This window comes from Miniopterus natalensis, chromosome 5 (assembly GCF_054644295.1).
Source record: "Miniopterus natalensis isolate mMinNat1 chromosome 5, mMinNat1.hap1, whole genome shotgun sequence".
Taxonomy (NCBI): Eukaryota; Metazoa; Chordata; class Mammalia; order Chiroptera; family Miniopteridae; genus Miniopterus; species Miniopterus natalensis.
In genome coordinates, this window is record NC_142085.1 from 5,843,430 (window position 1) to 5,987,608 (window position 144,179).

General features: G+C 37.0%; 1 protein-coding gene and 2 pseudogenes across 1 annotated transcript; all 3 read right to left on the minus strand.

Moving 5' to 3' along the window:
• Positions 1–16,783: 16,783 nt before the first annotated feature.
• LOC107538939 (chloride intracellular channel protein 1-like) lies at positions 16,784–85,560 on the minus strand (annotated as a pseudogene).
• A 1,390-nt stretch (positions 85,561–86,950) lies between these two features.
• On the minus strand, positions 86,951–92,466 carry TSBP1 (testis expressed basic protein 1). Its single transcript, XM_087817226.1, has 2 exons — positions 92,463–92,466; positions 86,951–87,954 (listed from the first exon to the last, which is right to left on the minus strand). The coding sequence occupies exons 1-2, from the start codon at positions 92,464–92,466 to the stop codon at positions 86,951–86,953; spliced, it is 1,008 nt and encodes a 335-aa protein (XP_087673352.1).
• A 1,763-nt stretch (positions 92,467–94,229) lies between these two features.
• LOC107538973 (large ribosomal subunit protein eL31 pseudogene) lies at positions 94,230–94,574 on the minus strand (annotated as a pseudogene).
• Positions 94,575–144,179: the final 49,605 nt, after the last annotated feature.

Here is a 144,179-nt window from a genome sequence, read left to right on the forward strand (position 1 = left end):
GACATGTAAGATATGCAGTCTCAGGACTGGAGAGAATCTTAGTCATGGGGATGTAATGTACGAAATGGGGACTATAGTTAATAAATGGATGTTAACTAGACTTATTGTGGTGATCATTTGGCAGTATACACAAATATTGAGTCATTATGTTAAACACCTGAAACTAATACAATGTTATATATCAATCATATCTAAATAAAAAACTATGGGCATAACTTTTATACTATTTATTTATGTATTTATTAATTTTTATAGAATTTATTGGGTGACACTGGTTAATAAAACTATATAGGTTTCAAGTGTACAATTCTATATACATCATCTGTATATTGTATTACGTGTTCACCACCCAAAGTCACATCTTCTTCCATCAGCATTTATCCCCCCTTTACCCTCTTCTACCTCTCCCTACCCCTTCTCCCTCTGGTAATCACTTGTGTCTATGAGAGGTGTTTTTTTTTTTTTTCTGAATACTTTCACCTTTTTCACCCAACCCCCACCCCTGACAGCTGTCAGATTATTATTTAAACTGAAAGATATAATTGTTGAGAAAAAGAAAAGGACACCTTACCAACTGGTTTAGCAAATCCAATTTTCTGTTCTAATTATGATGCCATATATTATCATATTAACATCATATTAACAACCAGTTCTTCTATGGTTAGGTATCTGAATTCTTTTCTAGATTTTAGCTATGGTATTTACTTGGCTGTAAATATATTTCTAGGAATTGTTTTCTTTGCCTTTTATTTATATTCTTAGTAACCCCCAAATTGGAAGTATGGGCTAAAGCACATAAATAATTAATTATTTTGGAGAGTTGTTACCTACCTTTGAATCTAGAGGTAACTAAATCTAGAAATACACATGAACAACTTTTTTTTTTGTACTAAAGCATCACTGATTTTGTTTATGCTCATGTAATACATATTAAGAAATACACCATAGTAGTTAAACTTGGAATTCATTTAGTGAGTATTGAGACTTAGTACTTCATCAAATGTTTATTGTTTGAGTTTTATGTACACGTTCTTCAACTATTTGTCAATAGGAAAGTTTTGACCTATAAAAATGACACAAATATTTCTGGTAGGCCAAATCTGCACTGGCATCTGTCCTATCATTTCTACTCTGTTGCTTTGAAGGAATCAGTATTACACAGTTGGTGTGGTTGATGTCCCTGTTGTGTTCTAAGAGAAGATCTGAATGGTTGGTGTTAGAGCTCGCTTACTCTGGTAGAAGAGCAAAACACATCGTCTTCCTGCAAGCTATTAGGCTATTACTTTTTGTCCACTGCAATAGATTTTATTTATTTATTTATTTATTTATTTATTTATTTATTTATTTAATTTTTGGGATACCCGTGTAATTTTACAGATGTAGAAGTTGAAATGTAGAGAAACCGAGTCTCTCTGATCATAGAGTTTGGCCAGTTCTCCTGATTTTGAGGCCAGGAAATTTTCAACTCTAACACAGCTATGCCATTATATGCATTAAGATACTTCCAAATTCATATTTAGTTCTCTATTTTAAATAAGCTAGGACATATTGAAACTCTCTTTTAAAATTTTTTTTTGCTAAATAAATCTACCTTATTTTATTTGCCTAAACATTTTTATGTTTCTACCATTTTTGAACCTGTCAAGAAGTCATACTCCTTAACCTCTCTTTTTCGTTTTACAGTTTTATTAACTTTCCCCATCTCTTTGCTTTTGCTTGTGAATATCACATTGGATTTAGTATCAAAGACTGGTTTGATAATAGTATTTCTCATAATGGGTATAATCTATTAACTGTTGCTTCTTAATCTTTCACAGTGTCATAAATTACGTCACACAGAGAATATAGAGAAATACTAGCATTGAGGTTTTAGACCATTTGATGCTGAAATAGCAATAAGGAGTGAAATTCACTTACATTCTATGGATTTTAGGATTTGAGAAGGAACTTACTGATGGCTGATTCAGGTTCTTTAAAACAGAAAGAAAACTAAGGACATGAGTAATGAGCAGTATACGGAAATATATCCAATAAAGAAATTTCTCTAGGTTTTTGACTTAGAACAAAATTATCAGTCGAAATTTGGAGCTTTCAGAGATTGCCTCCAAAAAGAAAAGTCAAGGGAATTTCATAACAGTTTATTTGTGTTTAATTAAAATTTATTTTGCTATTTGCTTAATCCCAGAAATTCAGTGTTCTATTTGAAAGATTTCTGTTGAGATAGGCTAGTTTTTGTATACTTTACATTTCTTATTGAGGGCAGAGAAATACACCTTTTGGGAAGGGAGCATGATGTCGCAGTAAAGTTTTACTTATCACTCTTTACTCTTCTTTCAAAACTGGACTCTTGTCTTCTACATATATTCCTCCTACATTTTGTTTTAAAAGGGATTTTATTTGTTTTGTGGTATTTAGTCTTATAATAAGTGCTTCCAAGCTTCTCTGCAAATTGTCAGTAATCTCTAAAAAAGACTCACTAATGTGAGGGGAACATATAAAGTCAAATAATAAAATTGAGATTTGCAAAATTGATTACGGCATGGCTGGGCTTATCTATCAAAAGACCTTCATGCATATATTTCTCCAGATGCTGCTCATAGAACAACACTCATTGGAAAGTGTCTCAAGAGTTTCTGACAAATAAAAATAAATAAGGGAGAGTGCCCTGACCTACTATCTTAGGCCAAATACTTCTTTCCATTGTCTTATTATCTAGCTTCCAAACCAGCAACAAGTACCTTTTATTTTGGAAGTCCTGGCAGAATCATTGGTATACGAACCATTCTTGCATTCACTTCTTCCTCAATTTTCTATCTATTAGTGACACTGAATATACTCTATATAAAGTTTAGATATGTCTTTAATTAGTTCCTTCTTCCTTTCCCCTCCTTTAATTCAACGACTAATTTCCTTCCCTGCTTTCATCACATCTCATTTAAAATGTTGATATTTATCCCAGTATGGACATTTAAAATTTTTAAAATAGACAAATCAGTTTCCTTGATATAACAATGTATTTCTAAGTTTAATCTTCCTACAAACCAGTGGTTTTAATTATAAGGTAATCACCAATAACTTTAAATTAACTTTTGATCTTTTGAAAATGAAGAGTTATTAATAAAATCTTATGCATTCTGTCTAGTATATACTAGTGTTATAAATAAGATAAACTTACTGGTAGGTGGTAAAGTTCTACCTGAAATACAGAACAAATAAACATTAGCTTATTTTATTAGCATATTATTGGACTTAAACTGTTAATTTTCCTCTGGGGAATTCTTTGAAATTATATGCAAGGAACACCAAAACTACAGTTATTTTGTTATTGTAAACCTAGACAAGGAAGCCCTTTACTAAAGGTATAAAATGTGCAGTCCTTGGATGGAAAATAATTTTAGAGGGACCAAAGCATAACCTTCTAAAATATATTTTACTACTCCTACACACACACACACACACACACACACGTGAGCATGTGAGCGTGCATGCACAAGCACACGCACACACATACACACACACACAGTGAGTTGGTTTTCCCCCCAGCCTTTGAGACCATTCAGAGAATGGAAAATCATTGTTCATTTAACCTGGGTTGTTTGTTATTTTTCCTGTTTTTATTTTCTCTTTTCCTTTTTCTCTCACTTTGTTTTTTTTTTTTTTTCCCTTTGTTCCAGCTGGTATCTCTAAGAAAATAGAACCAATACCAAAATTATTTTAGCCTGTGTTTCATCTCTCCTTTTAAAAATTAATAGACTGGCCCTAGCCAGTTTGGCCCAGTAGTTAGAGCATTGGTCTGTGGGCTGAAGGGTCTTGGGTTCTATTCTGGCCAAGGGCATGTACCTTGGTTGCAGGCTCCATCCTTGGCCTTGGTTGGGGTACATTTGAGAGGCAACCAACCTATGTGTCTCTCTCACATTGATGTTTCTCTGTCTCTCTGTCTGTCTCTATTTCTTTCTTTTTCTCTCCCTTCCACTCTCTCTGAAAAACAATGGGGAAAAAATCCTCAGGTGAGGATTAAAAAAAAAATTAATAGACTTGACTGGATGAAAGAAGGTGAAGAGATTAGCCAAAGAACATATATGCATAGCCTATATAGCCTATGGACAACAGTGTGGTGATGGGCAACGGAGGGGGGGGGGGCTGGATGGAGAGGGAAAGGGGAGACATATGTAATAGCATTAACATAAATAAAAAAATAGGCTTTTTCCCATCAGGAAAAATTCAGTAAGAGATATTTGGAAGTTGGGATGAAAGTCAATGAAAATTAGATCAGGTTCTGCGTAATAGAATAGCAAAACACAGCACCATAGAAATCCATTCTAGACTTCTTTATTTTTTATTCTTTTAAAATATATCTTTATTGATTTCAGAGAGAGGAAGGGAGAGGGAAAGAGAGATAGAAACATTAATGATGAGAGAGTAATTGATCAGCTGCCTTCTGCATGCCCCTGACTAGGGATAGAGCCCGCAACCCGGGCATGTGCCCTGACCAGAAATTGAACCCAGATCTTCTGTATCCTAGTAGATGCTCAAACACTGGGTCATGCCTGCCCAGGCTAGACTCCTTTACATTTTATTTTTTTATTATTATTTTGTGTTTTGATTTAAGTTTATTGTTGAAAGTATTACAAATGACCCCTTTCTCCCCCATTGATCCCCTCCACCTGGCACATAGGAGGCCCTCCATAAATATTTCCTTTATGAAGCAATGAATAAAATATTTTCTGCTATTTTATGAATAGACATTTGGGCTAGTTAGAAGCTAACTAACTCTTTTTAAAAATTTATCTTTATTCTTGAAAGTATTACAGGTGTCCGCTTTTCCCCCCCATTGACTCCCCTCCTCCCCCTGCACCCCCACCCCAGACCTTCACCACACTATTGTCTGTGTCCATGGGTTATGCATATATGCATATAAATTCTTTGGCTAATCTCTCCCCACCCACCTCCCACCCCTGCCTTCCCTCTGAGGTTCGTCAGTCTGTTCCATGCTTCTGTGTCACTGAATCTATTGTGTTCATCAGCTTATTATGTTCTTTAGATTCCACATATTAGTGAGATCATGTGATCTTTGTCTTTCTCTGACTGGCTTATTTTGCTTAGCAAAACATTCTCCAGGTCCATCCATGCTGTCCCAAAAGGTACGAATCCGTCTTCCTTACAGCTGCATAGGATTCCATGATGTAAATGTCTGAGAAGATTCTTGATATGATTTCAGTCTTCTTGAACTTGTAGAGACTTGTTTTGTGTCCTAACATGTGATCTATCTTTGAGAATATCCCATGTGCACTTGAGAAGAATGTATATTCTGCAGTTTTCCAGTGGGATGTTCTGTAAATGTCAATTAAATCCATCTGATCTAGTGTGTCATCTAGGGTCACTGTTTCTTTATTTTTTGTGTCTAGAAGATCTATCCAGGAAAGTCAGTGAGGTGTTAAAGTCCCCTACTGTATTGCTGTTGATCTCTCCCTTAAAGTCCTCCAGAAGTTTTTTTCTCTCCAGCCTGTGTGAGTCTTGTTCTGAGGTGGGTCTCTTGTAGACAGCATATATTTGCATCTTGTTTTCTTATCCATTCAGCTACCCTATGTCTTTTGATTGGAGCATTTAATCCAATCATACTTAAGGTTATTATTGATAGGTACTTACCTATTGCCATTTTAATTCTTTATGCCTATGTTTCTTGAAAATTTTATTTCAACTTATTACAGCAGTCCCTTTAACATTTCTGCAATGCTGGTTTGGTGGTGATAAACTCCTTTAGCCTTTTGTTTTTGTCTGAGCAGCTCTGTATTTCATCATCTATTTTGACTGATACCCTTGCTGGATAGAGTAGTCTTGGTTTCAGATCCTTGATTTTCATGATCTTGAATATATCATGCCATACCATTTTGGCCTGTGGAGTTTCTGATCAGAAATCAGACAACAGCCTTATGGGGAGTTCCTTTGCAGGTAACAGATTGCTTTCTCTTGCTGCCTTTAAGACTCTCTCTTTGTTTTTACTTTTTGGCATTTTAATTATGATGTGTCTGGGTGTGGGCCTCTTTGCATTCTTCCTGTTTAGGACTCTCTGTGCCTCCTGTACTTGTGTAACATTTCCCTTCACCAGGTTAGGGAAGTTTCTTTTTTAAAATATATCTTTATTGATTTCAGAGAGAGGAAAGGAGAGGGAGAGAGAGAGATGGAAACATCAATAATGAGAGAGTCATTGATTGAGCCCACAACTTGGGCATGTGCCCTGACCAGGAATCGAAGCCCGATCACCTGGATCCTAGGTCGATGCTCAACCGCTGAGCCACGCCTGGCCAGGCTGCCATTATTTCTTTAGACAGATTCTCTATCCCTTTGCTTAGTTTCTTCCCTTTCTGGGACTCCTATGATGTGAATATTGTTACATTTCATGTTGTCCCAAAGCTCCCTTAAACTGTCCTCCTGTTTTTAAATTATTTTTCTTTTTCGATTTCTGATGGAGTGATTTTTCCCATCTTGTCTTCTAATTCTCTGATCTGATCTGCATCTTCCCCTAATCTGCTGTTTAATCCTTTCAATGTATTTTTAGTTTCTATTCTGTCATTCTTAATTCCCTTCAAGGTTTCCATCTTTTCTGATGCTGTTGAGCATCCTTATGATCAATATTCTGAAGTCTATATCTGATAGATTGCTTATCTCCATTTCATTTATCTCTCCTTCTGGAGAATTCTTTTGTTCTTTCATTTGTGTTTTTTTTTTTTTTTTTTTTTTTTTGTCTCCCCATTTTGGCTGCCTGTTTGGATTTGTTTCTATGTATTAGGTAGATCTGATAGGGCTCCCAGTCTTTTGGATAGTCTCTGGTGTAATCCAATTTCAGACACTGTTTGTGACTGGCATTGAGTACCCTGTTTGAAGTTTACTGCATTCCACAGCTTGTGGCTCCCTTTGCTGGGGCTGGGTGAGTTCAGAAAGGACCAACATGTGCACCAGAGTCTGCCTTTCCAAGCCCTGGGCCCAGAAGCAAATCAAGGAAAGACTCAAAGTACCCAGAGGCTGATTGTTATTCAGTCTCCTAATGAGCTTCAAGCTGTAGAAACTCCACAGGTTAGAGTGATAGGTTTTCCAATGGGTGGTGAAATTGCTTCCCCTCCAGGCAAAAGCTGCCTGGCTGGGAAAGGTCTGCCTATGAAAGATGTCCTCTGCAGTATGGGGGAATGACTCAGCACAGGGATCCAGATGTCTGCCCTCTGAGCTCTGTCCCCCAAGCCAGCATCTATGGATTCTCCTCACACAGCCCTAGTCCACTCTGCCCCCCTCTCCACCAGAGCCCAAGGTGAGTGCTGCACACGGAAGTTTGCACATTAGCTCTTTAAGAGGGGCCTGCATTTCCAGCCATCTCTCCCTGGGAGACAGAAACCCCACTGCTTTTCACAGCCAGATGTTATGTGGGCACCTCTCTCAGTTCTGGTGCTCTGGGCTGGGGAACTCAGCTTGGGCTTTAGACTCTATAGTTCTCAGTGGGAACCCCCGGCAGCTGAGATCTCCCTCTGGACCTTCAGCTGCTGCCTGTGGGAGCCCAGCCAGCCCTCTCTCACCTCTGCACTTCCTACCAGTCTCTATGTGGTCTCCATTTTACATCCTTGGTTATAAGGATGCTCTCCAGCTACTCTTCAGTTGATTATTCAGGATGTTTTTTCCATATTTCAGTTGTAATTCCAGTTTGGTCCTGGTAGAGTGTCTGTGCATCTTCCACTCAATCCGCCCGCCATCTTGGAATCAATAAAGGCCATGTTTAAAAAAACCATGTGGAATTCTTTTCTGAGAAAAACAGATACAGTTTTGTTCTAATCTGGTTGAAAACCCACAGATGCATTTTTCTTTATGACAAATTGGCTGTTTCATCACTTTGCATTTGGGCATCTACTTCTCTGTGGTCATTTTGTCAGCCCCGGTGCTGGGAGAGGTCAGGGCAAGGGCCATTGGGCCTGGATTCCCAGGCTCTGATCCAGGCAGAAGACCCTACTCCGAAGGGATCGGGCCTCAGCGGTTGTGCCTACCCAGACTCGTTTTTAGATTAAAGGATTCAATAATTAAAAAAAAAAAAAAAGCCAAACAAGTGACTCACTCACTGAGTCAGCAAATCTTAATTTACAGAAAAACAATTGTTATCCATTATTAAAATATAATACTTTATCTTATTCATAGACTAGCTTTAATGAGCTATTTGGGATTTTCTCAAAATTATGGTTAAAACATTTAACACAGTTGCACATAGCTTGCTAAAATTTCTTTTGTTTTGTGTTATTTTCTTTGGCCATGTCCAATGTGTAGCTTACTGGAAAAATGTATTTGTCTCTTTACTACCCTTGTAACATTTTTAGTATAACTCATTTAATAGGCACTAAATTATAAATTATTGAGGTTATAATTTCCATTTACTGAAGGATTAATGTCTATTCTTGAATTTTTTTCTTGTGTGATTTCAGTGTTCATGTTCATTAAGTAAATCTGTTTGTTGATCTATAAGGACAACACAGATATATGAGATTTCCAATGAACTAAATCCCACTTATCTTAGTAATCATACATTTTTCTTCTGAATTTGATGATTTCATGCTCTTTTGTGGAAAAAAGGGGTAAATTTTCTCTCCGGGGACTATTTAATTTATATGCTTCATCTTTTGCAATGGGTAAAAACCACTGAGGAGCCCAGAAAACTCCTCATCCTTTCACTTCCATCTTCATTTCACTTTTGTTCACTTGACTTTGAATTCAGGATTAAGTGGTTTGGTATTTACATGAAATTTGATGATTAAGAGAATTTCTCTGATATCATTTAGTAATCAATGCGCTTAATTCAGAAAACGAACAGACTTATGGGTGGGTGTTCAGGACCTTTTCAGATACAAAGACGAGACAAGGAAAAAAACAAGATTTGTCTAGGACATGGATGGCATCAGACATACTGTAGTAGTTCTACTGAATTAACATAAAAGTTATTATTTTTGCACTTCCTGCAGGATGCCTCAGAAGACAGAAGGTGAAACTAGAGTGAAAGCTCATTTTAATACTTGAGCCATGTTGTAGATTTTAGTGGTCTTTGTTTTGGGCATCTGCTGAAACCTCTGTACGAGTTGATAAAATCTTTTGGGTGCCATTATGTTTCCATCTAGTGCAGGCAGAGGTGGAAAAGCTTTTAAGAAAGTGTGAAATTATTGAAGCGTTTCAACTGGAGAAAGAATACCTCTTTTCTTGGCTCTCAAATTGTACTCTCCTTCATACAGATTTCAACCTGGAGTGAGGCAAGTTTTCATTTTTCAGGTATGTGTGTTTCTTTTGATTAACCAGTGTTGAAACTCTATTAAAAACTGTCACAATCTAAAATGTTTTGATAATGGATAGGGAATCTAGAATGGGATATAAGATATTATGCTTTGCAAGGTGATATTATAATGATCATCATGCACTTGTGTCTCCTAAAATGTTCAGATTAAAATACAAGAAAATAACTTACTAGTAGGTTTCTTGAAGATTCCTAAAATACAGAAACAAATAGATGAGTGTGGCTGATTAGTAGGAGACCAGTGGTCTCTCCACTTGTTTTTTTCAAGCTGAGCTTTAATATCTAATTCCTTAGTGCTCCACAGCTTCCATTCCTGCTGCTGTGTCCAAGTAGGTAAAGAAATATTGCTTTAACATTTGGCTGTGTTTATTAGTTTTATGTTAGTCATTGTTAAAATTTCTTACTAATTAAAAAAAATCTTAGCATGAGGGAAAAGGCAGAAAGAGAAATAAAACATCGATATTTATAAACTGGGCATCATAGAAGCCGGTATTAGCAAATACAATCCATATAACAAAGAGTTAATTCCACCTTTTTTCAGCTCTTTCTAAATTTAGCAGAAATGCATGCTTTGGAGGAGACAAAATTTTGGCCTTTAACAAATACAGGGTGCTTATTCATAATAGTTAATATTATTGATTACTTACTACTTGCTAGGTATTATTCTAAGTCAGTGGCCAATTTGATGTTCATGACAATCCTCTTATTCTTCTCAATTCATAGATAGAAACTGTATCCAGGCAGGGTAAGTAAGCTGCCCGAAGTCACACAGCTGTTAATTTGGGCTGAAGCAGCCATGCCTTTGAGAGCGCGCCTTCTAGCATGCTGGGCTGCCTCCCAGAGCGCCATGGTAGCTGCATGGTTTCTTTAGTATAGCTGCTCTTTCTCTTTTAAAGTAGTTGATTTTCTAGATGTTTAAAAGTCACACTTTCCCCTTATTTTTATTTTTGAAATACTTTTTTTGCCCTTCTGTGGGGCCAGAAAATTCTTAACTTAGACCCAGTCCTTATTAATTAGGAACCAGTCAAAGGCCTAATTAATGCCAGATCCAGGACTGGAATCCAGGTTTGTTTGATTCTAAGTCCTGCCTCCTGGGTTCTGTCTCTTTTCAAACTAATTAGAAGTAGGAAAACAGAATGCCCAGCCTCTTCCATTGAACAAATATTATAGTAAGTGCCAGCCAAGTTCCAGGTACCATCTTTGATACTGAAGAGAGAGTAGAGGACACTGAGCTTGCCCTTAAGGGACTTGACAGTGCCATACAGTTGAAATTGGTAGTTGTGTTAACAAATAATTATAGCAGTGTGATAAGTACTCTGTTAAAGGGTGAGAAAGGTACTGGAGGAGCACTGAAGAGGACCCCATTTAGGATGTGTTAAGGCCACTCAAGAAAGAGGCTGGTTCAGTGGAAAAATGCCTTCTGAGGCATGTTGTAGTGGGAAGAAGATGAATATATGGGTTAAAGGCAAGACATGAAAGGTGAAACTGAAGCAAAGGGAACAAAGTGCGGAACCTCTTTACGGTCTTGAAGCTTTCTTAAAACTTTCAAAGCAGAAACAGTGTTATGAAAAAAAGTAATTTATTTGATCTCAGGATTTTTGTTCAAGAAAATACACCCTGAGGAAAGTTCAGGGACACATGATTGAATAGGAAAAGGTATTTTCAATGTGTTAAAATCACACAAAACTAATAACTGGAATCCATAAAGAATGCCTGAAAACCAATAAGAGAGGGGCCAGAAATGTAATAAGAAAACAGTCAGAGGATGTGATGGGGTTCCTCATGAAAGGGAAGGCCTGAATGGCTACCAGGCATGTTCAGAGTAGTACTCAACCTCAGCAAACTCAGGGAAATGAAAATTAAAACAGGCAGGCAGGAGGAAGTACCATCCAATGGCAGAAGTTAGCGAGGTTTGTTTCTGCACCTGCTCTTTCCCCTTCTGACCACCAGAGTCCTATACTTCAACCTGTTATACACCTGAAGCATTCCCAAAGATCACTGATGATTTTTAAGGAAGTGAAAAACCCAAGCAAAACATCAGCAGTCACCTGAGAGTGTGATAGCGGCTGTCTACGCAACAGAGCAAGCCGATGTGTGAAGGCTGTGGGGTGAAGGGCACTTTCCTTTATAGCTGGAGAATGCGTAAGGTGGTGCATTCTGCACAGCAAGTGGAATGAAAGTAGGAGTGGCTGTGGGTGTGAATTGTGGAGACATCTCTCTGGGCTTGTGAAATGACGTGGGCTGGGTGGTTGACTTCGGTGTTGTCTGGGACTTCAGGGATTTGGTGCAAAGATAAAGACAGGAATTTTGGTAGGTGACATCCTCTCTGTCTTTTTACTTTTACACACACACACACACACACACACACACACACACACACACACACACACACAGAGGTTCGAGAGTGTTCATGATAAATTTCAACATTAAATATTTGTATTCATTTCTTCTTTCTTCTTTTCCTACTAATTCATTTAACCTTTTAAGTTTTTGCACACCTTTTAAGTGTTGCTCTTTATTTGATGTGGACCTTGTATATGTGACTGACCTAATGGTTCCCTCTGATCCCAATATAGTTTATATTTTCCTCAAAATCAACAATGGATTCTGTGACATAAAGAAAGAAAGGGACTGAATAATATGAACTTGGCTGGAAACTAAAATGCCAGAGAGAGACTAACATTCCAGTCTCTGCAAAAGGTAAAGGAAACAAAAAATTGGAGGCTGAGAATAGCTGACTTTGGTATGTTGGATTTTCTTGTATAAAAGAAAGACAAAGAAACAAATCCCAGCCCCTCACGCCCACCCCTGCTGTTTGGAGAATGTTACCACTAATAGCTCTCCAGGGCAGGGGCTAGTCTCCCTCAGATGAGAGCGCCACCCTCTCTCCTTTTCTCCCAGATGCTCATGGCAGAAGTACTTCAGGACCTGGTCAGAGCTCACTTGGTGTCAGCCTTGCTTTGCCTCTTATGTTTTCCTCTCCCTGCTTTCTTACTCCTCTTTGATGGTAACAGTAATTTGGAAATCCTGGGGGAAATAATGTGATTGCTCAATTTAAAAATTTACTTCCCCATCTATGGTCTAGTTTTCCAATAATATATTAGGGCGCTACATTTAGAGTTTAGAGGTCGTGTTCACAGTCTACTTTTCATGATTCCTTTCTTGCTTTCTGCCTCTTTATTTCTCTGGCTGTCTTCTTTTCCTTGCTTCCAATTTATTTCACTAAAACTTTCTTGCTATGTACCTTTTCCCAGGGGAATCTTTCTTATATTGGAAAGTCAGCTGACTTAACAAAGTCCTCCTCAGCTTATTCTGTAAGATTGAATTTTAAGACCATTATCAGCGATTGGGTAAAATGTTAGCTTTTGTGCCATTGAAAAGGAAAACTGTCAGTTGAATAAAAGTCCTCCAGCCTGTATTAGTACAGTATTTATAGAAATTAAAAAATGATAATGAACTTACTTAAAAGTGGAGCTGCTTTTGCTGAAATACAAATACAAGCAAATAATTTGTGTCAGTCTTTTGTGTGTACATTTCCCCATTCTTAATCTTTACCCAAGGGCCTTTTAAAATAATACCCAACACACATTGAAGTGCTGCATCAAGTGCTTTGATGTTTTAACACCAGAAAAGGGACTCTTTTATGAGGAAGATATTGTGTCTGGACTGGGAGACAGCTTAGGGGTTCGTGGTGCAGCCACTAACTGCTGTGTGACCCCTCTGGAGACTGTCCACCGAGTGAGAAGCCCATGCTTGTGACTCTCTGTCAAAGGGAAGGTCATCCCATTCCAGGTCACCACTTCTTGGGCTCAGTCTGATTGTCACTAAGTTCATAGGTACACATTGAAGTTTCTTCCTATCTCAGTAGGACTTGGAAACCTTTCACCACTTGGCAGAGTAAGAATCATTTAAAGTTGACACCTTTGGTGCTTCAGTCTTTTCCGTGCCCTTGTTTCCTGCTCTCCTGCTTTGCTCCTCTAGCCACGTTCACTCCTTAGCCCTCCAATGATTAAAACACTGAAGTGTGAGCAATGTCAATGTTCATCTTTCCTGAGCTTTCTTTTTATTTTCTTTAAAAAATACCAGTTTTAAAGAAACTCTTTTGGCAATCTTAAAGTTTATTGGTTGATTTTTGTTATTTGGAATGAAAGGCAATAGAAAAGAAAGTCAGTTTTTGCACTGTAGTAGGGAGACCTAACTGTACAAACATTTAGGAGTTCAACATGCCAAGTAATACTACACATATAATATACAAAATATGTGTTGACTGTTTATGTTATTGATAAGGCTTCCAGGTCAACAGTAGTTAAGTTTTTGGGGAGTCTAAACTTATACGTGGATTTTTGGTCAACTATATATATACATATATATGTGTGTGTGTATATATATATATATATATATATATATATATATATATATATATAAATATATCTTTATTGATTTCAGAGAGAGGAAAGGAGAGGGAGAGAGAGAGAGAGAGAAACATCAATGATGAGAGAGTCATTGATTGGCTGCCTCCTGCATGCCCCCGACTGAGGATCAAGCCCGCAACCCGGGCATGTGCCCTGACTGGGAATCTAACCCCGATCGCCTGGATCCTAGTCAATGCTCAACCACTGAGCCATGCCTGGCTGGGCGCAACTATATTTTTTATGCTCAACAGAGTGGTAACACTTGGAGAATACCAAGTTCTGAGGGTTTGGGCAAAGGGTACTTTCCCTGTAGGTTGTAGGGATGTAAATTGGATTGATTTAAAAGTTATCCTGTAGTGAAACTAAGTAGGTGCCAGTTCTGTAAGCCAGTGATCCCTTTACTTTCATTATGTCTTAGAGAACTCTCTCAAAGATGCATAAGTAGACATTCCCAAGTGGTTATGCACTGTGTGCTGCAAAGCTGTTTTTAGAGTTACTGGGATATTCTATCTATTTTCCAGTCCATTAGCGTTGGTTATACTTTCTGAAAGATCTTCAGTAACCCATCAGGAGAGAAGAATTTGAACACCAAACTTTTGCTAACTGACAATGATAGCTTTTCATACACTGCAAGACCAAAGCATTTTACAGTAAGTCAGTAGAAAAAATTATTCAGAGTACCCACAGATATTAAAAAAGACATATATTCTTTAATCTGTTTTCCTTTCCTGATACATGGTGAAAATATTTAGTGTTGATGGTCTTTTCTAAAGACCATGACTGGTGTGGATCACAGGGCCACCGAATCCTCCCTGACATGCACTGTGGTATTTCACCCAGTTCAGGAAGACCTTTAAGTGGCTGGAAGGAGGTCACCACTCCTCCCCTACAACTCCCTTTCTCTTAATTTCTTAATGGGAGTTTGAAAACCTTCATGGATCATTAAAAGTTACTTCACTTTAAAATGAGTGCCCTAAATCTTACTCCTTTTCTTTCATGTCATCAGTTTCACCTCCTTCCTCCTGCTTATTTTGGGATGTTTAACATTTTGATTGATAAACTATTAAATCAAACTCCAGCAGGCATTTTTCTTTTGTTTTGCTTTTTTGAGGAGTGATTAAACATTTTGCTTTTCAAAAATTTTTCGTTAAAATCAGGGGATTTTGTGTAATATGGAAAAAAAAAGAGAAAGACATCTGTCTCAGGACTTACTGAGCCTGAATTGAACATAGGTTCTTTGTGGAAGGTTCCCAAGACTGTTTAGCACACTGAAATTCACCAAAACGGAGAAAAATTAAGAACTTACTGATGGGTCTTAACAGGCATTTTTGAACATCAAAAACTAAAATGACATAGGAAAGTCTTGTGCACTCTCTGCAGGGCGTTCAGTCAAGGACTCAGGCCCACAACTACGTCCCACCATGCTCACACACAAATCTGCATTCCTAGCTGGTGATTCGGATGCCTCCTTAGAGTGGAGAGTGGGGTTCATGGGCTGATACAGTTTCCAGGTGCCTCCTCTGAGACCTTCTTATCTGGGGCCATTAGTAATTTTTTCTTTCCTCTTTAATCTTTAAGTCTCTTGATGCCTTCTTTAGTGTTTGTACATTATTCTTGTAAATTTTGAGTTTCATTGTTATTACTGATCAAGATAATGTTCTTCTCTATCTACACTATGGGCTAGACTGCTCTCAAGATCATTAATCACAAGTGCTGAGGTAAGGAAGGAGGGGCTTTACTAATATTAACGTAGCTGGGAATGGGAACTGCCAGTCTGAGGGACAACCTCCCAGCCACTGTGGAAACCTAAAGGAAAGCAGAATTTGGAACTTGAAAGTAACTTTTGTTACTAAATGTAACATTCAGCTGTTCCTAAATGTAATAAAAAAGAAACAAATTACGTTCCCCCTTGAGATTGGAAGCTGCATTCCTTTCAATGGAAGACATTGAACCCCTTCATTGGGAAGGCAATAAATAAATTGTAAATCAAGCCCTCCATTATTTGGGAAGGAAATGAGCCCCCTTTCCATCCCTTTTCTGAGTAGCAGGAGCTAGAGTTCTCTTAGTTCCAACATTTCAACTAATGTGTGCACTTCTTTTGTTATTCTCTCTGCATTCTTATACCTTCTTTCTCATCCGTATAACCAATTAGGCTGAAAACTTATATTTTTTCTTTTTCCTCCCAGCTTTATAAAATTTATTATTTAATTAATCTATTATCTATTATTATTATTTTTAAAAATTATCTTTATTGTTGAAAGTATTACAGGTGTTCCATTTTTCCTCCCAATTGACCCCCTCCACTTTGCTCCCACCCCCTCCCCAGGCCTTACTCCGTTATTGACTGTATCCGTGGGTTATGCATATATGCATATAACTTCTTTGCTTAATCTCTTCCCACCCCCACCCCACTTCCCTCTTCCCTTTGAGATGCGACCGTCTGTTGCATGCTTCAGTGTCTCTGGGTCTATTTTGTTTGTCAGATTCTTTTGTTCATTAGCTTCTTCTTAAAGAAGACCCTTCAACATTTCCTGTAGTGCTGGTCTGGTGGTGATGAACTCCTTTAGATTTTCCTTGTCTGAGAAGCTCTTTATCTGACCTTCAATTCTAAATGATAGCTTTTCTGGGTAGAGTCATCTTGGTTGTAGGTTCTTGCTTTTCATCGCTTTGAATATTTCTTGTCAGACCCAACACGTTTCTGTTGAGAAATTGGCTGACAGTCATATGGGTGCTCCCTTGTAGGTAACTAATTGCTTTTCTCTTGCTGCTTTTCAGAGTCTCTCTTTGTCTTTAACCTTTGGCTTTTTTTTTTTTTTTTTTTTAAATTCTGTGTTTTATTACTGAAATATATTGTCTTACCAATCCTGTCCCACCCCACAATAAAAACTCACCCAGATCCCCCGTTCCTTCCCTTCATCCTCAAGGCAGTCCTGCACAAGTGCTCCAGAATTCACTTCCCACTGGACATTTTGGAATGTGTCTACTGGGTATCCAAGTGGAAACTACCTGTGGACCTTTGTGGGGAAAAATGGAGGAGGGATGAGGAAGCCCCGGGAGGGGCTTATTTGAGGGCTTTGGCCACTTGCTCATAGGCCAGCTTGAGCTCCTCATTATCTGGACAGATAGAGGTGAACTCTTCACACGATAGGCATTGCACAAGTACCGATGCACCCGCTGAAACATCTCAGGGATGGAGGATCCATGGTACTTCTTACACACTACCTATACTATATGAAGCTTTGGTAACAGGTTGCAGTCAACCAGAGTGAGCTCATTTCCATTCAGAAACTTCTTCTGCGAGATGCTCTCATCCTCAGCACTGGTCTCATGCACTTCTTCTGGGAGGGGAGATGTCAAGTAATTGTCTAAAACTTTCAGGGCTTTCAGGAGACCCTTCTCCAGGTTGTCTTTGAGTGCTGGGTTTGAGTTCTTGATGTAGGCAGAAAATTTCGCAAATATGTTCAGGCCAGTTGTGTTTGATTCTGGGTTCAAAGCTGCCAGCTTGGGGTACCTGGGAGGGCACAACACTGCCTCCAGAAATTCTTCAATCTTGTTGGTGTCTGTATGCACTTTGGTGCCACACAGCAGAAAAGGGAGCTGCCCTCCTGGGCACAGCTTCTGTAACATCTCAGTTTGCTTTCACAAACAATTCGACCTGCGGTTGCTCTTCAGCCATGGTTGTGACAGGGACCTAACCTTTGGCATTTTAATTATGATGTGTCTTGCTGTGAGCTTCTTCGGATTCCTCTTGTTTGGGACTCTCTGTGCTTCCTGGACTTGTAAGTCTATCTCCCTCACCAGGTAGGAGAAGTTTTCTGTCATTTTTTCAAATAGGTTTTCAATTTCTTGCTGTCTTTCTTCTCCCTCTGGGACCCCAATAATGCAAGTGTTGGACTGCTTGAAGTTGTCCCAGAAATCCCTTACACTATCTTCATATTTCTAGATTCTTTTTTCTTTTTGCTCTTCTTGTTGGGTGTTTTTTATTTCCTCATGTCCCAAATTGCTGATTTAATTCTCAGCATCCTCACTCTACTGTTGATTCCCTGTAAGTTATTCTTCCTTTCAGTTAGTGTAGCCTTCATTTCTGATTGGTACTTTATTATGTCATTGATGATCTCACTTGTTTCCTTAACAGTCTTACTAAGATCCTTGAGCAGCTTTATAACCATTATTCTGAACTCTGTGTCTGTTAGCTTGCTTGACTCCATTTCATTTAGTTCCTTTTCTGGAGGTTTCTCCTGTTCTTTCCTTTGTGACATGTTTCTTTACCTCCGCATTCTGGCTGCTTCCTGGTGTTTGTTTCTTGTATTAGGAAGACTTGTTATGTCTCCTGGAATTTGTAGAGTGGCTTTGTGTAGTAGGTGTCCTGTAGGCCCTGGTGGGCCTACAGTAACCTGAGATGGGGCTTCTAGGTGCTCCCCTGTATGGCCTGTGTGCATTGTCCTGTTGTAGTTGATTCTTTGTTGCTACTTGTGTCTCTAGGAGGAATTGACCTCCAGGCCAGTCAGCTGTGAGGACCAGCTGCAGCTACAGCCAAAGAGCTGCTGTGCTGGAGACACCCCTATGGAGCACGACTTACTTCAGTAGAACTTTGGTGTTCACTGAATCCGCCCTTTGAGTGTGTCACTCATGGATGTGGTAGGGTTGTAATCCAGTGTGGTCAAAGCTGACCACTAGGTGCACTGTCTCTGGGGCCTTCTGGGAGGTGCAAAATCAGCCTCTGCCTGTCCCTTGCCCAGGGCTACCCAGCAAGAGTTACACAATAAACCGTAGATGACTGCCTCTTGTGCTGGCCTTGGAGGTGTCCAGGAGAGGCCAAGCTATAAACCAATGCAGGCTGACACTAGTGCCAGGCCTGGGGCCACTTATTAAGAGGTATGGGGTATGCTAAGGCCAGCTGCTGCTTGTTTGAGAGATTTTAGGAAAGTCCTAAGCATGAGACTAAAGAGGCCACTTGCATAGAAAAACCACTGGAAATGGCTTGGATGAGCTTGCAAGCAGGAAAGGGTGGGCTCTCCAGGAATCACCGGGGTGGGGCCAAAGGTGTGAGTCAGGTGCTGGAGATTCAAATATAGTGTCTGCCTGCTGACAGAGGGCTCTCCAAAGGAGCAATGGCCTCTATCAGCTCTTCTGTCTATGAGAAAGCTGTCCCTCCAGCTCTTGCCCTTATTCCAGGCAAGTTAGTTCCTTCCTGAATGGCCCAGTTTCCTTTTAAGGTGCTTCCCAGTGCTGGAGCTCAGAGGGAGTGAGTCTGAGTAAGCCTGTGCCCTGGCCCTTTAAGAGGATCTGCCTGGTACTCTTTCAGCCTTTGAGTCACTCATTCACAATCCTTGCTGATTTTTACAGTCCAAAGTTATGGGAACATCTCTTCCCACACTGGAGCCCTGGGCTGGGGTCCTGACGTGGGGCTGAGACCCCTTGTTCCTCTGGGAAACCTCCACAGACTGAGATACCCCTTCATTCCTCCTGGTTTTAAACTGCAGCATTAGGTGTGTGACTGCAACTGTGTCTCCGGGATTCAGTCTTGGTCTGCCCCACATCTCCACCCCTTTTACCAGTCTTTATGAGGCTTCTTCAGTTCCCTTGTTGTAGGACTTCTGTTCAACTAGATTTCAGGAGGTTCTAAATGATGGTGGTTCTGTATTTTAGTTGTAATTTTGATGTGGTTGTGGGAGGCGGTGGGTACCGCTGTTACCTACACCACCATCTTGTTGTCTCTCCTTTTCTTAAGTTGTTATAACTAATCCCAGAAAATTTTAATCCTGAACTTTTTCTGTGTTATAACCAATTACATTTAGATCTTTTCATATTTATCAGCAGTCAAGGCAATAATATGGAATTAAAGGAGCTCGAGAATTCAAGAAACATAGGTTATTAAAATCCTGCCTGTTCAGCAGTAAAAATACCTATTTTAGGATTTTAAAGGAATTTCTGTATTCTTCAGTAAATCAAATGACACTCAAATTGACAAATGAACAAGGGTATTTCTATGTAGTACTGGTGGTACTGCCAGAAAGAAAGCATTTTATGGATCAAGATCACCTTATTCAACCTCATAATGAGTGTAGCCATTATCTCTTTTGGACTGGAGTCTTGCCAAGATGATCTGCAGTGTACTTTCCTACCTTACTATTTATGGGCCTTTGTCATTTTCTGGGAGAACAACAGTTGGTAGCTTTGGCTGTGTGCTCCCTGGGAAGATTGAAGCCCACGGGTTTTAGATGCTGTGGGCCTTTTACAAAGCACACTCACAAATCAACAATTGAAACTAGGGACTTCACTTTTCTGTTTGAAGTAACTTTCTGGAGGCCGGTAAATTGATTTATACACTTTTGCTTTCTCATACAGGGCACAGAGAAGACTAAAAGCATTTAGGAAAATGCAAGCTAATACAGTGTTTTATTTTATTTTTTGATCCATGTCTTTTATCTTCCTCCTTTTTCTGAATTTAGATTTTTTCTCTAGATTTACCCCAATCTTTTAAAAAAATATTTTAGTTACATGATAGTCATCCTCTTACTTAACCAGTCCCTCCAACTTTCCAGTTAGTAGCTTTCAAAACTCAGATGAACAGAGTAACTATGAATGAGAAATAAGAATAATAAGACTTTCTAAACAGAATATCTTTATGCACTGAGGTATCCATGAATCACTCAAACTGAGAAACAGAAATTGAACTTACTGGGTTTTTTTGTGCCAGCCCCTAAAATAAAGAAATAAACAGTGTGATTTGAATGGTAAGAGATTAAGACTAAAATTATTGTTCTATGAGTTGTTTCAATATGTAATTTTCTAAGATCCTCAAAGTGTTCATGCCTAACTAGTACTGTAGATAAGTAGAGAAAAGATACAGGGTTTCAATGTTTGGCTGTATTTATTTATTTTTTTATTTGGCAGCGATTTTTAAAATTCCCCACTAATTAATAGGATTGTAGATATGGGAGAGAAGGTGTATCTGTGAAGAGGGGTCCCAGGGCTCTGGCATCACTCCTTTCTCACCTACTGTGGCTCTTGGAAGTCCATCACACCCTCTCTCCCATCATTCCCTCCCTTGGCTCTGAGGTACCACTCTCCTCCCCTACTGGTTTCTTCTGGTTTGCTTTGATGTTTGTTCTTTGAGTTCTCTTTCTAAATGTTGGAAAGCCACAGGGCCCCATCCTCTTTTCTATTTATACTAAGCTCCTAGATGTTCTCATCTTGGTCTCAGGGGTTTAAATATCATTTGTCTGTTGACAAATTCCAAATTTATATCTTCAGCTAAGATCTCTTCCTTGAATTAAAGAATAGAAAAATGAACTTACCTGTATATTTCACAAATTTTCCTAAAATAAAATACAAGGAAATGAGTGTGGAAGGGTTTACCTCTGGGGAGACTAAAGGTCTTGACATTGTCTTTGCCTGGGTTCTAATGCACTTAGAACACCCAAACATCCAATACTCATTCCAGCATTTGGTAATCATAAGCGATTATATGTCAAACATTATTCCAACTATTTCTGGTCATTCAACTGATTTAATCCTCTGGGCCTGGAACTTTTGTTACCCCAATTTTATAGAGTAAGGAACTGGCCTCTTAGAGATAGAGTGGCTTAATCCTGAGCACAGTCTCTCTGATTCTCTCCCAGTTTTGCACAGGAGATAAATGGTGCTGTTGTGATGTGAGCCAGGCAGACATGCACTGGAGGTCATTTTAACCTCCGGTGTCACAGAACAAATGTTGGCTATTTGACACTGGTGTCCCAGGTATTAATGTAAGTTTCCTTCTTTAAACTTAACGTCATTGACTGCTTTTCATATACTATTTTACTCTCATTTCCTTTATTTTTTTTCATATTGTCAACTCTTCTCTGAGACAGAGGAAAGCTTTAATTTGGTCACAATCCCAGAGTTTATAAATGGCATATCTGGGACTGGAATCAAAGTTTGTTTGACATTATGGTTTTTGTATCAGTCTACTTTTCTATAGACATATAAAAAAGGTGAGGTTGATACAACAGTGTTTATTAATGAATGAAATGCTGGGGTTGGAAGGATAGTAAGAAGAACACTGTGCCAGACTTTGAAAGATTTAACTGTTTAGGAAAGGAATTGGTCATATGAATTGTAATAGCATGGATGCAAAACTAATAGAGGTAAGTTCAAGGTACAGATGAGCACTTACTAAAAATTGTCCCTATGTCTTTTTATACGAGACAGTACAGCATACTGGAAAGAGCTTGCTCTTTGTGAATAAAGTATTAATTGTGAAAAGTAAAATTATGGCCCAGCTGGCATGGCTCAGTGGTTGAGTGTCAACCTATGATCCAGGAGATGGAGGTTCAATTCCTGGTCAGGGCACATGACTGGGTTTCGGGCTCAATCCCCAGCAGGGAGTGTACAGGAAGCAGCTGATTGATGTTTCTCTCTCACATCAATGTCTTCTAATTCACTGATCTAATCCTTAGCTCGCCCTAATCTGCTGTTTATTTCTTCTAATTTATTTTTAATTTTTTTAAATTTTATTTTTGTTTAAAATATTACAGATGTCCCTTTTTCTCCCTAATGACCAATTCCACCCCATCCCAGCCCTCTCCACAGTCCCTCTCCCCACCATTGTCCATGTCCTTGGGTTGTACATATATGCATATAAATTCTTTAGTTACTTTCTCCCTCTTCACCCACCTGCCCTCCTCCATCCCTGTGACATTCGTCAATCTGATCTATGCTTCCATGTCATTGAATCTATTGTGTTTATCAGTTTATTAAGTTCTTTAGATTCCACGTATAAGCAAGATCATGTGATGTTTGTCTTTTGCTGCCTGGCTTATTTCACTTAGCATAATGTTCTCTAGGTCCATCCATACTGTCCCAAGGGTACGAGATTCTTCTTCTTTACAGCTGCGTAGTATTCCATGGCGTAAATGTCCCATAGCTTTATTTTTTTTAAATTTTATTTTTGTTTAAAATATTACAGATGTCCCTTTTTCTCCCCAATGACCCATTCCACCCCATCCCTTCCCCCTCCCCAGTCCCTCTCCCCACCATTGTCCGTGTCCTTGGGTTGTGCATATATGCATATAAATTCTTTGGTTACTCTGTCCCCCTCCACCCACCCGCCCTCCTCCATCCCTCTGACATTCATCAGTCTCATCTATGCTTCCATGTCATTGAATCTATTCTGTTCCTCAGTTTATTAAGTTCTTTAGATTCCACGTATAAGCGAGATCATGTGATATTTGTCTTTCTCTGCCTAGCATAATTTTCTCCAGGTCCATCCATACTGTCCCAAAGGGTGCGAGATTCTTCTTCTTTACAGCTGCGTAGTATTCCATGGTGTAAATGTCCCACAGCATTTTTATCCACTCATCTACTGATGGGCACTTGGACTGTTTCCAGATCTTAGCTATTATAAACTGTGCTGCTATGAACATCAGGGTGCATATGTTCTTTCTAATTAATGTTTCAGGATTCCTGGGATACATTCCTAGGAGTGGAATCACTGGATCAAAAGACAGCTCCATTTTTAATTTTTTGAGGAAACTCCGTACTATTTTCCATAGTGGTTGCACCACTCTGCATTCCCACCAGCAGTGTACCAGGGTTCCCCTTAATCCACACCCTCGCCAGCACATGTTGTTTGTTGATTTGTTGATGGAGCCATTCTAACAGGTGTGAAGTGGTACCTCATTGCGGTTTTAATTTGCATCTCTCTGATGATTTGAGACCTTGAGCATTTTCTCATGTGTCTCTTGGCCATCTGTATGTCCTTTTTGGAGAAGTGTCTATTCAAGTCTTTGCCCATTTCTTAATTGGGTTGTTTGTCTTCCTCTTCCTGAGTAATATGAGTTCTTTGTACACTTTGGAAATCAGCACCTTATCAGATACAGCCTTGGCAAATATGTTTTCCCAGACCGTGGGGTTCCTTTGTATTTTGAGGCTGTTTTCTTTTGCTGTGCAGAAGCTTTTTAGTTTGATGTAGTCCCATATGTTTATTTTTTCTTTTGTTTCTCTTGCCCTAGGAGATGTATTGGTGAAAAGTCCACTACGTGGGATGTCTGTGACTTTCCTGCCTATGTTTACTTCCTGGATTTGTGACTTACATTTAAGTCTTTTATCCATTTTGAGTTTATTTTTGTGTATGGTGAAAGTTGGTCGAGTTTCATTCTTTTGCATGTACCTGTCCAATTTACCCAGCACCGCTTATTGAAGAGACTGTCCTTACTCCAGTGGGTATTCTTGCCTCCTTTGTCAAATGTTAACTGACCATAATGGCGTGGGTCTATTTCTGGGGTCTCTGTTCTGTTCCATTGATCTATATGCCTATTGTTGTACCAATACCAGGCCATTTTGATTACAGTGGCTTTGTAGTACAGTTTGAAATCCGGTAATGTGATCCCTCCCACTCCGTTCTTTTTTCTCAAGATGGCTGCAGCTATTTGGGGGTCTTTTTTTGGTTCCATATAAATTTTCGAAATGTTTGTTCTAGGTCTGTGAAATATGCTGTTGGTATTTAAGGGATTGCATTGAATTTATAAATTGCTTTGGGTAGTATGGACATTTTAATGATATTAATTCTTCCAATCCATGAGCATGGTATATTCTTCCACTTGTTTAAATCTTCCTCTATTTCTTTTTTCAGTGTCATGTAGTCTTCCGAGTACAGGTCTTTTACATCCTTGGTTAAATCCTTTATTCCTAGGTATCTTATTTTTTTAGTTGCAATGGTAAATGGTACTGTTTTTTTAGTTTCTCTCTCTGTAAGTTCATTGTTGGTGTATAAGAATGCCATTGGCTTCTGGATGTTGATTTTTGTATCCAGCTACCTTCCCAAATTTGTTTATCAAATCTAGTAGTACTTTGATGGAGTCTTTAGGGTTTTCTATGTACAATATCATGTCATCTGCAAATAATAACAGTTTTACTTCCTCCTTTCCAGTTTGGATACCTTTTATGTTTTCTTCCTGTCTGATGGCTGGCTAGGACTTCCAGTACTATGTTGAATAAGAGTGGTGAAAGTGGACACCCCTGTCTTGTTCCTGTTTTTAATGGAAATGGTTTTAGTTTTTTCCCATTGAATATGATGTTGGCTGTAGGTCTGCCATATATGGCCTTTATTATGTTGAGGTATGATCCCTCTATTCCCACTTTGCCGAGAGTTTTTATCAGAAATGGGTGCTGGATTTTGTCGAATGCTTTTTCTGCATCTATTGATATGGTCATATGATTTTTAACCTTCGTTTTGTTTATGTGATGTATCACATTTATTGATTTGTGGATGTTGTACCAGCCTTGCATCCTCAGAATAAATCCCACTTGGTCATGATGTATGATCTTTTTAATGTATTACTGGATCTGGTTTGCTAGTATTTTAGTGAGGATTTTAGCATCTATATTCATCAGGGATATTGGCTTGTAATTTTCTTTCTTTGCAGTATCTTTATCTGGTTTTGGGATTAGGATGATGCTGGCCTCATAAAAAGAGTTTGGGAGTTTTCCCTCCTCTTGAATGTTCTGGAATAGTTTGAATAGAATAGGTGTTAATTCTTCTTTGAATATTTGGTAAAACTCGCCTGTAAATCCATCTGGTCCAGGACTTTTGTTTGCTGGGAGTTTTTTGATTACTGCTTCAATTTCATTAGTTGTTATGGGCCTATTTAGGTTTTCTGCCTCTTCTTGATTCAGCTTTGGAAGGTTGTATGCTTCTAGGAATTTCTCCATTTCCCCCACATTGTCCAATTTGTTGGTATATAGTTGCTCATAGTATTTTCTTGCAATTCTTTGTATTTCTGTTGGGTCATTTGTTATATTGCCTCTTTCATTTCTGATTTTATTTATTTGGGTCCTCTGTCTTTGTTTCTTAATGAGTCTGGCTAAAGGTGCATCAATCTTATGAGATATTTTAAATATGTCTAACATTTACATGCTAAATTCCAACCTTGAATAAATTTTTCAGGATGGAAAGTCTCATTTGCCATTGATATAAAAGTTTTCAGTAACTTTCACCAGGACAGTGTTACTCTATACTATTAATTATGTTAAAAATTAACATTGGTGCACGATAATTCTACATAATGATGGGGAAAAGAAAAAAATGAATATGAAGATTTTCAAATGCTGGAAATGATAGTCTTTAAATATTAAGAAGATTGGGGAATATATTAGAGATGAAATAGTCAAGGAACCAATGAATTATAATGTCATTTCTTCTAAAATAGAAACACACAGTCTTCCCATTAATTAATTAGTTCATTCATTCATACTTTTTCAGGACCTCCTGGACACTGCTTGGCAATAGATGGGTACAGCACTAAACAAGACCAACACTGCCTGTGTTCATTGAGCTTACAGATAGGGGGCAATAGTATCAGAAATAGAATCATTTTAGAAGTATACTCGTGTTTCCTTCATTCAGTGCAGATTTTTAAGACTTATAAAAGGACACAATCTCCCATATTCCCCCTCTTTCCCTCCAGCTGCTATAGTGAGTGGTTTTCATTTCTTTGACTGCCATTCAAAGGAAAGCATGTTCCCTTTAACATTTTATATTGGAAAGTAAAATATACATTCTGAAGAGTGTATAAAATATGAATGTATGGGTTAGCAAGTATAAAAGATTCATGTGAGTATCACCAAGGTTAAGAAATATAATTTTACCAGCATCCTCCCTTCTTACCACCATGTATTGCAGCTTCATTCCTCTACCCCAAGGTAACTGTTTTCCTGTTTTGATTTTAAATTATATTTTTGTTTTATAATGTATCACCTAAGTAAAATATATAAGTAATATATTTTAATTTAGTTTATCTGTGAACTTATGTAAATTAATTATACTAAATGTTTCTTGTGTTTTATGCTTCCTATGTGCAAAATCATGCATTTTGTGATGCTTTATATTTTTATAGGTTGCTGTAGAGTGTTTATTGTATGATTATGCCACAATATTTATCCATTTCATTATTACTTTTTTAATTTTTTAATTTTTTAAATATATCTTTATTGATTTCAGAGAGAGGAAAGGAGAGGGAGGGAGAGAGATAGAAACATCAATGATAAGAGAGTCATTGATTGAGCCTGCAACCCGGGCATGTGCCCTGACCGGGGATGGAACCCCGATCGCCTGGATCCTAGGTCAACGTTCAACCGCTGAGCCATGCCCGGCCGGGTTATCCATTTCATTATTAATGGATGTTTAGATTGCTTTCAGTTTTTTGCTATTAGAACTAATGCTGGTGTGCACATTTTAATATGTTTTCCTGCACATGTGAATAAATTTCTCCAGAGCATTTATCTAAGAGTGGAATTGCTAGGTTATAAAATATGTGCATCTTCTACTAGATAATGACAAACTCTTCTCAAAATGGTTATACCAAGTACATTTACCATTAGCAGTGAGTGTCCCATGGCTCCACTTCCTCTCTAACAGTTTTGTCATACTTAAAAAAATTTGCCAATCTGGTGAGTATATACTGGTATTTTTTATAATTTTTATTTTTAAAATTTATTTTTAATCCTTACTAGAGGATATGTTTATTGATAATAGTGAGAGGAAGGGAAAGAGAGAGAGTGGGGTGAGAAAGAGAGAGAGAGAGAGACATCAAAACATCTATGTGAGAGAAACATGGATCCATTATCTCCTGTATGTGCCCCTACCAGGGATCAAAACCTCAACCTAGGTATGTGCCCTGACTGAGAATCGAACCTGCAACCTTTTGGTGCAATGGGAGGATGCTCCAACCGACTGAGCCACCCTGTCAGTGCTATTATAATTTTTGATTGCATTTCATTAATTATTAATAAGTTTAAAGAGATTTTAATATATTTGTTAGCCCTTCTGTACAATAATAGTACATATTTTATTATTTTTGTAAGGTGTGTGCTATACATTATTTATATCAATATAATTTGTTAAACACACACACATATACATTTTTAAACATAGTCAGCTGTGACCCAGTTACCACAATGCAACTGGTTTAGACCAATTAAGACTCCTACCAGAAATGCATAAATATTTCAATTTTCCATATCCCCAGAAAAAGCTGACATTATCAAATGCTTTGTTTTTTCCCCTCACTGCATGATTTTTTTTCTAAAATTTATTATGTTGATATAATTTTTGATTTATATAAGAGTTGCAAATAGTACACCCTGCTTCCCCTAATGTTCACATCTTATATAAACTGGTCTTCTTTCTGAAGTGTCTGCTCAATAATTTTTCTCTCTTTGGTTGGCTAGAGATGTGTAATTGATTTGTAGGAGCTCTTTATAAATCTCGATGCCAGTTTTTGTTCCCTTTATAATTTATTTTTCAATTTTTCAACAACTGTGCATACAAAATATTTGTTCCTATTAGTTTCCTTTTTAAAAAATTATTTCCCTTTACCTGTGCCTGGATCCTGACTCCACCCTGTTTCCTTAAGTATTTTTGTGTGTTTCTTCTTAGTAAAAATATTCTTATTGACAAACGAGTTGACATAATTCTCAATGTATTCTTTATGTAATCAGTGAGGTTAAACATCAAAGACATTTTCAGTAACTCATTAAAATGCTTAGTTTCTGTGCAGTTATAAATGAAAATAGGCAAAGTGAATAAAATAAGAGATCTTATACTTGAAAAGTTGAACTTACTTAAGATAGAGTTTGCAAAAGTTAATGAATGCAAAGCTTACCTCTGGTTTCTGAATATCTTTCTAAAATAAAACATAAGCAAAAGATAAATAAATTAAAATAAAACATAAGCAGGTGAGTGTGGTTTGCTAAAATGCTTATAGCAACTTTCTTTAGGCTTGATTATCATGGAGCACTGACTAATATCAGGTCATTTATACTGATAAATTAGCATGTATAAGGATTTGTCTAAAAGTTTTATTTGATTCATATTATTTAATCTTTACAACCTTATCATAAAGTCCTGAGCACAGAGATTACCCAAGGTCACACAGCTAATAAATTGCAGAGCCAGGATTTGCCCCAAGCACTCAAGATCTAGTGTTGCTTTAAAAACTTATACTTTCAATAATAAAGATATATCAAAAAAACCACAAAAAACTTTTTGGTCAGTTTGGCTCCATTATCTCAGTATTGGTCTGAGGCTGTTAGGCATTTTTTTTGTAATGACATACTTCATTTTCTTTATGGTAGACCTGAAACTGGAATCCAGGTTTGTTGTACACTAGAGTCTTCGTTTAAATCAACTTTTCCAATGATTTTTAGAAAAGAGAGAGATGATCTACTTTCCACAGATGTGTACTGAGCATCTGCATGTTCCAGACACTATACTAGGTGTTGGCCATGGAATTCAAGATGGAACACTGAGCTGACTTTAAAGAATTCAGTAGTCTACAAAAGGAATCAGCCATGTTAACAAGTGACTGCATCAATGTGGTAATCACCCTAAAAGAAATGTGGACAGGGTGTTTCAGGAACACAGAGGAGGAATTACCGCTCTTATCCCCTTTTTTCTCAGCCTCCCTAAGAGTTAATATATTTTGGGAATGTCGAGCTCTTCCTTTATGGAGGAGAGCCTGGCTGTAATGGAAAGCTATTTCTTTAACAGAGGACAAGTAGGGGATAGAGCATGGTACAGTGGGAAGGGGGAGGGAGTATTGATAGATACAGTAAAGAGGAAAGTGAAAAGTAAAGGTAATATAAAAGGAATAGAAGATGTTGTGGAAGAATATTTTTCTGAGGTGGAGGTTGAGTGAGAACTCAAACCTCCATAAGCCAAACCACAATGTGAAAAACTGATATATTTGATGAAGTCGTTTTAGGCTTTCTGTTCAATGAAGCACGCAATACACAGATTTTAGAGGTAAATGACAAATTGGGAGAGATATTCACAATATCTAAAGCCTGGAAAACAATTGAGGTGTGTGAGTGGTATCAGAAAATCAATAAGAAAAAGACAAAAAAAAAATCCATTAGAAAAGTGGTAACTGATAGGTTGAAGCTCACAGAAAGATCTGAGTGGTTAACAAGCATGTGATGAAGTGCTCAAACCTACTGGGACCAGAGAAGTGCAAATTAAAGCAACGTTGATGTACCCTTCTTCCATCTGAATGGCAGAAATTGTAAGGGGCATGATCCAAGATGGTAGAAATGTAGGTTGACAGCTGTGTATTGCAGGTGGGAATGTAAACTGTACAGCAGTTGTGGAAATTATCTGGAATATGCTGTAGGAGCTAGAAATACATTTGCTGAACATATATCTCAAGGAATTTTTTTTTTTTTTTGGAAAGTTTTTTTTCTTTTTCAAGGAATTTGTACTTGAGTTGGTAAGGTCACATATCAGAATGTTCAATTACAATGTGTCTGTGACATTAGGGCATTGGAGGTCACTAATGTGTTTACTACCATGAGAATAGAAATGTGAGAAATGCATTCTCTGCTCTACTTTACAGAGCTGGAAGCAACATATGGGATGTACATATTGCAACATGGATAGATTTTTAGAGATATTAAATGAGAAAAAGAAAAGAATGAGATATAGTTGACAAAATTAAACACACACACAAATGCTACAGGTTATTTAGGGATAAAGAATACTTAAGGACAAACATTAATCACAGAGTAGTTGCATATACTTGTGAAAGGAATGGGATTGAGGGCTTTGGATGAAGGTGAAAAATAAAAAAAATGTAGAAGAGAATGAATTTTATTTATTTATTTATTTATTCACTTATTTATTGATTGAAGAGAGTAAATTTTATTTTTAAATTTATCTTTATTGTTCAAAGTATTACAAATGTCCCCCATTCTCCCCCATTGATCCCTTACCCCCTGCACCCATCCCCTCAGGCCTTCACCACACTATTGTCTGTGTCCATGGGTTATAAGTGTATGCATATAAATTCTTAGGTTAATCTCTCTCTTCTACCCACCCACCCCTGCCTACCCTCTGAGATCCCTCAGTCTGTTCCATGCTCCTATGTCTCTGGATCTATTTTGTTCATCAGTTAATTTTGTTCATTAGATTCCACATATGAGTAAGATCATGTGATAGTTGTCTTTCAAAGAGAGTAAATTTTACATTCACTTTGATCTGATTTTTATCCTGGCTTTGCTTAATGGCTGTATGGATATGAATATGTTGTTTAACCTCAATGTGCATGTTTTCTTAACTCTAAAATGGGGCAAATGATAGAATTATACCAAGTTTAGGGAGATAATATATGCAAAGTTATCTTTTTTTATTAGGTGGTCAATTCATATTCTTTCCTTTTCTCCTGTCTCTCTATCCCTCTCTTTCTAGGGACACCACCTCTGTGTACTTGCTTTTATTCAAACATCACTACATTAACTTTTATTTAACCTTTCTTTATCTTCTGTTTTTTTCTCATCTTGTTCTGCTCTCTTCTGTTTTTCTCTTGACGCCCATTGCCCCTCACACACACATATACATTCATTGTTTTGGATATAAACCACTATAATCATTCTAATGAGATTGCTGATGAAATCTTTTCCTCTGTCTCTGGAATTAAATGCTTCATTTTGAAACATACCATGCATATAGAAGAGTTTAGATTTTATAAGTATTATGAAGAGTAATAATGATCTACCCCACATCCAGGTGCCTCTAGCTGTGTGCCTCCCCTCACTGCATCTTGTTCTCCCATTACATCTCTCAAGTTCTTTCCTTTAAAATATTGTGGTTAAATTTATTGGGGTAACATTGGTTAATAAGATTATATGTTTCAAGTGTAGAATATTATAACATATCATCTGTATATTGCATTCTGTGCTCATCACCCAAAGTTTAGTCTCGTCCCATCGCCATATATTAGACCCCTTTACTCTCTTCCACCTCCACCCACCACCCTCTGGCAACCACAATACTGTTGTCTGTGTCAGTCCTTTTTTTTTTGTCTGTTTGTTTGTTTTTTTTGTTACTTTCTGTTTTATATCCCACATACGAGTGAAGTCATGTGATTCTTTTCCTTTTCTGTCTGGTTTATTTTGCTCAGCATGATACTCTTAAGATCCACCTAAGCTGTAACAGATGGCAGTATTTCCTCCTTTCTTATGGCTGAGTAGTATTCCATCATGTACATGTCCCACATTTTTATCCAGGCCTCTATTGAAGGACACTTTGCTTGTTTCCATATATTGGCCACCGTGAATAATGGAATGAACACAGGGGTGCATATGGCTTTACAAATACATATTTTCAAATTTTTCGGGTAGATACCCAGAAGAGGGATTGCTGGGTCATATGGCAGCTCTATTTTTAATTCTTTGAGGAGCCTCCACACTGTTTTCCATAGTAGCTGTACCAGTTTACATTCCCACCAGCAGTGAATGAGGGCTCCCTTTTCTCCACAACCTCTCCAACACTTGTTATTACCAGTCTTGTTGATTATAGCCATTCTAAAAGGTGTGAGGTGGTATCTCATTGTAGTTTTGATTTGCATTTTCCTAATATCTAGTGAAACTTAGCATCTTTTCATATGTCTGTTGAATAAGAGTGATGAGAGTGGGCATCCTTGTCTTGTTTCTGATCTTAGAGGAAAAGCTTTCAGTTTTTCACCATTGTGTATAATATTAACTGATGGCTCGTCATATCTGGTCTTTATTATGTTGAGGTACTTTCCTTCTATACCCATTTTATTGAGTGTTTTAATCATAAATGGATGTTGTACCTTGTCAAATGCTTTTTCTGCATCTATTGATATAATCATAATTTTTAAGCCTTATTTTGTTATTGTGGTGCATCACATTGACCAATTTGTATATGTTGAACCATCTTTGTATCCCTGGAATGAACTACCCTTGATCATGATGTATTATCTTTTTGATATACTGTTATATTTAATCTGCTAGTATTTTGTTTGAGATTTTTGCATCTGTATTCATCACAGAAATTGGTCTGATATTTTCTTTTTTGTGTTTTTCTTTTCCTTTCTCAGTTTTCATATCAGGGTAATGTTGGCCTCATAAAATGAGTTAGGAAGTACTGCCTCTTCAATTTTTTGGAAGAGTTTGAGAAAAATCTATTAAATCTTTGAATGTTTGGTAGAATTCACTAGTGAAGCAGTCTTGTCCTGTACTTTTACTTTTGGGGAGGATTTTGATGACTTTTAATTTTGCCACTGCTGATTGGTCTATTTAGATTTTCCAATTCTTCATAATTCAGTTTAGGGAGGTGATACATTTCTAAGAACTTGTCCATTCTAGGTCATTGAATTTGGTGGCATATAGCCTTCATAGTATTCTAGTGTGATCTTTTGTATATCTGTGAGGTCTGTGGTAACTTAACTTCTCTTCCATTTCTAATTTTGTTTATATGAGTCTTTTCTCTTTTTTCTTAGTGAGTCTAACCAGGGGTTTGCCAATTTTATTAATATTTTCAAAGAGCTGTTTGTTATATTAATTTTCTGCATTGTATTTTTTTGTTTCTATTTCATTCAATTTCCTCTAATTTTTATTATTTCCTCCCTTCTACTGACTTTGGGTTTTGTTTTTCTTTTTCTAGTTCTTTAAGGTGGACATATTATTTGAGATTTTTTTCTTATTTCTTGAGCTAGGCCTGTAATAATATAAACTTTATTCTTATTACTGCTTTAGTTGTATCCTCCAAATTTTGATATGTTGTATTATCATTCTCATTTGTCTCTATGTATCTTCTTATCTCTCCTTTTATTTTTTCTTTGACCCAGTCATTGTCCAGTAGCATGTTGGTTAATCTACATGTATTTGTGGTTTTCTCAGGTTTCTTTTTGCAGTTGATTCCAAATATCAAAGCATTGTGGTTAGAGAATATGCATGGTATTATTTCAATGTTCTTAAATTTGTCAAGGCTAATTTTGTGTCCTGACATATGATCTGTCCTTGAGAATGCTCCACGTGCCCTGGGGAAGAGTGTATAACCTGATGTTCTGGGATGAAAGGCTCTGTAAATGTCAGTATATCCATTTGGTCTAATGTGTCATTTAAGGACAACATTTCCATATTGATTTTCTGTTTGGATGATCTACCATTTATACCGAGTTTATTTCCAAGTGATAGTAGATACTGTCTTTTTTTCTTAAATATATATATTTTTTACCTCCTTTAACATAAGTTATATTTCAGTGTCTGATACCCTATTCTGAGTAGGGGTTGCAACTTCCAGCGTCTGTCTGTCTGTTAGTCATCTGGCTCATAGTTTTGTACCTTTTTGTCTTTTTGTTTCATGTAGAAGAACACTATCTTTTCTTGTAATGCAGCTGTTGGGGTGGTAAAAATTACCTCAACTTCTCTATACCTGGGAAGTTCTTTATTTCTCTTTCAATTTATAGGCTAACCTTGCTGGATATATTATTCTTGGTCTGTGATTTTTCTTTCAATAATTTGACTATTTGATTCCACTCTCTCCTAGCTTATAGGGTTTCTGCTGGTAAATCAGATGATAATCTAATGGATTTTCCTTTATAGGTTCCTGTCTTTTTTTCCCTGGCTGCTTGAGAACTTTTTCTTTGTCATTAATTTTTGACAGTTTTAATATAATGTGCCTTCAAGAAGGCTTTTTTGGATTGAGATAATTAGGTGTTTTGTTAACCTCTGGTATCTGAGGATCCAGTTCTTTCTGCAGGTTTGGGAAGTTTTCATCAATTATTTCTTTGAATAGCCTCTCTGTTCTTTTCTCCCACTCTGCCTTCAGTTATACTCATTTTTCTTATATTGCTCTTTCTAATGGAAACAGATAGCCCTCATAGAGTTCTTTCATTAAAAAAAAATGTCTTTATTGATTTCCGAGAGAGGAAGGCGAGAGGAAAAGAGAGCTGGAAACATCAGGCTGCCTCCTGTACTTCCCCTACTGGGGACCAAGCCTGCAAGCCCTGACTGGGAATCGAACCGCGATCTCCTGGTTCATGCTCCACCACTGAGCCGCACCAGCCGGGCTCATTTTTTTACCCTTGGTTCTGTCTCTTCTTCCACCCGAGTCATTTCTAGATTTCTGTCTTCTATATCACTAATTCTTTTCTCTACCTGTTCTCTATTTGCTAACCTCGTGTGTTCATTCTTCATCTCTTTTACTGAGTCTTTCACCTCCAGAGTTTCTGTTTGTTTCCTTTTTATAGTTTCAATCTCTTTGGTGAAGTACTCATTTTGTTCATTGATTTTACTTCTGAGTTTGTTGAATTGCCTTTCTGAATTTTCTTGAGTCTTACTGAGGTTTTTCAGATCTGTAATCTTGAATTTTCTGTCATTTAAATCACATGTTTCCATGTCTTTAAGTTTGTTTTCTGGAGATTTTTCATTTTCTTTCTGATTTCCTTGTTATCTTGGTTATTCATTGTGCTTGATGGATTATTTCTTGGCTTGGTCATTTGTGGAAATGAAAGGTACTTTTTAAAAATGCACTTTAGGTTATAAGCACAGGCTTTTCCTTGTTTTCTGGTAGGTTGCAATGAAGCCTAAGTTTTTATTTCCTGTTACCTGCATTGTTGGGGCTTCTCAAATCTCTCTGGGCAGTGTCAACTTGGCTGTGGAAAATGCTTCCTATTGCCCAGGAGGTGGACATTCCCTTTATGACTCGGTTTGTCTTGGTCTTAGAGACCACTCTTGTGGAATGGAAGGGATAGGCTATATGTCCCCTATGTGTTCCTGGCACCGCCTTCCTGTAGCCAGAAGTCACTGCAGGGCTGGTGTGAATCCACCCAGCTGCCTTTACAAGGTCTGCCAGATGGGTGGGAGGTGGGCGGGTGGGGGAGCAGAAAGCCTGTTAGTGTGGGTCCATGGTTCCGCACCTCTTTGTGGGTTTAGCTGCAATGAGTTACAGACCACTTAGGTTGAAAAGGTTTTTCTTTGAGCCCTTTTGCAATCTGCCAGGATAGGATTTTGCTGTCTGGTGGGCCACAAGGCAATGAAGTGGGTAGATTCCTGGTTCTTCAGAATTCTTTGTTCACAAGAGGGCTTTGGAGTGCTGCAATTTTTTGCACCATTTCTCTGCCCCAGATCTTAGGCCCAAATTCAATGTGCCAACAACCTAGGCTCAGTTGGCTGTCTTTGACCCTCTGTTCTGTTCTGCCCAATGGGGGATGCACCCAGTCCTTTACTACCATTGCATCCGAAGGGGCTGTGCTGAGGGCAGGGCTAACTCAGCTTCTGTCATTCCCCCTCCTTGATTCATCTCTGCTGTTCATTCAGATATACCCACCTTCAGGTGTCTCTGGGGATGCCTCAGATGTGTTTGTGTGTTGGACAGGAAATCCTTTGTTGAATTATAGCTGGCCAACTTGTTGTAACTTCAAGGGGAGAGACTTACTTGTTGTAACTTCAAGGGGAGAGACTTGGAGGTTCTATCATGCTGACATACTTCTGATGTAGTTCCCAGGTTCTTGTTAGAATCAACCATGGTCTTGAATTTTTGTTTTAATTCTTTCTGATTTATTCTTGATTCCTTTTTATTAATACATTCTTTAATTGCTAAACATTCCTAAGTAATCTAATGAGATACTCTTTATGTAAAATTAAAAGAGGTGAACAGACTGACAGTTGTCAGAGGGGAGGGTTTGGAAGGCTGGGTGAAAAAGGTAAAGGGATTAAACAGCACAAATTTGTAGTTAGAGAATGACCACAGAAATGTGGATTACAACATTGGGAATACAGTCAATAATATCATGCTGCATATTTATGGGGCCAGATGGGTACTTGAAGCAGAGGGGGACCCCTCTGTAAAGTACATGATTTTCTAACCATGTATACCTGAAACTAATACAGAATATTGAATGCAAACGGTAATTGGAAAAAATAAATAAATTAAAAAAAGGTGAAAACAACTGAGTCTAAATTTGAATCTATCCAGAAATGAAAACAGAAAATACAAAATGTTCTTCAGAAGGCTCTGGGAAATCTATATTTAAGAATAAAAAGACACTGGAGAAGGGTGGGAGATGGGGAAGGGGGTAAAGGGGAGAAAATGGGAGGATATCTGTAATATTTTCAACAATAAAACAAATTAAAAAAGAAGAATAAAAAGACTTACCAAGAGATGTTGAAGATATGCCTAAAAGCAAGTCAAATAAATAAATAAGGTTAGGATTTCTGGGTCCTTTACCTAAGTCTTTTATTTATTTATTTATTTATTTATTTATTTATTTATTTATTTATTTATTTATTTATAATATATCTTTATTGATTTCAGAGAGAGGAAAAGAGAGGGAGAGAGAGATAGAAACATCAATGATGAGAGAGTCATTGATTGGATGCCTCCTGCACGCCCCTGACTGGGGATTGAGCCCTCAACCCCGGCATGTGACTGGGAATTGAACCCCGATCACCTGGATCCTAGGTTGACGCTCAACCGCTGAGCCATGTCCAGCTGAGCTATTTTTAATGTTTTAAATCCTCGCCTGAGGATATTTTTTCCATTGCTTTTTCAGAGAGAGTGGAAGGGAGAGAGAAAGAGAGATAAACATCAATGTGAAAGGGACACATCAATTGGTTGCCTCCCACACAAGCCCCTACTAGGGCCGGGGATTGAGCCTGCAACTGAAGTACATGCCCTTGGCCGGAATCAAACCTGGGACTCTTCAGTCCACGAGCTGATGCTGCCCAAGTCCTAAGTAACCTGAGACTCTGAAAGTTGTACTCTTTTAGGGACTACTTCATTTTCAGTGTTGCTCAGTTGTAATAACAAGTACAGAATGCAGCCTTCTCAGAGTTTAATGTATGAATAGCTCTTGTCCTTTGTTTTCTATGGAGATTCAGTTTGGCAGACCTTGAGAGTGCTGGCATGGCAAGTTTCTAGTTTTTCACTTCATCTATTAGTTCAAAGTTAAAGAACCTTACAGTAAACTAAACTAAAAACATTTAACATATCCCTGGTACTCACTATCTTTTCGATTATAATTTCTTCCTTTTTATTTTCTATCTCTTCATTCTTATTTGTGTCACAAAATACAGAAATTGTGTGAGGTGCTGACTTATGTTTTTTAGGAACTATTTTTAGCATCTGGGCATTTTCCTCCCCATGTCCATCAGAGCTGTTTTTACTTTCTAAATGTGTCAATAACTTGGCAGGAGAGAGAGGAGATTTGTGGTCTAAATCTTTTCAGTGTGACAATATTGGCCTTTTATACAATGTTCAGAGCATTCTACAGTAAGTCAAGAGAAAACAAGAACAAAAAAGCTAAAAATAAGTAGAAGGAATGAAATAATAATTAGAGCAGAATCAAATGAAACAGAGAACAGAAAAATAATACAAAAAATATAACAAAGAGCCTTGTTTTTGAAAAGAAATAAAGTGGACAAACTTCTGGTTAGACTCACTAAGGAAAAAAGAGAAGACTTAAACAACATCACAAATGAAATAAGAGAAAGTACAACGGATACCATAAAATTACAAAGGACTATATAAGAATACTTGTGCACCACCAAATTTGATAACCTAGAAGAAATGGACAAGTACTTGGACTTACATAACCTTCCCAGACTGAATTATGAAGAAATGGGAAATATAAATAGACCCATTAAGAGTAACAATATTGAAACAGTCATCAAAAACTTCCCCAAAAGTAAAAGCCCAAGACCAGATGGCTTCATTAGGAATTCTACCAAACATTCAAAGATTTAATACCTATCTTTCTCAAATTATTTCAAAAAAATTGGACTAGCGGAAATACTTCTTAACTCATTGTATGGGGCCAATATCACCCTGATACCCAAACCGGGAAAAAACAACTCAAAATTACAGAGCAATATGGATAATATACATAGTCTTCCTAATATGGGCAACTAAGCTTAGCCTCTTTTTCTATCCTTCCCCAATTCACTTTCGTACCTATCTTTTAGACAAATCTACATAGAAATTTTTTTGTAAATCAATATAAATCAATGAAATCAAGTCAATATATTGGTAAACCAATAACAATATTATTTTAGCAATATAATGACTATGTAAATAATGTTCATAGTTGATTTAGAATATTCCAGCTTTCACATGCAAAATTTTCTTTTCTGTTGAGGTAATTCTTTCTTTCTTTCTTTCTTTCTTTCTTTCTTTCTTTCTTTCTTTCTTTCTTTCTTTCTTTCTTTCTTTCTCTCTTTCTTTCTTCTTTCTTTCTTTCTTTCTTTCTTTCTTTCTTTCTTTCTTTCTTTCTTTCTTTCTTTCTTTCTTTCTTTCTTTCTTTCTTTCTTTCTTTCTTTCTTTCTTTCTTTCTTTCTTTCTTTCTTTCTTTCTTTCTTTCTTTCTTTCTTTCTTTCTTTCTTTCTTTCTTTCTTTCTTTCTTTCTTTCTTTCTTTCTCTCTCTCTCTCTCTCTCTCTCTCTCTTTCTCTTCTTTCTTTCTTTCTTCTTTCTTTCTTCCTCTTCTTTCTTCTTCTTCTTTTTTTTTTTTTTTTCTTTCTTAGATTTTTTTTTTGGTAGATTTTTGTCTTTTGTTGTTCTTTGTCAGTCATTTTAGTGAGTTTTTGGAGGGAAGAGAAGGCTGTGCTCTTAATTACCTTAATATGAATTCAGATACCATCTTCATTGATGATTATACAATTAGAAGAGATTCAGAAATCTCAAATTCCTCCCAATTTGCATAATCTCAAGATTAGAAACAGAAAATGTGGATACTTATGAAAAATATAAATAAAGACATAAGTGTGAAGAATATTTCTCTCTCAAATCTAGGTTAGAGTGATTAAAAAACTTTGAAGTTATAACTTCAAGACTCAAAAGTCTTACTTCCAACAAGCAGAAGAGCAGATGTGAAGTATTAAAAATGAACTTACTGATGGATTCTGGAGCCTGAACTAAAACACTTATAAAAAGGAAACCAGTTTTCTCTTATTGTCATTTTGGTTTAGTCACAATGTAAAATGGAAATATGTAGGCATGTTATTAAAGTTCACTTGTTTTATTAAAGTAATATATTTTCTAATTTTAAAAAGTCAACTCATGGTGTAGGTCTATAGCAAAGTTATTAGTTTCCTACCAAATATATTCACAATCAAATTTTCTCTTCCAAAAGACAATCACTGAAATTTATGTGTAGTCTCTTTCTTTCTGAAATTTATCAAAGTATTTCAAATAGCATTCTCAAAATGCAATTTCTTGTCTTTCAGTTTTATATAGAATATACTGACTTCTTACTCTCAAGATTAGGTTTTCTTGTTCCTCCACTCAACATCTCACCTCTCTTGTCTTACTGTGATAGCCACATTTTAAGATAACCCTAATGAGTCACCCTAATGTATAATGCACTTCTCTTGATTGAGGACAGACGATGTGGCTTATTTTTAGTCCATAGCATTTGGCTAATGTGATGATAGTCACTTTCATGATAATTTTACATTGCCTATGCCTGTGTCGTAGGGGATTGGAGTGAGAGATTCTGCTGACTGAAGATATAAGCCTCCATGTTGTGAGAGTGCCTGTGAGAGGGCAACGTGGCAAGGAGCCTTAGGAGTCTAGTATCTTAGAGTGGCCATACCTGGCAACCAGCAAAATGTGGATACCTCAGAAAAGATAATAGGAGACAGAAGATAGAGAAAAATAGTCTAATAAACATGAAATTGTAGTTATAGAAATAGGAGGTAGACAGAATTGGGCAGTTATTAAAGGAAATGTTAAAGAGAATAAAAGAAAATCTTAATTGAAGCATAAAAAATTTAGGCAAAGGACATATATTCATAACCCAAAGACACAGACAAAAGTGTGGTGCTGGCCAGAGGGAAGGTGGGGGGAGGGAGCGAAGGCAGGATAGGAGGTGGACGAAGGAGGAAAAATGGGGACATCTGTAATGGTGTAAAATTAAAGTAAAAAAAGTACTTCTGTGTGCATCTATGAAATATTATTTTCATAATCAGTTATCACACCTAAGAATTTTAACAATGATTCTGTAATATCATATATTGCCCAACTCATATTCAAATTTCTTTCACCATCTCAACAATATTTGTTTTACAGTTGGTTTATTCAAATCAGGAAAATAGGTATGTTAGAATGTTATAGTATTACCTTCTTGATAGGAAATAAAGGGAAATATTACAAAAAATTTATGAAGGAATTAAGATAATACAAAATAAACATAAGCAAATATTATTTGCTTAAAAACAATAATAAAGCATTGATTTATAAAAATAAAGTCAGACTTAAAATACATCATAACAAAATGAAGGATAAAAATTATATGATCATCTCAGTAGATGCAGAAAAAACATTTGACAAAATTTAACATTCATTTATGACAAAAGCACTCAACAGAGTGGTTATAGAGGGAACACATTTCAATATAATTAAAATTTTATATGGGAAGACCACAACTATCATTATACTAAATGATCTCAACTCTAAGATCAGGATTAAGAAAAGGATGCCTGATCTTGCCACTTTTACTCAACATAGTATTAGAAGACCCAGCCAGATGAATTAGGCAAAAAAAGAAAAAAAAGTAATAAAAGGCATTCAAAATGGAAGGGAAGAAGTTAAACTGTCACTATTGTCAGATGATATGAATATATATATATATATATCCTTAAAGACTCCACCAAAAAACAAACTAATAAATGAATTCATCAAAGGTGCAGTTTACAAAGTTAATATACAAATATCTGTTGTGTTTCTATGCACTAATAATAAACTATAAGAAAATAATCCCACTTACAATTGCATGAAAATAATCAAATACCTAGGAATAAAATTTAACCAAAGAGATGAAAGACCTGTGCACTGAAAACTATGACATTGATGAAAGAAATTGAAGAAGACACAAATAAATGGAAAGATATTCCATGTTCATGGACTGGAAAAATTAATATTGTTTAAATGTCAAAGCAACCTACAGATGCAATGCAATTGCTATCAATGTTCAAATGGCATTTTTCACCATTATAAGACAAGAAATCCTAAAATTTTTATGGAATCACAAAAGATTCTGAATACCAAAGCAATTTTGAGAAAGAAAAAAGCTGGAGGCATCATGCTCCCTGATTTCAAACTTTATTACTGTTATCAAATGGATGCATAGATCAATGAAACAGAATAGAGAGCCCAGAAACAAACCCACAGTTAATTTATGACAAAGTAGTCAAGAATGTGCAACGAGAAAATGACAGTCTTTTCAATAAATGATGCTGGGAAAACTGGATAACCATCCACAAAAGAATGAAACTGGACCACTATCTTACACCATACGCAAAAATTAATAAATGGATTAAATTCTTAAATGGAAGACTGGAAACTATAAAATTCCTAGAAGAAAACACAGGAGGTAAACTCCTTGATATTGGTCTTGGCAATGAGATTTGACTCCAATAGCAAAAGCAACTAAAACAAAAGTAAACAAACAGGTCTACATCAAATGGAAAAGCTTTTGCACAACAAAGGAAATTACTGACAAATGAAAACGCAACCTACTGGATGGGAGAAAATATTTGCAAATCATATTTTGATAAGGGGTTAATATTAAAAAAATATAAAGAAATTATACAACTCAATATCAAAAATTCAAACAATGGCTTAAAAATGGGTGGAGGATATGAATAGACATTTTTCCAAGGAAGACATACAGATGGCCAACAGGTACATGAAAAGATGGTCAACATCACTAATCATCAGGAAAATGCAAATCAAAACCAAAGTCAAATATTACCTCACACCACTTAGAATAGCTATCATCAAAAAGACAAGCTATGAAAAGTGTTGGTGAGGATGTGGAGAAGGAAATGCTTATGCACTGTTGGTGGGAATGTAAAGTGATGTAGCAAATATGGAAAACAGTGCGGCAGTTCCTAAAAAATTAAAAATTGAACTACCATATAATCCAGCAATACCACTTCTTGGTAATTTATCTAAATAAAACAAAAACACTAATTCAGAAGGATATATGCACCCTCATCTTCACTCCAGCATTATTTACAATAACCAAGATATGGAAACAACCTAAGTGTTTATTAATGGATGAATGTATAAAAATTGTAACATGTGCGTGCATATGCGCACACGTGCGCACGCGCACACACACACAAAAGAATATTATTAAGCCATAAAAAGAATGAAACCTTGTCATTTGCAACAACATGGATGGACCTGAGGGCATCATGCTGAGTGTAATTAGTTATACAGAGAAAAATAAATACCATATGATTTTACTTATATGTGTAATTTAAAACAACAATAACAATTCTCATGCTCATAGATGCAGAAACAGATTGGTGGCTGCTAGAGGTCAGGGGTGGGAAAAATGTGTAAAGGGGATCAAAAGCTATAAACTTCCAAGTATAACATAATTAAGTCCTGAGGGTGTAATGTACAGCATGGGAACAATTGGTAATAATTTGAAAGTTGCTAAGAGAATATGTGGTACTATTTTTATCACAAGAATTTTTTTTTGTTGTAAAAATATATGGTGATAAATATTTTGTAGACTTATTGTGGTAATTATTTTGTGAAATATGCAAAAATCAAATCATTATGTTGTATACCTGAAATGTATACAACATAGATATTATATGTTAATTATAACTCAATAAAAAAGAAAAATGCATGGTAATAGTAACTTAAAAGACAGAGATAGAAGTGCTGTTCTAAAACTGTTAAATTATCGGATGGTGGCATAGGTAACAGTGGTACCCACCGCCTCCCACAACCACATCAAAATTACAATTAAAATATGGAACAACCATCATTCATAACCTCCTGAAATCTAGGGAATCCTAACACCAGGGAACTGAAGAAGCACTGAGACCGGTAGGAGGGGCAGAGATGTAGGGCAGAATCTGGGCTGAATTGCAGAGACAGGCCACAGGCCCACACCTAGGTGCCATGATTTAAAACCTGGAGGGATATTTTGGCAGTGGTTTCCCAGAGGAGTGAGAGCCCCCACCCCCAGCCCAGGGTTCCAGTGCCAGGAAGAGAAGTCTGCACAACTTCAGGCTGTAAAAACCAGCAGGGATTGTGGCTGAGGGAAATGGGGGAGGCTGAAGGAATCCCAGGCATTCCTCTTAAAGGGCTGATGCACAGACTTACTCAGATGCACCCCCTCTGAGCTCCAGCACTGGATAGCAGCTTGAAAGGATCTTGAGACATTTGGGGAGGAACTAACTTGCCTGAAATCAGGGAAAAAGCTGGAAGGGCAGCTTTCTCACAGACAGAAGAGCTGGCAGAGGCCATTGCTCCTTTGATGAGCCCTCCCCCAATAGAGCTGGCAGGCAGGTGCCATAATTGAGTCTCCAGTAGGGAAGAACATAGAAATCTCCAGAAAAAGAACTAAATAAAATGGAGCCAAGCAAGCTACTAGATATAGAATTCAAAATAATGGTTATAAGGCTGCTCAAGGATCCTAGTAAGACCATTAAGGAAACTAGTGAAATCATCAATGACATAGTAAAATACCAATCAGAAATGAAGGCTACATGAAATGAAATGAATAATTTACAGGGAATAAACAGTAGAGTAGAGGACACTGAGAATCAAATCAGGAATTTGGAATATGAGGAAACAAAAACCACTCAACCAGAAGAACAAAAAGAAAAAAGAATCCAGAAATATGAAGATAGTGTAAGGAGTCTCTGGGACAACTTCAAGTGGCCCAACAATCACATTATGGGGGTGACAGAAGGAGAAGAAATATAAGAAGCAATTGAAAACCTATTTGAAAACATAATGACAAAAAACTTCCCTACCTGGTGAAAAAATAGACTTACAAGTCCAGGAAGAACAGAGAGTCCCAAACAAGAGGAACCCCAAGAGGCCCACACCAAGACACATCATAATTAAAATGCCAAAGGTTAAAGACAAAGAGAGAATCTTAAAAGCAGCAAGAGAAAAACAGCTAGTTACCCACAAGGGAGCACTCATATGACTGTCAGCTGATTTCTCAACAGAAACTTTGCAGTCCAGAAGGGAGTGGCGAGAAATATTCAAAGTGATGAAAAGCAAGAACCTACAACCAAGATGACTCTACCCAGAAAAGCTATCATTTAGAATTGAAGGTCAGATAAAGATCTTCACAGATAAGAAAAAGCTAAAGGAGTTCATCACCACCAGACCAATACTACATGATATGTTGAAGGGTCTTCTTTAAGAAGAAGCTAATGAACAAAAGAATCTGACAAACAAAATAGACCCAGAGACATTGAAGCATGCAACAGTTGGTTGTATCTCAAAGGAAAGAAGGAAGGGAGGTGGGGGGTGGGAAGAGATTAACCAAAGAAGTTATATGCATATATGCATAACCCATGGGCACAGACAATAATGGGGTGAAGGCCTGGGGAGGGGGTGGGAGCAAGGTGGAGGGGGTCAATTGGGGAAAAAATGATATACCTGTAATACTTTCAAAAATAAAGATAAATTTTAAAAAACTTAAATTTTCTAGGAAATTTTAAAATAGTAATTTTTATAAGATTTTAAATAACAAGCATGATTGCTGTAATCTCCAGAGTAACCATTAGAAGATAGTAAGTTATATCTAACATGATAAGAGGAGAAGCAAATGGAGTTATAAAAATTTACCCCCAAAAAGCAAAAAAATAAAAGGGATATAGATGGCTCAATTAAGTAACATCTAGTTAGGTAGCGTTTTTAACCAAAATACATAAATACAATTATATAAATGGATTAAATGCTCCAATTAAAAGATAAATCTAATCATCAAAGATAGCAACAATAAAATAAAAATATATATTGCTTGGAGATACATTTTAAATATAAATACATCAAAAGGTTGAATGTTAGAATGATAAATATGTATCATACTGGACTGTTCAGGGGAGTAGAATTTAAGAGCTAAAGTGGGACATTTAATTAGTATGCAAGGATGAGGCAACAAGAAAGATATAAAATACTGAATTTGCATATGCCTCTCTTCTGTTTTTACTCTCCTTTTCCCCACCTTCTCTCTCTCTCTCTCTCTCTCTCTCTCTCTCTCTCTCTCTCTCTCTCTCTCTCCCCCCCACATTGGAAGGATGGGAGTGTGTGGAGGAGGTCAATGGGTGAAAAAAAGGGACATCTATAGTACTTTCAACAATAAGGATAAATTTAAAAAATATAGTGGGAGAATTTAATATGATTAAAAACTATCAACTTATAGATGAAGTAGTCAAAGGTCAATGAGATAGAAAATATTGAACAAGAGAATGAACACACTTGTCCAAATTAGCTATTCAATAATAATATACCCTAAGTTATGTATATATTTTAATTCTATAATGTTATTTACTCAAATTGACCATATGCTAAGCCAGAAAGTTAGTTTTAACTAATTTCAAATGATTAAGGAGGGTGATGTTGGCAAGATGACAGACAAGGAAGTGCTTGCACACATATCCTTACAAAAACAATCTAACAATTACCCAGGGATGAAAATAGTACTGGGAGAACATGAGAGTACAATTAAGAAGCTGCAGAAATCCAGCGGAGCACAAAAACCAAGGATGGTTACAAAGAAAAGTGTAGAGGGTGTCCCATCATCCCATCCCCCAGAAAGGCATGCTTCACCACCAAGAAAATCCTTTCAGCTCTAACTTGCCCTTGTAGCAGAAAAGGAGAGCAAGAGAACCCCAAAGTTTTCACTGCAGAGGACCTTCACAATCTTCACCAACACATACCCCACCTGCTTGAGTGGCCCAGAGTGCACACTATCATCCTTTTCTGGAGTGGGAGATGCTGTTAAACCTCCTCTGGAGTAGAAGCTAGCAATTCTCCCATTTAGCCTTGGTGCTCTCATGTGATCATTTGTGTCCCTGCCTTGGTGCACCTTGGACCTGGTGTCACTGCACACCTTTAGAACAAGCACCCCCTTGTTTGCCTGCAACCAGCTTCCCTGCACATACTTGCACATCTCTGGACCTGGTGGCAGACACAGTACCACTTTGTACTCTATTCAATTAGCAGATGAATGTCTTTCTCCGTTGATGTCAGTCTATAAAGTCTAAATGAGAATACTGCACTTTTAAATGTGCAGACAATAATGTAAGGCTACAAGAAACATGGAAAATGAAGAAAACATGACACCACCAAAGGAACACCATATATTTCCAGTAATTGATCCAAAGAAAAATGAAGTTCTGTGAATTGCTTGACAACAATTTCAACATAATTGTGTCAAAGAATCTCAGCAAGCCACAAGGGAGCATATGTAGATAGCTTAAAACAAATAGGAAAATATTAGCAAAAAAAAAAAAAAAAGAGAAGCCCAACAAAGGAATACAAACCATAAAACATAACTAAACAAAAACTCTGGAATTGAAGAATACAATATCTGAATTGAAAAATTCAACAGAGAGCTTCAACAGCCAACTCCAGCAAGCAGAAGAATCAGTGAACTCTAACAAAAGAGATCATTTAAAATTATCTAGTCAGTGGATCAGAAAGAAGAAAAGTCAAGAAAGCCTATGGGAATTATGGGGCTACTATTAGGTAGAGCAATACATGCATTATGGGTGTCCCAGAAGGAGCAGAGGAAGGGGAAGAGAGCTTATTTAAAGAAATCTTGTCAGAAAACTTCATGTATCTAAGGAGGAAAATGAACATCCAGATCTGTGAAGCCTAAAGAACCGGAAATAGGTTAGTCATAAAGAGATCTTCACAGAGACATAATCAAACTTTCAAAAGTCAAAGAATTTTGACAGCAATCAAGAGAAAAGAAACTTGCTCCATATATGGGAACTCCCATAAGGTCATCAATGGATTTTTCATCAGAAACCTTTAAAGTCAGGATAAAGTGAGATGATAAATGGAAAGAACTTAAAATAAAACGGCCATCAACAATACTATTTACAGCAAAACTTAAAAATGAAAGAGAGATAAAGTCTTTTTTCTACAAACAAAAGCTGAGGGAAATCATTACCCTTAGGCCTTTCTTACCAGAAATGGTTAAGGGAATTCTTCAAAAGGAAACAAACACATGCTAATGAGAAAAAATAAAATATATGAATGCATAAATCTCCCTAGTAAAGATAAATATATAGATAAATACAGAATAATGTTTTATTGTAATGGCAATTTGTAAATTATTTTTAACTCTCATACAAAAATTAAAAGACAAAAATTGAGAAATATAGCTGAGGGACATATTTTGAGTAAGGAGCACTAAAGAAACATTGTAAAGACTGGTAAGAGAGGAGGAGGCATAGAAAGGGGGTGTCCCCCCTAAAGCCAGTGCTTGGCTGTGAGGCCTGATGGTTAGAGGCTGTAAAACTCCCTACCCTTGGGAGTATGGACTGGCATCCAAAAGTAGAGATCTAAAACCCTGGGTGGTGGTGAAGGGAATTGGAGAGGCCATGCATGGCTGACAGAGGGAGCCAGGGGAACACTGTGCCTGCAAGGAGGGGTCCACATTGTACCAGGGAAACCATACACCTAATGGCAGAAGCCCAGGCAGGAGAGATTCACTCTGGGTGCTGACTGCAGGAAAGGCTGTCCCATGGTGTGTGGCTTCTTAATAGAAAGGGGCCTGTGGGCTGCACCCAGCAGCAACTTAAAGGGACCCTATGCTTTCCTGTAAGGCATTGTACAGAACCCCAGGAAACATTTGAACTGTGTGGCTTGGAGAAGGGGAAGAGAGCTCTCCTGCCACCAGAGAGGGACCAGAGTTGCTGGTGGGATGGATTGGGGATTTTTGACCTGCTCTGAAAAAAGCTGGGAGAGTGCAGGGAGCTACCCCAGCTTTATTAAGATCAGCTATGCTGGTGACCTGTGTGGACGCTGACTTTGTAACCGCTCCTGCTTGGATCTGAGGCACAAGGGCACCAGATCCTCACAAAGCAGGTTTTCTGCATGTTTGTTATTTTATATGATTTTGATTAATGATCAGCACCTCACGGCATCCACCTTCCTGGCTTACATTGGGGAGTCAGACCAGTGAAAGCTGAGTTTTGTGCCTGCATTGTGGAAAGTTTGAACTGAGTGCCCTGTGAGATAAACCAACCAGAACTGGAAAAGGAGGGGTGCAGCATGCCTACCTCTCCAGTAGGCTAGGAGCACTATCCCCAATAGGAAAGAGGCTGGTTCAGCTCACTGAAGCCCTGTATATCCCCCACAGGGTACAGTCCTGAGGGGGAAAGGAGAACAGCTCACAGGACTACAATACAAGAATAAGACTCTCAGGGACTATTGTTTGGGAACCAGAGGAAATGCTTAAAACCCCTTCTGGGGGCTGGGCAGCCAATGTGTGCACTGGAGTCTCTTTTGAACAATCCCATTGAGCCTAGGTTTCTGAAACGGCCCATACAGAAAAAGTAACAGACTGAATCCAATCTGAACCTGCAGCAGGTGATTGTATGGGGAACTAGAATTGGAGGATAGGGTAGAAACTGAGGAGCTGGCTTTGAAGCAGAGATTAAGTTCCCCACAGCGAGTGCCTAAGAGCGCAACCTCTAAGTAAAGGGAGCAATATCCTGAGCTATACTAGCTGGCCTGCACCCTAAAAAATCTCTTTGGAAGATGCTGGAGTAAGATCAGATAAGCACAAGAAGGAGGCAAAATAGCTGACAGGTGGAGGTGGTCCACAGAGACCCTGAGGCCAACCAGCTACATAAGGGCACTGGTAAGCAAACTTACATAGCCCCTGACATTGGCTCACACAAAAGTAACTCCCAGGAGACCCAAAATCAGCATACAAAACAGTGAGCATCAGACAACACAAGCTGCCCAGACAAACTTCACTGGGAGTTTTGTTGTTGTTGTTTTTTAAAGAAACAGAGGGAAAAAAATATTTAAAAAATTTTTTAATTTTTAAATTAATTTTTGTTTTGGATTTCTATTGTCTTGCTTTGCTTGTTACTTTTTTGTTGTTCTATTAGCAACATTTTCTTGATATTCTCTGCTTTATTACTGGGATAATATTATTATAATTGTTGTTTATTGCTTTTCTCTATTGTTTCTTTCATATCTCTTATTGGCCTCCCTCCCTACTCTTGGTTTACCTTTCTCTTTCTTACTGTTCCACTGGTATAACTTTTTCTCCCCTTTCATCCTCTGTCTTCCTGTCTTTTTTTGTTTTTGTTTTTCTTTAACTACTTTCTTATTCCTACTCTTTACCCTTATTTTTTTGCTCACCTGTCTTTTCTTTAAGAATATTTTCTCTGACCCTTTTATCTCCCAGTAGCTTCTCTATTTTTTACTATTTATTTTTACTATTAGGAATAATATTCTTTTCTATTTTTCTCTTTGGCCTTAGAATTTGTGTTCTTGCTTAGCTCTCCTAATTCTACTTTCTCTTGGGTTGTTTTCATTTTGATTGTCAGTATATTTTGTAAGTTCCTGTTGGTTTCCTATCAGTTTGGTTGTGTTTTGTTTTGCCGTGTCAGCACCTCTACAACAGCTCAACATGAAGTGGTTGAGGCTGAGCCTTGAGGTTAGCCAGCCTGAAAGGAGAGTCCTCCCAAGAATATGTCAACAACAATTGAGACCCCATCACAATAAGGGAGCCCAAACCCCCCCAAAAGGGATACTCCTAGAGCATACAGCTCAGAAGTATAAGGAAAACACACCTCTGAGCCCCACTGGACATTCACTACAAAAGCCCATCCCACAAGACTGGGAGAAAGCAAATATATCTGATATACAGATACAAACACAAAGAGACACTAAAATGGAAGACAAAGAAAAAAATCCCAAATTAAAGAAAATGAAAAATCACCAGAAAAAGACCTTCATGAGAAGGAGCTAAGTAAGTTATCAGAAATAGTGTTCAGAGTAATGGTTATAAAGATGCTCAAGGAAATTAGTGAGAACAACAAGACACTTAATGGGAACATTCAGGAACTTAATGGGAAATACAAAGAACTTAGTGAAGGTTATATCAGCTTAAAAAAAGACATAGATACTATGAATAAGAACAGGGCAGAAATAAAGAATACTATATCTGACTTCAAGAATACGCTGGAAGGAATTAAATGCAGGCTCAATGAAGCAGTGGATCTAGTAAGTGAATTCAAAGATAGAGTAGAAACATCTACTCTATCAGCAGCAAAAAGAAAGAATACTTAAAAAGCATGAGGACAGTTTAAAGGAACTTTGGGACAACATGAAACGAAAAACATTTGCATCATATGGGTGTCAGATGGGGAGGAAAGTGAACAAAAAAATAAAGAACCTGTTGGAAGAAATAATGACAGCTTCCCTTAGCTGGTGAAGGAGAAAGCCACACAAGTTCAGGAAGCACAGAAGGTACCAAACAAGAGGAACCCAAAGAAACCCAGTTTAAGACACATCACAAAATGGCAAGTGTCCAGGACAAAAAAAGAATCTTCAGGGTCACGAGAGAGAAACAATCAGTGACCTATAAGAAAACCCACATAAGGCTGTTAGCAGATTCTCTACAGACGCACTTTGGGACAGAAGGAATTGGAATGAAGTTCTCATAGTAATGAAAAGCTAGAACCTGCAACTAGGACTTCTCTATTCAGCAAAGTTATCATTCAAAATAGACGGTGAAATAAAGAGCTTCCCTGACAAAGAAGGCTAAAGGAGTTCAGTACAACCAAACCAGCATTGAAGAAATGCTAAAAGGACTGCTTAAAGAAGGAGAATATTGAGAGAAAGGAACATAGGCATAAAGGGAAAAATGGTGTTAAATAAGTGTATATCAATAATAACTTTAAATGTAAATGGAATAAATGATTCAATCAAAAGATATAGGATAGCTGAATGGATAAGAAAACATGATACATATATATGTTGTTTAAAAGAGACCCACCTCAAAGAAAAAGATTCACACAGGCTGCAAATGAAGGGATGAAAAAAAATATTCCAAGCAAGTGGAAACAAAACAAACAAACAAACAAACAAACAAAAAAGCTGGGGTAGCAATACTTATTTCTGACAAGGTAGATTTCAAAATAAAGACCATAACAAGAGACAAAGAAGATCACCACATAATACTAAAGGGATTGATTCAACAGGAAGACATAACTCTAATAAACAAGTATACAACCAATATAGAGCACCTAAATATATTAAACATTTCTTGGTGGAATATAAGGGGGATATTGACAGCAATACAATCATAGTGGGGGACATTAACACCCCACTGTCATCAGTGGATAGATCATCCAGACAAAAAATCAGCAAGGAAACAGAGACATTAAATGACACAATAGTTGTAATGGATTTAATTGACATTTATAGAACATTTCATCCCAAAGCAGCAGAATACACAATCTTCTCAAGTGCACATGGAACATTCTCAAAAATAGACATGTTAAGGCACAAAACAAGTCTCTACAAGTTCAAGAAGACAGAAATTATATCAAGCCTCTTGTCAGACCATAGTGGCATTAAACTAGTAATCAATCACTATGAAAAAACCTGAAAATATTCAAACACATGAAGGCCAAATAGCTTGTTATTAAACAGTGGATGGGTTACCAATGAATCAAGAAAGAAATAAAAAACTTTTTGGAAACAAACAAAAATGAACAAAAAACAACCCCAAATCTTTGGGACACAGCAAAAGCAGCCCTGAGAGGAAAGCCATAGCATTACAGGCATACCTCAAGAAACAAGAAAAAGCTCTAAAAAACTATCTGACACTAAAATGAAAAGAATTAGAAAGAGAACAGCAAGAAAGCCCAGAAGAAGGAGTAGGAAGGAAATAATAAAGATCAGAGTAGAAATAAATGATGTAGAAAATAAAAAAAACAATACAAAACATGAATGAAAGAAAGCTTGTTCTTTGAAAGGATAAATAAGGTTGATGAACCTTTACCCAGACTCACCTAGAAACAAAGAGAGAGGACCCAAATAAATAAAATTGGAAACGAAAGTGGTGTTATAACAACTGACACCACAGAAATACAAAGAATTGTAAGAAAATATAACAGACAATTATATGCCAACAAATTGGATGACTGGGTGAAATGAACAAATTCCTAGAAACGTACAATCTTCACAAACTCAATCAGGAAGAATCAGAAAACCTGAATAGACCAGTAACAGCTGATGAAATTGAAACAGTAATAAAAAAACTCCCAGCAAACAAGAGTCTTGGACCAGATGGATTAGCAGGCAAGTTTTACTGAACATTCAAGGAAGAATTAACATCAATTCTCCTCAAAGTACTCCAGAAAATTCATGAGGAGAGAAGATGCCCAAGCTGTTTTTATGAGGCCAGTATTATCCTAATCCAAAAACCAAATAAAGACACTACAAAGAAAAAAATTACGATCCAATATCCCTGATGGACATAGATGCTAAAATCCTCAGAAAAAATATTAGCAAATAGAATCCAGCAATACATTACAAAGATCATATACATGACCAAGTGGGATTTATCCCATGGATGCAAGGCTGGTATAATATTTGCAAATCAATACATGTGATATATCACATAAACAAAATAAAGGACAAAAATCATATGATCATATCAATAGATGCAGAAAAAGCATTCGACAAAATCCAACACCCATTTTTGATAAAAACTCTCAGCAAAGTGTGAATAGAGGGATCATACCTCAACATAAAAGAGGCTGTATATGACAAACCTACAGCCAACATCATACTCAGTGGGCAAAAACTAAAACCATTTCCCTTAAGAAAAGGAACAAGACAGGATTGTCTGCCTTCACTCCTCTTATTCAACATAGTACTGGAAGTCCTTGCCAAGTCATCAGACAGGATGAAAAAAATTAAAGGCATCCTAACTGGAAAGATGGAAGTAAACTGTCATTATTTTCAGATGACATGATATTGTACATAGAAAACCCTAAAGGCTCCATGAAAACACTAATAGATTTGATAAATGAATTGGGCAAGGTAGCTAGATAAAAATTAACATCCAGAAATTGATGGCATATTTATACACCTATAATGGACTCAGAGAGAGAAACTTAAAAAACAATATCATTTATCATTGCAACTAAAAAAATAAGATACCTAGGAATAAACTTAACCAAGGGTGTAAAAGACCTGTACTCAGAAAACTACAGGACACTGAAAAAAGAAATAGAGGAAGATATAAACAAGTGTAAGAATATACCATGTTCATGGAATAGAAGAATTAACATCATTAAAATGTCCCTTCTACCAAAGCAACCTATACATTCAATGCAATTCCTATTAAAACACCAACAGCATATTTCACAGAGCAAGAACAAATATTCCAAAAATTTATATGGAACCAAAAAAGATCCCGAATAGCTGCAGCCATCTTGAGATAGAAGAACAGAGTGGGAGAGATCACTTTACTGAATATCAAACTGTACTATAAAGCCATTGTATTCAAAACAGCCTGGTATTGGTACAACAACAGACTTATAGATGAATGGAACAGAACAGAAACCCCATAAATAGACCCACGCCATTATGGTCAGTTAATATTTGACAAAGGAGGCAAGAGCATCCAATGGAGTAAAGACAGTCTCTTCAATAAGTGGTGCTGGGAAAATTGGACAGATACTTGCAAAAAAATGAAACTAGACCACCAACTTTCACCATACACAAAAATAAACTCAAAATGGATAAAAGACTTAAATGTAAGTCACGAAACCATACAAATCCTGGAAGTGAACATAGGTGGTAAAGTCATGGACACCTCACGTAGTGGAATTTTCACTGATACACCTTCTAGGGAAAGAGAAACAAAATAAAAAATAAAGAAATAAAACTACATCAAATTAAAATACTTCTGTACAATAAAAGAAACCATCCTCAACATATAAAAAACTCCACAGTATGGGAGAACACATTTGCCAAGGGTACATCTGATAATGGGCTAATTTTCAAAATAGACAAAGAACTCATATAACTCAACAAGAGGAAGACAAATCTTTTAATTAAAAAATGGACTAAGAACCTGAATAGACACTTCTCCAAAGAGGACATACACATGGCCAACAGACATATGAAAAAATGCTCAACCTTGCTAATCATCAGAGAGATGCAAATTAAAACCACAATGAGGTGTCACCTGACAACTGTATGAATGGTTACCAACAAGAAATCAACACATGACAAGTGCTGTTGAGGATGTGGAGAAAGGGGAACACTGTTGCACTGCTGGTGGGAGTGCAGCCTGGTGCAACCACTATGGACAGTAGTATGGAGGTTCCTCCCAAAATTAGATATGTAACTGCCATTTGATGCAGTGAGTCCATTTCTAGGAATATATCCTAAGAAACCTGAAACAATTAGAAAGAACTTATGCACCCCTATGTTCATAACAGCTCAATTTACAATAGCTAAGATCTGGAAACAGCTCAAGTGCCCATCAGTAGATGAGTGGATGGACTTGGAGAATTAGGGACAGTATGGATGGACTTGGAGAATTAGGCTAAGCAAAATATGCCAGGCAGAGAAAGACAAACATCACATGATCTCACTTATATGTGGAATCTAAAGAACTTAATAAACTGATGAACAGAATAGATTTAATGACATGGAAGCATGGATCAGACTGACGAATTTCAGAGGGATGGAGGAGGTTGGGTGGGCAGAGAGGGAGAGATTAACCAAAGAATCTATATGCATATATGCACAACCCAAGTACACGGACAATGGTGTGGAGAGGGACTGGGGAGGGGGGTGAGACAGAGTGGAATGGGTTATTGGGGAGAAAAAGGGACATCTGTAATATTTTAAACAAAAATAAATGAAATAAAATAAAAAAACTACGATAAAAAACAAACAAAATTAGGAAAACATTATATGAATAAAATGAGAATTCCAACAAAGAGAGAACATGAAAAACAGTACAGAATCCTGTACTATGGCTAAAATTATGGCTAAAGCAAAGAATTATAGAGCTTTACAGCAGCCTTGATGGGATACCATCAGGAAAAAACATATGGGTATTATGGGTATTTCAGAAGGAGATGACAAACAGAAAGTGATGGACAGTTTAACCAAATAATGGCTGAAATTGCCTAAAATGGGGAGAGAAATGAACATGCAAGTTTATGAGAGCTAAAAGGCATACTGAGTTTGAACCCTAAAAGGCATGCTGAGTCATTATATTTACATTGGGAAAAGCCAAATACAATGACATTTTGAAAGCAGCAAGAAAAAACAAATCATCATATATAAGGTCCCCCCCCCTTTAATAATATAAGCAAATTTTGCAACACAAAATTTGCTGGCCAGGATGTAAGAAAAATGGTGACATGAGAGATACCTTGGTTTCTCCCCCTGAAACTTCAACATACTTGATCAACTATAACTCAAAGGATTCCCTGCTCAATATGGAGGCATACCTAAGAGTTCCACACAGTGAACCATCTAAAGGTGGGCAAGTGGGAACAAATAGGGAGGTGAGAAGGGAGGAGAGCTCAGATGGCCATGGACACAGCCCTGCAGTGTAAACAGTGGCTGAGCCAGAGAAGACTCCTGGTCAAGGACACAGTGTGAGGGTTCTGCTGTGGTTGTCCACTGTCAGGCAGTTGGTGTTTCAGCCAAAGAAACAGAGCCAAAGAGCTCTGCCACCCCTTGGACTCCCAAAACTCGCCTCCTGTCACCCTTAGTTTTGGGTTAAGGAACACATATTTGCAAACCAAGAGCTTTTGCAGCAGAATTGCTGTTTTCCTCTGTGACTGATTCCCGTTTGGGGTAAATGGGGAGACCTCATGAAGGTCTCGGGTCACAATTACCAAGAGGGCAAAACAAACCCCACTCCCAAGCAGCATGGCTGTACCGTCTGATGGCAGCTTCAGAGGTAAGCTTTGGGATTTCACAGAGGTAAAAATCCTGTGATGCAGCACCACCAACTGGAAAATAATGGAAATATGTCTTCAGAGAAACCTGCTAGAGAAGGGCCAATAAAACATAGATGCCTAGACAAAGGAGGCCAGCAAATACCATGAAGAACCACGGTAGAGAGGCAGCTCATAAAAAAAATAAAAAGTCTCCATACAGCAAACTGGAACACATGGAAATATGTGTGATATAAATGACAAAGAATTCAAGAATGCTGTTCTGAAAATTCTCAACAAGATGTGAGAAAATACAGACAAGCAATTTAATGCATTGAGAAAACAAATTAATGAACAACATGAATACTTTACCAAAGATATTAAAACTTTAAAGAAGAATCAAACAGAGCCCGGCTGGGCGTGGCTCAGCGGTTGAGTGTCGACCTAAGATCCAGGCTATCGGGGTTCGATTCCTGGTCAGGGCACATGCCCGCGTTGTGGGCTCGATCAATGACTTTTCATCATTGATGTTTCTGTCTCTCTCTCTCCTTCTCCTTTCCTCTCTCTGAAATCAATAAAGATATATTTAAAAAAAAGAAAAGAAAAAAAAGAATCAAACAGAAATCCTGGGAATGAGGCATGCAGTTAAGGAGATTAGGAGTGAACTACTGAACATAGGAAACAAAGTTGACCAGATGGAGGAAAGAACTAGTAATATATAAGATAGGAATCTAAAAATGACACAGATCATAGAAGAGAGAGACCTGAGCATAAAAAACCACCACCAACAATATTAAAGAGCTCTACAAGAACTATCTGACTCCATCAGAAAAAGCAATATAAGAATAGGAGGCATTCCAGGAGACAAAGAGCGGGAGAATGGAATGGAGAGTCTATTCAAGCAAATAGTGCATGAGAACTTTCCAAACCTATGGAAAGAACTAGATCCTCAAATCCAAGAAGCAAACAGAACACCTCGTTACCTCCATCCAAAGAGGCATTCTTCAAGGGACAGTGTATTAAAACTTTCAAAAATTAATGACAAAAAAATTCTCAAAGTAGCCAGAGAAAGAAGTGACCTACAAAGGAAAACCCATCAGATTATCATAGGACTTCTCAGCAGAAACTCTACAAGCCAGAAGACAGTGAGACAAAATATTCAAACGACTGAAAGAGAGAAATAACCAGCTAAGAATAATATATCCAGCAGTTATTCTTTAAATATGAAGGAGAAATAAAGACTTTCCTTGGCATACAGAAAACCTCCATTTCAGGAAAGGGGGTTATTCTACCTGAAACAAAGAGCGTAAGGTCACAACACTATGACTAAGATCACCAAAAACTTACAGCATAAACAGGGATAATTTGTGACAACAAAACCATAAGTGTGTGTGTTGTGGGGGGGGGGGGGGGTGTAAAGGACTGAATTGGCAAAGAAGGATGGAGATCAGATGCACTCAAAAGAAAAAAAGGTATCGTGCAACTTTATTTCTCATAAGCCTAATGGTAACCAACCCCAAATTGAGACACATAGCTTAAAAAAAAGGAAAGAAGTATGAAACACTACCAAACATTAATGACAGAAACACAATGGAAAAGAACCAATGGAGTCACAGAGCTACCAGAAAACAAAAGATAAAATGGCTACAGGAAATCCTCATACATCAATAGATGTCCTACATGTAAATAGACTGAATTCACCAATAAAGAGGCACAGCATAGGAAATTCGATCAAAAACCAAAACCCAATCATATGCTGGCTTCAAAAGATACATCTTGCCTGGCCGGGCTTGGCTCAGCCGTTGAGCGTCAATCTAGGATCCAGGCGTTCGGGGTTCGATTCCCGGTCAGGGCACATGCCTGGGTTATGGGCTCGATCCCCAGTCAGCGGTGTGCAGGAGGCAGCCGATCAATGACTCTCCCATCACTGATGTTTCTATCTCTCTTTCTCTCCTTTTCTCTCTATGAAATCAATAAAGATATATTAAAAAAAAAAGATATGTCTAAGCTGCAAAGACAAAGGTAGACTCAAAGTGAAAGGGTGAAAAATGACTCTCCAAGCAAATAGCCTGGGGTGTGCAGGAGGCAGCCAATTGATGTTTCTCTCTCATTGATGTTTCTGTCTCTCTCCCTCTCCTTCTCTCTCTAAAATCAATAAAACATATTAAAAAAACAATAAAAAAAAAGGTCATTCTGTGGAATGGAAGAAAATATGTGTAAACCAAATGTCGGATAAGAGGTTAATGCTATATATATATGGAACTCATATTACTCAAGAGGAAAAACCAAATAATCCAATTAAAAATGGACTCAGGACTTGAATAGACATTTTCCTGTAGATATACAAATGACCAACAGGTACATGAAAAAATACTCAACATCACTAATCATAAGGAAATGCAAATCAAAGCCACAATGTGATATGTCTGTTAGGGCGACTATTATCAAAATGACAAGAGATAGTAAGTATTGGCAAATCTGTGGGGAAAGGGAACTCTGTACACTGCTGCTAGGATGTAAATTGGTGCAGCCACTATGGAAGTTACTCAAAAACCCAGGAGCAGATCTACCTTCTGGTCCATCATTACCACTTCTGGCTGTATAGTCGAAGGAAATAAAATCACTATCTTGAAGAGGTACCTGCAGACTCATGATCACTGAATCATTATTCACAGTTGCAAAGATATGGAAAGAACCTAAATGTGGGCAGATGAGTGGGTAAAGAAAATGTGGGTATCACAAGGTGTCATTGCACATTTAAAAGCATTCCTTTTTAGTTTTCCCATCCTTAGCCACTCTTTTCCCCAGACCCTCCTCCTTAGTCTCTCATCCCTTCTGTGGGCCAATAAACTTGATTTCCCCCCCACTTTTACAATCCATTTTATATGCTCCATATCATAAATACATATCATAAATACATGTGTGTGTATTTTTGCAACTCAATCAACTCCTTCTCTTTGAGAGTGATTTTTAATCAAATAAAAATTTCAATATAAAAATATGTACAATGGAATGTTATCCTCATAAAAGAAGGACATGCTATTTAGGACATAGATGAATCTGGAGAACATTATGCTAAGAGAGAGAAACCAGTCACAGAAGGACAAATACTACATGATCCCACTTACATGTGGAATCTGAGTAAAACTCATGGAAACAAAGTAGGATAATGGTTGTCAGAGGATGAGGAAGGGGAAAGGGCAGAAATGTCAGTTAAGTTGTTCAGAGTTCCAGTTAGTGAGATGAACACTCTCTGGAGATCTATGTATAGTAAAGTGATGCAATTAACAGTCCACTCTATATTTAAAATTTGCTAATATGGTAATTCTTAAAGAGTTCTAATCAGAAAAAAGGTATTATGTGAAGTAATGGATAGGTTAATTAGCCTGACTGCTGATTATTTCAGAATGTATACGTATATTAAAACATCAAGTCGTATGCCTTAAATATATACAAATTTTGTCAGTTATGCTTCAATAAAGCTGAAAAAATTTCAAATGACTGAAATCTTTAGAATGTATATTTTAACACATAAAATGAATCTGGAATTAATAACGAAAAAGTAGAAACATCCCTAAAATTTTGAAATTAAGCAATAAATGTCTAAATAACATGTCAAAGAAGAAATCAATAGACATATTAATATATATATATTGAAGTGTATGATAGTATAAATTCAGGCTTAAAACTTTGGGATGGAGCTAGATAATTGCTGAGGGGTAATTTTATGGCTGTAAATGCATGCTTTAGAAAACAAAGTCTGGAAAATCAATCATCAGTGTAGTCATCAGAAAATGTTATAAAAACAGAAAATTACGCCTCTAACAGGCAGAAGAAATGTAATAAGATTAGAAATGTTTGAAATAAAAATAACATTACAGAGAGTTTTAAAAAGTCGGTTTTTTGAAAAAAGACTAATGAAATTGCTAGCCCTTTAACAATAGTGATAAATGGGGAAGACAAGCCTGGCCAGTTTTCTCAGTGGTTAGAGCATCAGCCCGCGGACTGAAGTGTCCCAGGTTCGAGTCCGCCCAAAGGCATGAACCTTGGTTGCAGGCTCCGTCCCCAGCCTGGCCCGGGCACCTGTGGGAGGCAACCAATTGATGTGTTTCTCTCACATTGATGTTTCTCTCCCCCTCTCTCCCTTCCTCTCTTTCTCTGAAAAGCAATGGAAAAATATCCTTGGATGAGAATTTTAAAAAAAGGAAGGACAAAGTTACCAATGTCAGGAGTGAAAAACAGACCACCACAAGGCCCACCTGGGGTGCAGCTCTTCTTTGAACCCATTGCACCACGCACCTCACTTTTTTCATGTTTGATATCACAAATTTTACTAAAAATGTGGTGTTTACATAATTGTGACAAGTGCAATCAAAGTGTAGCTATGGTTTATTTCTTTTACATCTTTTTACTTTACTTAGAACTTATGAATGTCTTTAATCTTCATTTTATTAATTTTCTTTGCCATAATCACTACTGCACCTCCTCGATTAATACCTCAAGTGCATAATCTTTTGGTTTGTTGAAACATATCTAGCATCTAAATCATTTTTTGCCTTTTCAGACTTCTTCTATGGAGCCCTCAGTATCTGGCTGGGCTAGCTGATCTCCTGCAGAGCAGTAGCCTCCTGGGGATTTTTAGCGCTAACAGAATGGAAAGACACAGTTTGATCTTTGTACTGAGACTTCCTGTTTGTGGGATTTCCTGAGTTCTCCTTCCTCAGTTTACACCTTCTCCAGTTACTTCTGGAAAAAGAGTGCATAAAAAATGAAAATCTTGACACCTTGCTTTAGGAAAAAACTGTCATCAGACCTTAACTTTGCTAGATAGAATTTTAGGTGGTACAGAATTCTCCATTGGAAATATTTTAATCAGAATTTTGGAGTAGTCCCCCCCCCCCCCCCCCCCCGGTTCCTCTGTTGCTTTTGAGAAATCCGATGCTATTAGGATTTCTTATCTCCTGTTTGCCAACATTCTTTAGTTGTATTGTTCTGAAAACATGTGATGCTATGCCTTGATATGTGGCTTTTTCCCTTTTATTGTGCTGAGTACTTGGTAGGTTCTTTCAATTTTAATACTCATTATACTGACATCTGGGGGCCTGTCTCATCTTTCTCTCTGTGTCTCTCTTTTCCCCTTCCCAACACTTTAAAAAAAATCTTATGTTCTGTTCAGTCAAAGTGGAGCAGATCTTTTGGAGCTGTTCCTTTGTTTTATCACCTACCATTTTCTGTGTCTTGTTTCATTTTATTTTTTTGACTCTAAACGTTTTCTTCTTTTTACATCATCTTCCAACCATTTCACAGATTATTAATATTTCACTTCTACATATTTTTCATATTCTACCTCTCTTTTTCCCTTGAATGTACTTCCTAAATGCCAACATACTCTTGATTTATAAGTGCAATACCTTATCTCTGATACAACTTAAGTACATTTTTAAAGTTTATATTTTCTCAAAATTTTCGTTGTTTCCCCAATTTTTAATTTATTGCATGATGATTTAGTGTTTAGTTTTTGGGCTTAGAGTCTGTCCTACAATGTCTTTTCATCCTTGGAAATCCATTATATTGAAAAAGGAAACTTTAAATAGCTGAGCATGTGTGCAATGGTACAAATTGCCTCCTGGGCCAGTCAGATTTCTCTGGATGACCCTTGATGTAAGAATCAGTAGTCTTTTCCTCTGGGGTTGTTTATTTCTCCAAACATAGGTCTTATAGTTTATAAATTTTCTGAGTACATGGGAAAATGTAGGATTTAGACTCTTATTTTGTTCCTTTATTGTCATATGTTACCCTGACTTCACCTGTACGTGGAGCCTCTGATCCAGAGGTTCCTTTGATCCAACCTCTCCTGAGCATAAACCATTTCTCTTCTATTCTATCACGGTGTGGGACCAAAGCAGAAACTTGACTGAGAGGAGTGGAAGAGATGATCCATACAGGCTTATTTTAACAAACAGATAATCATTCTGTTTCAGTTCCATGTGTACATGCTAGACTAATAGTTACCCGGCCCCCAGAAATCCCGAGACCTCTGTCTCTACTCTTTAGGATTAGCCCAAATCAATTTGCTTAGGATTTGTGTTTTGTCGATCGGCTAAGTTGTTACTCATTCATATACTTTCAGCTTTAATAATTTTGTTTCAAAATTTTATTTGCTTATTTTTATTATTCCTTAGCCATCATAATTTTTCCCTAAGAATATTTTCTCTCAATTAAACTAAGTTTAAGTGTTCATTTTCAACCTAAGTACCCCAGTAAAACTCTTACAATGATGGAATTTAAACTATTATTACAATCACTATAGGAGCAAAATCTTTTTCAGTTCCTCAGATACCAATGTCTACTAGCAATAATAGATATAAAAGGAACTTACTGGTCTTTCCTGACATAATCCCTACAGAAAGAAACATAAACATGTAAGTAACTTAAAAATGTTATTTTCATTTTCTCTAATTCTCTCAACTGATTTACAAAGTTAGAAATGATGTCATAAATGATTACCTGATGACAAAAACAGTATGCAAGAGTTCCTTCTAGGTTGTTATGAAAGCATGGAATATTTGAGATTCAAAGGGGGAACTTACTGACAGGTTTTGAAGTTTCATCTGAAATAGAGAAAAAAAAAGAGCATTGATTGTCTATCAGAAGAATATTAGTTTTCCTTACTATCTCTCTAAAATAAATTTATGTAATACAAAGTTTACATTAATTATTTATCTTTTAAAATAACAAAGTACATATACTTATTTTAAAAATTATTTAATGTAAATAAAACCACCAGTTTTCCGACCCGTCCCTTGATACCCCCTATTTTCTTTTTATTTGCACTCTTTTTGAGGGAGGCTTTAGAACTAATATTTAGTTATAGAATGTCTGTATGATATTTCATGATTGCCCAAATTTGGATAATTTACATTGGCCTTCTATTGTGGGCCACAAGGATTTACCTTTTATACCTTTTCTTAATTCACTTTCTGCCTTCTTATTTTCCAAAACCCAACTCACATTTTTATGATAAAGCAGTGTACTGTGTTAGCAGTGTCATGACCATATAAATAATGTTCATTATGGAATCATGCATTGTGCCAGCCTTCCTGTTAAAATTATTTTCTTTCTTGTTGATTCTTGAAGTTTTGGAGGTTTTCTTTGAACATTTTTTCCAGGTTGTCTTTTATTATTCTTTCTTAGTCATTTTAGTGCATTTCTGTAGGGAAGAGAAGTGCCCATTTCCAGTTTGCCTAATATAGCCTCTGACAATCTCTCACGGGTGGTTTTATAAGCAGACATGGTAACACCTGGAAATATGCCTTACCATTAGCAGACTGACTCATCTGCACACTTGTAACTTCTTCATTAGTGAAGCCTCAGCTCTGCGCTTAAGGCCTTTCAGATAACTGAATTAAGTCTACTCAGATTATCTAGGATAATCTCCCTTACTTAAAATAAAACCATTAACTTTAATCACATCTACGAAAAACCTGCACAGCAACCCTTAGTGTTTGAGTACCTGGGGACTGTATTTTAACACTGATACACATTTCCTTAAGCCATACCTAACCTCCAAATAAAGGCAGGAGCAAATTTATACTTCCAGTTTATGGTATACAACTATCACGCGTGCAAATAAAAACGTGCCCAAGCTTTTCCAGAAGAGTATGCAATGGTCCTCTTCTTTACCTAGTAGGGTGATCCAAACTTTTATTTTTGAGAGGTCTGGGCCCTTAGCAGTCTTGCTTGAATTGGGTTGTTTTAGTTTTCCATTGACTTTAATCACAAGATGTGGTAATAATACTAAGAGAAACCAGAGGGATCTTCTTACTTCTATTGCATTGTAGCAACCCAATTTCCCCTTGGTAACTGGGGTCAATCACCCCAGCCAGTACAGTGACTCTTTTATTTGGCTTTGGTTCAAAGGTGTGAGGTGCTCCAAGTGCCCAGTTGTCATTCCCAACTTCCAATTCAATGGAATTGTTGTATCCCTGTGGAAGCATTCCTCTTCTTGGATCTAAGACCTCTAGACTAGCAAAGTCTAAGTTCATGGGGATAGAAGGCAAACCTTTTTGCTTGTGAATCACTAGGGGTAATAGTGAAGGAAGCCAATTCCATTTGATTCCTGGCTATACACTGAACACTGATTCTGACATATAACATCCTGCAGGACATTGCCACAGCCAGACAAGGTATTGCGTGATCTAGTTAGCACTGTAACCTAAGTCTTCAAATATCTTCTACTAAGCTATCAAGAAAGCTGTATTAGGATAATGTGGAACATGAAAGGCCAGAGAATTCCACCAGTATGGGCCCGATGCTAGACATTAATTGCTGTGAAGTGAATTCCTTGGTCAGAAACAATACTGTATGGAATATCATGGTGATGGATGAGACATTCTATAAATCCATTGATGGCAGTATCGTATGCAAGGAAGATGAACCATACCCAGAATAGGTATGATCTATTCCAGTAAGAACAAAGTGCCACTCCTTTCATAATATAAGCAATCCACTGTATTCAGCAGGCCACCAGGTATCTGGCTAATCATCCTGGTGAGTGGTGCCATAGTGCAGACTTAGTGTTCTCTGCTACTGGCAAATTGAACAGTTAGCAGTTGCTGTAACTAGATTGGCCTTGGTGAGTAAAAGTCAATATTGCTGAGCTCATGCATAGCTATTATCCCTGTGACCATGGTCACTTTGTTCATGTGTCCGTGAGTTCATGTACTCTTATCTGCCCATTTCCCCTTTCAGGCAAAATAAACCACCAGGTGAACTGCTTGAAGTTCTGCCCACAGGGAGGAACTTCTTCACCACATTCCTTCAAGGATGTCTCAGAAAAAGGTTATAGTGCTGTTGTGCATGCCTAACTTTATGGCTTGGTGGTTCAGACAACATCCAGTTCATGATGGCAGCCCAGGCCTCATAGTAACTTGGTTAAATATTCAGTCTCTACTAAGACTCAGTAGCAAAAGTATTTTTCTTAAAAGGAGAAATGCATAACTCTTGGACACAGACAATAGTGTGGGGAAAGCCTGGGGGTGGGGCAGATGCAGGGTAGAGGGGATCAATGGGGGGAAAAAGGGGACATCTGTAATATTTTCAACAATAAAGATAAATTAAAAAAAAAGAACAGTTATTTGCAGAGGATGGCAGTTTTACTTTAAAATCTCAAAGACCTGCAAAAGCCTCCAAGCAGCATCTCTGTCTGCCACTGACACCTCAAGCACCATCATATTTGTTGGATCACATGGCTCCAGTGGCTGAGCAGCTTGTATGGCAGCCTGGACCTGCTGCATAGCCTTTCCTTGTTCCGGGTCCCACTAAAACTAGCAGCTTTTCAGGTCCTTCAGTAAGTGAGCTGAAGCAGCACACCAAAATGAGGATTATGTTGCCTTAAGAATACAAAAAAGGTCCCTAGGCATTATGCCTTTTTTATAATTGGTAAGAGAGGTCAAATACAACAACTTATTCTTCACCATGGAAGGTATATTGTGACATGCCCCTCACCACCTGACCTCTTGAAATTTTCCTGTGGTGGAAGTCCCTTGCATTACTGTTGGATTTATTTTTCACCTCTTACATACAGAAGGTTTACTGATATGTTTAGAGTAGTTGCTTCTCCCAGTTTGTCAAGTCCAGTCAGCATAATATTACCAACATAATGGAAAAATGTGATGTCTTGTAGAAGGGAAAGGTGAACAAAGTCCCTGAGGATTAAATTATGACAGAAGGCTGAGATAGGGCCGTGTAATCGTATTGACGGCTTTGTCGGCTGAAAGCAAACGGCTTCTGGTGGTCTTTACTAAGGAATATAGAGAACACAACATCTGTCAGTAGCTGCATGGCAACTGTTAACCTGCTCAAGCAATGAAACCGCAGTGGGAACAGCCATGCAATTTGAGTCATCGCTTGGTGAAACTGACCGTAATCTACAGTCATTCTCTAAGATCCATCTATTATCGGCATAGGACAAATAGGTGAATTAAATGGGGATGTGGTGGGAATCAAGTCCTTAGTGATGGCACTACTGTCTGCAATCTCTCTGGGAATGTAGTGTTACTTTTGGTTTACCATTTTCCTACGTAAAGGCAGTTCTAGAGGCTTCCATTTGGTCTTTACTAGCATAATAGCCCTTACTCTACAGACCAGGGAACAAATGTAATTCTGCCAGTTTTGAATATATCTATTCTAATTATGCATTCTGAAACTGGGCAAATAACCATAGGATTGATTTGAGGACCCACTGGTCCTACTGTGAGATAGACTTGAACTAAAATCCACTGATCCTTTGACCTTCATAAACTTCCACTCTGATGGACCAGAGTGATGCTTTGGGTCTTCAGGAATTAGTGTCAATTCAGAGCCAGTGTCCCTGAAAAGTGCAATTATTTCCCTTTCCCAAATACATAGTATCCCTGGTAACTGGTCCTAGGTCCCTTTGTGGAAGGCTTGAAAAAAGATTAATAGTGTGCATTTTTGGCAGTATAGCAGGCCTTTAATTAAGGGGATCTGGCTTCCACTTCATTCAAAGAGTTCTGGATCTCTAAACTGGCTCTAGTCTGGGAATTGACTGAGGGACTGTGACTCTCCGGTGATTCAAGTTATGCTTCTATTCAGTAGACCTAGAACTCTTCCACATATTCAGATGAAGTAAGAATTCAGAAGAGCATCCATTTATTTCTTTTCTAGGGAGACACCATTAGCAACTAGGCAGTGTCATGGTGCCTGTGAGTCAGACTATTTTCATGACTGCTTCAGCCCTTTTTTTCAGCTCTGCTCACAGAGCACATTCAACGGATTGAATCAAGACCACCCAGTTAATCAAAAATAATCTCCTTTACTCAAAGCCAACTTGTTATGGCCTTTAATCTCATCTGCAAAATATCTTCACTGCATCTTCTAAGAATGTCGAGAGTCTTTGATGCTTCCAACTAAGCTACTGAAGGGTGTACAACACAACTCCTAGGTTAGTGTTTGACTGTGCCTAGCCTATTTGACATATCAAAAGACCACCACAATTGGGAAATCTCATATTGATCATACTTTTGGATTGAATTGCCTGTTTCTGGGATTTCTTGATTTCCTCTTCATGGGTTTACATCTTTGTTTTGATGGAGTGCGTACTCCAGTTTCTCCCACAGAAGGAATGGCTGAAAGACCTTGAGTCATTTGATTTTCATATTTGCTATTAAGCAAATGTAAATATATACATATTTTTACAGGTACGGAATAATCCATTTAAAATCTTTCAGAATTGAAAAACATTGTTCCTTGTTTTCTAGATTCTACTGTTGCTTTTGAGAAAAATTGTCCCATTCGGATCCCTGATTTTTACATAGTAGCTTTTTTTATTCATAGTGTATTTTTAAAATGTGTGATGCTGTGTTTTGATGGGTGCTTTTCTTCCCTGTTCATTGTGCAGGACCTTCGGTGGACCCTCTCAATTCTGATTTTCATGGTATTAAAGTCAGAGGGATTTTCTCGTCCTTCCTTCTCTCTTCTTTTCCCTTCCACCATTACATTTTATTTTTGTCTGGTACTCTTGTTATTGTGCAGTAAATCCCCTTGAACTGTTAAACTTTGATTTTATTTTTCTTATTCTCTATTTTTTTTAAAAAAATTTGTTTCATTTTATATTCTGAGAGGCTTTTTCTTTGGAATCACATTCTAATAATTTTACAGAATATTAAGTCAACTCATATTTTTAATATCTTGTAGCTTATTTTTCTTTGAACGTCACTTTTATATCACCTTGTCCTTGATTCATGAGATCAGTATCTTATCCTCTTAGGTATCTTAAACACATTAAAAATATTTTTCCTGCTCTTCTAACTTGTCTTGTTTCCTCCATTTACCTATTTTTCTACATAATCATTTGGTTCTTCATCTTTATATCTGATGATCTTTGGAAATGCATTTATACTGAGAATTTCACTCTAAATAGCAGATCATGTGTGCATGGACAGTGATTGTCACCTGAGTCAGTTGATTTTCCCTGGATAACCCTCAATATTAGGATCTGTAAGTCTTTCATTTTCTCTTCTGAAGGGTCTTGCACTCTCCTTACTTATGGGCTATAAAACTGGCTTTCAGAATCCTTTGAGTACATTGGGAAAGAATATAGGGTATAGATTCTTATTTTTCCCTCTGTTATCAGGATGTTCCCTTTGCTTTTACCTGCACATGGAGTCTTCGTATCCAGGGTTCCTTTGATTCAACCTCCCCTAAGCATAAACCATTTTCTTCTATTCTGTTACAGTGTGGGTACCAGAGTGGAATCCCGATGGAGGGCAATGGAGGGGGTGATTTATATAAACTTGTTTAAATGGGTTTTTAGAATCATCTTTTCCTCTGCCCCACCTTCACATCTCTGATTTAAGTGTTACCTGGTGCCTGATAATCCTGTGTCAATCTGGGTTCTGCTATTTAGGAGTTGCTGTTTTGAATTAGGTCGCGAATTTACCAAGGACTGGTGTTTTAGTGCTTTTAGCTGTGCTTTTTAGCTTTAACGGTTCTGTTTTAAATTTTCATCTGCTTAAGGTTCCTCTTATTTTCTTACACTTTTAGGCTTTGCCTTTTAAAAATATATTTTCTCTCAATGTAGTATGATTTTAAAGTTCATGAAGGAAAATGTTTTTCAAATTTTCAGGATTATCTTCAATCCCATAATACTGTTCTTTTAATGAAGGGCTTTATAAGGCTGTTACTCTCAATTCCTGGAGAAAACGCCCCATCTTTTACTAAGAAACAAAGCATACTAAAGAAAAGGGACAGAAAAATAACTTAGTTTGTTCTGAGCTATTCCTTAAAATACAAACAAAGAAATTTGTAAGTTAAATTAGAAATGAGAGAGTTATTTTCCTTACTCCTCTAACATGAGAATTTACAAAGCTATAAATGATGACAGCTAGAGAATGGAAAAATCCCACATTAGTTGGTAATGAATATATACATTGTTTGAAATTCAAGTTGTTGACACGTTTGGAAGCCACAACTGAAATAGGAAGGCAGATAAAGTAAAGGTGTTTTTTTCTCATTAGAAGCAGATTAGTCTTGTTTTATATTTTTTCTAAAATTATGCACCGAAATACAAAATTTACATGAATTATATTTAAGTTTGATTTTTAATGTATCAAAGTGCATGCAGTTATTTTAAAAGTCAATTTGTTTTATGTAGATTAAAATACCAGGGCCTCTTACCCATCAAATCTTAGCTCCAGTTTCATTCTCACTTTCACTGTGTTAAGGGGAGGCAATACTGACTAATTCAGTTCTAGAATACCTACGTGATAGTTTATGACTTCTCTAACTTGGACAGTGTGTACTGGCTTCCCTTCGTGGAAACTAAGGTTTTACCTCTTTTTCTACTCTTTCCCCATGTACCTCTCGACTTATCTCTCCAACAAAAGCTGTGTCACATTTTAAAACTATATCGATACATTATGGTAGCAATATCATTGCCATGTAATAACCTTTATACCTGAGTTTTATACCAGACTTCCTGTGCAAACTTTTCTTCGCTCTGCAGTTAATTTTTGCAATCTTTCTGGTTTTCTCAGAATGGTTTACAGGTGTGTGTGCCTCTTACAATTTTCTTAGCCATTTTAACAAGTTTCAGGAGGGAGAAGATGGTGCCCATTTTTGATTTGCATAATATTGTCTCTGGTACTCTTTTCATGGACAGTTTTACAATTTAAAACTGTAATATATGAAGAGCACAAGTCCTTAGTTAGCAGACCAAATCACCTTCTGACTGGAAACAGGTAGAGAGGATAACGATAGGTTCTAGGATCTTTCACATAAGTATGATTTGTCTAAGAGAAGGATATGGATATTTTCATTCAACAATTAGTCTAGAAAGTTTAAAAAACTGTAAGTTATAACAGCATAAAATAGTGAAAGACTTCTTTTTTATCTAGGAGACTAATGTGCATGTAAAAGATTGAAATTAATTTACCAAAGTAATCTGGAGTCTCAGCTGAAACACTATATATTCTTCCATATAGTGGGTTCCCTTTGCATTTTGAGGGTGGTTTCTTTTGCTGTGCAGCAGCTTTTTATTTTGATCCAGTCCCATTTGTTTATTTTTTCCTTTGTTTCTCTTGCTCTAGGAGATCTATCAGTGAAAATCTGCTACGTGAGAGGTCTGATATTTTGCTGCCTACATTTTCTTCTAGGATTTTTATGGTTTCACAACTTACATTTAAGTGTTTCACCCATTTTGAATTTATTCTTGTGTATGGTGTAAGTTGGTGATCTAGTTTCATTTTTTTGCATGTATCTGTCCAATTTTCCCAACACCATTTTTTGAAGAGACTGTCTTTATTGTATGCACTTGGTGTCTTTGTCAAATATTTATTGACCATAAAGGCATGGGTTTATTTCTAGGCTCTCTGTTCTGTTTCATTGATTTATATGCCTGTTCTTATGCCAGTACCAGACTCTTTTGATTACAATGGCTTTGTAGTATAGTTTGATATCAGATATTGTGATACTTCCAACTTTGTTCTTTTTTTCCTCAAGATTGCTGAGGCTATTTGGGGTTGATTTTGGTTCCATATAAATTTTTGGAATATTTGTTTCAGATCTGTGAAATATGCCATTGGTGTTTTAATAGGATATGCATTGAATCTGTACATTGCTTTGGGTAATGTGAACATTTTAATGATGTTAATTATTTCAATCCATAAACATGGTATATGCTTCCACTTATTTATATCTTTCTCAATTTCTTTTGTCAATGTCCTATAGTTTCCCAAGTACAAGTCTTTTACCTCCTTGGCTAACCTTCTTCCTAGGTACCTACTTTTGTTGTTGTTTCAATAATAAGTGGGATTGTTTTCTTTGCTTTTCTTTCTGATAGTTCATTATTAGTATATAAAAGTGGAACTGAATATTAATTTTGTATCCTATTACTTTGCTGAATTCATTTATTAGATCTAGTAGTTTCTTGGTGGAGTCTTTAGGATTTTCTATGTACAATATCATGTTATCTGCAAATAATGACAGTTTTACTTCTTTCTTTCCAATGTGAATGCTTTTTATGTTTTCTTCTTGTCTTATTGCTGTGGCTAAGACTTCCAGTACTATGTTGAATAAGAGTGGTGACAGAAGACATCCCTGTGTTCCTGATCTTAAGAGGAACACTTATAGTTTTTGCCCGTTGACTATGATGTAGGCTTTTTATATATGGGCTTTATTATGTTGAGGTGTGATATTTCTATTTCCACTTTGCTGAGAGGTTTTATCAAAAATTGGTTCTGGATTTTATCCAATGTTTTTTTTTTGCATCTATTGATATGATCATGTGGTTTTTATCTTTCATTTTGTTTTTGTGATTATCACGTTTACTGATTTGCGAATATTGTACCATCTTGCATCCCCAGAATAAATCCCAGCTGATCACAGTGTATGATCTTTTAAATTATACTGCTGGACCTGGTTTTCTAATATTTTTTGAGAATTTCAGCATCTATGTTCATGAGGAATATTGGTCTATAATTTTCTTTCTTTGTAGTGTCTTTATCTGGTTTTGGAATTAAAATAATGATGGTCTCTTAAAAAGATCTGGGATGTCTTTCCTCCTCTTGAATATTTTGGAATAGTGTGAGAAGGACAGGCATTAGTTCTTTGAATGTTTGGTAAAACTTGCCTATGAATCTATCCAGTCGAGGACTTTTGTTTGCTGGGAGTTTTTTTGATGACTGCTTCAAATTTTATTAGTTGTAATAGGATTACAACTAATTAGTTGTACTCAGGATTTCTTATTCTTTCTGATTACATTTTGGAAGACTGTATGTTCTTAGGAATTTATCCACTTTGCCCTGGTTGTCCATTTTGTTAGCATGTAGCTGTTTATAGTATTTTCTTACAATCCTTTGTATTTCTGTGATGTCAGTTGTTACTTGTCCTCTTTCATTTCCAATTTTATTTATTTGGGTCCTTTCTCCTTTTTTCTTGATGAGCCTGGTTAAAAGCTTGTCAATCTTGTTTATCTTTTCAAAGAACCAGCTCTTGGTTTCTTTGATCTTTTGTATATATATATATATATATATTTTTAGATTCTATTTTGTTTATTTCTGCTCTGATCTTTATCATTTGCCTCCTTCTACTTACTCTGGGCTTTGTTGTCTTTTGTCTAGTTCTTTTAGTTGTAGGGTTAGATTGTTTGAGATTTTTCTTGCTTCTTGAGGTAGGCTTGTAATGCAATGAACTTCCCTGTCAGGGCTGCTTTTCGTGTGTCCCATAGATTTTGGATTGCTGCGTGTTCATTTCCATTTGTTTCCAGGTAATTTTTGATTTCTGTTTTGATCTCATTGTTAACCCATTCATTGTTTAATAACATGCGATTTAGTCCCCATGTGTTTGAATGTCGTTGAGGGTTTTTATTGCAGTTGATTTCTAGTTTCATGCCATTGTGATCTGACAAGATGCTTGATATGATTTCAAATTTCTTGAATTTGTTAAGACTCATTTTGAATCCTAACATGTGTTCTATCTTTGGGAATGTTCCACATGCACTAAAGAATGTATATTGTGATTCTTTGGGATAACATGTTTTGTAGATGTCAATTAAATCTATTTGATTTAGTGTGCCACTTAAGGTCACTGCTTCTTTGTTGATTTTTTGTTTGGAAGATCTATCCATTGATGATAGTGGGGTGTTAAAATTTTCTCCTGTGACTAGTATTGCTGTTGATCTCTTCCTTAAAGCCCACCAATGTTTCCTATATTGGGTGAACATATGTTTACAAGGGTCATATTCTCTTGTTGGATCTATCCTTTTAGTATTATGTGGTGACCCTCTTTGTTTCTTGCTGTGGCCTTTGTTTTGAAGTTCATTTTGTCAGTATAAGTATTGCTACCAAAACTTTTTTTCATTTCCATTTGCAAGGAATATTTTTTTTCTATCCTTTCACCTTCAGCCTGTGTGAGTCTTTTGTTCTGAGGTATGTTTCTTGCAGGCAAATATATATGGGTCATGTTTTCTTATCCATTCAGCTATCCTATGTCTTTTGATCAGAGCATTTAATCCATTTACATTTAAGGTTATTATTGATATGTACTTATTCACTGCCATTTTTTCTTTATATCTATGTTCCTCTCTCTATTTCTTCTTCTTCTTAAAGCAGCCCCTTTAACATTTCTTGCAATACTGGTAATAATTGACTACTTAACACAAAACAGTAGTAATGTATTATGGGGTTTAAAGTGTATGTAGAAGTGAAATACACAATAAAAATATAACAAAGGACAGGAGTAGGAAATGGAAATATATTTTAAGGTTCTTACATTATATATGAAGTGGTATGTTATTACTTGAAGATAGACCTTAGTAAGTTAAACACACACACACACACACACACACACACACACACACACACACACATTAAGTGCTATAGCAAACACCAAGAAAAAGGGAGATAACTAGTAAACCAATAGTTGAGACACAATGAAAATATAAAAGTACCCAATTAATTTTAAAGGAAGCAGAAAAAAAGAAGAGTCCAAACCAGATGGGGTAAATAGAAAGCAAGTAGTAAAATGGTAGACCATATCAATAATCACATTATATACAGATGGCATAAACACTCTACTTGAAACAGGTTTAAGACTGGGTTAGAAAAAAGCAAGACAAACTATATACTCCCTAAAAGGTTTAATTTTCAAGATACAGATTAAAAGGGTTAGATAAGATTAGATTAAAAGGTACACCATTCAAATATTAATCATAAAAAAGCTGGAGTGACTATATTTATATCAGAAAAAGTGACACCAAAACAAGGAATATTACCTGAGATAAGTAGGAACCCTTTATAGTGGTAAAACATCGGAGACATAATCTCAGATGTTTATGTATCTAGTAACAAAGTTATAAAACATATATCATAAACTAGCAAAACTGAAAGGAGAAATAAACAAATTAAAATTTTAGATGGGGGATCTCAATACTCCTTTATAATTAATTGATAGAATAAGTAAGGAGAAAATCACTAAGTATACAGAATCTCAATACTCCTTTATAATTAATTGATAGAATAAGTAGGGAGAAAATCACTAAGTATACAGAAGATAAGAAAAACACTATTAATCAACTGAGCCATAATTGACATTTATGGAAAAGCCACCTAACAACAGGGAAATACACATTCCTTTCAAGTACATTTGGAAAATTAGCTAAGATTGGCTATATCCTTGGCTATAAAACAAGTCTCAGTAAATTAAAAAGATTGAAATTATACATGTTCTGTAACAACAGAATTAAATTAGTAATTAATAACAGAAACATGTCTGAGAGAAAAAAATCTCAACATATTTGGAACCCATAAATCTTTAATTTCTTAAAGAAATTACAGATATATTAGAAATTATTTAAAACAAATTAGAAATGAAAATACATCATATCAAAATTTGTGGCATGCAGCTAAACAGTGTCAAGAAGGACATTTTATATTTTCAAAGAATAAAGTCAAAACCAATGATTTAATTTTTCAACATAGGAACCTAGCAAATAAGCCCAAAGCAAGCAGAAGGAAGTCCTTACAAAAGAGCAGAAATTAATGAACAAAAAGCAATGCAATCAGATGCTATACTAAAACATTGATTAAGTTGATAAACCTTTAGAGTTAGATTATTACAAAAAGAGATGACATAAGTTACCAATATCAGGAATGAAAAAGGGGAAATCACTACAGATACTGCAGAGAGACAGATATTATGAACACATATTCATAAATTTGCTTTTGGCCAATAAACCTGACAAATAAAGTGAAATGGACATATTCCTTGAAAAACACAAATTATTAAAGCTGTATCAAGCAAAAAAAAATATATATACACATATATATATACAGTATGTGTGTGTGTATGTTTGTGTGTGTGTGTGTGTATATAGTGAGTAGCTCTATAGTCCTGATTCAAATTATATTTGCAACTGGAAACATTCCTACAAAAAAAACTCCAGCTCTATATGGGTTCACTGTGAATTCTGTTAAACATTTGAAGAAGAAATAATACCAATTCTACAGAAACTGAATCAGAAAACAGAGGAAGAGTGAACACTTCCTTACTTATTTTACCAGGTTAGCATTACCAAAACCATACACAAGACTTATTACAAGAGAAAAAAACCTATAGACCAATATCCCTCATAAATGTAGATGTAAGAATCCTTAATAAAATATTAGCATTTATGAATACAGCAATATATGAAAAGTTTAATACTCCATGACCCACAAATGCAAAGTTGGTGTGACAGTTAAGAATCAATCAATGTAATTCTCAATATCAACAGAAGAAAAATTATATGGAACTCTCAATAGATATAGAAACACCATTTGACAAAATTGTTGACAGTGAGCTAGAATTAGAAGGGATGATTAGTACTTTAGGACTTTGAAATTACAGGGCAAGGATTGCAAATTCTAGTTCATGGGTCAAATGAGGCAAAACCCAGGCATTCCCAATGGTTTGTATGTTGCCTATGACTATGTTTGCACTATAATGATAAAGTTGAATCGTTGCAACAGAGACTGTATGACCTGCAAAATTGAAAATATCTATTTTCTGGCACTTTACAAAAAAAGTTTGCTTATCCCTACTATAAAGCAATTATAAAGAGACCCTAAAGTGATTAAAAAAAGAACAAACACTAGTAAAACCCCAAAGAAACACTATTAAAAAACATCAGGAGGGTCAAATATTTCTGGAAGTACGAAATATTAGTAATTGACTAAAGACTCAATAGGCTAATCAGAACATTCGACACTGAAGAGAAAATTAGTAAACTGAAGGCAGACCTGAGGAAATTACCTATAATACATTGCAGAGATATTTTTAAAATGTGAAAGCAAGGTTAGCAGAATAGAGACTAGAATGAGAAAGTCAAAAATCAATTTAATATGAATTCCAGAAGGAAAACATAGAAAGCACAGAGGAAAAGCAAAGTTCAAACAGATGTCTATGAATTTTTCAAAATTGATGAAAAACATGACTCTGAAGGTTTAAGGTGCACAATTCCAAGTAGCAATAATAAAAATGCACTGAACACATAGTAGAGAAACTGTGTAATACCAAAATATTATTCTAAATGCTAGCATTTAGGAGAAATACAAAATAACCTCTAAATTAAGTTGGTATTTATCAGAGTTCTATAGAGCAAAAACAAAGACCAAAAGGCAATGGATAATATCTTCAATTAGCAGAGAGAAAATAAATTGACAACCTAAAATTCTTTACACAGTAGAAATGTTATTTGATAATGAAGGTGAAATTAAAAAACTTTCTAGAAAAAGTCCAAGAAATTTATTATTCACAGATTTTTGCTGAAAAATAAATAAAGGGTGGGTGTTCAAGAGAAGGAAATTGAATCACAAAACAAGGATGAAGATACAAGAAGAAATAGTTAGCAAAGATATTTGTAAACATATGAGTAAATCTAAATAAATATAATTAGATATTTTTAAGTATAATTAAATATAATCACCATGACCAATTTTGAGGTGCTTGAAAACATAGTAGAATGAAAATACAAGACAATAATAGCAAGGACAGTGGAATAGTGGAGTTAGAATTATGCTATATGGAAAGCACTATGTTATAACTGAAATCAAATACATCAGTAATCATAACTATAGATTACTGAAACTTTAAAAGACATATACTCTAAGATTGGGACAATAATCCAGCTATTTTCTACTCACATGAAATATTGGAATCTGAAAAGTAAAATAATAAAAATAGACATGGGGAAAATAGTAACCAAAATAAAACTATCAAGTAAAGCAGAATTTAAATCAGAAAGCATTATTAGGAATAATATTTCATTCAATGTTAATAAAAGAAATGATTCTTCTAGGAGAATCTGTAGCTTATATACACCTAACAATGCACGCTCAAAATGTGTGAGTGTAAAATGTGTAAAGCAGAATTTTCTGTCTTTACAGAAGTATATAAGATAGCCCGCAAATGCTTAAAAAATGATTGGTATTAATATGAAAGTCTGGTAAGGTATATGAATCAAGATAAATATAAAACATTAGTATCTTTTCTCTATATTGGTTAAAACTAATTGGAAAGGAGATTTAAGAAATCACATTCACAATGACAACAAAACAGTAAGTACTAGGAATACATGTAACAAGAACTAATAAGAAGATGACTGTCAAGTGTTGTGAAAGCACCAAAATCAGGACCTAAACCAATGAAGGTTCATGTTTCTGGGTGGTGACTTAAATAATAATAAAAATAAAAATAATACCAAATGTCTCCAATAGTTATATAAATTTAACTCATTTTCAGTCAGAATGCCTCTTCATTTGGAAGGAGTCAGGTAAATTATTTTAAAGTTCACATGGCAGGATATGTGGCCAAAAGAGGCAAGAAAACAATGAAAAAAGGACTAGAATAGGACATTTCTACTAGATATTCAAGCTTTCTACAAAACCTGTTTAATCAAAGCAGCACAATATTGGAACCCTTTTTTTTTTATATTCTCACCCCTCCAAGGAGGCTTTTAAAGATATTTTTATCCTTATTGTTCCTTTAATAAAAATTTAATACCACAAATATACTATCTATCATCTATCTATATCTATCTATCATCTATCTATCTATCTATCTATCTATCTATCTATCTATCTATCTATCTATCTATCTATCTATCTATATCTATCTATCATCTATATCTATCTATCTATCTATCATCTATCTGTCATCTATCTATATCTATCATCTATCTATATCTATATCTATCATCTATCTATCATCTATCATCTATCTATCTATATCTATCTATCTATCATCTATCTATCTATCAATCATCTATCTATCATCTATCTATCTATCAATCATCTATCTATCTATCATCTATCTATCTATCTATCTATCTATCTATCTATCTATCTATCTATCATCTATCTATCATCTATCATCATCTATCTATCATCTATCATCATCTATCTATCATCTATCATCTATCTATATCTATCATCTATCTATCTGTCTATCTATCTATCTATCTATCTATCTATCTATCTATCTATCTATCTATCATCTATCTATCTATCATCTATCTATCTATCTATCTATCTATCTATCTATCTATCTATCATCTATCTATCTATCTATCATCTATCTATCTATATCTATCTATCTATCTATCTATCTATCTATCTATCTATCATCTATCTATCTATCATCTATCATCTATCTATCTATCATCTATCATCTATCTATCTATCTATATCTATATCTATCTATCTATCATCTATCTATCTATCTATCTATCTATCTATCTATCTATCTATCATCTATCTATCTATCTATATCTATCTATATCTATCATCTATCTATCTATCTCTCTATCATCATCATCTATTTATCTATCATCTATCTATCTATCTATCTATCATCTATCTATCTATCTATCTATCTATCTATCTATCTATCTATCATCTATCTATCTATCTATCTATCTATCTATCTATCTATCTATCATCATCTATCTATCTATCATCTATCATCTATCTATCTATCTATCTATCTATCTATCTATCTATCTATCTATCTATCTATCATCTATCTATCTATCTATCATCATCTATCTATCTATCTATCATCTATCTATCTATCTATCTATCTATCTATCTATCTATCTATCTATCTATCTATCTATCTATCATCTATCTATCTATCTATCTATCTATCTATCATCTATCTATCATCTATCTATCTCTATCTATCTATCTATCATCTATCTATCTATCTATCTATCTATCTATCATCTATCTATCATCTATCATCTATCTATCTATCATCTATCTATCTATCATCATCATCTATCATCTATCTATCTATCATCTATCTATCTCTATCTATCTATCTATCATCATCATCTATCTATCTATCTATCTATCTATCTATCTATCTATCTATCATCTATCTATCTATCTCTATCTATCTATCATCTATCTATCTATCTATCTATCTATCTATCTATCTATCTATCTATCTATCTATCTATCTATCTATCTATCTATCTATCTATCATCTATCTATCTATCTCTATCTATCTATCTATCTATCTATCTATCTATCTATCTATCTATCTATCTATCTATCTATCTATCTATCTATCTATCATCTATCATCTATCTATCTATCTATCTATCTATCTATCTATCTATCTATCTATCATCATCTATCTATCTATCATCTATCATCTATCTATCTATCATCTATCTATCTATCTATCATCTATCATCTATCTATCTATCTATCTATCTATCTATCTATCTATCTATCTATCTATCATCTATCATCTATCTATCATCTATCTATCTATCATCTATCTATCTATCTATCATCTATCTATCATCTATCTATCTATCTATCTATATCTATCTATCTATCTATCTATCTATCTATCTATCTATCTATCTATCTATCATCTATCTATCTATCTATCTATCATCTATCTATCTATCATCTATCTATCATCTATCTATCTATCTATCTATCTATCTATCTATCTATCTATCTATCATCTATCTATCTATCTATCTATCTATCTATCTATCTATCTATCTATATCTATCATCTATCATCTATCTATCTATCATCTATCTATCATCTATCTATCATCTATCATCTATCTATCATCTATCTATCTATATCTATCTATCATCTATCTATCTATCATCTATCTATCTATCTATCTATCTATCTATCTATCTATCTATCTATCTATCATCTATCTATCTATCTATCTATCTATCTATCTATCTATATCTATCTATCTATCATCTACCTATCTATCTATATCTATCTATCTATCTATCATCTATCTATCATCTATCTATCTATCTATCTATCTATCTATCTATCTATCTATCTATCTATCTATCTATCTATCTATCTATCATCATCTATCTATCTATCTATCTATCATCTATCTATCTATCTATCTATCATCTATCTATCTATCTATCTATCTATCTATCTATCTATCTATCTATCATCTATCTATCATCTATCTATCTATCATCTATCTATCTATCTATCTATCTATCTATCTATCTATCTATCTATCTATCTCTATCTATCTATCTATCTATCTATCTATCTATCTATCTATCTATCTATCTATCTATCATCTATCTATCTAATCTATCATCATCTATCTATGTACTATATGAATATTTGTGATTTATACATAAATAGAATACCATTTTTTCATCCTAAAAACCAGTTGTTGCCTCTTGGGTTGCAGCACTGCTTCCATAGAGAAGGCGAGGTACAACGGGAAAGGGATGGCTTATTTTATAAGCGCAGACAAATTTGATCTCTGTCTGCAAGAGAAGAATCCCCTAGTTCACACCAAAGGCATTAAATGAGGGTGAAAGAGAAAAACGTTACAGAAGAAAAATATATGTACCACAGTAATAGTGGAGACACTTTTGAAAGCCCAGAAGTTATCAAGGATAAGGCAGGCACATTTGACTAAATGCAACAAATTTTTGTATAGTGAAAGTTACCTTTATTTTATCTCACAGATTTTTGTTGAGCATCTCCTGTGTTTTGTTGAGCACTGGAGACTCAGCAGTGAACCAAGTCTCTGTCTGCTTAGACCTTACATTCTAGTGGGTCAGAAAGTCAATAAACAATCCAATGGATATGAAATGTGGAGTGGTGATAAGTGTTGGAAAGAAAAAGAAGTGAGGACAGAGGCATAGAGAATGGGGGGTGCTGCTTTAGTTAAGGCAGTCATATTTTAGCCAACATCTTAAAGAATTGTGGAAATGAGTTGTGTGAACATTTGAGGGGGAGTACTCCTGGCCCATTTCTGAAGTAGGACTGTGGTTGGCAGCTGTGAGGAACAGTGAGGCCACCATTGCCTGTGGGAGGGAGGGGGGGGGAGAAAAAGAAGGGGAGGCAGGAGATGAGGCTGGAGGGGAAACCAGAGCTGGGTACTGTGAGGCCTCCAAGTCCATAGAAGTTTGGATTGTTTACATTGAGGGGGTCGGAAACTCTCTGGAAGTTCTTGAATAGAGAATCAATGACCTAATTTACATGTTAAAAATATGATTCTGACTGCAGTGAAGAGTGGCATCCAGAAGTGCAGTTTGGAGGCTGTCACAGGAGTCCAGGTGGGGTATGGTGAAGGCTTGGATGACCTGGTGGAGGAGGTGAGTCAGATTCAAGATACAGTTGTACGGGAAATGAATGAATTGATGCAGAGGAAGAACAAGTAGATTGGGGAAACTTTTTTCCACATAAATGACAGATAAAGCATTAATATACAAAAAGCACTTACAAGCTGAATAAGAAAAGAACAAACTACCAGTTAAATATAATAGTAATTCACAGAAGAGGAAGTCCAAAAGCCTAATAAGGCCTATGAAAAAGTGCTCAGTCTCATCAGTAGTCAGGAAAATGCAATTAAAGCAAGAGTTAGATACCACTTTTCTCATCAGACAGATACAAATTTAAAGTAGCTGCTGTTTACAGTGTCAGTGAGATAGTGAGAAAAGCTGAACTCACACTTCCTGGGCAGAATGTGAATTTTCGTAAATTTTTGGGAAAGTGGGTAATACCTATTAACATTAAAAATACACATTTCCTTTGGCTGTTAACTCCGCTTTTGGAAATCCACCCTTGAGAAATAAAACTCTTATCGTGTACAAAGGTGTTTATTACAGCACCATCTCGCAATTGCACCATATGCCAATGGTAGAAACCTGGAGGCAAATCAAATGTCCGCCTTCATTTCCTTCATAAGGAAATGAATAGCTGCAATTCATTCGCACCACTGGGTGCTACACCACAACAGTGACGCTTCAGAGCGACGTCTGCTGGCCTCACACGATTTACATGAAGAATTAAAGTTGCCAAATAATGTATGTAGTTTGATCCATTTGCATATGTGTTTATATAGCATGGGTTTAAGATAGGAGAGATTCATAGGAAGTTAACACATAAATAACTTGGTGGGTGGGTGGGTGGCTGGGGGGAGATTAACCAAAGAATTTATATGCATAAATGCATAACCTATGGACACAGACAATAGTGTGGTGAAGGCCTGGGGCGGGGGGTGGGTGCAGGCTAGAAGGGGTCAGTGGGGAGAAAAGGGGACACCTGTAATTCTTTCAACAATAAAGATATATATATATATATTTAAAATATATCTTTGATTTCAGAGAGAGGAGAGGAGAGGGAGAGAGAGATAGAAACATCAATGATGAGAGAGTCATTGATCGGCTGCAGCCCGCAACCTGGGCATGTGCCCTGACCGGGAATTGAACCCCGATTGCCTGGATCCTAGGTCGACGCTCAACCACTGAGCTACGCCCGGCCGGGCAACAATAAAGATATTTTAAAAAATCCTTGTGAATTTTTAATTTTTGAAAAGAAATTTAATAAAGATTCAAACAAAATATTTTGAGACCTGGATTAAAAAATGTATAATCTGTAGTGTGGCATCCTTAGGTGTGACTGCCCAGGCTTGGCAGGTGCTCAGGTTTCTGGATGATGATGGTCAAAAGTATTTCTCCTTAAACACTAGAGAAATGGGCTTGTATTTCTTTAAAACCTGATTGGAACCTTCCAGCTACAGGACAGGGACATTGGTGGTTCTTTCTACTCTTCACTGTTTTAAAGAGGGAGAGTAATGAAATTTCATTAAATATAAAACTCAATAGTCTAATCAACTTTTCAGTTTATCCTTTTATCTCTTTGGATCCTGTTTTTAAATTCTATACTTTCCCCCTTTTCCCAGCTCCCTGCATTCATTCCTTAGACCCATCAGTTATAACCTACTGGAAGAGATATTTGTAGGCAACAGGGAGGCACATTTTTAATTCATTTATAAAGTAGGAAATCTATTTTCCATTAAAAAATTTTTTTATTAATAGCAGTCGCACTGATTTTATATATGTTTTTGATTTCCTAATATCTTTGCATTTCTTGCTCAGCTTTGTTATCTTTTAACTCACTTTCCTGCCTTTATTTCCTTATGCTCTTCTCTTAAACATAAAACAACTAACCCTAAGGCTCATTCTTTTTTTCTTTCCATCTTTGCTAAGATATAATTGACAAAACTGTATATATTTAAGGTGTAAGACTTGATTTCCCCCCAGTTTTATTAATGTAATTGACATATAACAGTGTAAAGTTTAAGGTACAAAATATAATGGGTGTTCCCCCAAAATGTATACAGGGTGTTCCCTCAAAATGTATACACACTTTAACAACTGAGAGCTCAATTTTGAAAATGAAATGTATTTTAATAAACACTGCCTGTCTAGTTATTCTAACTGTGTGTATACATTTTTGGGGGACACTCTATATGTGCTTGTTGTGAAATGATTATCACCAGTTTAGTTAACATCCATCACCTCCCATAGTTACAAATTTTTTTTTCCCCTTGCAATGAACTCTTTTAATGGCTACTTTCGTAGCCACTGACTTGAAGTTTTTTGATGTATGTTTGTGTTGTTCTTGTGAACAAGGCCTTTGATATTTGTATTAGCTTATCTAAAATAATTGGACTGCCGTTGGTTTTCTGTTCAGTTCTACATTTCTACCTTTATATCTAAACTATGTTGAAAGTGCATGTACTTATTCATTTTCCTAATATTTGTATCATTTTGCTAAACATGGTGTCATTTTGGTAGTTCACCTTATTCTTTCCCCTTCCTGGGGACCCTTCATATTTCCATTCCTGAATCTCTGAGGGTTAACGATGCCTGTTTTTGGCGGCCTTTAGAGAATGGTTCACAGTTCTCATAGTTCGAGTTCCTATTATATGACTTAACTCACCTTCAGTGGGAATGGAAATGCTTTCACTGCAAGTTAGACGTTATAGAGGTGACACAGGGAGCTTTCTATGGGCTCATCTCTTTTGAATCCTTGATTCAGTGGGATATACATTCAGATATGAAACCACCTGAGCTGGATTGCTAGTCTTCTACTGTTTTTTGCTAGTTGCTTTTGACAGGGTCCATGCTGCTTAGCAGAAATCTGAGAGAAGCTGCATTTCTCACAGCCGTCTAAAACCTACTAGCTAGCTGCCAGATGAACCAGAGAGAGCTATAGAAAAATGACATAAGGGTCATGAAAACATGAAGGTTTTTAAATATATTAAAAACCTTCTGGTCACATTTTGCCCTGATAATAGCATAATATATACAAAAGATAAGTCAACTAAGGTTGGTAAAATCTTTCAATGTGTATGTTCCAGAGGCATAGAAGTAATTTACAATATAAAAATGTCATGTTTGATATATTTTTCTCCCTCCCCTTTTCTGCAATTCAGTCTTGCTAGGTCTATGTGGTTCATTGAAAGCCTCAGGGTTTTGCGACCTCTAAAATTAATTTAGGCTTCTGCACTGTGGCTGGGTTGTGAGCACATGGTAGGGATCCACACAGTGGTTTGAACTGTGCTAGGACCTGAGGAGCTGCTCTCTTCAGCTTGTCATTGCTGAGAATGAACCAGTTATGAAACATCTTATACTTTGGGCAGGGACTAAAGTATGGGCTCTCTCTCTCTCTTTTGCCAAACCTCTCTAAAGAATTCTAGCACGTTAGATTAGTTTGAAAAGGTTCTTTGGAAGACATCTGGTTAGCCCAAAAGAATTTTAAACTCTGAATTATAGGCTCATAAAATAATCTATCCCAACCACTCAGCTGATTCCTAAGAATCTCTTCTGCAACACAGTCACCCAAGATCATGCAGTCTTAAACTCTTCCAGGCATCCCACTTCCCTTATGTCAAGACAAAAAGCTGTTACCTTGAAGCTTTCATTCACTGGTGCTACTTCCTCGGGGCCATACAAAATATTCTAGTCCGTGATGAACCTTCATATATTTGAAAATAATTCTTATTGCCTTCTTGTATGTTTTTCTCCCCCCGGGAGAAACTGTGGAACTTCCTACTCTCTTGAAATGATTTTGGCTCCTTATCGTCGCACTCTACCTCTCTTGAAGGTGCTCTCGTTTATTCACATCCCATGACAAAGATGAATATAATATTCAGAGTATGGGCTAACCAGCACAGAATGAGTAGTATAAAAATAAAATTCCTGAAAACCTTGCTTTTAAAGCAGGCTAAACTGAGCTTTATTGGAAGGCATGTTCTGCAACCACTTGCCCGTGTTTCTCTTCTCTGCCTGCTTAAATTCCTCTCCCCACTACCTGTCTTTGTAAAGTGCTCTTTACCAGTTCATCAGCTGTCTACAAACAGCCACTGTAGCCGCCTCCTCCAGCCTGTAATCTCCTTGACGTCTCGACTGTCCTCCAATCATCATTTCTTTTTGAAACCCCATCGTTTGCATAGGTTTTCCTTATGCCTTCCTATCCTCGCCGGTTTTCTTCATCAGCCTATTACATATGACAGGCTTAGTTCTTGCGCCTGTACCAGCTCAGCTTCTGCTAGCTCTGTGCTTGCTCCTTTGGGGAGCTCCTTTACTCTTATGCTTTCAATTGTCACCTCATTGGACTGACTCCAGGTTTCTCTTGAGTGATGCTATTGCTTATCCCTTCTAACTCAACAATTTGTTGTTCCCTCAGTGTCCCACAAACTAGCTCCTAGTTTGTTATTGATTTTCTGCCACCCAGTTTCAAAAGTTATGGAGCCATCAATTTTTTTCTTTCCCTTACTTACATGTAGTCAGTCATCATGAAGTAGTGATTCTTCACTGAAAAAATGTTATCTAAATCTCCTGTTTATTCTCTTTTCATCACTTATTATTCCAAGCACCTCTTAACTAGATCTACCAACTAGGATGTTTTTCCTTTTCAACCTATTTTGCACAACCACAAAATTAATATTTTAGTAATGCAAACTTATTCACTTGACTCTCCCTTCACAAATACCCCATGAAGCTTCCACTTGCCTGATGAATGTAATACAAATTCCAGGTCTGTGTTTCAAATCCTGTCATAATCTTCTTTTAACCCTCCTTTTCAAAATTATAGCCCAGAATACTTCTCACGAACCTGCTGTAACAATTCAGTTGCCTTCTTTCCCTAAAGCATGACACAGCAGTCTTTAATTTTAATCCCTTTGCCTTTTTTCTGCTCTTTCTACCTCATCAGCATAGCAACATCTTTTGGGACATGTCACATACCATCATTCCCTTCCCCACGAGGATAACCCCTTTACCTTCTCATTCCAAGAGGTTGGTAACTTTTATTATATTGTCCATCTAAACTACATTTTGACACTTCAGTTTTATTTTTTCAAAAATTGTCATATTATGTCATGTTACAAGCTATTCAGTTGCGGGGACTCTGACATGTTTTTTCTGTATACCCCTTATTGCTAGAACAGTGCCTTGCAAACATTAGGCCCACCATGAAAATTGGTTGGTTGGTTGGTTAGGCTATCACAGAGATATAATATTTGTCAAAAATTATTATACATCTATTTAATCAAAATGTTTTATTTCAGAAAATATCCAGTCTTTCTTGACTAATATAAGTATCAACTCATAAAACAGTTGGAAACAGGTCTGTGGCTGAGAGGCCTAAAAACGGTGAAACTGCTAAAGAGTAGAAACTCTGCAGATGTAGATATTACAGGGATTCCATAATTACAATCCATTTAAGCAATGGCTGGCATCTGACTTGGATCTGGGGGATGGGAACCAAAATAATCAGTTATGGGCTTTCCTTTTGTTTATCTCCACTCTTCTTCCTTTGGTTGTACTTCCTTTAGTTGCCTGTGTCATTTTTTGCTTCCGCTTTTTTACCCTTTACTGGTGGTTCTTTCTTTCCTTTAGCTTTGCCCTTTCCTTCACCATTTTTCTTGTTTTTGGCATCATTTTCTTTTGTATTTTCATTCTTTCCTGCATCTTCCTTTTCTTTGTCCTGTTTTCCTTCAGATTCTTGTCCTTGTGGTGCCCCAGCCTCACCCTTCTTTCCTTTAGATTTTGGTCCTTTTGGGGTTTTGGCCTCACTCTCTTTTCCTTCAGATTCTTGCCCTTGTGGTGCCCCAGCCTCACCCTTCTTTCCTTTAGACTTTGGTCCTTTTGGGGTTTTGGCCTCACTCTCTTTTCCTTCAGGTTCTTGTCCTGGTGGTGCCCCAGCCTCACCCTTCTTTCCTTTAGACTTTGGTCCTTTTGGGATTTTGGCCTCACTCTCTTTTCCTTCAGGTTCTTGTCCTGGTGGTGCGCCAGCCTCACCCTTCTTTCCTTTAGATTTTGGTCCTTTTGGGGTTTTGGCCTCACTCTCTTTTCCTTCAGGTTCTTGTCCTGGTGGTGCCCCAGCCTCACCCTTCTTTCCTTTAGATTTTGGTCCTTTTGGGGTTTTGGCCTCACTCTCTTTTTCTTCAGATTCTTGTCCTTGTGGTGCCTCAGCCTCACCCTTCTTTCCTTTAGGTTTTGTGTTTTTGGGGGTTTTGGCCCCAGTCTTCTTTACTTTCCCTCTTTGTACGCTGGCCTCACTCTCCTTTTCTTGGGCTTCCTGTGTTTCTGGCATTTCCATGACACTCTCCTTGGCCTCCATATCTATCTTCCCGCTCTCCAGATCAGTGTCTTTTGCTTTGCTCTCTGACTCTGTTTTGTGCAGCGAGGACTCATCAGAATCTGTGAATGTGATTTCCTTCTTTAGGGCTTCCTTGTTTTCTTCTTGGCTACCCATAGACTTTGTGGTGCCTCCACTTTTTAGAATCGAGGCTCTGGGATCTGATTTTTTTGCAAGTTCTCCATCCATGTAACCTGGAAATATAACTGAGCACACAACAAAAGTGCACGATTCAGATAAGTACTTTCTCTCTATTCCTACTTTCCCCCCTGATATTGGTTTCTTTTCTTTCTTTCATTTTTTTTTGTCTTAAAACTGACAGACTGAAGATAACTTGAGTTTTTCCTGAAAATATAAATGGTGGAACGCTACACAATAAAATTATATTAAGTGTTGATAACATTCCAGACTCTTTTCAATAAATTGGAAACTTAATGAAAGAAAAGGTAAAATGTAGTGTAAAGGAGCTGACATTTGTTCAGTATGTTATGGCTAATAAATAATGCTAAATAATAGCTAAAGAAGGATGTATTCTGAAAAGAAATAGAATTTAATTTTAGAAACAGTTATGGAAAGGAGCAATATTGTTTCTTAAAATAGAAAGAAGAAACTCAAAATATACTTTCCATATCAAATAAAAGCACATCTCATTGTGCAAAAGTAATAATGGTGCTAGCTGATATTTATTAAGTGCTTACTACACACTAGGCACTCACTGTTCTGAGCACTTCATACATATTAACTTGTGTAATCCTCACAATGACCATATAGGGTAAGTACTATTTATTACTACCCCCATTTCACAGATAAAGAAACTGAGGCACAGAAAGTTTAAATAAATGTGGATATGGTCATGAAATTAGCAGGTGGTGGAGCTAGGAGTTGAACCCAAGCTGTTAGGTTCCGGAGTTCAGTTTTAACCACTACTACTAGACTGATTCTTGCAATATCTGCTAATTCACTTTGCAAAAATTTCAGGTCCCTTTTATTACATATAGGTAAATCATCTCTGCTATGTCTTATTTATGTGTTACCTAAAATGCTTGAATTTGTTAGCTAGCTTCTGCTATTTTAAAATTTTTATTTTAGCATTATTAATCTTTAGTGATTTGATTCTCTGAATTTAGAAGAAAAAAAAGAATATCTGTGCGACCGAGAATTGTGTGGTTTTGTGCTATTGAGCAGAGGTGGGTCTTGCTTTGAAAGACAAACCCTAACATTTAATATTAAAATATTAGAAAGAATACTGAATTTAAAAGCTGAATCAGAACACCTGGGTTTAGAATTCCTGCCAGCAGGGTTTATTTAGGTAAATCAGTTAATCCACAAAGATTTACACCCCATATTTAGTTTGCTCTGCCCACTTTGTAGACTTAAGATTTCTAGACAGATAGTTTAAGGAGGATGGCCTTTAGATACAGACTAGTCCAAATCTTGGTTCCCTACCTAACTAGCTTGGGCAAACTTTACTTTCTTATCTGTAAAATGGGAGCAATAGTAGTAGCAACTTCACAAAACTGTTGTGAGGATTAAATATCATCATCTAAGTAAAGCATGGAACAGCGCATGGAACATAGTAGGTAGGCAACAAATATTGGCTATTACTACAACCAAATGAGACAGTACAGGCAAAAACTCTCTCTGAACTATTACGATGAGTTATTCTTAGTTCCAACCAAATAATTTAGAGGAATGGTTTATTGTATTACAGGAAGACTTCTTGCATAATAGCTAATTATTTGACTTTTTAAATATTAAAAGCTTTTTGGTACATTTAGGTTTGATGTTTGAAAAATTGACATACACGTAACTGTATTCTATCAGTTGTAAAAAGTGAGACACACCTGTATTAGATAAGGTAACTCTGAGTCAAAATGGATGTCTTAGTTCAGTGTTTTCTGTTGTTTTCTCTTTGATATTTTAAACTTTTGACACCAAAATAAAACTTACATTAGAAACCCTGCATTAATGCTTTCTGAACCTTTTTGTGTATTTTCTTGCTAGTGCTTGTTCAATAAGATATGGGAACTGACATTTTATTCTAGACAAACTTATTTCCAGTTTTCCAGTGAAAATCAGTGGTAATATATCCCAAGCACTTCTGTAATGAGAAAAAGAGTCCAGGGTATCTTGATATCTGTCAGTATCACCAATGGACACTTATTCTGCTTGGGGTGTGGTGTGGAGTGAAGGGGAGTGTGTTTTTCCACTGATGCTGCTAACTTTATAAATTTTATGGAATGTACTTCTAAACAAGCTGATTTTTCTTAGTATATGAGTAATTTTTAGTTTTACCAACTTTTGGAGGTAATTTGTTTCATGTTTACTACTGTGTATACTACTGCATGATCCAATATTAACCTAAATTTACCTCCTAAATAATATAGATTCAGTCAATCAAAATGAACTATTCTAGGATTTAATGAAACAATTCATGTTTATTTTAGCTACACTTTTTCTAATTTTATGGCTCTTATAAAGAATTTTATTCTTTTCTCCACTACAAAAATACCTCTAGTCACTTCTAATAGTATCTTCATACCTTTGAATGTTTTAGTATGCTTTCTATCTTGAACTTAATTAACAGAAATTAGATTTTCTGGGATTTATTTTTTTAGGAATCTAGCTATCCCATAAAGTGAGATTTACTTTATTTCAACTTTGCATTACAGAAAGAAGGCACAAATCATCATTCCACAAAATGCTAAGCTCCTCTCTCCCTTCTTCCATAATATAAATCTTCATAAATCCTGGCCAAATGTCCATTTATTGCAGGTGATAGCTTATACAACAAAATTCTAATAAAATCAAAAGATTTAATCAAGACCTTGGCAATCATTGTAATGTATTCAGGCTGATTAAAAAGTTTAAATTGAAAAAAACCTTTTTTTTTAATTGGATAAAGTTTGTTAAAGTTGAAAGATATCAAGAAATAACTATCACATTTAAAAATTCTAATTGTATGATACTTAAATAATGTAGAAAATAGACTATGGGCTGTATTAGGAAACTAATCTTATTTCATTCTTAATCCAATGGCTGTCAGGGAGAGCACAATCAGATCTAGACTGTACCAGATCTGTTAAGCATTAGAGAGATGAATCATTATAGTTCTGAGGCCATGAATCAACATTTAAAAAGATCATACACTTATTAGCTGAATATGGAGGTGAGAAAATAAAGTGTGCTCAACTCGAGAGATGATGAAGTCTGTTGGGATGATGTGTCATAAATCTTTCCATGAACAAATGAATTATACCTTAACCTCCTTTTACTAAGAATATTAACTGGGAAGAATATATTTGAAATATTGTCAATAAGAATATATCTTTTAAAATAAAAAAATAAAAAAGTTAAACTGATTGTATTTTTGGCAATTAAAAAAGACATGTTAAGAACTAATTCACCTCCAGGAAGGGACTTGGCCTGTGAGCCCTTCTCATAGCCCCCTTTCTTTTTAAGGAAAATGCACAGTCTTATCACCTTTCCTATGTGGGGAGGGCACTGGAGGGAGGAGACACATCATCACTGCTCTGAATGCATGCTGTTTCTTGTACTGTAAGTGGAAAGAAAATAACTGTCTCTTCCAACTTCACTGCCTCTCCCCCAGTCACAAGCCAACCCTTGTTTTAGTGGAAACTGAGAGGAGTGAGGCTTAAGCAGGATGAAATATGGAGCATATTTTGTGTTTGTCGGTGGTTAGGATGTTTGAGATGCTTGAAGTGTTTCTCACTACATTAACATCTTACTTGCTTCTTATGATTATACGTTTACAGAGTTTTAAAAATTATTATTCTCTTTTGTTTCATATGATTTCCTTGATGAGCTGAGCCATGCATTAATTAATCCTGACATTGAGAGAAATTTGAATTTAGAAAACAGTTAAAAGCCAAATATAAATTTGAATGGGATGTATTTTATTTTTAACCTTTTGTGTACATTTAACTTACAGCTTCTCTAGTAGATGCATATTTGTATTTACAAATATTTGATTTATAGATAGAGTTTCAGGGATAATCTGTGGTTCAGTATAGGATGCAATAGGCTGGGGTGAAAGGTGTGTTCACTTCGGAGACAGGAAGCCCTGTGTCTACATTCTGACACTGCTGTTTACCAACTCTTTAACGCTGGGTAAATGTCTGAGCCAGTTTCCTCATCTGTAAAGTGGGGGATAATAACAGCTACCAGGCAGGGCGCTATGGTAAGAGTGAGATACTATTTTTGAAACTGCCTAGCACAGTGCATAGTATACAGTAGGTGTTCAATACCTACTATCCCTCAAGGTAAAGTTATTTAGAGGCAAGTAGACAAGATTTTGTTCTTAACTAGTTTTTTCTTCTTCTATTAATATGATACAGTAGGCCTTTACTTACAACTAAAAAAGAGTTCTAAATTACCATCAAGGAACTAATGGAATTCAGAAACCAATCTTTCTTTCATTGTATTTTGCTGGGAGTCAATGACAAGACTTTCAATGTGGAGGAGATGGCCAGACAATATGACACTCTTTTGTGTGAACTTCATCTCCTCTACAGCAATCTCTCCAAAAATAGTTATTTAAAGTATTGCTTGATTCTGGAAAGTAGGGACATTTAAAATGACCTTAGAAGCACAAGTATGTATTTTGGGAGTAGAAATAACTAGGCCAGAAAATAACTATAAACAATGTAAAATACCACTTGAGAATAGATAAGGAACTTACCCATAGGAGATAATGCTAAAAATAAAACAGAAAATAAAGATCAGTGGGGATTTTGAAACTCAAGGAGAGCCCAGCTCCCAATGATACCCTTAGTAGGTAAATGCAGAAACAGGACCACCAGGGAATATAAAACCCTCTGTTTCAGCCTCAGGAGTTTTGCTGGCCCAAGCTCTACATCCTACTGCACAGAGAAGGTGATCTTTAGGATGCCATTTAGTTAGTGTGTGGGATTGAATCCTGAATATCCTGAATAAATAATATCTATTTTACCAATTTCCTACTTCCCTGTTGCAACTGCCTACTTTCATTGTTTTTTCACAAGTCCATTTTTTGTTTTCAACCATTGTCCTTCAGATCAGTTTGAAAATATGTGTTGTTGGTCAATTATCAAAATTGTTATATAGTTCTGACACCTATTTTTTACATCAGTTTTAGGGATTTTCTTTTTTTAGTAAAAATTATTCATTGCCAGATTATAGCACAAGGAAAACAGGCTGTCTTGTGGTAGACTTGATGGGAATATATGCTACCAATCTTCTTTGATAGTAAGTAACCCAAATCAAATACAAGACCACTGTATTTTGTTATAAAAGAAAAATAGATAAGAGAGAATCAAAGTATGAGAATATCATTTAAGAAATATTTACTAAGGTAGATGAATGTGGAATGCAAAAAAAATTGGGAACAAAAACTCAAAGGTCTTAGATACAGAAATAGGTAAGGTAAGGAAATGATCCAAACTTACTGATTTTTCCAGAACGGTCCACTGAAAGAGACAAAGACAAACACATCAGTAGGTATTGGGCTTCCCTATCTCCTCCAACCCACAATCTTCTGCACTGGGTGGAATCCGTGTCATGCAACTAAGTTTTATTTATTTAAAAGTGGGAAACTTCTACTTCTCTTGACCTGTTGTAGGTTAAAAAGAATTTGTGATTAGCTGCTTTAAAAATTTGTATTGAAATATATTTGCACATTTAAGGTGTACAGCATGTTAGCTTGACATATTTACATATAGTAATATGATGGCTAGTGTAGGGATAATTACCATGATCCTTTCCTTTTTGTGGTTGGAATCATGTTTTAGTCTCTTAGCAAGTTTGATGATTATAATACAATATTGTTGTCTATATTTACTACACTGTGCATTAAACCTCTAGGGCTTATTTATGGCTCATTGCAAGCCTGTACCCTTGAATACCTGTCCTATCTCACCCCCCCAAAACTCTGGAACCACCATTTTACTTTCTGTTTTTATAAGTTTGATGTTTTTAGATTCCACATGTAAATTATACCATACAGTACTTGTCTTCCTCTGTCTGACTTATTCACTTAGCATAATATGCCCAATGTTCATTTATGTTGTCACAAATTGCAGGTGTCCTTTCTCATGGCTGAATAATATTCCATTGTATATATGCCACATCTGACTGATCTATTCATCAGTTGATATGGACATTTAGGTTGTCTTCATATTTTGGCTCTTATGAATAATGCTGTAATAAGCAAGGGAATGCATACATCTCTTTAATATCCTATTTTCATTTCCTTTTAAAAAAAATTATCTTTATTGTTGAAAGTTTTACATGTCCCCTGCCTTTTCATCTTTATTGTGAAAGTTTTACAGATATCCCCCCCTTTTCCCCCCATTGACCCTCTCCTCCCCACTTCTGCCCCCTCCCCAGGCCTTCTTTGATATACACTGAGAATGAAATTGCTGTACCATTTGGAGAATCTATTTTCTTTTTTTTAAAAAGTTTTATAACTTTATTTGACAATCTTTTTGAAAGTGGTGGTGACAGATACTTAGGTAACCAACGTATAGAGCTTGTTTGGTGAATCTTCATCCTCATTATGTGTTCTGGACAACCACACCCAGATACATAGGGACATTCCTTTGGTCAAGACAGCTTTGTTGAACTTGGTGTCAATGCACACATCTGGAGTTCCCCTCTCCTTCATGGCAAATTTCCAGATCTCTTTGAATTTCTGAGGAGCACCCTTCTTGAAACCCACTCCATGGATGAACTTGTGAATGTTGTTATGTTCTCTGGTCACTACCTTGCTGATGCCAGAATGGCCCTTCTTGCCACCGTTCTTGGTGGGAGCCATTTTGCCGGGTCCAGGTTGTAAAGATTCTGGTAGTTCTATTTTTAATTATTAAGGAACCTCAATATTGTTTCTCATAGTGGCTGAACCAATTTACATTCCCACCAACAGTGTACAAGGGTTCCCTTTTCTGCACATCCTCTCCAACACCTGTTCTCTGTGTTCTTGATAATAGCCATTCTAACTCGTGTGAGGTGATATTTCTTTGTGGTTTGATTTTCATTTCCCTGATGATTACTGATAGTGAACATCTTTTCATGCGCCTGTTGTCCACTTGGATGTTTTTGGAAATATTTCTCTTCAGTTCCTCTGTCCATTTTTAAATTGGATTGTTTTTTATTCTTGAATTGGATATTTTATTATTTTATTATATTATTATTTTATTTTATTTTATTCTATTTTATTTTTTCCTTTACCATTTATCCCCTCTGTGCCCTCTCCCACCTCCCTATATCCCCTCCCCACTGCAATCACCACACTGCTGTCCACGTCCATGAGTTCTCTCTCTTTTCTTTTCTGCTCAATCCCTCTCCCCCCTCCCCCCAATACCACCACCCCTCCACCAGAGCTGTCTGCCTGTTCTTTACTTATGACTCTGTCTCTATTTTTCTTGGTAGTTCAGTTTGTTAATTAAATTCCATATATGAATGAAATCAGATTAACTCCTTATCTGAAAGTAGTTTGTAAAAAATTTCCCTATTCAGAAGGTTGGCTTTTCATTTTGTTTCTTTTGCTGTGCAGAAGCTCTTAAGTTTGATGTAGTCCCACTTATCTGTTTTTGCTTTTATTGTCTGCACTTTTGATGTCATATCCAGAAAATCAATGCCAAGACCTACATTTTCTTCTAGGACTTTTTGGCATCAGTTTTTTTTTGTTTTGTTTTGTTTGTTTTTTAATATATCTTTATTGATTTCAGAGAGAGGAAAGGAGAGGGAGAGAGACAGAAACATCAATGATGAGAGAGTCATTGATCAAGCCCACAACCGGGCATGTGCCCTGACCGGGAATCGAACCCTGATGGCCTGGATCCCAGGTCGACGCTCAACCGCTGAGCCACACCTGGCCAGGCATCAGATTTTATGTTTAAGTCTTTCATCCATTTTCAGTTAACTTTTGTGAGTGGTTTAAGATAAGGATTCAACTTTATTGTTCTGAATGTATTTATCTAGTTTCCCCAGCACCTCTTGTTGAAGATACTATCCTTTTTCCTTTGGGTGTTCTCCAATATACTTAAATATTAGCTGACCATATACGTGGAGGGTTAATTCTGGGCTCTCTATTCTGTTCCATTGGTCTGTGCGTCTGTTTTTATGCCAGTACTATACTATTTTGATTATTATAGCTGATAGTATAGATTGAAATCAGGAAGTGTGATATTTTTGGCTTTGTTCTTTTGTGGTTCCTTACAAATTTTAGGACTGTTTTTTCTATTTCTTTGAAATGCCATTGGTATTTTTATGGGGATTGGGTAAAATACATAGATGGCTTTGGGTAGTATGGACATTTTAACAACACAAATTCTTCTAATCCATGAACATGGGATATCTTTCCATTTGTGTCTTCTTTGATATCTTTCAGCAAAGTTTTGTAGTTTTCATTGTACAAGTCTTTCACATCCTTGGCAAAATTTATTCCTAGGTATTTTATTGCTTTTTGATCCTATTGTGAATTGGATATTTTCTTTCTTTTTCAGATGTTTTATTATTAGTATGTAGAAATGCAACTGATTTCTGTATGTTGATTTTATATCTTGCAACTTACTGAAATTCTTGATTAATTCCAACAGTTTTTTGGTTGAATCTTTGGGATTTTCTATATATAAAATGATATGATCTCCATATAGCGAGAATTTTACTTCTTCCTTTCAGATTTGCTTGCCTTTTACTTTTTTGTCTTGCATAATTGCCCTTTCTAGGACTTTCAGTACTATTGAATAAGAGTGGTGAGAGGAGGCATCATTGTCTTGTTCCTGACCTTAAAGGAAAAACTTCCAATACTCTCTGGTGCATATAATCTTAGCTGTGGAGTATGTCATATATGACCTTTACTATGTTCAAGCATATTTCTTGTATACATAAACTGTCCAGGTTTTTTTTTTTTAATCATGAAAAGATGCTGTATTTTGTCAAGTGTTTTTTCTGCATCTATTGAGATGATCATATGATTTTTTATTCTATAAAGTGATGTATTACATTTATTGAATTGTGTATGTTAAACCAGTCTTGCTCCCCAGGAATAAATCTAGCTGGGTCATGTTGTATAATCATTTTAATGTGTTCTTGCATTCAGTTTGCTAATATTTTATTTAACATTTTTACATCTTATTCATCAAGGATATTGGTGTACAGTTTTCTATTCTTGTAGTGTCCTGATCTGGCTTTGTCATCAGGGTAATGCTGGCTTCATAGAATGAGTTTAGAAGTGCTCACTTTTCAGAGTTTTGGAAGAGTTTGTGAGGGATTGGTATAATATTGGGTAGAATTTACCAGTGAACCCATCTGCTCTTGAAGTTTTCTCTGTCGGGAGGTTTTAGATTACTGATTCAATCTTTTTACTCATTGTTCATCTGTTCAGATTTCCCTTTTCTTCCTGATACAGTCTTGGTAGGTTTTATGTTTCTGGGAATGTTTTTATTTCTTCTAAGTTATCTAAATTTTTTGGCATACAATTGTCCTATGTATTTCTGTAGTATGAGTTGTAATGTCTCCTCTTTCACCTCTAGTTCTATTTCTTTTTTTTTCTTCATCTAGCTAAAGGTTTGTCAAACTTTTTTAGGGTGTTTAGTTTTTTTAAAAAATTATTTTATTGTTGAAAGTATTACAGATGCCCCCCATTTCCTCCCCTTTATCCCCCTCTCCCTATCTCCCACCTCTCCCCAGTTCTTCCTTTGTCTACTGTCTGTGTCCATGGGCTGTGCATATATACTTATAAGTTCTTTGGCCAATATTTCCCCGCCCTCCTTCCCACCTTCCCTCTGAGATCTGTACATCTGTTTCATGCTTCTGTGTCTGTGGTCCTATCTTGTTCATCAATTTATTTTGTTCCTTAGATTCCACATATAAGTGAGATCATATGATGTTTGCTTTCTCTGACTGGCTTATTTTGCTTAGCATAATATTCTCCAGGCCCATCCATGCTGTCCCAAAAGGTAAGAGACCCTTCTTTTTTACAGCTGCATAGAATTCCAATTTTATCTTTTTAAAAACACAGCTCTTAGCTTTGCTGATCTGATCTGTTGTGTTTTCTGTTTCTATCTCATTTACTTCAACTCTGATCCTTTATTGTGCTAACTTTGGACTTGTTTTTCTTTTTCTAGTTTCCTGTGGTGTAGTTAGGCTGTTTTCTTGAGATCTTTCTAATTTATTCATATATGCAATTTTCACCATAAATATACTTCTCAGTATTGCTTTTGGTACATCCCATAAGTTTTGATGTTTTGTATTTCTATTTTCATTTGTTTCAAGATAATTTTTAATTTTCTTTTTGATTTCTTCTTTGACTCATTGGTGTTTCAGTAGTGTGTTGTTTAGTGTCCACATATTTGTAGATTTTTTAGCTTTCCTCTTGTTGTTGATATCTAGTTTCATATCATTAAGGTATAAAACCAACTGGTGTATTTTAATTTTCTTAAATTTGCTAAGATTTGTTTTGTGTCCTAACATATGATCTCTCTTAGAGAATTTTCCAAGGGTACTTGAGAAGAATGTGTATTCTACTGCTGTTTGAAGGAACATTTTAATATGTTAAGCCCATTTGGTTCAATTTCCACTTGTTGATTTTGTGTCTGGATGATCTATTCATTGCTGACAGTGGAATATTGAAGTCCCCTAATATTATTGTCTGTTTCTCCCTCCAGATCTGTTAGTATTTGCAATATAAATATATTCCAATGTTGGATGCATATATATTTATAATTGTTATATTTTCTTGATGTATTGACCCCTTTATCATTATATAATGACCTCCTTTGTCTCTTGTTACTGATTTAGACTTCAGGTCTATGTTACTTGACATTAGTATGGCTCTCTTCACTTTCTTTTGGTTTCTGCTCGTATGGGATATCTTCTTCCACCCCTGCACTTTGAACCCCTAGTGTCTTTAGAGTTGGAATCTTCTGTAAGCACCATATGATTGAATCTTGTGTTTTTAAAAATCAACCTGGCTACTCTGTGCCTTTTGATTGATGAATTCAATTCATTTACATTTAGAGTAATTATTAATATGTAAGGACTTACTACTACCTTCTTATTGCTTGTCTTCAGGTTTCTTTTTTTGGATCCCTCTTACTTCTTTCTCCATCTCTTCTTGCCCATCTTTGTTAGTTGTGGTTTAACGTGGTGATATTATCAGTGTCCCCTTTTTCTTTTTTGTAAATCTACTCCAGATTTTTGCCTTGTGCTTACTATGAGACTTACATATAACATATCTCATACACAAAGCAGTCCATTTTATGCTGATAGCAACTTATTTTCATTCACTTATGAAGGCTCCACCCATTACTCATCCTCTTTTATATTTCTGATGTTACAGTTTATCTCCTTTTATGCTGTGAAATTGTTCACAAATTATAGCTATTGTTATTTTAATGCTCCTTTCCTTTAACTTTTACACTATAGTTAAGTGGTTAATACACCATTCTAATATAGAGTTACTGTTTGCTAATTCTGACTATTTTTCACTTTTACAAAAGTGTTGTATTTTTAAAAATTTAATTTAATTTTTTCCATCACCATTTATCCTCCCTATACCTTCATACACATCCATCCCACAGCTCCCACCCCCCAGCAAGCACCACACTGTTGTCCCTGTCAGTGAGTTCTTTCTCTTTTTTCTTTTTGCCCAATCCCTCCAGTTCCCCCAGGCCCCCACCTCTGACAGCTGCCAGGCTGTTTTTGTTTTGTTTTGTTTGTTTGTTAGTTCAGTTATGTTCCACATATGAGTGAAATCATATGGTACTTGTCTTTCTGTGACTGGCTTATTTCACTTAGCATAATGTTCTCCAGGTCCATCCATGCTGTTGCAAAGGGTAAACTTCCTTTCCTTTTATTTTTATTTTAAATTTATCTTTATTGTTGAAAGTATTACAGGTATCCGATTCCCCCCCCCCCGATTTCCCCCCCCCCATTGACCTCTTCTACCTCACTCCTAGCCCCTCCCCAGACCTTCACCCCATTATTGTCTGTCCCCATGGATAATGCATATATGCATATAACTTCTTTGGTTAATCTCTTCCCACCCCCACTCCCCTTCCCTCTTCCCTTGAGATACAACCGTCTCTTGCATGCTTCAATATCTCTGGGTCTATTTAGTTTGTCAGATTCTTTTGTTCATTAGCTTCTTCTTAAAGAAGACCCTTCAACATTTCCTGTAATGCTGGTCTGGTGGTGGTGAACTCGTTTAGCTTTTCCTTATCTGAGAAGCTCCTCATCTGACCTTCAATTCTAAATGATAGCTTTGCTGGGTAGAGTCATCTTGGTTGTAGGTTCTTGCTTTTTATCACTTTGAATATTTCTCGCCGCTCCCTTCTGGCCTGCAAAGTTTCTGTTGAGAAATCAGCTGACAGTTGTATGGGTGCTCCCTTGTAGGTAACTAGCTGCTTTTCTCTTGCTGCCTTTAAGATTCTCTCTTTGTCTTTAACCTTTGGCATTTTAATTATGATGTGTCTTGCTGTGGGCCTCTTTGAATTCCTCTTGTTTGGGACCCTCTGTGCATCTTGGACTTGTAAGTCTATTTCTTTCCCCAGGTAGGGGAGGTTTTCTGTAATTATTTTTTTCAAATAGATTTTCAATTTCTTGCTCTCTTTCTTCTCCTTCTGGCACCCCAATAATATGAATGCTGGGCTGTATGAAGTTGTCCCAGAGACTCCTTACACTATCTTTGTATTTCTGGATTCTTTTTTCCTTTTGCTCTTCTTATTGGGTGTTGTTAGCTTCCTCATATTCTAAATTGTTGATTTGATTCTCAGCATCCTCTACTCTACTGTTGATTCCCTGTAAATTATTCTTTCTTTCAGTTCGTGTAGCCTTCATTTCTGATTGGTAGTTTATTATGTCATCGATGGTCTCACTTGTTTCCTTACTAGTCTTACTAAGATCCTTGAGCATCCTTATAACCATAATTCTGAACTCTGTATCTAGTAGCTTGCTTGGATCTATTTCATTTAGTTCCTTGTCTAGAGATTTCATTTTTTCTTTCCTTTATGACATGTTTCTTTGCTTCTGAATTTTGGCTGCTTCCTGGTGTTTGTTTCTATGTATTAGGTAGAGCTGCTATGTCTGCTGGAATTTGTAGAGTGGCTTTGTGTAGTAGGTGTCTTGTAGGGTCCAGTGGCTCCGCCTCCACAGTCACCTGTGCTGGGCCTTCTAGATTCTCCCATGTGAGCTATGTGCACTGTCCTGTTGTAGTTGAGCCTTAGTTGCTGTTGGCGTCACTGGGAGGGATTAACCCCCACCCCAGGCCAATTGGCTGTGAGGACCAGCTGCAACTACAGCCAAAGCTGCTGTGCTGGAGACACCCCTATGGAGCAGGATTTACTTCAGTGTTCACCAAGTGCACCCCTTGAGTGTGTCACTTGTGGATGTGGTAGGGCTGTAATCCAGCATGGTTGAGTCTGACCACCAGGTACACTGTCTTTGGGGCATCCTGGAGGTGCAAAGTCAGCCTCTGCCAGTGCCTTGCCAAGGCCACCCAGCATGAGCTACACAGCCAACCATAGATGGCTGCTACTTGTGCTGGGCTTGGAAGTGTCCAGGAGAGGCCAAGCTATGAGCCAATGCAGGCTGCTGCTAGTGCCAGGCCTGGGGCCACTTTTCAAAAGGTATGGGACATGCTGAGTCCAGCTGCTGCTTATTTGAGATATTTTAGTAAAGTCCCAAGTATGAGGTTAGAGAGGCCACTTGCATAGAAAAGCCACTGGAAATGGCTCAGATGAGCTTGCAAGTAGGGAGGGGCAGGGTCTCTTGAGTCAACAGGGTGGGGCCAAAGGTGTGAGTCAGGTGCTGGAGATTCAAATATGGTGCCTGCCTGCCCGCTATGTAAGGGGAGGGCTTGCCAAAGGAGAAATGGCCTTTGCCAGCTCTTCTGTCTGGAAGAAAGCTGCCTCTCCACCTCTCACCCTGCTTTTAGGCAGGTCAGTTCCTTCCTGAATGTCCCAGGTTCCTTTCAAGCTGCTGCCCAGTGCTGGAGCTCAGATGGAGTGTGTCTGAGTGAGTCTGTGTGCTGGCCCTTTATGAGCTGCTGCTGGGGCTCCTGCAACTGCTGCCTCTCTCAGCCTCAATCCCCACTTTTTTTCATAGGTTGAAGTTATGGGGACTACTTTTCCAGGCCCTGGAACTTGGGGCTGGGGGGCCTGGTGTGGGGCTGGGACCCCTGCTCCTCTGGGAAACCACCACCAAGATACCCCTCCTGGTTTTAAACCATGGCAGTAGGTGTGGCCCGGTGGCTGGGTCTCTGCAATTCAGCCTGGATTCCTCCCTGCGTCTCCGCCCCTCCTACTTGTCTCAGTGCTTCTTCAGTTCCCTTGTAGGGCTTCTGTTCAGCTAGATTTCAGGAGGTTCTGAGTGATGGCTGCTCTGTATTTTAATTGTAATTTTGATGTGGTTTTGGGAGGCGGTGGGTACTGCAGTTACCTATGCAACCATCTTGTTCTTATTTTTTTTTTAGTGACATTTTTTTCTTTTCTTTTTGTTTGTTTATTTGTTTATTTATTTATTATTATTATTTTTTGTTTAAAATATTATAGATGTCCTTTTTTCTCCCCAGTGACCCGTTCCACCCCGTCCCATCCCCCTCCCCAGCCCCTCTCCCCACCATTGTCCCTGTCCTTGGGTTGTGCATATATGCACATAAATTCTTTGGTTATTCTCTCCCCCTCCACCCACCCGCCCTCCTCCATCCCTGTGACATTCGTCAGTCTCATCTATGCTTCCATATCATTGAATCTATTCTTTTCATCAATTTATTAAGTTCTTTAGATTCCACATATAAGCAAGATCATGTGATGTTTGTCCTTTGCTGCCTGGCTTCTTTCACTTAGCATAAATTTCTCCAGGTCCATCCATACTGTCCCAAAGGGTATGAGATTCTTCTTCTTTACAGCTGCGTAGTATTCCATGGTGTAAATGTCCCACAGCTTTTTTATCCACTCATCTACTGATGGGCACTTGGGCTGTTTCCAGACCTTAGCTATTGTAAACTGCGCTGCTATGAACATCGGGGTGCATATATTCTCTCTGATTAGTGTTTCAGGATTCTTAGGGTCAAACGGCAGCTCCATTTCTAATTTTTTGAAGAACCTCCAAACTGTTTTCCATAGTGGCTGCACCAGTCTGCATTCCCACCAGCAGTGTACTAGGGTTCCCCTTTCCCCACACCCTCGCCAGCACATGTCGTTTGTTGATTTGTTGATGGAGCCATTCTGACAGCTGTGAAGTGATACCTCATTGTGGTTTTAATTTGCATCTCTCTGATGATTAGCGACATTGAGTTACCTATGCCACCATCTTGTTCTTTTTTTTTTTTAATGTATGAGTAATATTTCATTGTGTAAATATACCACAGCTGTTTTATCCACTCATCTGCTGATGTACACTTGGGCTTTTTCCAAATCTTGGCTATTATAAATAATGCTTCAATGAACATGCGGGAGCATATATTTTTTCAAATTAGTGTTTTGGGTTTCTTTGAATAAATTCCTGGAAGTGTAATTGCTGGGTCATAAGACAATTCCATTTTTAAATTTCTAAGGTAGCTCCACACTGCTTTCCACAGTGGCTGCATCAATCTGCATTTCCTTTAACAGTGCACAAGGGTTCCCTTTTCTCCACATCCTCACCAAAACTTGTTTGTTGATTTGTTGATGGCAGCCATTCTGACAGGTATGAGGTGATATCTCATTGTAATTTTAATTCCCATTTCTCTGGTTGCTGAAATTGAGCATCTTTTCATACTTCTGCTGGGTAAGTGCCTATTCAGGTCCTTTGTCCATTTTTGAATAGGATTTTTTTTTTTTTTTAGTGTTTTTATAAGTTCTTTGTAAATTTTGAATATTAAGCCCTTATTGGATGTGTCATTGGTAAATACGTTCTTCCATTCAGTGGATTGTCTTTTTATTTTGTTAATGGTTTCCTTTGCAGTGAAAAACTTTTTAGTTTGATATAATCCTGTTTGTTTATTTTTTCTTTTTTTCCCCTTGTTCAAGGAGATATATCAGAAAAATATTGCTATGAGAAATATCTGAGATTTTACTGCCTATGTTTTCTAGGATTTTTATTGTTTTGTGACTTACATTTAAGTCTTTTATTCATTTTGAGTTTATTCTTGTGTGTGGTGTAAGAAGGTGGTCTAGTTTCATTTTTTGCACTATCTGTACAATCTTCCCAACACTATTCATTGAATAGACTGTCTTTACTCCATTGTATATTTTTGCCACCTTGTCAAATATTAATTGACTATAATGGTGTGGGTTTATTTCTGGCCCTCTATTCTGTTCCATTTATCTCCCTGTCTGTTTTTATGCCAGTGCCATGCTGTTTTTGTGACCATGGCATTGTAGTATAGTTTGCTATTAGGTTTGATTCTTCTGACTTTGTTATTCTTTTTCAAGATGGCTGTTGCTATTCGGGGTCCTTTGTGGTTCCATAAACATTTTTGGAATATTTATTCTAGTTCTGTGAAATACCTCATTGGTATCTTGATAGGAATTGCATTGAATCTGTAGTTGCTTTGGGTAGTATGGACATTTTAACAATGTCGAGTCTTCCTATCCTTGAACAAGGCATGTGCTTCCACTTACTTGTATCTGCTTCAGTTTTTTTCTTCAGTGTCTTATAATTTTCTGAGTACAGGTCTTTTACCTCCTTGGTTTCATTTATTTCTAGGTATTATTCTTTTTGAGGGAGTTGTAAATGGGATTGTTTTCTTAGTTACCCTTTCTGATAATTTATTATTGATGTATATAAAATGCCACTGATTTCTGGATATTTATTTTGTATCCTGCTACTTTACTGAATTCATTTACCAGTCCTAGTATTTTTTTTTGGTGGAATCTTTAGGGTTTTTTATATATAGTATCATGTCATCTGCAAATGACAGCTACTTCTTATATTGTAATTTGGATGCCTTTTATCTCTTCTTTTCATCTCATTACTGTGGTTAGGACTTCCAGTACTATGTTGAATGAGAATGGTGAACTTGGACAATTTTTTCTTGTTTCCAATCCTAAGGGGAACACTTGTAGAGTTTGCCCATTGAGTAGGATGTTGGATGTGCGTTTGTCATATATGGCTTTTATTATGTTGAGGTATGTTCCCTCTATCCTTACTTTGCTGAGAGTTTTAAAAAAAATCATAAATGGGTGCTTTATTTTATTGAATGCTTTTCTGCATCTATTGATATGATCATGTGGGTTTTATCCCTCATTTTGTTTATGTGATGTATCATGTGTATTGATTGGCAGATATTGTACCAACCTTGCATCCCCAGAATAAATCCTACTTGATGATGGTGTATGATCTTTTTAATGTATTGCTGGATTCAGTTTGCTAATATTTTCTTGAGGGTTTTGGCATTTATGTTCATCAGGGATACTGGCCTATAATTCTCTTTCATTGTAGTGTCTTTATCTGGTTTTGGAATTAAGATAATGCTGGCCTCTTAAATGAGCTTGGGAGTCTTCCATCCTCTTGAACTTTCTGAAAGAGCTTGAGAAGAATATGTGTTATTTCTTCCCTGAATGTTTGGTATAATTCACCTGTTAAGGCATTCAGTCCAGGACATTTGTTTGTTGGGAGTTTTTGATAACTGCTTCAATTTCACTAATTGTAATCTGTCTATTCAGGTTTTCTGATTGTTCCTGATGCAGTGGAAGATTGTATGTTTTTAGGAATTTATCCATTTCATCCAGATTGTTCTATTTGTTGTTGTATAGTTGTTTGAAATATTTTCTTATAATTTTTTGTATTTCTTTTGTGTCAGCTGTTACTTTTCCTCTTTCATTTCTGATTTTATTTGGGTCCTCTCTGTTTTTCTTAATAAGTCTGGTTAAAGGTTTGCTGATTTTGTTTATCTTTTCAAAGAACTAGCTCTTGGTTTCATTGATCTTTTTAATTGTTTTGTTAGACTCTATTTTGTTTATTTCTTCTCTGATCTTTATTATTTCCTTCTTTGTACTCATTTTGGACTTTGTTGTTCTCTTACAAGTTTCTTTAAGTGTAAGGTTAGATCATTTATTTGAGTTTTTTCTTGTTTCTTGAGATATATCAGGAATGCTATGAATTTCCCTCTTAGGACTGCTTTATGTCTCACAGATTTTAGGTTGTTGTATTCCCATTTTTTTTTTTTGTTTCAAGGCATCCTTTAACTTATTCCTTGATGTCATTGTTAATCCATTCATTGTTTAGTAGCATGTTATTTAGCCTACATGTCTTTGTGTGTTTTTCAGTTTTCTTCTTGTGATCAATTTCTAGTTTCATACCATTATGGTCAGAGAAGATGCTTGATATGATTTCCATCTTACATTTATTTATATTTATTTACTTATTTAAATTGATTTTAAATAAAGGAAAGGGGAGAGAGAGAGGGAGAGAGAGAGACATTGATGTGAGAGAGAAACATCGATTTGTTGCATTCCACATGCACCCTGACTGGGGATCAAACTTGCAACCTTGGTATGTGCCCTGACCGGAAATTAAACACCCCACCTTTTCATACACTGGATGACACTCCAACCAACTGAGCCACACCGGCCAGGGCTATTTATTTAGTTTTAATCCTCACCTTAGATTATATTCACTAATCTTAGAGAGAGGGGAAGGGAGAGAAAGAGCTGGAGAGAAATGTCAATGTGTGAGAGAAATATTGATCAATTGCCTACCATATGTACCCCTACAGGGATTAGAACCCATAACCTAGGTATGTGCCCTGAATGAGAATCGAACCCACATCCTTTCGGAGTGTAGGGCAACATCCAACCAACCAAGTCACATCAGAAAAGGCTCTTCTTACATTTATTGAGACTTGTTTTGTGTCCCAGCTTGTGGTTTATCCTAGGAAATGTTCCATGTGCACTTGAAGAAATGTATATTCTGCTGATTTGAGGTGAAATCTGTAAATATATCAATTAAATCCATTTAATCTAGTGTGTCATTAAAGCCACTGTCTTCTTGTTGATTTTCTGTCTGGAAGATCTATCCATTGATGTCAATGGGGTGTTGAAATCCCCTACTATGAATGTATTACTGTCAATCCCTCCCTTTTTGTCCATCAAGGTTTGCTTTACATATTTAGGTGCTCCTATGTTGGGTGCACAAATGTTTATAGGGGTCATATCCTCTTGTTGGATTGCTCCCTTTATTATTATGTATTGTCCTTCTTTGTCTCTTACTCTAGCCTTGGGTTTAAAGTCTATTTTGCCAGATATAAGTATTGCCACCCAGCTTTTTTCCCCCTTTCATTTCCATTTGCATGAAATACCTTTCCTATCTCTTTACTTTCAGTCTGTGTGTATCTTTCATTCTGAGGTGGGTCTGTTGCTGACAGCATATACATGGGACCTATTTTCTTATCCATTCAGCTACTCTATGTTATTTGATTGTAGTATTTAAGCCATTTACATTTAAAGTGGTTATTGATACGTATTTATTGCCATTTTATTTTTTAAACTATGTTCCTCTCTTCCTCCTCCTCCTTGTCCTTCTTCTTCTTTGTCATCTTCAAGCATGTCCTTTAACTTTTTTTTTTTTGATAACACTGGCTTGGTGGTAACAAACTCCATTAACTTTGTCTTGTCTGGAAAGCTTTTTATTTCTCCTTCAATTTTAAATGATAGCCCTGCTGGGTAAAGTAGCCTTGTTTATAGGTCCTTGCTCTTCATTACTTTTAATATTTAAGGCCAGTTCCTTCTGGCCTTAAATGTTTCTGCTGAGAAATCAGCTGACACCTTTATGGGAGCTGCTTTGTAGATAACTAACTGCCTTTCTCTTGGTACTTAAGATTTTTTCTTTGTTTTTAACCGTTGCCATTTTAATTATGATGCTTCTTGGAATGGGCCTCTTTCGGTCCATCTTGTTTGGGACTCTGTGCTTTCTGGACTTGGTGTGTCTTTTTCCTTTACCTGTTTAGGGAAGTCTTTAGTCATTATTTCTTCAAATTGGTTCTTAATCCCTTGCTTTCTCTCTTCTTGTTCTGGGGCCCCTATGATGTGAATGTTGTTGTGCTTCATGCTGTCCCAAAGCTCCCTTAAACTATCCTCATTCTTTTTTCTTTTGGAACTCTGATTGGTGTTTTTTTCTATGTTGTCTTCCAAATCACTGATTTGATCCTCTGCTTCATCCAACCTACTGTTTATTACTTCCAGTGTATTCTTTATTTCAGATATTGCATTCTTTATTTCTACTGGTCCTCTTTTATGGTTTTTATGTCCTTTTTCATGCTGTTGACCATCCTTATAATCATTACTTTCAACTCTATATTTGATAAATTGCTTGCCTCCACTTCATTTAGCTCTTTTTTTGGAGGTTTCTCCTGTTCTGTTATTTGGGTCTTCTTTCTTTGTCTCCTAATTTTAGCTGTCTCTTTGTGTTTGTTTCTATGTATTAGGTAGATCTGCTATGACTCCCAGTCTTCCCAGGGTGGCCTTATGTAATAGGTGTCCTTTGGGATCCAGTGGCACAGTCTCCCTGATCACCTGTGCTGGGTGCTCTAGAAGTGCTCCTTGTGTGGGTTATGTTGGCCCTCCTTTTGTAATTGAGTCTTGTCATTGGCCTTTTTGTGCATGGGACTGACTCTCAGGCTGGCTGACTGTGAGGCTCAGCCCCCAATGTGGCATGCTGTGCAGGTGCTGAGCACATGAAGCAGAATTAGCCTCAGCAAGGTTTGGTATCTGTTGAGATTTTCCTTTGGATATGCCGCTTGGGAAGTTTATTGGATCCTGCTCAGTTGTCTGAAGTTGGCCACTGGGTTTATTGGTTCTGGGCCTCTTGGGTGTGACTCTGATGCAGAACAATGTCAGACACTGTCTGTGACTGGACCTGGGCAACTTTTTGGAGCTATCAGTGATGCACGGATTGTGGCTGCCTCTGCTGGCCTGGTGCATGTGGCAAGGAACAAGCTATGCCCCAAGTCTGGCTTTTACCAGAACTGGGCCTAGGCACAGGTCACCAAAATTTTCAAAGCACCCAGAGATCCACCTCTGCCTCCCCCCATAAACTGCCTATTAGGCTCAGTCACTGAAAGAGCCTCTGACTTTACTCCTTAGCAGGGCATAAGCTCCACAGGGTGGGGCAAGAGAGATTCCAGAGGGTGGGGCTATTGCTCCCCCTGCCTCCAGCTGATGCCACATGGAGGTATGTGCTTTGCTTGAGAAAGATGGCTTCTTCATGCTTTTATGTTGCTGATTAGTGTCTTTTTATTTCAGCTTGAAGAACTCTTCTCAGCATTTCTTGTAAAACAGATCTAGTGTTGGTGAACTCTCTCAGCTCTTGCTTTTCTGGGAAGTGTTTTATTTTTTCATTTACTTCATTTTTTCATTTTTTCATAACTTCTGGAAAGTATTCTTGGGTGACAACTTTTATCTTTAAACCTTTTGTATATATATATATATTTCACTTTCTCCTGGCTTATAGACTTTCTGCTGAGAAATCTGCTGATAGCTTAATGGTGGTTACTTTATAGGTTACATCTTTCCTTTCTTTGCTGTCTTTGAGATTCTTTCTTTATTATTGGCTTTTGCCAGTTTCATTATAATGCGTCTTGAAAAAGTCTTTTTGCACTTAGGTAATAGGATGTCCTATTAGCTTCATGGACTTGTATCTCCAATTCTTTCCCAAAGTTTGGGAAGTTCTCAGCTATTATTTCTTTAAACTCTCTGCCCCCCTTCTCTCTCCATCTTCTTCTGGCACAGCAACTATTCTTACATTTGAGTTTCTGATGAAATCTGTTAGAGCTTTCATGGAGTTTCTTCACTTTAAAAAAATCTGTTTACTATCCTTTTGTAACTGAATGATTTTTATATTACTATCCTCCACGTCATTTGTTCTTTCTTCCATTTCATCTGCCTTGCCATCTATACACTCTATTGCATCTTTCATCTCATTTATAAATTTTTCAGCCCTGGAGTTTGTTTGGTTCTTTCTTATAATTTCAGTTTCTTAGAAAAATAACTTCTCTGTTCATTGATTTCATTCCTGAGTTCATGGAATTGTTTTCCTGAGTTTCTTTGTAGCTCATTAAATTTCTTCATACCAGAATTTTAAATTCTTTATGATTTAGAATGTAATATTCTGTGCCTCAGAGATTGGTTGCTGAAAAATTATTTTGTTTTTTTTTGGTGTTACTTATTTACTTTATGTTACATAGTGTTTAATTATATGTGCCTCTGCTTTTTTTGGTTATTATTCAAAGTATTACCGCTGTCCCCTTTTCTTCCCATTGACTCCTTCCACTCCCTACTCACCCCCCTCCATAGTCCCTCACCACACAATTGTCTGTGTCCTTGGGTTATGCATATATGCATATGAATTCCTTGGTTAATCTCTCCCTACCCACAGGCCCACAAACCCATACATCCACCCCCACCTTCCATCTGAGATTCCTCAGTCTGATCCTTGCTTCCATGTCACTGAACCTATTTTGTTCATCAGTTTATTAAGTTCTTTAGATTCCACACATAAGTGAGATCATAAGATGCATGTCTTTCTCTGCCTGGCTTATTTTGCTTAGCATAATTTTCTCCAGGTCCATCCATACTGCCCCAAAGGGTACAAGATCCTTCTTCTTTACAGGTGCATGGTATTCCATAGTGTAAATGTCCCATGGCTTTTTTATCCACTCATGTACTGATGGGCACTTGGGCTGTTTCCAGGTCTTAGCTATTGTAAACTGCACTGCTATAAAAATAGGGGTGCATATATTTCTGATTAGCATTTCATGATTCGTAGGATATATTCCTAGAAGTGGGGTCACTGAGTCAAAAGGCAGCTTCATTTTTAATTTTTTGAGGAAACTCCATACTGTTTTCCATAGTGGCCACACCAATCTGTATTCCCACCAGCAATGTACTAGGGTTCCCTTTTCTCCACACCATCACCAGCACTTGTCATTTGTTGATTTGTTGATGGTAGCGATTATGACAGGTGTGAAATGATATCTCATTGTGGTTTAATTTGCATCTCTCTGATGATTAGCTACATTGAGCATTTTTTCATGTCTCTTGGCCATCTGTATGTCCTCTTTGGAGAAGTGTGTATTTAGGTCATTGGCCATTTTTAAATTGGATTGTTTGTCTTCCTCTTGTTGAGTTGTATGAGTTCTTATCAGATACATCTTTGGCAAATATGTTCTCCCATACCCTGGGTTTCCTTTGTATTTTGAGGTTGATTTCTTTTGCTGTGCAGAAGCTTTTTAGTTTAATGTAGTCCTATTTGTTTATTTTTTCTTTATTTTCTCCTGCCTTAGGAGATGCATCCTGAAAATTCCACTATGTGATATGTCTGTGACATTGCTGCCTATGTTCTCTTCCAAGATTTGTATGGTTTCCTTATTTACATTTAAGTCTTTTATTCATTTTGAATTTATTCTTGTGTATGGAGTAAGTTAGTGATGTAGTTTCATTTTTTTTTTTTTTTTGCATGTACCTGTCCAATTTTCCCAGCACCATTTATTGAAGAGACTGTCTTTACTCCATTATATGTTCTTGCCTCCTTTGTCAAATATCAACTGACCATAATGGTGTGGGTCTATTTCTGGGACTCTGTTCTGTTCCATTCATCTATATGTCTGTTGTACCAATAACAGGCTGTTTTGATTACAATGGCTTTGTAGTACAGTTTGATATCTAGTAAACTGATCCTCCCCACTCTGTTCTTCTTTCTCAAGATGGCTGCAGCTATTTGGGGTCTTTTTTGGTTCTGTAAAAATTTTTGGAATATTTTTTCTAGCTCTGTGAAATATGCTGTTGGTATTGTAATGGAATTGCATTGAATCTATAGATTGCTTTGAGTAGTACGGACATTTTAGTAATACTAATTCTTCCAATCCATTGAGCATGGTATATTACTCCACTTGTTTATATCATCCTCTATTTCTTTTTTCAGTGTCCTAAAGTTTTCTGGGTACAGGTCTTTGCCTCCTTGGTTAAATTTATTCCTATGTATTTTATTTTTTTAGTTGCAGTGGTAAATGGTATTTTTTTTTAGTTTCTCTGAGAGTTCATTGTTGGTGTATAAAAATGCTGTCAATTTCTGGATGTTAATTTTGTATCCAGCTACCGTGACCAATTCATTTATCAAATCTGGTAGTACTTTCATGGAGCCTTTAGGGTTTTCTATGTACAGTATCATGTCATCTGCAAATAATGACAGTTTTACTTCCTCCTTTCCAATTTGGATACCTTTTATGTTTTCTTCCTGTCTGATGGCTGTGTCAAGGACTTCCAGTACTATGTTGAATAAGAGTGGTGAAAGTGGACACCCCTGTCTTGTTCCTGTTTTTAAGGGAAATGGTTTTAGTTTTTTACCATTGAGTATGATGTTAGCTGCAGGTTTGTCGTATATGGCCTTTATTGAGGTATGATCCCTCTAGTCCCACTTTTTTGAGAGTTTTTATCAAAAATTGGATTTTGTCAGATGCTTTTTCTGCATCTATTCATATGATCATGTGATTTTTGTTCTTAATTTTGTTTGTGTGATGTATCACATTGATTGATTTGTGAATATTATGCCAGCCTTGCATCCCTGGAATAAATCCCACTTGGTCGTGATGTATGATCTTTTTAATGTATTGCTGGATCCAGTTTGCTAGTATTTTATTGAGGATTTTAGCATCTGTGTTCATCAGGGATATTGGCCTGTAATTTTCTTTCTTTGTACTGTGTTTATCTGGTTTTCAGATTAGGATGATTCTGGCCTCATAAAACGAACTTGGGGTTTTTTCCTCCTTTTGAATTTTCTGGAATAGTTTGTGCTTCTGGTTTTGTATTTGAAGTAGCAAACACATCCTTAGTTAAGAATTTATATTTACTTTGTTTCTTACAATTCAGGCTGGCTATTAAAAACATTTTTTTCCCCATGTACTCCAGAAGGTGGTGCTATAGCTCATTTGTGGTTTCTCCTTCAGGAACTAGCTCTAGGAGCTGCACTTGGGAACACACACAAGAGCTGTCAGCAGAGTTGTGGGAGTTATGGCTTCACACCTCTCTGGCTTTGGAGAGTGTCCATAGGGGCACTCCCAGAGGTCTGTGGTCCCACCTCCTGCTGAAATCTAAGCAGGGAACAGAAATGCATTCCTTCAGTACTTTGTATTTTTGCCTGTTTCTTTCCCTTTCTTCTCATCCTTCCCAGTAACGGATGTTCCTCCTCAGATATCTGGGTACTGCTCTAGAGAAATGGGCCTCTCCAGTGGCAACCTGCACAGCTAAGGCAGCCATTTGTTCACTCACCACTTTTTCTTTCCAACTTCCTTGACCCGCCAAAAGCCCAGAGCCTTGCAGTGTGGCCCTGAGGAAGTAAGGTCCAGTAAGCGAGTTCCTCCCTCTGCTCTGCCTCAAAGCACAGCTCTCTCCCACTCTGATGGCATGCTGGATCCCCCCATCAGGCAGTCTGGATCTCCACAGATTCTCTGTTGGCTGTGGGTATCTGCCCAGTTTTGCACTTTGAGGGTTCTCTTTTTTCTGATTACAGGGAGTGGTGATGGGGCAGGCTCATGGACTTTCTTGGATCCGCTGCCCCCACAGAGGCCTTATGTGTTCACTTTCAGATGTTCAGGTGGGTAGAAACTCCCAGGTGTCCTGTTTTAATGTCCAGGGGCACTTAAGATCTGTTATGATGTCTAATTAGTTGTAAATCAAAGGGAAAGAATAAAGAAATTACTCATCCAGCTGTAATGCTGATGTCACTGTGATTAGTGACTTTAAATTGTCTTTACTTTCATTAATCATTAGCAATTTTGTTTAGAGTTTCAAGATTACAATTTATAATTCAGGGAATGTATAATGGTCTTTCTTAGATGTGTGCAAACTCTATTCACTGACATTGCTCTATGAAATATTTAAGGTACATTTGTTGCAGGGCACTGAAATGTGGGTATATCTCCTATGTTGATGTTACTTGGTACACCTACTATTTAAAAGCACAAAATAATAAGAAAGGGTGAAATTGTGAGAAACACAATATCCAGGATTATGTTTTCCAGGGATGAAAATGAGTACTTAAATTTTAGATCAGGGGTTGACACAGCACAGCCCAGGAAACAAAGCCAGGTTGTCACCTATTTTTGAATGTCCTTATGAGGTAAGAATAAATATCACATTTTTAAATGGTTGAAAAAAATAAAAATAAAATTTTGTAATTTTGTAATATGTGAAAATTATTTGAAATTCAAATTTCAATAACTACAAATAATGTCTCATTGGACACATCCATGCTCTTTCTCTTACATATTGTTTAAGACTGCCTTTGTGCTACAGTATCAGAGTTGTGACAGAATCTTATGGCTTGCAAAACTGAAAATATTTATTATCTGGCCCACTACAGAAAAGTTTGCCTACCTCTGTCCTAAAGAAACCTAAAGTGCTAGAAATAGATTAGGAATTTACTAGTAAGTACTTCCCTATTCCTATTTCCCAAATTCTTTCTTCTAAGGTACCATCAAAACCTCTAGGGGAGAATTTATATGCATAAATGCATAACTCATGGACACAGACAATAAGTGTGGTGAAGGCTTGTGGAGAGGGGGCGGATGCAGGGTAGAAGGGGTCAGTGGGGAAAAAAGGGAACATCTGTAATACTTTCAACAATAAAGATAAATTTTTAAAAAAGCACAACCTATGGAACCAAGTGAACTGACTGACAAAATAGAAACAGAGGCATGAATACATGGAACAGACCAACAGCTGCCAGAAGGGAGGGGGAAGGGCGTACTAGGTGAAAGAAGGTGAAGGGATTAGCCAAAGAACACATATGCTTAATCCATAGACACAGACAACAGTATTGTGATGGCCAGAGGGAAGGGGGAGGCGAAGGCGGGGGGAGGTGGGCAAAGGGGGGAAAGTGGGAGCATGTGTAATAATGTGAACAATAAAAATAAAGTAACACACACACACACACACAACCTCAGCAGGAGACAATACAAGAGTGGGGCAACAGACCCTTCAGTGTGTTATAAGAACCCAATACTTCTCACTACCTTTGTGACTCTCACTGTGATCCAAATTACTGTCCTCTCTCTCATTGCTCTCTCTGCTTTCATCCTTGCCTTCCAATCAATCCTAATACAGCAGCCACTGGGATCCTTTTAAAGTCTCTGTCGGATCAGGTCACTCCCCTGCGTCAGATCCACCTCTGACTCCCCATATCTTGCTTGACCAAAGTCAAAGTCATTACATACTTTTCAAAGGAAGACCCCAAATGATCTGTCCCCCATTACTCTTTGATAGGTTCTCTTCATCTTATTTTTCGTTCCACTCCAGCCTCCCTTGCTTTTCCTCAAACAGTCTGAAAATATTTCTATGTCAGAGTGGTTTATTTATTGTCCTGTTTGCTTGAAATAATCTCCCCTCAGATATCTGCATGGCTAATTATTTCACCTCTTCCGTGACCTAGGAGTCCTGTCAGTTGCTGAGAATGGGATGTTGAATTTCCCAGCTATGTTTTTGAGTTTCTCTATCTCTCTTTTCAGTTTTATCAGTTTTCTGTCTTATGAATTTTGAAGCTCTGTTGTTTGGGACATACACATTTGGGATTTCTGTGTCCACTCGGTGTATTGATTGCTCTTTGAATCATTATGTAATGTCCCTGGTAAATTTTTGCTCTGAGGTATACTTTATGTGATATTAATATAACCACTGCTGTTTTACAAATATTATATGCATAAATGCATAACCCATGGACACGGACAATAGTGTGGTGAAGGCCTGGGGCAGGGAGTGGGTGTGGGGTGAAAGAGGTCAATGGGGAAAAAAGGGGACATCTGTAATACTTTCAACAACAAAGATTAAAAAAAATAATGCTTTCAATGTTTTTATTTTCTATTCTTTTACTTTTATTGTTAAATTTGAAGTGAGTTTCTTAGAGATAGCATATAATTGGGTCATGTTTTTAAAATCTACTCTGATAATTTTTTAAAGTCACTATTTTTTATAGCAGTTTTAGGTTCACTGTGATATTAAGAGGAAGGTACAGAGATTTCCCTGCCCCCACACATGAGCATAGCTTCTCCAATGATCAACATCCTCCACCAGAGCGGTACATTTGTTACAACTGATGAATCTACTTTGACACATCACAATCACCCAATGTCCATCGTTTTACATTATTGTTCATTCTTGCTGTTGTACATTCGATGGGTTTGGACAAATGTATGTTGGCATGTATCCATCATTACAGTATCAAACAGAGATTTTCACTGGCTTAAAAATCATCTCTGTTCTGCCTATTCATTCTTCCTCAGTCCCCAACCCACCCCATCCCTGCAATCACAGATTTTTTTTACTGTCTCCATACTTTTGCCTTTTGAAAATGCCACATAGTTGGAAATATACAGTATGTAGTCTTTTCAGATTGGCTTCTTTCACAGAGTAATACACGGTGGGGCAAAAATAAGTTTACAGTTGTTAGTATGGAAAAAGACATGAAGGTTATGATTATTACAATAGTTCTAATAACTCTATGTTTCAAATACTCATAACTGTAAACCTACTTTTGCCCCACCGTGAATGTAGTTGTTTTCCCTGCCTTTTCATGATTTGATAGCTCAATTTTTTATTTTATTTTTTTTAGCACAGAATAACATTCCATTGTCTGTGTGTATCACAATTTATCCATTTACCTACCGAAGGCATCTGGTTGCTTTTAGGTTTTGGAAATTATGTGTAAAGCTGTTGCAGGTTTTGTGTGGACATAAGTTTTCATTGCCTTTTGGTAAATACCAAGGAGCATGATTGCTAGATTGTATGGTAAGAGTATGTTTAGTTTTGTAAGAAAACATTAAACTGTCTTCTAAAGTGGCTGTACCATTTTGCATTCCCACCAGTAATGAATGAGAGTTCCTGCTGCTCCACATCCTTGCTAGAATTTAGTGCTGTTAGTGTTCTGAGCTTTGGCCATTCTAATAGGCATATGGTAGTATCTCATTTTTGTTTAATTTGCATTTCCTTGATGATATATGATGTAGAGCATCTTTTCACATGCTTCTTTGCCATCCATATATCTTATTTGTTGAATTGTCTGTTAAGGCCTTTGGCCCATTTTTTACTTGTTTTCTTATTGCTGAGTTTGAAGAGTTATATGTATATTTTGAATTAGTTTTTTAGCAGATGTATTTTTTGCAAATATTTCCCCCCAGTCTGTGGCTCATCTTCTAATTCCCTTCTTTTGCAGAGCAAACATTAATTTTAATGAAGTCCAGCTTATCAGTTATTTCTTTCATGTATCATTCCCTTTGTGTTGTATCTAAAAAGTGATTGCCATACCCAAGGTCATCCAGATTTTTTCCCTATGTTATTTTCTAGGAGTGTTATAATGTTGGGCTTCATGTTTAGGTCTGTGATCCCTTTTGAGCTATTTTTTTGAAGGCTGTAAGATCTGTGTTCAGATTCATTTTTTTGCAAGTAGGTGTCCAGTTGTTTCAATACTGTTTGTTGAAAGGACTCTTTTTGCTCCATTGCTGCAAAGAGTCTGCACCATTGCCTTTGTTCCTTTGTTAAAGAATAGCTGACTGTATATATGTGGGACTATTTCTGGGCTATGTATTCTGTTGCAGTGATTTATTTATATATTCTCTCACCAATACTACACTGTCTGGATTACTGGAGCTTTATAGGTAAGTTTTGAAATTGGGTTATGCCAGTCCTCCAACTTTGTTCTTCTCCTTCAATATTGTATTGGCTATACCCTGTCTTTTGCCTCTCTATATATACTTAGAATCAGTGTCAATATCCACAAAATACCTTGTTGAGATTTTGTTGGGATTGCATTAAATCTCTGTATTAAGTTGGGACGAAATGACATCATGACAATTTTGAGTCTCCTATCCATGAACATGGAATATCATTCCATTTATTTAGTTCTTCTTTGATTTTGTGTTCTGCTAATTTAAAACAAAATCATATCTTTATTGATTTCAGAGAGAGGAAGGGAGAGAGATAGAAACATCAATGATGAGAGAGTCATTGATTGACTGCCTCCTGCACAACCCCCACTGGGGACTGAGCTTGCAACCTGGTCATGTGCCCTGACTGGGAATCAAACTGAGATCTCCTGGATCGTAGGTTGATGCTCAACTGCTGAGTCATGCTGACCAGGCTAATTTTTGATCTTTAATTGGTGCATTTAGATGAACAGTTTTTTTTTTTTTTAAATGGAAACAAATAAATTTTTGTTGTTTACCTGAGAATTATTAAAGGCAAGTCTCAATTCAATTTATTCAGGGAGAAGAAGTTAGAAAAGGCTTCCACAGCACTGCTCATAACCTGTATTCTCTGAGTAACAATAGTGGTCCAGATTTAGATATGATAAACTTTATGGAGAGGACAAAGATCAACCTCCTTTGTCTTCCACTCTATTTTAGTTAATGTTTTCCTTGTTTACATTGCACAATCTGTTCCTCCTTATACTCTTACTTGTACTCATATCTTCTCATTTTATTTTTCCACCTTTTATGTTCTGGAATTTTGTTTTGTGACTATATAGCTTCAGATTGAAATATAAATTTTTTTTTTAAAAAAATATATCTTTATTGATTTCAGAGAGAGGAAAGGAGAGGGAGAGAGAGATAGAAACATCAATGACGAGAGAGTCATTGATCGGCTGCAGCCCGCAACCCGGGCATGTGCCCTGACTGGGAATCGAACCCAGATCACCTGGATCCTAGGTCGACACTCAACCACTGAGCCACGCCCGGCCGGGCAAAATATAAATTTCTTAATGTGTTATTTCCATGGTCTTTCCTGTCATCTGCCCAGAACATATTTTGCCAGCATTGTTTCTCTTTCATAACCTAATTATCTAAACAAAAGAACAACTTTTTCCCCCCTCTGTTCTTGACATATTGATTCTTGTTTCTGTGGGCCTTTGATTTACTAAAACCAAAACCAAAATAAAAAACAAACCAACAACTCCCCTCCCAAATCCCAAACTATTGTAACCTAAAGAAATACTAGAAAACATGGAGGAAAAGAGATGGAAGATAATCTGACTCTCCAGATTCAGTGTTGTCAGATGTCAAAAGTGTCAGTGCAAACACAGGAACCCAGACATAACAGAGGACCACAGGAAGCTGAGAAAGACAATGAACTTACCAGCTGCTACTGGACCAAATGCTGAAAAATAAAATAAAATAAATTATTATTTTTCTGAATTATGTATTTAGTTCTCATTGAAAATCCACTTGGAATATCAGAAAAGGGACTTTGGGTAAACATTAAATCCTATACAAATATGCTATCCCTTATTAACTCAATATTAAGTCTGCTTTAATAGCCTAAATATCTAGGCCATTTTGGAAGGCCTGTGTAATGGGTTATATGAGTAAAACTTACTTTTTCTAATAAAGTATTTTTTGTCCCTATTTTTCTTCTTATTTCAATCTCTAATCTTATAATGTCTCTGTTTTATTTTCACCATTCATTACATTATTTTTCTAGGTCCATCTCTTAGTTTATTTATTCCTGCCTTACTTCAAAAGGATCTGAACTAAAGTCTTAAAATGTTTTTTTCATTTAAAAAAATTTTATTTTTCAATTATAGTTCACATTCAATATTATTTTGTACTAGTTTTGAACTAAGTCTTTATTACTTTACAAAATTTGTTTTTTAATGACAAATCCATATTATGTCTGTCCTCTTTATTCATTGCATCAATAGATTTTTCACTTACAATCAATAATTTTAGGAAATGCAGCAAAATATGAAAGCAAAGTAGATGGGGAAATATGCCACTTAGGTTTTGAATTAACAGAAGTGATTACAGCCAATCAGAGCATGAAACCCAAACCCTGTGGGAGGCCAAAGACGCTAGAAATGCCAACCAAGCAGCACATTGGTGGGTTTGAAAAAGAACTCTAGTTCAACTTAAGCTTCCAAAATTCAAGCTTCCAGAAATTCAGTGACTTTATTGAGGGGAGGAAGAAAAAGAATTTCTCAGACCACAGTCCCTCCTAAGAAGGAAGCTGCAATGAAATAGGGTAAATCAATCTCTATGTAGTTTTTGTCCAGTAGCCTAGGCCTGAAGGGCATAGCTGGAGACATCAATAGAATGACAGCTTCATATAAACTACAGCTAACAGGACTGGTGAGGGATGGCATGCAGTAATTAGTATTGGGTTAATATTAGTTTATATTTATTAATTATTTTTACTTTCATAATTGCTCCCTTCTTAATATCTGACACTATTTCCTCAAAGCAGAGATTTCATTACTGATATTCTAGTCATTTCTTTGTTTTTGCTATTTAATTGAAAAATTTTTTTAAACTTTATTTTTACTGTTGACACTTTTACAGATGTCTCCATTTTCCCTCTTTACCTGCCTCCACCCAACCCCTGTCCCCTCCCCCCCTTCCCTCTGGCCATCACCACACTGTTGTCTGTTTCCATGGCTTATGCATATACATTCTTTGCTAATCCCTTCGCCTTTTTTCATTCAGTCCCCCACCTTCCCCTCTGACAGCTGTCAGTCTGGTCCATGTATCCATGCCTCTTGTTTCTGTTTTGTTTGTCAGTTTATTTTGTTCATTAGATTCCACAAATAAGTGAGATCATATGGTATTTATCTTTCTCTGACTGGCTATTTCACTCCGCATAATAATATCCAGGTCCATCCATGATGCCTGGAAAGGTAAGAGTCCCTTCTTTTTTATGGCTGCGTAGTATTCCACGATGTAAATGTACCATCTTTTTTTTTTCTTTTCTTTTTTTTAGCCCCTCATCTACAAATGCGCACTTGGGCTATTTCTAGTTCTTGGCTATTGTAAATAATGCTGCTATGAACATAGGGGTGCACATCTTCTTTCTGATTGGTGTTTCAGGATTCTTAGGATATATTCCCAGAAGTGGGATCGCTGGGTCAAAAGGCAGTTTGATTTTTAATTTTTTGAGGAAACTCCATACTGTTTTCCACAGTGGCTGCACCAATCTGCATTCCCACCAGCAGTGCACTAGGGTTCCCTTTTCTCCACACCCTTGCCAGCACTTGTGTGTTGATTAATTGATAGTAGACATTCTGGCAAGTGAAAAGTGTTTATATTTAGATATTACAGTTAGCTTCAAATATTAACTATATTCAATTATTATAGATAAGTATTATTTATGAATTATGAGTTAATAGTGACTGTAAAGTTTGTGATTACAATAAGTTAAAGATTTATTCTTTGCTCACAGGTCATTTAGAAAAGAGTTGAAATACAGTCATTAGGTAAAAATTGTTGGCCTTGTATATGGGGTGGAGGAAATATGGAAAGCTGCTGGAAGATAGGCCGCTGGAGAATTTATACAGAAAATCTCATTCAAATGAAAGTCATACCTCTGCCTAGTGTCTTGAAAAGAATTTGTCTTAATGCAAGTGCTGCTAAAAATGGTAAGAATGGACCAACATTTTGTCATCTGATAAAAATACCCAGCTCTCTCACAACACTTAAAGTGATTGCACTAGATAATGTTAACCTAGGTGAAGCTCTTAAGACTGCCAAATAAAGAATTAAACTGCTAGAGGTACTTCAGAATTCCTTATCAAAGCCAGAAGCATGGTCCTCTCTAGGGTATCATTTGGAAAGAGTAACAACATGGTCTCTCTGCCTAATAAAGTTGGTCAGGTTATTACCGTTCAGTAACTAAAATATGAAACATTAAGTCTATTTTAGGAGAGATAGGTAAGGGTGGGGGAAAGTATCTATATATGTTTCTCAGGAAACTGGGAAAAGAGAATTACATATTCCTTGTTAATTTCTGAACAAGTGTTTCTCTTGGAAATCCTCTACAGAAAAGTGTGCGAAGGTAGACCCTTGAAACAGAGTGGGAGGAACTCGGCTTCCATAAAGTCCCTGTTTTCTCTCCTTTGGCTGAGAGACCTGACTTTTTTGCTTTCCCTCTCTCTGCATCTTCAGATGACTCCATTAGCTGTTGAGGAAGTATTTAAACTGTTTTCCCTTCTCTATATTTTCTGTACCAGTAGGTTTTTATGCACTCCACTAATATGTAAATAAGTTAATCAGTTGTTTCAGTGATGTAGAATAAGGAGAATGCATACATCAGGTTTGCAAGGAAATGATTTGAGATATTACCTAATAGGGACAATACAAATTAAATTTTTACAGAGATTAAATAATTTACAAATCCACATATCTGATAAGTATTTTAGCTGGGATTTGAACCTAGGTCTGCTTGATTCCTTTTTTAACCACTGCAATATATTACCTTTCCATCTTTTTTTTTTTTTTTTAACCAGTCAACATCATGCAAGTAGTTTTATTCCATATTTAAATTATTATTATTTTTTTATTGTTCAAAATATTAAAGATGTCCCCTTTTCTCCCCATTGACCCCCTCCAGACCACCCTCCTCCCCTCCCCAGTCCCTCACCACACCATTGTTTGTGTCCTTGGGTTATGCATATATGCTTATAAATTCTTTGGTTAATCTCTCCTCACCCCACTCCCCTCCTTCCCTCTGAGATTCCTCAGTTTCTTCCATGCTGCCATGTCATTGAATCTATTCTGTTTATCAGTTTATTAAGTTCTTTAGATTCCACATATAAGTGAGATCATGAGATGTTTGTCTTTCTCTGGCTGGCTTATTTTGCTTAGCATAATAACCTCCAGGTCCATCTGTGCTGTTGCAAAAGGTAAGAGATCCTTCTTTTCTACAGCTGCATAGTATTCCATGGTGTAAATGTCCCACAACTTTTTTATCTGCTCATCTACTGATGGGCACTTGGGCTGTTTCCAGATCTTAGCTATTGTAAATTGTGCTGCTATGAACACATTTAAATTATTCCTTAGGGTATATCTCTGGAAATGGAATTATAAATTTAAAGGATAATATGTTCTATGTATCTTGCAACATACTGCAAATTTGCTTTCTGAAAGGGTGCGATTAATTTAAGTGGGATCAGTGATGTATGAATATATGATATTTTGCAAAGCATTGCCAGCATTGCTTATTATAGTTAAATTTTTTCTTCATTAGGTAAAAAATAGCTATCTCAGGGTCTTAATTTTCTATCTTTTTTTTTTTTTTTTAAAAAAAACCTTTTGCCAGTCATTGGCTATATTATAGTTTTTAAATTCTTTAGTAACCTAAGTGTACTGGATAATAGGGAGGGTTGGAAAATGTGAATGCCAAATCCTTTCCATCAGGGAAAACTTCTAAAGGACACTGGAACTAGGAAATAGATGAATAACAACTTACCAAGAGGTATTGGAGTAACTGGCAGAACAACATGAAACAAAGACATATTAGTAGAGTTTTTGGATAAAGGATATATATAGTTCCCTTTCTTACTCTTTCCAAGGAGTTAGGGAAAAGATATTTGGAGAACACCAAACCTCCCCCAAAAGACATCCATAGTGAGACCAGAGGGATTAACATGTGTTTTGTGGTAGAGGAACAGTCCCAGTCTGGCGCATCTGGCTTCCGTAGATTTCAGTGCAGCAGAAAGGCAGCGAGAGCTAGTACACACATGCTTAGGTCATTCTGCCTTCTTACCTAGTATGGAGGATTTTTAGTCCTGCACAGTATTTTTAAACAATTACAAAGTTGAATGCTAATTGCAAGTGATCTCTTTCTTCTTCCCACACATATCTTCCTGATTTTCCCTCTGTTCCTTGTTGGTATCTCCACATTTGTTATGTCTTGCCCCATATATATATATATTTTGCAGAATGAAAAGTTTGTTATTAAAAGCCATTTGAAAATTTTTTAGAAAACAAAGTATTTCTCTGAAACTTGGACTTTTAGTCAACTGTTTATTCTTTTCATTGAATAATTAATAACCCATCAGGTTGCCAAGTAAGAGAGAGAGGGAATATTTATAAAGAAAAACATTACATGGAATTGGTCAGAATTAGAAAAAATTTTCTCCAGTTTTTGGGATTCCCAGTTTGTACCAGATTTATGAAAGGAAAAGGAACTTACTGATGGGTACTGCTGCATGTGCTAAAATACAAATTATTAGTATGGGTTGACACTGAAAACAGAATTGACATTGATAACAGAATTCTTACTGATACCGTTTCCAGGCAGGAATTCCTGGAATGAAAAGAAAGAACAAGCTCCAAAGACTTTTACATGAGTTATTCTAGTCTCTTTTCTAGTAGCATGTTCATTTTGAAAGGGTGGGAAAGAGATGAGTTATCATTCAGCTCCTCTTGGAAACTGAAATACCGCAGAGTTGGAAAAGCCTCATTTCCTTTAAATGCTGCTTCTATTTTCTCTCTACTCCCTTCTCTCATTGCTTACTCTTTCGTGAGTTTTCCCACTTATCGTTGTCATTTCTACATTATATTTAGTTGAAAATGTATTTTTTGTCAAAAAGCCAATAGAGCCAATCCTGAGAGATTTTCACCCCACTCATAATTATTCGTTTATCAGTTTCATTTTTCGGATGCTGTTTAGTAGTGTGAGAGGGGAGAAGTGGTTGATGCTTGTGCAACACCCAGTAAACACGAGCAGCCGCAGCAGTCAGAAACGAGCACAGCTCCACTTTGCCTCCTCCCAGGCACCAGCATGCCACCCACCAGGTCCGCACCGTGAATGCTTTCAAACATGTTAAGTCTTGCTTGTTTCAGTAGGACATTTTAACTTACTAAGAAAAAATCAATCATTTTTTCCCCCTCAATAATCTTTGTGGTCTATGCTTTGTATAAATTCATAAGTATTCCAGCAGAATTTTGGGGAAAGGGTATGAGAAATATGTTTAGGAATAACAATACTTATCTGATGTAATGCATATCCATGTATAAAGCCCTGAGTATAGTGCCTGTAAGTACTAAATTAATATTATTTAATATTTTAGTGCCACATTTAGTACCAATTAGTTTCAAATATAGCCTCCAAATGGACATTGATAGCTGAAATGGAGCCAGCTACTGAAAATTGGAATAGTGAAATAAGACGTTAGAAGGAGAGGAATGCTGAAAAAAATTAATAAACCATAGAGTCAGAAATATAAATCTTGTGTTGGTACATTCACACTAAAAACAATGCACAAGAGGGCCTTGAGATACCATCAGAAACCAATGATAACAACAGAATTGAGAGAAACATGGGACTTACCTTTAGGTTTCCCAGGTCTCGCTTCAAATAAAAAAGAGAAACAAACAAATTAGTATGGTTGTCTGATGAAATAGAAACATTTTTACTGATGTCTTTTCCAGGATGAGCATCACACACTGATTAGTAGTGGGTGGGAGCGGGATTCAGCAAGGACCATGTTTTCTCGGGATTGCTGTGGAAGGAGGGGTCTGCAGCTAATGATGGAGCTGTCTCTTACCTTCCCATCGAGGTCTCTGAATCTGTCAGGTCAGGAAGGGTGCCACCTCCCCCATCTATTTCAGGTGAGCCACCTTCTTGGTGCTCCTTTTCCATTTTTCTCTCACAACCTCCACCAACATTTTCAATCTCTTGATTTGCCCAGGTTGTCACTCCCTTGTCTGAGAGCAAGTTCTATGTTCTTTATTAATTGCACGCTTAGCACGGTTTCTGTGAGACCAGACACTTAACAGATGTGTGCTGAATCAGTGAAGAATTCTCCACACTGTGGCCAGTATCAGAACACCCTTCCTCTCCTTCTGCTCTCTTCATGGACCCACTAGTCAGGAGGATTTTGTGCCTTACTGGGAAACGGGCACCAGGCATCTGCAGACAGGAAGTGACCCCTGCCACACCATGCATGAAGCTGAACAAAAGTGACTGCTGAAGGAGGGGTGATCATATGGCATTTTGTGCCTAAGCACTGGCAGAATTTTAACTGTAAGATTTTGAAAACTTGATGAGGCTAGGAACAATAATTTTATTTGCAAGACACAAAGCAATTAATACACTTTTAGGGAAGCTTTTTCTTTTGTTCTAGGAAATTACTGGGAAGGGCTAGGTATGAAAAAGCAAAGCAGAGATCATGTGGGAAGTAAGATTTGAAAAGGAAACAATTGATGCACTATGACTCTGAGTAATCAAACTGCTCCATGTCAGAATGAGAAATCCTACCCAGAAGAAAGCTATTGTTTTGTAAGGATGAATCTGGGTTGGACTAAAGTTGAAAAGTATTCATTCAGTGGGTAAGAGTGTGTGTGTGTGTGTGTGTGTGTGTGTGTGTGTGTGTGCTCTTGTTCAAAGACCACTAAGTAGCAATTTGAAATATGCTATGAGACTGAACTCAAGCGGTGCTATTTTGGGCTCATAGAACGAGTATCAGTGTAGAGAAGGAAATCCTCATTCTTCTTGGAACCCAGCACCATGAGGTACTTTGAGGATCAGTGGCTTTTTCAGCATCAGAGGCAGCATGCTTGACAAAGAAGAGTATTAGCCATGGGAGTAAGAGGGTTTCCTTCAAATAGCCTCATGGACAGTGGTTAAAATAAAGGAAGCCAGAGAAGGCTTGCTCTGATGGAGCAGTGGGTGAGGATGTGTGGTCCCATCCTCTTTTTTTAAAATTTATCTTTATTGTTGAAAGTATTACAGGTGTCTCATTTTTTCCCTCCAATTGACGCCCTCCACCTCGCTTCCACCCCCTCCCCAGGCCTTCACCCCATTATTGTCTGTGTCCATGGGTTATGCATATATGCATATAACTTCTTTGGTTAATCTCTTCCTACCCCCACCCCCCTTCCCTCTTTCCTCTGAAATATGATCGTCTGTTACATGCGTCAATGTCTCTGGATCTATTTAGTTCATCAGATTCTTTTGTTCATTAGCTTCTTCTTAAAGAAGACCCTTCAATATTTCCTGTAGTGCTGGTCTGCTGGTGATGAACTCCTTTAGCTTTCCCTTGTCTGAAAAGCTCTTTATCTGACCTTCAGTTCTAAATGATAGCTTTGCTGGCTAGAGTCATCTTGGTTGTAGTTCCATGTTTTTCATCACTTTGAATATTTCTTGCCACTCCTTTCTGGTCTGCAAAGTTTCTGTTGAGAAATCAGCTGAAAGTCGTATGGGTGCTCCCTAGTAGGTAACTAACTGCTTTTCTCTTGTTGCTTTTAAGATTCTCTTTGTCTTTAACCTTTGGCATTTTAATTATGATGTGTCTTGCTGTGGGTCTCTCTGGGTTCCTCTTGTTTGAGACCCTCTGTGCTTCCTGGACTTATAAGTCTATTTCTTTCCCCAGGTAGTGGAAGTTTTCTGTAATTATTTTTTCAAATAGGTTTTCAATTTCTTGAAGTTGCCCCAGAGTCTCCTTATGCTATCTTCATATTTCTGGATTCTTTTCTCTCTTCTGGTTGAGTGTTTTTTGTTTCTTCATGTTCCAAACTGCTGACTTGATTCTCAGTGTCCTCTACTCTACTGTTGATTCCCTATAAATTATTCATTTCAGTTTGTGTAGCCTTCATTTCAAATTGGTACTTTATTATGTCATCGATTTTCTCAATTATTTTCATCATACTCTTACTAATATCCTTGAGCATCCTTATAACCATAATTCTGAACTCTGTATCTGTTAGCTTGCTTGGATGTTTCATTTAGTTTATCTTCTAGAGATTTCTTCTGTTCTTTCCCTTGTGACATGTTTCTTTGCCTCCACATTTTGGCTGTTTCCTGGTGTTTGTTTCTATGTATTAGGTAGAGCTGCTATGTCTCCTAGAATTTGTAGAGTGACTTTGTGTAGTAGGTGTCCTGTAGGGTCCAGTGGCTCAGCCTCCCCAGTCACCTGAGCTGGGCCTTCTAGGTGCTCCCCTGTGTGAGTTGTGTGCTCTGTTCTGTTATAGTTGAGCCTTGGTTGTCATTGGCACCACTGGGAGGAACTGATCCCCAGACCAATCAGCTGTGAGGACCAGCTGCAACTACAGCCAAAGAGCTGCTATGCTGGAGACACCCCTATGGAGCAGGATTTACTTCAGTGGAGCTTTGGTGTTCACCAAATGCGCCCCTTGAGTGTGTCACTTGTGGATGTGGTAGGGTTGTAATCCAGCATGGTCAAGTCTGACCACCAGGTGCACTGTCTCTGGGGCCTCCGGGAGATGCAAAGTCAGCCTGTGCCAGTGCCTTTCCCAGGGCCACCCAGCATGAGCTACACAGCAAACTGTAGATGGCTGCTACTTGTGCTGGGCTTGGAAGTGTCCAGGAGAGGCCAAGCTATGAGCCAATGCAGGCTGCTGCTAGTGCCAGGCCTGGGGCCACTTATCAAGCCATATGGGGCATGCTGAGGCCAGCTGCTGTTTGTTTGAGAGATTTTAGGAAAGTCTTAAGCATGAGGCTCAAGAGGCTACTTGCACAGAAAAGACCCTGGAAATGGCCTGGATGAGCCTGCAGGTAGGGAGGGGCAGGGTCTCCAGGAATCACAGGGCAGGGCCAAAGGTATGAGTCTGGTGCTGGCGATTCAAATATGGTGCCTGCCTGCCGGCCGTGTGCGGGGAGGACTCGCCAAAGGAACCAGGGCCTCCGCCAGCCCTTCTGCCTGGGAGGAAGCTGCTCCTCCAGCTCTTGCCCAGATTTCAGGCATGTTAGTTCCTCCCCAAGTGTCCCAGGTCCTTTCAAGCTGTTGCCTGGCGCTGGGCTCAGAGGGAGCGTGTCTGAGAGAGTCCATGCACAGGCCCTTTAAGAGGAAAGCCTGGGGCTCCCACAGCCTACTTGACCCTTGAGAAAGTCCCCGCTGGTTTCACAGCCTGGAGTTGTGGGGAAGTCTCTTCCCGGCCCTGGAGCCCTGGGCTGGGGGCCTGCTGTGAGGCTGGGACCCCTCACTCCTCCGGGAATCCTCTGGCACAATGTCCTTCCCGGGTTTCAATCATGGCGCCTGGTGTGGGCTCGTGGCTGAGTCTCCGAGATCTAACCTCAACCTGTCCACATCTCTGCCCCTCCTACGGGTCTCGGTGCTTCTTCAGTTCCCCGGTTGTGGGGCTTCTGCGCAGCCAAATCTCAGGAGGCTATGAGTGAGGGTGGTTCTATATTTTAGTTGTGGTTTTGATGTGGTTGCGGGAGGCGGCAGGTGAAGCTGTTACTATGCCACCACCTTGTTTCCTCTCCTCCCTTAGAGATTCTTCAGGCTTGAAGGGACAGATGCATTGCAAGAGAGGCTGGGTCTTCTGCAGGTCAACACACTGGTGATCCACAGCCATGATGACCTACTTCCTTAGGGCTTCACAGGATATTTGTTTTATCTGTTTTGTTTTCATTTTGAGGTGTTGAAAAAATATTAAAATAGTAATACCTCAGGATCAATAGTTATACTCCCTGTAATGTAACATTGGTCATATTTGTTCCCAATCTTGTCTAAGAAAAAAAATATTACCGAGATGGCTAAAATCCCTTTGAATCACCAACCCCAGGTTCATTTCCTTCCTGTTGCTCCTTGGAGGCAACCACCATTATGAGTTCAGTGTGTACCCAAGAACTTCTAAAGCATTTTCATAAATGTGTGGATTCCTAAGCAATATTGTGGGTTTAAATATTCTTTTGCTTTAATTTGCATGTGTCATATTTAATACTATTTTATATCTGAAAATGTGGGATGGGACAAAAGTAAGTTTACAGTTGTGAGTATGCAAAATACAGAGTTTATTCTTTTATTATTTATTAATTATTGTATTATTTTCCTTAGGAGAAACTGTAAACCTAATTTGCCCCACCCCGTATTTTGCTTCTGGCTTATTTCATTCAACACTATGGTTTGAGAAGTTTCAAGAAGTTTCCTTGACTGTACAAATAGACATACAGCTATTATTCATTTTAAATGGCTATATAGTACTTTATCTTATGGGTATGCATTGCATTGATTTATTTCTGATTTTATATTATTATAAATGTCACAACAAACATCTTTGTACATGTCTTCTTATGATCATAGTTAAGGCTTTTCTCTAGTGTTTTTAAGGAGAAGTAGAATTCATGGTATGCACATATTTAGTTTAGATACTGATGAATTACTTTTCAGAGAATGAGAGTTCCCATTTTACCACACATCCCAATAAATAATAATTGATCTTGTCAGGCTTTAAAATTTTGGTCAGTATATTTTGAGAAAAGTAGTATCTCATTTTTACACTGTATTTTGATCATTAAAGAGATTTAGCAACTTTTCCTATGTTTGTTAGGCATTCATTTTTCCTGTTTTGCAAAATTTATTTTTATCCAATTTAATTTCTTTTTCTTAATGATTGTATATATTCCTAATGCTGATAACAATGATAATTATTCATATTGCAAATATTTTCTCAGTCTGGAAGTCTCTTGTCTTTTAAATTTATGTGTAGTGTTTGGTGTCAATAAGAAGTTTTGAATTTTTGTTAGTCAACATTTATGTTTGTGTGTTTTTTGGGTATTTACAAAGAAAGCCTCCTCTCTCCCTATCTGAGAACATAAATATATTCTCCTATAGTTTCCTTTAATAGTGATGAGTTCAGGTTTTAAGTATATTAGTAGCCTGGATTTTCCCGCCAAGGAAATGTGTGAGGTAGAACATCTATTTTTTTTTCTTGTTCCATAAAGATAATCTATTGACCCAAGATTATTTATTGGGTTCTCTAAGTGTTTGAGATAATTTTATCATGTAACAAGGCTCTGTCTCTGGGCAACTGGTTTTGCCCCACTGATTTTTCCACCTTCACTGAGATATTGACATACAACATACATAAGTTTAAAGTGCATGATGTGATGATTTGATACAAGTAGACATTGTGCAGTGATTACCCCTATAAGGATAGTTAACACCTCTAAAACCTCATAATTGCCTTTTTTTAGTTAAAAGTTTAGTTTTAAGGATTATTCTCAACAATCTGGATGTATATAATATATTAATGTTAATTTTAGTCACCATGTTGTGCATTGGATTTCTATAACTTATCTTATAGCTGGAACTTTGTACCTTTGACCAAATCTCCCTTTTCCCCACTCCCAAATCTTTGGCAACCAGCATTCTACTCCCCATTTCTAAGTTCAGCATTTTTAGATTCCATATGTGAGGACATGCAGTATTCGTCTTGCTCTATCTGACTAATCACACTTAGAATAATGTCTTCAACGTCCTATCCACATTGTTGCAAAGGGCAGGATTTCCTTTTTTTTCGTGGCTGAGTAATATTCTGTTATATGTATTTCTGTAACACATTCTTTATCCACTGTTCTGTGGATGGACACTTTGGTTGTTTCAATGTGTTAACTACAGTAAATAGTGCTAAAAACACTATTTCCTTTGTGTATATATATCCTGAGGTGGAATTGTTGGATCATATAGCAGTTCTGTTTTTAATTTTTGAGCAACCTCTACATTGTTTGCCATAATGGTTGTACTAATTTTCATTCCTGCCAACAGTGCAAGAGGCCCCTTTTCACCATATCCTCAACACTTATTGTTTGTTGATTTATTGATGATAGTCATTCTGACAGATGTGAGGTGGTATCACATTGTGGTTGGATTTGCATTCCCCTGATGATTAGTGATGTTGAACCTTTTGATGTACCTGTTGGCCATTTGTATGTCTTCTTTAAAAATGTCTGTTCAGTTCCACTGATCATTATAAAATTAGATTGTTTGTTATTTTGGCTGAGTTGTATGAGTTCCATATATATTTTAAAAATTTTATTTTTCAATTATAGTTTACAATCAAAAGTATTTTATATTAGTTTCAGATGGGTAGCAGAGTGGTTATACAATCATATACTTTAGAAAGCGGTCTCCCTTTCTCCAGCAGGAGGAGGGGGAAGTTGGCCGCCCTGTGAGAAGCAGCAGAGCACCCCTGCTGCCAACCACAGACTCAATTTACTCCTAAAATCCTACGTAGCCAGCTTTGAAAAACCATAGAAACATGCCTGAGTGGATGGAGTGTGAGTAGGGAGAACTGAAGAAATCATCACAGAGTCGGGTAAGAGAGTGGGGGCTTAGAAAAGGGGAGTCCCCCCAAAGCCTGTGCTGGGCACCAAGGCCGAGGCTTTTAGGCTGCAAAGCTCGCTCCCCTCAGGAGTGTGGACCAGCTGCCAAAAGCGGGGATCTCACACTCAGAGTGATGAGAGGGGAAGGAGCGACCCGCGCACAGGGCAGAGGGACCCAGGGGAGCGGTGAGTCCTGGAAGGATCAGCCCCTTCCTAGGAAACAAAGCTTCTAGTGGCAGCTGTGACTGGCATCTAATAATCAGTGTGCTGACCATAGGAAGGGCTGTCCCAAAGTGTGTGGCACCCAAGCGGTAAGGGACCAGACGACTGCACTGAGCAGTCGCACTTGGGGACGCTCTGCCTCCCTGTGGGGCATTGTGTTGAGCCCCAGAAAGCACTGAATCTGCGTGGCATGGGGGAGGAGAGGAGCTTCCCCTCCCTGAGCTCCTGGTGCGGAGAGGCTGGGATCTGTGACCAGCCCAGAGGGGTGCCGTGGTGGCATGTGGAGCTGCTCCAGCTTTGCTGAGACCAGCGGTGTGAGGAGCTGCATGGAGCTGACTTTGGGTCCCCTCCCACTGCATGCCTTGGCACGCAGGTGGCGAGACCTTGCAGGGTGGACTCTCTGACTGTGTGTTGCTTTGTGCATTTTTGATTCTGATCAGGGAACTGACTCCCACCTTCCCCGTGTGCACTGGGTGAACAGACCAGCAGAGGCTGGGATTGGCATCTGCACAGTAGACTGTCTGAGGGGTGGGCCTGGTGCGACCAGCCAACCAGAGCTGGGAAGGGAGGGGGGGAGCCCACCTGCCTTTCCTGCAGCCAGGAGCACTGCCCCCAACAGGAAGGGGGCTGGTCCACCTCACTAAGGCCCCAGACACATCGGCAGGGCACAGTCCAGAGGGGGAAGGGAAAGCAGCTCACTGGAGGACATTACAAGAATAAGACTCTCAGGGACTATTGTTTGGGAACTGGAGGAAATGCTGAAAACCCCTGTTTGGAGCTGGGCCGGCAAAGGGCTCACCAGAATGTTGTTTTAATCAAACCCACTGAGCCCAGGCTGCTGAAATGGCCCATACAGAAAAGGCAACAGGCTGAAATCAATCTGAAACTGCAGCAGGCCAGTGCATGGGGAACTAGAATCAGAGGATAGGGTGGAGACTGAGGAGCTGGCTGTGGAGCAGAGATTAAATCCCACACAGTGAGTGACTGACACCAAAACCTCTAAGTAAGGGGAATGATACCCTGACACCCACTAGCCACCACGTACCCTAAACACTCTACAGAAGACTTCGGAGCAAGACCAGGACACTATAAGTTTGCAAAATAGCTGACAAGAGGATGTGGTCCACGGAGATCAACCATCTACCTAAGGACACCAGAGCCAAACCTAGATGGCTCCTCCCATTGACTGATACACAAGTATCTCCCAGGAGAACTGAAATCAGCACACAAAACAGGGACCCGCAGACAACACAAGCTGCCCAGAAGAAACTCACCTAATTGGCTGTTTTTTTCCTTCTGTTTTTGTTTGTTTTTTCTTTTGTTTTTGTTTTTCTTTTGTTTTTTTTTTGTTTTTTTGTTTGTTGTGTGTGTGGTTGTTTTTTCTCTTTTTTCCTTAAGAAGAAGAGAAAGGGGGAGATTTATTTGTTTTCTCTTTTTAAAATTTTATAGTAATTTTTTAATAAAACCATTTTTAACTAATTTCTTTTCTTTTTTTATAAAAGAATTTTGTCTTGCTTAGCTTGTTTTTAGTTTTGTTTTGTTTATTCATTTGCTTTGTTTTATCCTTGCTTCTACTATCAAGACTTTCTTGATATTCCCTACTTAATGACTGAGACTTTATTATTATAACCAAATTTACTGCTTTCCTCTAGTTTCCCCCAAATCTCTTATCAGAATCCCTCCTTCCAAAGGCTTTATCTTTCTCTCTCCTCTCGATCCATTGGCATAACTTTTCTTCTTTCCTTTCATTCTCTTGCTATCCTCCATTCTTTCTTCCTGTCTTTTTGTTCGATTGTTAGTTTCTCTTATTCTCTTTTTTGTATTTTTATTTTCTCATTTTCAACTATTATCTTATTTCTATTCTCTCCCTTAATTTTTTTTGGCCCTTCTTTCAGAATCTTTTCTCTGCTTCTGTTATCTCCCAGTAGCTTCTCTATTTTTTACATTTTACTTTATTATTATTTTCTAAATTTTCACCACTATTAACAACAATATACACCTCTCTTTCTAAGCATTACTTTTCTTTCTCTCTTTCTTTTGTTTAAGTTTTTTTTTTTTTTTTGCGTGTGCTCTCCCTTCACTCTCCCAGTTCTGTTTTCACATGGGTTGTTGTCATTGTGACTGTCAAGATATTTTGAAAGATACCCCTTGTTTTCTGGAAGTTTAGTTGTGTATTGTCCTGCCTTGCCAACACCCATACAACAGCTGACACTACAAGGTTGGGGCTGAGACAGTTAGCCAACCTGAGAGGAGGGTCCTCCCAAGGACTGGCCAACAACAATCTAGACCCTCCACAACAGGAGAACATAAAAAAACCAAAAAAGGGACACCCACAAGAGGAACACACCTAGAGCAAAGAGCTGAGAAGTATAAGGAAAACACACCTCTATCTTCCACTGGATGCACAAGACAAAACCCCATCCCACAAGACTGGGAGACAGCAAATATATCTAATATATAGATACAAACACTAAAACCTACCAAAATGGGGAGACAAAGAAACAATCCCCAAATTAAATAAAAGGAAAAATCCCCAGAAAAAGGCTTTGATGAGATGAAGTTAAGCAAGTTATCAGAAACAGAGTTCAGAGTACTGATGATTAAGATGTTCAAGGAATTTAAAGAGAAAAACAAGGCAATAGAGGATAAGATCTAGGACTTTAGGGAAAACATAAAAAAAAGAGATACATAACATAAACAAAAATCAGACAGAAATAAAGAATGCTGTATCTGATATCAAGAATGCACTGGAAGGAAGTAAAAGCAGGCTCAATGAAGCAGAGGATAGAATAAGTGACTTAGAAGACAAGGTAGAAAAAATGACTCAATCAGAGCAGCAAAAAGAAAAAACATTTAAAAAGCATGAGGACAGTCTAAGGAAGCTTTGGGACAACATGAGGTGCAACAACACTTGCATTATAAGAGTGCCAGAGGGGGAGGAAAGAGAACAAGGGATAGAGAACTAATGATAGAAAGAAATAATGGGATAGAAGAAATAATGATAGAAAACTTCCCTAGGCTGGTGAGGGAGAAAGCCACACAAGTTCAGGAGGCACAAAGGGTTCCAAAAAATAGGGACTCAAAGAGATCCACTCCAAGACACATCATAATTAAAATGGCAAATGTAAAGGACAAAGAGAGAATATTAAGGGCTGCAAGAGAGAGTCAAGCAGTGACATACAAGGGAATCCCCATAAGGTTGACAGCTGATTTCTCAACAGAGACTCTTCAGGTCAGAAGGGAGTGGCATGAAGTTTTCAAAGTAATGAAAAGCAAGAACATGCAACCAAGATTGCTTTATCCAGCAAGGATATCATTTAAATTTGAAGGTGAAATAAAGAACTTCCCAGACAAAAAAAGGCTAAAGGAATTCAGTACCACCAAACCAGCATTGCAAGAAATGCTAAAGGGACTGCTTTAAGAAAAAGAAGGAATAGTGAGAGAAAAGTACATCAGCATAAAGGGGAAAAATGGCATTAAATAAGTTGATCTCAATAGTAACTTTAAATGTAATCAGAATAAATGGTCCAATGAAAAGACCTAAGGTAGCTGAATGGATAAGAAAACAGGACCCAAAGATATGCTGTCTACAAGAGACCCACCTGAGAGCAAAAGACTCACACAGGGTAAAAGTGAAGGGATAGAGTAAAATATTCCATGCAAATGGAAAGGAAAAGAAAGCTGGAGTAGCAATTCTTACATCTGACTAAACAGCCTTCAAAATAAAGACCATAACAAGAGACAAAGATGGTCACTACATAATACTTAAGGGATCAATCCAACAAGAGGAAATAACTCTTATAAACATTTATGCACCCAATATAGGAGCACTTAAGTATGTAAAAAATGTCTTGGGGGATGTTAAGGGGGAGATTGACAGCAACACAATCATAGTGGGGGACTTTAACACCCCACTGTCAGGACTGGACAGATCATCAAGACCAAAAAATCAACAGGGAAATGCAGACCTTAAATGAATCACTAGACCTAGTGGATTTAATTGACATTTACAGAACATTTCACCCCAAAGCATCAGAATACACATTCATCTCATGGAAGAATTCTCAAAATTCTAATGGAACATTCTCAAAAATAGAACACATGTTAGGGCACAAGGCAAGTCTCTACAAATAGAAGAAGATGGAAATCATATCAAGCATCTTCTCGGATCACAGTGGCATGAAACTAGAAATCAACCACTATTAAAAAAATCTCAAAAATATTCAAACACATGGGGGCTAAATAGCATGTTATTAAACAATGAATGGGTTACCAATGAGATCAAGGAAAAAATCAAACACTTCATGGAAAGTAACAAAAATGAACAGACAACAACCCAAAACCTATGAGACACAGCGAAAGCAGTCCTGAGAGGAAAATTCATAACATTACAAGCCTATCTCAAGAAACAAGAAAAAGATCTAATGAACCATCTAACATAACAACTAAAAGAGCTAGAATGAGAACAGCAAGAAAAGCCCCAAGGAAGTAGAAGGAAGGAAATAATAAAAATCAGAGCAGAGATTAATGACATAGAGACTAAAAAAAAATACAGAAAATCAATGAAACCAAGAGCTGGTTCTTTGAAAAGGTAAATAAGATTGATGCACCTTTAGCCAGACTCACTAAGAAACAAAGGGAGAGGACCCAAATAAGTAAAATCAGAAATGAAAGAAGCAATATAACAACTGACCCAACAGAAATACAAAGGATTGTAAGAAAATACTATGAGCAACTATATGCAAACAAGTTGGACAACATGGGGAAAGTTGGCAAATTCCTAGATGCATAGAACCTTCCAAAGCTGAATCAAGAAGAGGCAGAAACCTGAATAGGCCGATAACAACTAATGAAATTGAAGCAGTAATCAAAAAACTCCCAGCAAACAAAAGTCCTGGACCAGATGGATTTACAGGCAAGTTTTACCAAACATTCAAAGAAGAATTAACACCTATTCTATTCAAACTATTCCAGAACATTCAAGAGGAGGGAAAACTCCCAAACTCTTTTTATGAGGCCAACATCATCCTAATCCAAAAACCAGGTAAAGATACTACAAAGAAAGAAAATTACAGGCCAATATCCCTGATGAACATAGATGCTAAAATCCTCACTAAAATACTAGCAAACCAGATCCAGCAATACATTAAAAAGATTATACATCATGACCAGTGGGGTTTATTCCAGGCATGCCAGGCTGGTACAACACCCACAAATCAATAAATATGATACATCACATAAACAAAATGAAGGACAAAAATCATATGATCATATCAATAGATGCAGAAAAAGAATTCAACAAAATCCAGCACCCATTTCTGATAAAAACTCCCAGCAAAGTGGGAATACAAGCATCATACCTCAACATAATAAAGGCCATATATGACAGATGTACAGCCAACATCATTCTTAATGGGCAAAAACTAAAACCATTTTCATTAAAAAGAGGAACAGGACAAGGATGTTCACTTTCACCACTCTTATTCAACATAGTACTGGAAGCTCTCCCAGTAGCCATCACACAGGAAGAAAACATAAAAGGTATCCAAATTGGAAAGGAGGAAGTAAAACTGTCATTATTTGCAGATGACATGATATTGTACATAGAAAACCCTAAAGACTCCACCAAAGTACTACTAGATTTGATAAATGAATTTGGCGAGGTAGCTGGATACAAAATCAATATCCGGAAATCAATGGCATTCTTATACACCAACAATGAACTTTCAGAGAGAGAAACTAATAAAACAATACCATTTACCATTGCAACTAAAAAAATAAGATACCTAGGAATAAACTTAACAAGGATATAAAAGACCTGTACTTGGAAAACTATATGACACTGAGAAAGAAATAGAGGAAGATTTAAAGAAGTGGAAGAATATACATGCTCATGGATTGGAAGAATTAATATCATTAAAATGACCATACTACCCAAAGCAATTTATAAATTCAATGCAATTCCTATTAACATACCAACAGCATATTTCACAGACCTAGAACAAACATTTAGAAAACTTATTTGGAACAAAAAATGACCCCGGATAGTTGTAGCCATCTTGAGAGAAAAGAACAGAGTGGGAGGGATCACATCACCGTATTTCAAACTGTATTACAAAGCCATTGTAATTGGTACAACAACAGGCATATAGATCAATGGAACAGAATAGAGACCCCAGAAATAAACCCACACCATTATGGTCAGTTAATATTTGACATAGGAGATAAGAACATCCAACTGAGTAAAAACAGTCTCTTCATTAAGTGGTGCTGGGAAAATTGGACAGATACATGCAAAAAAATGAAACTAGACCACCAACTTTCACCATACACAAAAATAAACTCAAAATGGATAAAAGACTTAAATGTAAGTCACAAAACCATAAAAATCCTGGAAGAAAACATAGGCAGTAAAGTCACAGACATCCCACGTAGTGGACTTTTCACTGATACATCTCCTAAGGTAAGAGAAATAAAAGAAAAAATAAACATGTGGGACTACATCAAACTAAAAAGCTTCTGCACAACAAAGGAAAACAGCCTCAAAATACAAAGGAACCCCACAGTCTGGGAAAACATATTTGCCAAGGATGAATCTGATAAGGGACTAATTTCCAAAGTGTACAAAGAGCTCATACTACTCAGCAAGAGGAAGACAAACAACCCAATTAAGAAATGGGAAAAGTATGTGAATAGACACTTCTCCAAAGAGGACATACGGATGCCAAGAGGCACATGAGAAAATGCTCAACGTCTCTAATCACCAGAGAGATGCAAATCTAAACCCAATGAGCTATCACCTCATACCTGTCAGAATGGCTCCAGCAACAAATCAATGACAACATGTACTGGTGAGGGTGTGGAGAAAGGGGAACCTAGCGCACTGCTGGTGGGAATGCAGACTGGGGCAGCCACTATGGAAAACAGTGTGGAGGTTCCTCAAAAAATTAAAAATGGAGCTGCCTTTTGACCCAGTGATTCCATTCCTTGGAATGTATCCTAAGAATCCTGAAACATTAATCAGAGAGAATATATGCACCCCGATGTTCATAGCAGCACAGTTTACAATAACTAAGATCTGGAAACAGCCCAAGTGCCCATCAGTAGATGAGTGGATAAAAAAGCTGTGGGACATTCACACCATGGAATACTATGCAGCTGTAAAGAAGAAGAACCTTGTACCCTTTGGGACAGTATGGATGGACCTGGAGAAGATTATGCTAAGTGAAAGAAGCCAGGCAGCGAAAGACAAACATGACATGATCTCGACTATATGTGGAATCTAAAGAACTTAATAAACAGTTGAACAGAATAGATTCAATGACATGGAAGCATAGATGAGACTGAGGAATGTCAGAAGGATGGAAGAGGGCAGGTGGGTGGAGGGGGAGAGAGTAACCAAAGAATTTATATGCATATATACACAATCCAAGGAGAGGGATAATGGTGAGGAGAGGAACTGGGGAGGGGGGTGGGACGTGGTGGAACGGGTCATTGGGGAGAAAAAGGGACATCTGTAACATTTTAAACAAACAAACAAACAAAAAATGTTAGTGGTCTCCCTAGTATTTCCAGTACCCACCTGACACTATACATAGTTACTATAATATTATTTATATTTCCTATGCTGTACTTTACATCCCCATGATTATTTTGTAACTACCAATTTGTACTTCTTAATCCCTTCACTTTTTTCACCCAACCCCCACCCCCTTCCCATGTCAACCATCAGTCTGATCTCTGTAACTATGAGTCTGTTTCTATTTTGTTTGTTCTTTTATTTTGCTCTTTAGATTCCACATATAAGTGAAATAATATGGTATTTTCCTTTTTCTGTCTGACTTATTTCACTCAGCACAATATACTTTCAGTCTATCCATGTGGTTACAAATGGTAAAATTTCATTGTTTTTTTATGGCCATGTAATATTCCATTATATATGTGTACCACAACTTTTTAAGTTCGCTCATCTATTGATAGACGCTTGGGTTGCTTCCACATATATATTATTAAACCTTAGCAGGTAGTTTCCAAATATTTTCTTGCATCCCGTAAGTTCCCTTTTCATTTTGTTTCTTACTTGTTTTGCAGTGCAGAAGTTTTTTAGCTTGATGTAGTCCTTTTTGTTTATTTTGCCCAATGTCAGGGAGCTTTTCCCCCTGTGTTTTCTTCCAGTTTTACAGTTTTTCTGTTTGTCTTTAATCCATTTTGAGTTAATTTATATGACTGATGTAAGATAAGGGTGTAATTTCAATTTATTATTTTTTTTGCATGAGAATATCGAGTTTGCCCACCATTCTTAGCTCCCTCATCAAATATTAAATGGTTTTCTGTGCATGGGTTTATTTTTGGACTCTTGATTCTGTTACATTGTTCTATGTCTGGTTTATACCAGTACCATTCTGTTTTGATTGCTATGGTTTTATAACATAGTTTGAAATCAGGAAATCTAATGACTCCAGCTTTATTTTCAAGATTGTTTGGGCTATTTGAGATCTTCTGTGGTTCCATAGAAACTTTAGGGTTATTTTTCTATTTCTGTGAAAAATTCCATTGAAATTTTGGTAAGGATTGCATTAAATCTGCAGATTGCTTTGGATAATATGAACAATTTCTTTTCTTTATCATCTTGAAGTCAATGTTTAGTTCATTTTTATTTATTAATGATTTCTATTAGAATAATTTGTGATGATAAATATTTACCTAAATAATATTTTGACTTTATTTTGTTTGGATGTGTATTGCTTTTGTTCTCATTTATTTCTATATATCCTGTAATTTCTCTCACAATTTCCTTTGTAACTTGTGTATTATTTTGAAGTATAGTTTTAGTTTCCCAATATGTATATGTTAATGTTTTGTTATTGACTTCTAATTTTATTGCCTTGTGCTCAGGAAGTATGATTTTTATTACAGTAACTATTTATTTTGGGATTACTTGAGACCCTGTCTAGTTGAGTGATTTGTTGGTCATATTAGTAAATTATCCATCTGTGCTTGTTGGATAGAAGGGTCTATGTATTTTATCAGATAAAGCCTTTCAAAATGATCAGACAAAACTTTTCTAGCCTTAATCATTTTTGTCTGTTTTATCTATCTTATGAGAGAGACATTATACACAATTCTCATTTAATTGTAAATATATTGATTTCTACTTTGCTAGTTTGTTAATTTTGCATTATACATATCAAAGGCTATGCTAATAACCACCTATGAGCTCATGACTGTTACATAAGCTGTTATCAGTTTCTTCTATTTATATGGAATGTCAGTCTTTGTTCCTTTTATTTTGTCTTCTATCTAATATTTGCAGTTATATTAGCTTTTGTTTTGTTGTTATTTACCTGGCATAATTTAAAATTACTTCATTTTCATTTTTTTACATGTTGTTTTATTTTAGGTGTGTTCCCCCCCCTCCACAAAATTTGGCTAATTTTTTAATATTTAGTATAGGAAAATAGAAAATTAAGAAAAATTTTTTGTTTGTTACATCTGAGAGTTTGTAACTTTTAATGTTAGCCCAACTCATTACTGTATTGTGTTGTGTTAAGGAACATTTAAACTTTTCTGTGCTACCTCACTTTAAAAAATCTTCTTTAGTCTTTCCTTTTTTCCTTTCTTTCTTTTGGATAAATAAAGTTTTCTGTATTCATTTTATTTTTCTCTATGAGTTTAGAACATGTGTGTTTCATTTCTGTTATATTAACGGTTACCTTTTATAGTGTGCAAAGTCAAATTTATATACATATATATATGAACAAAGTGTAGAATTAAATACTTTTGTGTTCTGTCAAATTGCCTTTATCCATAGTCACCAACCTTGTGTCTAAATTATTTTTCTAATGCTTTAGGTCTATCGATTTTATTATTTATAATTAATTAATTAATTAATTAATTAATTAATTAATTAATTTATTTATTTCAATTTCTTTATTGTTGAACGTATTACAAATGTCCCCCCCCCCTTGACCTCCTTCACTCTGCACCCCCCCAGGCCTTCACCACACTACTGTCTGTGGTTCATGGGTTATGCATATATGCATATAAGTTCTTTGGTTAATTTCTACCCACCCCTGTGTTCCCTCTGAGATTTTTCAGTCTGTTCCATGCTTCTATGTCTCTGGATCTATTTTGTTCCTCAGTGTATTTTGTTCATTAGGTTCTACATATGAGTAAGATTATGTGATACTGGTCTTTCTCTGACTGGCTTATTTCAATTAGCATAATACTCTCCAGGCCCCACCATGTTGTCTCAAAGGCAAGGGATCCTTTGTTTTTACAGCTGCATAGCATTCCATGGTGTAAATGTCTGAGAAGATGCTTGATATGATTTCAATCTTCTTGAACTTGTAGAGACTTGTTTTGTGTCCTAACATGTGGTCTATCTTTGAGAATGTCCCATGTGCACTTGAGGAGGATGCCTATTCTGTAGCTTTGGGGTGAAATGTTCTGTAAATGTCAACTAAGTCCTTCTGATCTTGTGTGTCATTTTATAGTCACTGTTTTCTTGTTGATTTTTTTCCTGAAAGATCTACCCAGTAAAGTCAGTGGGGTGTTAAAGTCCCTTAGTATGACTTTATTGCTGTCGATCTCTTCCTTAAAGTCCTCCAGACATTGTTTTTCCAGCCTGTGTGAGTCTTTTGTTCTGAGGTGGGTCTCTTGTAGACAGCATATATTTGGGTCATGTTTTCTTTCTTTCTTTCTTTCTTTCTTTCTTTCTTTCTTTCTTTCTTTCTTTCTTTCTTTCTTTCTTTCTTTCTTTCTTTCTTTCTTTCTTTCTTTCTTCCTTCCTTCCTTCCTTCCTTCCTTCCTTCCTTCCTTCCTTCCTTCCTTCCTTCCTTCCTTTCTTTCTTTCTTTCTTTCTTTCTTTCTTTCTTTCTTTCTTTCTTTCTTTCTTTCTTTCTTTCTTTCTTTCTTTCTTTCTTTCTACATATCTTTATTGATTTCAGAAAGAGGAAAGGAGGGGGAGAGAGAGAGAGATAGAAACATCAATGATGAGAGAGTCATTGATTGGCTGCCTAGCCTGAAACCCGGGCATGTGCCTTGACCAGGAATCGAACCCCGATCTCCTGGATCCTAGGTCAATGCTCAACCACTCAATCACGCCCAGCTGGGCGGGCCATGTTTTCTTATCCATTTAGCTACCCAGTGCCTTTTGATTGGAGCATTTAATCGATTTATATTTAAGATTATTATTGATAGGTACTTATCTATTGCCATTTTTATTCTTTATGCCTATGTTTCTCATTCTCTCTATTTCAACTTCTTATTACAGCAGTCCCTTTAACATTTCTTGCAATGCTGGTTTGGTGGTGATAAACTCCTTTAGCAATTTTTTGTCTGGGAAACTCTTTATTTCACCTTCAATTTTGAATGATAGCCTTGCTGGATAGAGTAGTCTTGGTTTCAGATCCTTGTTTTTCATTACCTTGAATACTTCATGCCATTCCCTTCTGGCCTGTAGAGTTTCTGATGAGACGTCAGCTGGCAGCCTTATGGGGGATCCTTTGTATCTAAAAGATTGCTTTTCTCTTGCTGCCTTTAAGATTCTCTCTTTGTCTTGAATTTTTGGCATTTTAATTATGTCTCTGGGCATAGGCCTCTTTAGATTCTTGTTTGGGAGACTCTGTGCCTCCTGAATTTTTAGTTTTTTAGTTTTTTAAGGGACAGTCTTTTTAAGATATTTTTTAAAAAAAATATGTCTATTGATTTCAGAGAGAGGAAGGGAAAGGGAGAGAGAGATAGAACATCAATGATGAGAGAGTCATTGATTGGCTGCCTCTGCACATCCCCTGCTGGGGATCAAGCCCACAACCTGGCATGTGCCCTGAGTGGGAATCGAACCACATTTCCTGGATCATAGGTTGATGCTCAAACACTGAGCCATGCCAGCCAGGCAATGGACAGTCTTTATTTTATTCCCCTAAAGGGAAGCCCAGCCGAATGGTCCTCCAGTCTTTGCTGCACCTTTTGGTGTTATATTAGCTCTACCATGTGCTACGTTGCATATCAGATGCCTTACTATTCTAAATTTTTTTTCTCCTTATTCCCCTCCAATTGGGCTTTGTTCTCCTTCGCCTTTCAAGGTTACTAATAGCCCCCATTTTGCAAAATTCAGTGACCAATTTTCAGTTAAAAATATTATATCTTAGTTTTTTTTGTTTTTTTTTTAAATTATCTTTATAGTTGAAAGTATTACAGATAGCCCCTTTTTGCTCACACACCCTCTTCCTTCCCCAGGCTTCACCACACTCTTGTCTCTGTCTATGGGTTAGTTTATTTATTTATTTATTGTTTACACTATTACAGATGTCTTCCATTTTTCCCACCTTGTCCCATCTCCACCCAGCCCTTGCCACCACCCCCCTGGCTTTCATCACTCTGTCCAT